The sequence below is a fragment of the Engraulis encrasicolus genome, chromosome 13 (assembly GCF_034702125.1).
Source record: "Engraulis encrasicolus isolate BLACKSEA-1 chromosome 13, IST_EnEncr_1.0, whole genome shotgun sequence".
NCBI classification, from domain to species: domain Eukaryota; kingdom Metazoa; phylum Chordata; class Actinopteri; order Clupeiformes; family Engraulidae; genus Engraulis; species Engraulis encrasicolus.
The window spans coordinates 33529136-33641318 of NC_085869.1; the positions used below are offsets into that span (position 1 = coordinate 33529136).

A 112183-nucleotide genomic window follows, 5' to 3' on the forward strand; every position below is an offset into this window, starting at 1 on the left:
CGGGCCCCACAGTCAATATACAATGTAATGGGAACCCAATTCTTGCCCCACCCCTCCCTGTGCCCGGGACATCTGACCCTTTTGTCCCCCCTGTCGGTTTCCCTGCTCACGGGAATCCAGCTACACACCGCTAAAGACCAATCAGGCTACAGCTTTGGGACTGTAAGCCCAGAGTGAGTTTTTCACATCAAGTTGTAGACATCAGGCTTAAACTGCAAGTCTCCTCCTCCATTGTGTGATGACAGACATCAGCTACTGTCTGTTAAAAGTGAGGAGGTTGTTGCCTGCACAAAACAAACAGCATCACGGCCTTGAAACGGATGGGGGAGGGCTGTGATGCAACTGAACAGCCAGGGTCATGCAAATGTAGGGCAGGCAGGCCAAGTCTACCAGGCAGCTTTATGACCTGGGTGGGTGAGAGAGGTATTTTTACAAGGGTGGTCACAGGCCAACTGGCCAAGGTAGAGGTGTGTGGTTTGCGAACGCTGCAAAATAGTACCAACCTAAGTAGAACCTCTATATTAATAGATTTAGTGAACTGGTACGCTTGGTGATGATTATATGAATTTGGGATTTGAATTTGATAGGGACTGATATAGAAGGTAGTATCTGATATGGAGGGTAATATTTATGTATTATGTATTCTAGTATTCATAGACTATGGTAATTATAATGGATTATGCGGGTACCACCTCCTTTACTTAAAATTCGGTAGCCAAGCCATGTCATGTAATGGCTGTGTTTTGTAATGTGTATTGTTGACTTCTTTATGATCTAGAACGCAAATGAATGCACCATAGACTAGGCCTACACAGGTTACCCAAGCACACTTCAGGACTTTTCATTTAGTTGTTTGTCACTAGGATTGTTATGCTGATTCTCCTGGTCCCAAATCATCACAGCCGATTTCAAAAACAGTACAGCTTTGATTGGAGACGACTCCTCTAATTAGAGTCATAGGTCTCGAACTCGTGCAACATGGAACTTAAGCCAGCAGAGTCTGATTGCGAAAGAGGTGTCTGTTAACAAAAACACCCCGGCCGCCAAAAAAACAGGCAGAGAATATTCCAGATAAATATTTGTCCCCGTGCCCTGCCTCAGCATTCCGCCGTGGAGCCTCTTCATCTTGTAAAAGACAGGGCTGAGGTTTCCCAAAGTCCGAGAGGAGTCGGAGGACTGTGGGTAATCAGGAATGTTTGGTTTTTTTTGGTGAAATATAGGCTAGCCACGGTAGGATCTAGGCCTCTGGAAGCGCGACCAACCACTTTTTTGCGCCTGTCATCTGTGTAACACATGCCTGTGGGCTGTGTGTGCATTGTGTGTCAGGCCTGACCATTTCAGAGTACCAGCCTCAGATGTAAACACTCAGCTGTAGGAGTATGTAAACACGCAAAGCATGGAGGCAAAGGGAAAGAAATGAACTGTGCATGTTTAGGTTTAAGAGACGTCTAAATCATGTTAATGAAGTTACAGTTCTGAGGAAAAGAAAATGTGCCTTTAGGTTTCAGGGATAGTGTAGCATGTAGACTTCAAGACGTTTCTTGTTAAGTTGCCTGTTCAAGAAAACAAAGAACCAAGGCCACAAAGATGCAGAGATGAAATAAAGAACAGAATGGCCTAAAGTAGGCCCATAAAGTAAGGGTTTTGAAAATGTAAGATTATGTTTCATACATTTATATGGTCTTTTGTTCATCGGTTACCTCTATTTATTTTTTTCTCTTTCTATACTGCCGTATCAAACAAGAACTTGAAAGCCCATTTGCCGTCTAAACTCAATCTCGACCGGTTATGCAGTTACTGCGTTCTTGTTTGGTGTGGCGGTATAGGACGTGCTGTAAGGCTATAAAGTTACACACTGCTGATTATTAGATGAGCTAACTTTGGGGCCTACACATATCTACTCTGCACATACCTAAAGTGATGAATGGACTGCTGAGCCCAGACACCTGCATCTACACGACAGAGTTAATGAGGCTTCTCATATGTGCTGCAGTGTAACAGATCCGGCCCTCAGGCGACTACTAACCCAACCTGAGACTGTACAGTACATGTGCTGTATACATACAGTATACAGATGTTCGTTCTCTCTCTCTCTCTCTCTCGCACTCTCTCTCTCCCTCTCTCTCTCTCTCTCTCTCTCTCTCTCTCTCTCTCTCTCTCTCTCTCTCTCTCTCTCTTTCTGCCTCTCTCTTTCATCCTCTGGCATACATATCCTTGTAGGAATACCTGATGACAGACAGCATCAGAACAACGTTACAGCAAGACCTGTGGGCATCACGAAACTTAGCTGGACTGCTTTTTTTGGACAGCTTTTTGTCATCATGGCATCTTCATGTGGCGATGGAGACAGAGAGAGTGTACCCTCCGGGGAGGGAGGGGTGGGGTGGGGGGGGGGCAACTGACATCACATAGCCGTCCGTGCCAGCTGGTCCAACTCACTGAGGTCACCGTCACAGGCACAGAGTGCTTGGATCAGCCATCTGTTGGCCATGTGTGTGTGCCTCTCTCTCTCTCTCTCTCTCTCTCTCTCTCTCTCTCGCTCTCTCTCACTCTCTCTCTCTCTCTCTCTCTCTCTCTCTCTCAAAGGCTCTGGCTGACCACTAGTGGCCTCTCCATCTTCTCTCCTTTCGTCACCACACACACACTCGCGCACTGAAGGCAATGGGGGGGGGGCTAAACACACACACACACACACACACACACACACACACACTGACATGCACGACAACAAGGTGAGGTTAAAATACGACTCCCCAAGTACACTTAACAACCTTGCCTGATGCAGAGCAGACACTGCTTGTTAGGTGCACACGGTCACTTTGTGTAGTTCGGCGAGACAAATGTGGAATGCGTGTTACTGCATAGACTGCATACATTGGAGTCCATGCGGTTCAAAAACATGCAGAGATGGGAACCTCCGAATTGGCTTTAAACAGGGTTTCCTCTGACTAAGGCCTTCAGATTCTGACTGTCATGACATGTCTGGCTTTTTTTCTTTTTTTTACGAACTCAACACTGATGTCTCCATTGTCCATGGGTCTCCGTTAAGCATGGTGCGAATGGAAGGAATACACAGGCAGCCATTTAATATGAAATAAATTATGTTAAAAATGTGTTAAAATGTTCCAGGCTTTTTAAAAAGCTACTAGACACTGGTACTCTTACAAAGGGTTACTTCAGAACACAGCTGTAAATGTGAAACAGTGTGAGTTTGGGGTGTGTGAGTGTGTGTGTGTGTGTGTGTGTGTGGGGGGGGGGGGTGCAGGGATTTGTACGTCTGCATAATGCACACACATGTGATGCGATCCAGTTTGTCATTCTAAAAATGGCTGCACAAAAAAATATGGAAATGTAGCCATTAGGCGGACAAAGCGGCGCTCATCACGTCCCCTGACCAAGTCTCTCTCTCTCTCTCTCTCTCTCTCTCTCTCTCTCTCTCTCTCTCTCTCTCTCTCTCTCTCTCTCTCTCTCTCTCTCTCTCTCTCTCTCTCTCTCTCTCTCTCTCTCTCTCTCTCTTCACTGCTGAGGACTAAATGTTTCCATGCAGTCTGATGAGTCAGTGGCTGAGACTAGAGTAGAGCAGAGGCTGTGAACTGTGGAACGAGGGGAAAAGAGAGAGGGGGGGGGGTTAGAGAATAGAAGGGTGGCCTTCCCCCCAGCTTTAAATATAAATCAGTGAGAGGATTTTTTATTGTAGCCTCAGAAACGGGGGAACTGCGCGCTTGCCCGGTCCCCGGGTCTGTGATTGATGCTGTGGGCTCGGAGACGATCTTTTTGAAGTCGTAATTAACCAGTACAGATGTTGGGGCGACGACGATGATGCTTTGATTCAAACAATATGGTGGCGAGCGACCCGACAGACAGACCGACCGACCGGCACAGACAAAATTCCTCCGCAGTGAGAGCGTATAAGTGGAGGCAGCGGTGCAATGCAGTGCGATGATGAGCACAGAGCAGCACGATTAGAGAGAGAGAGAGGAAAATTGCCATCTTCTTCCCTTATAATGTTTGGCTTTGGCTTGTTAGCAACTTGCATGGCACTGTTTGGGAGAGCAAAGTCACATGTGCGCTGGGGTAATGGAAACTCGACACTGAACCCTTCACTTCAGCAGCAGCAGTCATTCATAATGTTAATGGCTCCCTCTTTTTCTTCTGTCAAAGTGTCTTTAAACAATCCCCTTCAGGAACCACTGCACAACTTATTTAAGTACTCATGAAGCACCCAGGAGATTTTGCAGTGTTAATTCAACACATAGAGTGTCAAATGTAACACTTTTTACTCTGTTGAAAAAGCAGTGTAGAATGTACTGTGTACGTTCCATCACTTCAGGCAGACAGCTTGTAAAGTACTCAAGTGTAGGTCCTTCATTCATGGTAGTGGAACGTCCTGAAGATGACCCTGTATTCCATTCCTGACCTTTTTTGGCCAGGGACCCCATTTTGACATCCCAAATTTCTAGTGACCCCATACACATATTTTAACGCACCTGAAACTTACTTAACTTGTAGGCTATTGAACCTGTAGGTATCTCTGAAAAGGACGTATATGCCGTTTCAATCAGAATATTAATAAATTATATATTAATTAGGATATCTATCAGTATTTGAATTTCAGCCGTGACCCCATATGGGGTCTCGACCCAAAGGTTGAAAACCACTGCTGTATCCTCATCTAACTCCCACGGTAACTTGCATGACCTGTAACCCCGTCCTAGTTTAAGAGCTTAGGACTGAGGGCCTTTTTAAAAAGCAGAGATTAGGGGGGAAAAGAACCCAAGCTGTCTCTGGTAACAATTCATGTTACCTTTCAGCCACAGTTTGGCCCTTTTTGCAAGCCACATGTCAGTTGTGCTTATGTGGAATGACCACAATATTTCAAGAATGCTCTGAAAGAATTCTTGTTGACTGTATTTTAATCAAATTAGCATGTGTGACCGGTCAGTATGTTGACATTGTGGTCGTGTATGCATTCAACTACACTTGGCTTTTGCCTCTCCTCTTCTCATGTACAGCAGTGAATAGCTACAACCTACAGAAGAGAGATTCGCCTTTGCCCTGCATCATCCATGCACACAACTGCAATGTGCTTATTTCGTTTTCTTTTTTAGTCTTTCCTCTCACACATGTGTTGTACTGTAGTTCTCTGTCTGCAGAAAAGCAAGCACATTAGAGGAGAAAGCATGTTCATTCCCGACATCATACGCACACTACTGCATTTTACTGTTTTTCCCTTGCTTCCCCTATCCTCTCCCACATATATATATATATATATATAGGACTATATATATATATATTGTACTGTGCTGACATATGAATAGACTTCGAGCCATCCCTTCAATTTACTTCTTTTCTCAGTTCTCACGTATACTGTACTGTGCTGTAGGCCTAGTTGTCTGCAGACACATGCGCGGAGAGCCAAGACTGGAGAGCTTCACCATCCTCTGCATTCACGCAGCTATACATCTCTGCATAGCCCTGTGTGTTCCAACAATTTACCCCCACACACAATTTCCTCCACAGCAGAGAATGGATAGTCAACGCGTGGCTCAGAATAGAACTGCTCCCTAATAGGCAGCCGACACACGCGGACGTCGGCTCCGGTGTGCAGGGGTGGTATTGAAAACAGTGGAATCGACGTTGGCATGGCAGCGCTCCCTCACTCTGCCAGAACTGGTGTGCTGATGCCCTAACTGTACTGGACTCTGCTGCAGACACGTGAGTGGGAGCTACAGTAGAGACAGAGCAGAGAGTTTTGCCATTCAGACAGAGTTCCAACCGATGTACAGTACCAGGACCGGATTAATACACACGCTAGATATGGCTGAAGCCTATAGGGACCCCCACCTGCCAGGGAGGCCCTGATTGGCCAAAAGTGAACAAAATTGCTGAATTGAAAGATGCTGAAAGATGCAATGTTGAAAATGTATCTGTTGTGATCAATATAGTTGGTAGACATGTTATCCTTACTTCCTAGCTCGTAACTATGACACTGTCTATGTACATTTGCAGCAATATTTGACTTCAGGGGGGCCCCAGAGCATCCTGTAGCCTAGGGGCCCCATGCCATCTTAATCCGGCCCTGTACAGTACTACAGTATTGTAGTTGGCTGTCGACACATGAGTAGAGAGTTTTTGCAGCGTTGCAGACAAAGCTGCATCCGATGCCCAGTGCTGTAGTCTCGCTGTGCTCCACTTCTCTCCTCCCAGGAGAGACCCAGGAGACTGGCCATGATGCTGCACAGCTGTGCTGGGTGTTGCGAGGGGCGGAAGGCAATGTTGAGCAGCGAGTTAAACACCGATCCTTCACACACGGAAATGTGTATGCAATTAAGCACAACTGTAAAACAATGTGGGCTTTGTATACTTCGGCGTTGGTCTGTTGGTCTCTCTCTCTCTCTCTCTCTCTCTCTCTCTCTCTCTCTCTCTCTCTCTCTCTCTCTCTCTCTCTCTCTCTCTCTCTCTCTACTGTAAGGCATTCGGCATGAGAACAGATATCGGAGACTCACTGTAGCTTCAAAAGACAGCCAGGATAGTCTTATAAGGACTACCATGTCATATGCGTATGGTATTTTCATAATAACGAGTGCTCATTATGGTCCATAAAGACTTACACCAATGCGCATGCACCGTAACATGAGTGGGCTTGCATGCCCATGGGGACCCAGGTTCGAGGCCGGCCTGGGTCATTTCCCATCTCTTCCTGTGTCTCTCTCCCACTCTCTTCCTGTCATGGTCTTCACCGTCCTATCCGTAGTCAAGGCAAAAAGTCCCATAGAATTTTTTTTTTAAAAGCTCAACCCAATGCGACAAAGTGTAACATCACTAAAAACTAGCCAGCAGAGTCTTAAAGACATATTTTTTGATCTTTTTGATTTTATTTATGATAGTATAGTGAAGGTGGTGATAGGAAGCGAGCAGAGAGAGAGACGGGGAAGTGCGAACCCAGGCCGGCCGCATAGTACACGAGTGCCCTGCCGTTTGGCCACGGTCTGGCCAGCCATGCAGCATATCTTACACAGATGCTCATAAAGTCGCCTACTTACAGCAGTGGTGGTGAAGTTTCACCTCACACCAATATGACAAAGCATGCAGACTCAGACTGACTCAGGGCACAACATAAACAGTGGGAAAATGAAGAAAAGGGGTATTTAAAAACTTTCCACTGGCTAATTAATCCCGCTCTAAAGCAGCTCGCTCCTTTTTCCACAACTAATTGAAAAACTAGCCTGTGATTAATTTTAAGGGGCGAGAAGGTAAATAGTTGCTCACACGATCCAGTATCACCCCGCAGGTGAACTTTAGCCAAGAGAGTAAACTGTAATCAGAATCTGAGTCAACACAAATGATCCAAAGTAATCAAGTCCACGCACGCACACACGGACGCACGCACGCACGCAAGCACGCACGCACGCACGCACGCACAGACGCGCACACGAACAGACACACACGAACACACAAGCCCAGGAGTGCTCACACACACACACACACACACCTACACACACACACACGCACACGCACGCACGCATGCACGCACACACACACACACACACAAACATGCATTCTCTCTCTCCCTCTCTCTCTCTCTCTCTCTCTCTCTCTCTCTCTCTCTCTCTCTCTCTCTCTCTCCTTCTCTCTCTCTCCTTCTCTCTCTTCACTCTCTGAATTGTTCTCACACCAATTGCTCACAACAGTTTACTGGATTTCACAACAACCGGACTTCAATCCAAGCTGCACCTGGATGCCTGCTCTAAAATGATGATGTTGAAGTGCAGTGATTGTAATAGTTTGTAAAGTTTGCAATGACTTGTGACTTTTAGAATTCATCAAGGAAGGCTTGTGTTATTAATCGGCGCAAGCATGTTTTAAAGCAGGGATGGGCAGCTGGAGGACCGGGGGCCACATGCGGCCCGCCTCCTCAGTCAGCGCGGCCCGTAGATAAAACATCATTTAAAAGAAAATGACCAGACTTACTACTGAATTAATCTGTTGTAAATATACTGTTGGCTGATACAAAACACTCATATTCCATCCATATGGGCAGTCAGTGAGCAACCAACTGCACCTCGAATTCTGTGAGTTGCTGTCAGATCTGTGGTTATGTGGCCCTCTGATCGTGACGATGAAAAAATGTTGCCCTCCTTATCATGAAATTTGCCCATTCCTGTTTTAAAGCATTCTATTTAACCCTCAGCCACAGAGCCCATGTTATAACCTTACTGTCACCAAAATTGTAATGGCTATGTCTTAATCTGTTACTTAAGGCTCTCAGTAATGTCATAGCAAAGCTGTTATGATGTAGTTGAGTATTTCCAGCAAATAGTGAATAGGACCGCTAAAAAAAAGAAAAGAAAGAAAAAAAAAAGAATAGGACCGCTGGCGACCACATCTGCACTAAGAGGCTACACTAGGCATGTCTTTTTTATTCTCCCCAGCAGCCCCAAATACCCCTCCCCGTCCTAGATCCGGCCTGCTCTCTTTGAAGTGTGCCCTGGTTTTGACCCTGCCATATGAATCATGCTTCGCTCCTTTGCTGCGTTGATAACACAGGTCCCAGGAGCACCCATGACACGAATATGAGACTGTTGAACTAAGACACTCACACTCACATCCATCTAAATGTGCTAGGTGCTGGATTAAGTAAAGTAAGCTTGGAAAACAAATATAAATTCCATGACACGTCACCAATGACATTTTAGACGACCATAGAGGAGTGTAGTCGGCTCCTCTTCATTATGCTCTGCTGCCCTGTGTCTCTAAGTCCCAAGAGCACACAGGTTACTCATTTGAGAGAGTAGAACTACAGTAAAAGAAAATACTCACACACATCCCTGTAAATCGATATTTTTGTAGATGCACATTGCGTTACATTGCATTGCATTGCACTGCACTGCACTGCACTGCACTGCATTGCATTGCATTGCATTTTATGCACATTTAATTTCATACAGGTTTAAAAAGTACATCCTCAAACATTTGAATGACAAGATTTCACACACATATGACAGGGCGTCTAAGCAGTCATTTCCAATAATTTAATGAAAAAAGTCAAAAATGGTGCTTACGTCATTTTGCAACGAAACTCTTCAAATGCACCGGCTGCTGAATTACAGTTTTTCTCAATTGGTTTTGTACATTTCTCGAATCTCTCTCGCAATTTGCAAAACATAATATTCATTCTCAAAACAGCTTTAACAAATGGCAAAACACGGTGGATAACCTGCAAAACCGAGTCTCTTGCTCAAAACCCTTATTTGTCTTTCAAAACCAAGTTTTTTGTGTCAATAAACGTATCAGCGCCAGCAGAATGGTTAGTCATTGTGTCATAGTGTATGGACAAGCTAGTCAAATCAATTTCTCATGTTGTCAATTGAATAGTACACTCTTGAGGATCTTTTCTGAAGCGAAATGCTGTTTAGATTGGATGGGAAATGTTGTAAATTCAGTTTTATATTACATTGATCAGATAAGATTTAGATAGTTTCATGCATTCAGTGACAAAGCTTTTTGAGTGATATGACAAAAGCAATTGATAATGTACGAAATCACTGAGAATTGTCCACAGCCATGGCATGGTGGACGAGAGCATTTGCTATATGCCGAAAACAATGAGAAACTGATTTAACCATGTGCACAGGTAACACCAGGAAGTCACAATTGAACAAAGACTTTTGAGAATCATTATTCTGTTGTGAGAAATGTACAAAACCAATTGAGAAAAACTTTAAGTAAAGTAGGCCTAAACTAAGAAAACAGAAATAAATTCCACGAGTTTTGGTGTTGAGGACTTGGTGTTTTTGTTTTTTTTACTCAGAGCTAAGACCATGTGTCCAGTCCAAGTCCAAGATCATGGTTACATTGAAGCAAAAGAATACAACAAGACAACCTATAGAATTTCAGAAGAATGTTGTTATCTTCCAATGTGGAGGCGGGTGTGAATAAATTAGATTAGACCTACTTTTAAAAAATACATGAGTTCAGAGTGACAGAATATGAACTCCATATTTGAACAGAATCTACTGTAGTTGAATTTTTTTGTTGACATTTAGGCTGGCTACCATTTCTCACACCTGGCTTTGATTGTACAGTATGTCCAACGCTGCAGAGAGAGAGAGAGAGAGAGAGAGAGAGAGAGAGAGAGAGAGAGAGAGAGAGAGAGAGAGAGAGAGAGAGAGAGAGAGAGAGAGAGAAAGGGAGAGAGAAGAGAGAGAGACAGAGAGACAGACAGAGAGACAGACAGACAGACAGAGAGACAGACAGACAGACAGACAGACAGACAGACAGACAGACAGACAGAGAGAGGCGAGCAGGAACATGGTTTGGCCAGGCTGGCTGTCCACATGCTTTATCCAGCAGCCATCTGGAAACATTAAATTATTTGGAAAGGAAGACAGAAAAGTGGTCTGAACAGTTTCAATCACAATGAATTCCACACGTTTGCCTGTGAATTGCCTATTGTCTATATTTAGATTCGGCTTTACCATCATTAGTGAGGGAAATGAGCCAGAGAAACGCAGCGCTCGTTGCATCTTTAAGGAATAGTTTGCCTTATAAATGTGTGTAATAGTAGTCTACTGCAGCCTGCTGCAACTTAGTGGGCTCAGTGTGTCAGTGCGGTAGTTGAGAGAAATATATATACAAACTCTTAACTGTGTATAATATATCACAGACTGAGGTAAGTGCACAGAGCTGCAAAGAAGGCAATGGAAAGGGTGTGTGTGTACACTGTACAGTGCAGATGCAGTCATTTGTTTAATATAAATAACAGTAATTTGAACAACGTGAGAGGTTTCAAGTTGTGCACGTGTGACTCATGCAAATGTTAAGTGCTTGAACAGAGGACAGAACTGCTGAGGGAAGAGGTGACTTGATCAGTGGGGTCACGGTGTCCTGGCTCTGAAGTTTTGGGAGCTGGAGGTGAAAGTCAAACTGGTTCCTTGCGTCCTTTCCTGTTGCTTGTCGCCTTTTGCCTCGGTGCTGCCCCACCTGCGTGGAGAACACATGATTTCCCATGCTGCCTTGGGAGTTCACTCCGACAGCATGGGGACCTTTGCTGACACCCTCGGTTTGGGAATGGGGAGGGAACGCAAGACTTTTATAATAAAAACAAAAGCTTGTATTGTTTACAGGGATACCCTGTTGACACCTGATCCCCAAACTAGCTTTCCATCAAGCTGTAGATGCTAGGCCTATTTAAAATCGTTTACATTGACCTCCCCAATGAGAAAATGAACAGGTGGTACCCAGACTACATCTCACTTGTGATATAGTCTGGCAATAGCCAGGCTAGCTCCAGTGAAAACAGCTGGAGACCTTAAAGGTGCACTGTGTAGGATGGTGGCCAGGTTAGGCATTGCATCTCTTCTGCTCATTGAAACTATCATGTCTATTGCCAAATTCAATCTTATCATGAACATTTACTAAATAATAGACTAATATTCACTAAATATGACCAAGGTACAGAACATTTTGCGGCTAAAAATGTCTATTTCTGGAAATGGTGGACATGGAAAAGATGTATGAAAAGTGCATTTTCCCCAGTAATAATGAATAGGCCAACTGTACTTAGAATTGGATGGTGGTGGTAAATATTTGTAAAAAAGATAGTAACATTTTCAATGGGTAGCATGAATGGGAAGAAACTGCTAAACGTATTACACAGTGCACTTTTAAATGTCTGGGGTAGGGATCCCATTCCAGATACTGTTTTATGGATCTGCAGTGTCCACAGGCACTGTTTATGTTGCAATAGCTTAAAAGAAGGAAACTGGATACCAGTTATCAGCTAGGGCGTTTTAAGCACCACAGCCAGATGCAGAGCAACCACCACATGGTGTGCTAACATTCAATATGCAGGCAGTGACTGAAGTATCCACCACTGGCGAGGTACACATGTTGGCCTTTCATAAGTCCTGTTCACACTACTCAATTAAAGTTAAATGAAAAGTGTGAAGTGAACTGGTTTTATAAAATAAATATATACATGACGATGTGTGCCAACTCTGTCTTGTGTCTTTGATCATGACTTTTCTAAATTCTTCTTTTTTTTTAAAAATATTTTTTTTGGCTTTTTGCCTTCATTGATAGGACAGTCGAGAGATAGGAAGTGAGTGGGGAGAGAGACGGGGAAGGGTCGGCAAAAGACCAATGCCGGAATCAAACCCAGGTCGCTGGTGTAGCAGTGCCAGGGGGTGTTCACTCATGGAAATAGCTACTAGCCACAACTGGCTAACCCTAACCACGGGACAGTGCAAAATGAATGGGTGTCAATGGAGTTTTGTACCATTATAATTTTTATGATTTTTTATAATTTTCTGTCCTGAAATATTAATATTCAGTTCGAAGCTAGAAATAATAAGACCCCATTTGAGTAGCGTTTCGATTATTTTGCGCCACTAGATTATTATATACTGGGTCACAAAGCTCAATTTTTATGGGGCCAAACCCATAAACATTAGCGCGATGCTAGCGAGTACAGGGTGAAATCTTCTAACCTGCTGTAAAACTACACACCTGAACGATTTGTCAATACAGCCTATTGTTAAACAACAGTCATAGTGCTTACCAGGAATGTTTTGTTGATGATATTTGTGACTGGAAATCGCAGTAGCAATGTATTTAGCATGGGTTCCCCTTTCCATTCATACCCCATTCCCCTTTCCATACATTTTCCAACATGAAGGACTGGCCTACGCTCGTTACTGCAGTATGCATGCAAAGCTAACTGGCTACAATGGGAACCAATGAGACTGAGCCTTCTCCCTGTGTTCTAATTTCTCTGGCAGTGCCGCTTGAGCCACAGATTCTGTAAGAGAGACCAGATACGCCACTGGTTGATTTCACGGTGTATTTCCGGTTTCCGAAACGAGGCAGGTTTGTATTAGTTCTATGGCAGATTTAGAACTGAAGGGGCAGTTCCACCCTTATCCACGTGGTGGCCCGGAGACCAGAATGAATGGAGTCCTATGGAGCAAAACCCCTCATGGTGCCTTTATCTCAGTATATGATTTTTTTCTCGTGTAATTCGGATGTTGCTTTCGAAAGACTATATATAGAAAATACCCACGGCTGAGTTTTAGATGTTTTGAGCCACGCATATGCTTAAAATTAAGATTTTTAGCATCTAGCTCCATTGGGTCCCATTCATTCTGGTCTCCGAACCATAGAACTAATACAAACAACTGGTACAAAGGGGCTTAATAGCGAGTGGCAAGGCTCTTCTATAAGGGCTCTGCTTGAGCCATCACAGGGCTGACAATTCTAAATTCAGAAAGAAAAGCTGATTGCGTATGAAACGCTGAGAGAGACACAGTGCATTCAGGGTTGCTGCACTGACAGGGGACCCTTTGAAGGCTGAGTGAGGTGTGAACAAGCTCTTCCCTCCTTTATGGGGGCTGGGCTCAGTGGCGGAACATTTGCACAATGGGCCCCAGGGAAAAACACTGATAGGGCCCCCCAAACGTCCTACTGATGTCCCTCACCACAAATAAGGGAGGGCCCTGGACCCAGGACCAAATGCCCTGCTTGCCCCCCTATAGCTCTTCCTGTGGCTGGGCAACTCCCTCTTATGAAGGAGTACTGCACAGGGCCCATCTGAGATGTGTCAGAGATGGGGATTGCAAAGGATATAATAAATCTCGACAAACATTCAGAAATATCTTTAAATGTCTCGCCTCACTTAGTTTTCTTGCCTTTTAAGGTTTCTTCTGTTGGGTGCTTCGTGTGCCTTGGTGCTGAACTTCTATCAGCGCTTTAGAGAGGAAATTGAACTCCCCTTCACCCAGTTTAGATTGGACTCTCTCCTCTGCATCTTCTGTTGATTCATGTGTGCTGAATCTGGAGCACCGCGGCCATCTTTCATCTTCAAATCTTTCCTCAGTGGACAGGATTTTACTGTACCTTTTATTCTGCAGTTGACACACAGCAGAACAGAAATGTAGCAACTAACAGATTTGTTTTGTCTTTTTTTTGGGCAGCCTCAGTAGTTGTGGCTAGGCTCAATGACTGTTGAATGAACAGATTTTCCCATTTTCCGCAGCAGGGTTAAAAAAAAACTAAAACAAAAAAACCCAGAATAAATGCAATTTTGTCCAGAAAACTGTATGCGCACCTGGTGTGCAACTGTGCTTGTGGCTGCCTTGCAAAAGCTGTTGACATTTATTGTGCACACTTCATCTTTACTGTCTGTATGTGTGTATGCTCTCTGCATAGGTGTACAAGGTGGTGCTAAAGCATTTGCAGCTTTGTCCTGCTGGAAAAATACCCTTTTAAATGTTTTTTCTCTCTCACTGCAATACATGTACTGTGGTACATTGTGAAATGATAATGTACAAATGCTTCAAAAGCATGTGGCAATAATATCTGAATATAATACAGTATATAGCCTCTATGGCATAGTGAGGCAGTCAGAAGTTCCACATGCCCCCAACACCCCCACCCCCCCCCCCCCCACGCCACTGTGGCATACAGCCCACTGACTCACACAAACTTAAAGCTACATACAGCTTGTAATAGTCTCCAAAAGCATGCTGACCTTTCACTGTCTGTCCTACTCAATCACGCTCATCCTGCCCTTAAATACATTCATCCACACTCCCAATTCAATCTCCCCTCCTTCTTCTCTTCTCTTCTCTTCTCTTCTCTTCTCTTCTCTTCTCTTCTCTTCTCACTTTCACTCCCCTTTCCTCCGTTCTCTGGGTACTAAACTCCAGGCCGAGTGGGCAGACGATGTCTTTCTTGGACATTCCTCTCCGTGTGAGTCATAGGACTCACTGCAGCTGCAGCTACTCCTTGTAGGATTTTTCATTTTCCATTATTTCTTTTTTTTTTTCTTTGCCTTTTGAAAAGCCACTGAAAATAACTAAAAATATACAACAACTTCCTTTTTCTTTTCTTCTCCGGTCTCTCAGAGAGACCACGAGAAACACATAACAATAAAGATACAGAGTGTCTGTTTTTGGTTTTGTATAAAGTCTAATTTATTTCTTTATTTCCCCCTTTGTCCCCCAAATGCACAGTGAAATGGAAACTAGCACCAAAAACATGACGGAGGGGCATTTCGTAACATTTGTAACTTTTAGACCTGACTTTTACGCTGAGCCACTGGCTCAAGAGGTGCATTTCATTTCTTGGTTACACAAAAACAATTCCTTGTCAACAAGAAGTGATATTGTAGCTATGATATACAAAAACAACAACAAAAGAGTAGAAAGAACAGTTGCGGTGGTGTGAGTGACTATTTTGGTGGCAGTAAAAATGTTTTTTTCCTGGAGGGGAATTTACTAGTGTTTGATCTGTCTCACTCGCAACAGACTGACTACGAGTAAGATAGCTTAGCATTTAGTGACTAAAGTCCTCTGACATCTATCGAACTGTGCAATTTTCTTTTCGTTACTCTTAAACCAAGACATTCATATAAGGTAAATATCTTGTTTCATTTCATTTAATTTCCCTTATTTAAAAAAAACCCACAAACAAAACAATCACTGTGTTTTAAGATTTGTTGTTCTCATCCTGAAACAATACAAAAAAAATGGCACCAAAAACAATAACAACTTTAAAAAACATCATGATAAAACTTCTTTAAAAAAAAAAAAAAAAAAAAAAACATTGCTTCAAGATTTCTTTGGATTGTATCCTTTGGCAGAATCCAGTGCAGGCACCTTCACTTTGGCACAGCGTCTTGGTGTCACGTCCTTCTTCTCCTGCTGTCGGTCGGTTGAGGTTTTTTTCGGAGCTGAGTGTTTTCAACCCCCTTTTAAGTTCTCACCGCCGCAATCACCCCTGGACCCGATGGTGCTGAAAAAGGGAGAGGGAAAAATAGAAATCAAAAAAAGGAAAATAAAAACAACGGGATCTCTAAGGTCCTCATACCAAGAATATCAAGAGAGACAAACCGATCCGGTTCGGTTCATTTCAGTTCAACTCACAATAGTTAAGGACTACTATGTTGGTCTGCAGAGAGTTCAAATTATATCAATACTAACCATTTCACAATACATCTAATTATATAACCAACCACATCATTTCCATACAATGCTTGTGCAAGCACACGATAGTGAATGTTAGCGGAACAAGTCCAAGACATACAAAGCTAGCGGAAACAGCTGCTTTGCAGTTGCAGGAACTCTGGTGTATTACTTAAAGCACAAGCTAAGAATTTTTGGTTGCAAACCAGCAATCTCGTGACCAGAGAGTCGTCACGTGACATCTTCACACACACACACCACCACCACCAGCAGCAGCACAGTTGGCACTGATTACAGGTTTGCTACTACTATAGCGTGGCAACTCGTGACTTCTCAAAGACATACCAACATATGGCAGTGTCATGCTTGCTGTGAGAACTTTGTTTCTGTTCTGTTTCTCCTGACCGCCAGGCGGTGCTTTCAGCACAGGATGTTTCATCATATCATCTTATGTATGCAGGTGGAGAGACTTAGTTACTAACTTAGGTAACCTTGTTAGTAACTAGTAACTGTCATTGGAGGAGATGTGAGTGCCTGTCTCGTCATCGATGACAGTCATCCGAAACTCATAGAGCTGTGGTTCTATATGTGCCGATTACTGTCTGTGGTTCTATATGTATCGATTACTGGGGATGGTTCTACCCAGAACTACACTAGTGCAAAGGGCCAAGAGCAAAAACCTGCACAACCAGGTCTGGAATGGTAATCTGGCATTCGGGGAGTTTTTCGGTGGGAAGACAGTCCTCAGGGGGCTGGTGCTGTTAGCTGTATTTTGTATTTACATAGAGACTGGTCACTGGTTCACATTTGGGACACACATGCATGCACGCAAGCAGGCACACAAGCAGGCAGGCACGCAAGCACGCACACAAAGATGTCTAGGCCTTTTTTTTGTTCCAGTCCAGTCTTTGCCTGGTTATCACCACACCTAATCACAAGTGAGATAAGGTCTGGAGACCTGCCTACTGTAAATCCCGTAGGAGGTGTGTGGTTTACGATTGACAACGGCTGTTTATTGGGCGTTACGAATGTGTATCATTTGGCATACGTAGCTATAGTCAATCGTGTCAGTTGAATCCATTAAAAAAACCTGCAGTCATCGCCTTTCTACGCCTCTCTGCTCTCTGATTGGAAAGAGACCGCCGGAACCATGATCTGGTCCGTTCTTTGGGTATAGACTCCATGTTGTCTTTCAGGTCGGAACGATTGTGCAAAGCAGCATGGGATTTCCCAGGCTTGTCCAGTCCTGTACAGTACACAGATATGCTTGTGCCTTCCCGCAATACCGTACCTGCTTTCCCACACGTCGTCTCGCACTCCTCCTTGGTCTCGAAGCGGTTGCCGTTGCCGGCGCAGCCGCCGTACCAGAAGCGGCTGCAGCCCTTGGTGAGGCTGTCGTAGTACCACTTCAGAACGAACTTCACACACGTGCCCTCCTCCTTGGGCAGCTGACACACGTCCACTGGAGGAAGGAGAGAGAGAGAGAGAGAGAGAGAGAGAGGAGAGAGGAGAGATGAGAGACATGTTAGAAAGGAGAGACATGTGAGAAAAGCAATGGAAGGGAGGAGATGGGAGAAAGAGAGGAAGATAGAGAAGGGAGAGAGGATAGAGATGTGGGGGAGATGAGGAGAGAGAGACGTGAGAGAGGATGAGATGGAAGAAAGAGAGAGAGGAGGAGTAGAGGGGAAGGAGATGTGAGGGAGAAATCAGGAAAGAACCGACCCCCCCCCCCACCAGATGTAGACCACACACACACACACACACACACACACACACACACACACACACACACACACACACACACACACACACACACACACACACACACACACACACACACACACACACACACACACACACGTCCAGTCTCAGCATGCAACATTTACCTCAGTGTTTTACCCATGCCCTGTTCAAGCGTTGCATGCAGACGGGACAGTACAGTAACGCATGTTTAAATGATGCACATCACATAAATTTACCATCGTCTGCATCATAACACTGGGCTGGCCACATGAAGAACTGGCCTAGCCCCCTTCACCACCTTAATCAGTGCCAGTCTCACAAAGAATAGCCCCTTTCTCCACCACATTATAAACACAGATGGAGACTTCTGCCAGTTGTACAGAGAGGATAACTGCCAAGTGCCAGAGGTTTTTTTTTCTTCTTCTTCTTTTTTTTCCTCATTTTCTCTCTTCAGACGTTAATGGTTTTCAGGAGACCATAAAGAGGGCTTTGTTCGCAAATCAAGTACAGTTAAATCTGAATGTAACCTTAACCCTGTGTTTTCCATGGAACGTAATCTTCTTTCTTCTGTGTATGGTAACAGCACAACCCCACGATGTGTGTGTTCGCGTGCATGCAGGCATGCGTGCATGTGTATGTGCGTGCGTGCTTGCTTGTGTGTGTGTGTGTAATGGTTGGTTGGTGTATGCCGTTTCTTTTCTCTTTCAGTGCCGTGTGTGTGTGTGTGTGTGTGTGTGTGTGTGTGTGTGTGTGTGTGTGTGTGTGTGTGTGTGTGTGTGTGTGTGTGTGTGTGTGTGTGTGTGTGTGTGTGTGAGAGAGTGTGTGTGTGTGTTTGTGTAATGGTTGGTTGCCGTTTGGCGTTTCTTTCCTTTTTTAGTGCCGTGTGTGTGTGTGTGTGTGTGTGTGTGAGTGTGTCTGCCAAGCAGTCTATGTGTAACGGATGGCTGATGTTTGGCGTTCCTGTAAAATTACAGTAACTCGGCTTGGTGGCGCCCTGCAGTGGAAGTGCCTCTGCAGCTAAAGCAGCCTGACGCATTACATAAGCGGGGAAGGAAATGGAGCTAATCGCCATGAACACGCATCTGCTTATTTTTTTGTCCTTCATATTTTCCAAAGAAACAAACCCTGAATTACTAGCTGATCTCAGGCCTGTAACTCGAGGGTTTGTTACTGCCGAATGGAGAAGCAAATGCTGGTGGGAGGAGGGGTGAACTCTGAAAGGCGCCTCTGATTTTAGCTAATCGCTAGCGAGCCGTTGTGTCATGTACAACATCTGCTCGTATGTAATGCGCCTTTGTTCACCCCTCCCCCCTTCCCTCATAACTCCCTTGATTGGTTGGTTGTCCGGCAAAACATGTTATCTCCTACCAGAAGAGACCCGCCACTGACATAACATGGAGTCAAATGCGAATCGAGTGGAGCTTTACAGATGGCAAGCCTACTGAGGATGCTTAGGACCTACCAGGAGCTGGAGCAGCCTTAGACTCTTCTGATGACTTGGTGTCCTCCTCAGGAGCTGTGAGAGCAAACAAATAGAGGTAGTGTTAGTTGAAATTATAACCATTACTCATTAATCATTAAACACCATTGATCTTTCAACTAGCATCTCTTGAAGATGTACTCTGGGAGTGACTCTGCAAATGTCAAAGAGACAATTCCCACAGACTCACTGGCTTTGTCACCATCTCAGAAAACACATTAGGAAATGTCTAAATGTTTTTGTTCTTTCATCTCATCTCGGTTTGCCAATGTCTCCTAAAAATCCCTTAATGGGAGACTCGACATCAACTAGCACAGCAGCTGTTCTGCACTCAGTGCAACAGACCCTCATTCGTTCTGACAAGTCAACTGGCCCCTGTCCCAGTGTCACTGTGAGTGGGACCAAAACAATAGCACCACTGTAGCCTGAGCAAGAAAAAGGTGGTGTGAACGTGGTGTGATGATTTATGGAAATCCAAGAATACAAGTTAGAACCATGTGTGCTCATCTAATGATTTTAACTAGCATCGCTTGTGCCTGTTGTTGTGTGTCTGTTGCTGCTCACTTAAAGCCACACTGGCACAAATCCACTTGATCGGTTCAGTCCGGGAGATGTTCGTCTGGACAATCTCAACAGCCTTACTCGTGATTCTTTGCACTGTCAGCTCGAGATTTTCACTAATATTTCTCACACCTTGCATTTGGCACACAGTTCTCACAAGCTGCTCTCTTACAATGCTGTGCACACTCTGTGTCGTTATGGATGTCAATCTCAGTTCGTCAGTCTTACAAGTGCCTCATTTTTTTTCTTCCCCTCCTCACGATTCTGAGTGGTGCCGTGTTTTGTGTTTCTTCTTCTCTCTCTCTCTCTCTCTCTCTCTCTCTCTCTCTCTCTCTCACTCTCTCTCACTCTTTCTCACTCTTTCTCACTCTCACTCTCTCTCTCTCTCTCTCGTACATGTGATACAGGGCAGGCTCAAAACAGCTGCGTTCAATCAGATGGAGCTGAATTACAAGGCGACGGGGAGGTGTTGGGGTGGGTAGGGAGGGGGTGTTTCTGTGTAAAACAGACGGTGGTGCTTCTCCAAAAAAAAGTCATTCAACTTTTGCCTTTTATTACGAGGTTGCTGTGTGCACATGGGGGAAGAGGAAAGAGGAGGGTCTGGTGTTTTTCGTTTGTTTGGAAATGATCTTCCAAGGCCTGGAAAAAAAAGAGTGTGATCTTTTGACTAGTAACTCCCACTGTGCCGTCTCTTTGAAGGGGGAGGTTAAATTGGGTATGTTTTTATGACTCCCAGTTAAGAGATGATGCATAAATCGTTGTTTTTAAATGGTAACTTCATCCCCATACTAAACGGATGAGGTCAGAGATAAAAACAGGGAAAAGTAAGAAATCAGCATTAGCACTACAGAATCTGCTTGCATTTCAAGTGTTTTGTTTTTGTCATCTTTTGACCAGTTAGCCTCATCCCATTTATAGTAACCTTGTTTGTAACTGTGTGTGTGTGTGTGTGTGTGTGTGTGTGTGTGTGTGTGTGTGTGTGTGTGTGTGTGTGTGTGTGTGTGTGTGTGTGTGTGTGTGTGTGTGTGTGTGTCTGTGTCTGTGTGTGTGTGTGTGTGTGTGTGTGTGTGTGTGCGTGCGTGCGTGCGTGCGTGCGTGCGCATATGTTTGTATGTGTGTGCATGCACGTACATGTACAAGCATGCACATATGCTTGTATGTGTGTGTATGTGTGCGTGCTAGCATTATCAACAAAAAAAACCTTTCACAGCCGTTGCCTCCTCTAGGGTTTCAGCAAAACCCCAAGCCAAATTTGGCCCTGAGCCCCTTAACAATTACCACTGTCATCATCGGATCAGCACCAGGAGTTAAGTCGAAATGGCCCAAGAATGTTCTCTTTCAAATAATAACAAAAGAATATCAGCAGCTTCAGCAGATATAGAGTTTCCAAGGTTGGGCTCAGGCGCATACTCCCTGACATCACCGGTCATAATAAACATCACTGACACGACATAACTTACCGACTTCTGGTTTACTCAGAGGGCCCGTAGAGACATGCACCCCTGCTGTAATCTTGGGCTTCTGCATATCTTCTACCCCTTCTGCAAGAAGAAGAAAAAAAATCGAAAAACAAAATGGCACAAAGCCATTATACATTATCCAGCCAACACAGGAAACAAACGATTAATCCAGGAGGATAAAGCCCGAAATTGGATTGGAACTGACTACAGTTTCCCACTGGATCAGTTATACCACACAGCAGGCCAAAGAACAAGTGCTGAGATGAGAGACATGATGAGAACAACGACCCATACGATCCCTATTTCCTGAACAGTGAATTTCACTGATAAACAGGGCAATTGTTTGAGCAATGTTGATGGGCTAACAACATAATTGGTTCCTAATTTTCGGATGGAATGATTTAGAAGTCATCTGCAGCTGTGCAGTCCAACCCACATCTTATCGTGCTGTTGCCATGTGGCTTATCATCTTTAGACCAATGCTATAAATGTTAAAGGGACACTGTGATATAAAATCAAACAGCTGAACATTAAAAGGATAAAGTGCGAAAACACTGTGAATGGTAGTGAATGGTAGCCTGGCTCTCACGCAGACCCTTCGTGCATCTTCATTAAACTTTGTGAGCCCGCATGAGGGTCTGGAAATCTTAGACGAGCCCGAACGGAATCAGATATTTCACAGCCTGTCCTATTAGAATCGCGGGGCGGGATCGCAGGGCGGGTATATACAAGTCAGTGGTTGAAGTAGTAAGTGATTAAAAAAAAGCCACATGAATTCTCCAATCAGATTCGAGCTGTTTTGAACACACCTACGCCTCTCTGGAGCTAAGTGATTAACAATGTTCCAACAACCATCGCGTGAGAACCAGGTTAAGTAAATGGGGCATTGAAAAAATCTTGAATTGCATTAAAAATTGCATTGGTCAAATCAGTGGACGTGAAGATGCCCATGTGTATGGCCACCATCTCTCTAATAAAGTGGATCAACACTATGAACATTACATTTGACTCTCTAAGTGTAGAAGTAACACTGAGACACTCATTTTTATTGTAGATGCCACCGACTCGCCCTTGGTGGTGCAGGCCGTGACGGCCATCTTGGAAATGACCATGTTAAATTTGTATAATGTGTTCTTACGGTACCTGCCCTACTATTTACTGTACTTGTTGAGAAACATACTTATGGTGAAGATGTATGGTCTTAATCTCTCCAATAAATTAACAGGCGAAACATGAAATTGGACTATGAGGCACTCATTTGTATGGCCACTACCTCGCCGTGGCGGCCATATTGGAAATGATGACCATGTTAAATATGGGTTTTAAATTACATTCTCTAAGTGTCTAATAAACACTGTGAAATGTTCACTCACTTGTGGTGAAGATGCCCTTGTGTACGGCCACCACCTCGCCCTTGGCGGTGCGTGCCGAGACGGCCACGTGGTAGGTGTGTGCGGGCTGCAGCCCCTCCAGGTGCACGCGGGGCTGGGTGACGTTCTTGCGCAACACCGGTGCGTGGTCCTGCAGCCGCACCACGATGGCCTCGAAGTGCGTGACGCGGGGGTGCCCGGCGTCGGCCCAGTGCAGGCTCAGGCCGTGAGGGGTCACGTCGGACACGTGCAATTCCCCTATGTGAGGGTCTGCGGAGGGGGTGACGACAGAGTCAACACAGTCATAAATACCACCGCTGAAAGCTTGAATGAATCACACACACACACACAATCACACAAACATAAACACTGAAAAACGGAAGGAATGAAACACCACATGCAGCATGATTGTGGTATGCTATTTGAGTCTTTGAGCATTAGGAGGCTGATCTCCAGTCTAAGGGGCAAAACATACCAAGGCGGAACGGAACGGTCGCGGGACGAACGCAGTCTTTCTGCTTAGTTTCGGCAGGCGTGTTTTTCTCTTCCTTTCACACTGACAGTGTCGTCGTGCATGGCCAGTCCTCTTAAAAAAAAACCCCACAGCTAAAGCTAGCGTGCTACTTTGCCATTCATTTGAATGAGACACCGCCGGTTGCCGGCGTGAAAAATACGCTCGAGTTCTATCTTCCAAATGCAGCGCGGTGCGGAGCCGGCTCCCGCGCCGCTGACGCCCGACTACCTCCGGTTGGTGTGTAAGGACAGATAGGTTTCAATGTATTTTCACAGACGCCGGTAAAAAACGCGGCTGTTCCGCAACGCTTTACCGCCCTGGTATGCAAGACCCCTAACAGCCGTATTGCATTGCATAGCTTACCTTTACGGTGTTTCTCATGGCCTGCCTGCTCATGCTGAACATGGTGCTTCCTGTAAAGAAGATCAGATTATATTCAATTACGGCAAATACATTATAATGAAATGCAGTTTAGCCTTTGATCAGAACTGCAAATACCAGAGGTGCAATACATTACAGATAAAGCATGTACATTATATACAGTATTTTCAGATAAGCAGTATTTACAGATGGGATGTGGTTATATAGGCCTACAATCAGAACGAGTGAGATGGTTATAAGTCAGTAGAAAATATGCCCAACGAATGAGATGCTGATATGTTCCCAACATGGACGTCGCTAAACAACAAAAGCAACATTCCTCCAGATCCATAAATGCAAACAAAGCCATCTACAGTCATTGGAATTGCATAGCCAGTACACTTCACAGTGTTAATTCAACACTGAATAGGTAGAACTAACACTATGAGTGTTCAGTTCAACTCTCATAGTTTCATTAGTTCAAAGTCTACTATGTACAGAGTTGCTGCAGTGACTCCCTACATGACATGGCATGACATGACATGATGACATGCATTTGGAAGACACTTTTATACCCTACATACAGTTCAGTTTATTGCAGCGTCAATTCCAACTTTTCCCCTCTCCATATGTACTGTAGTCATCCTGTAATGTACTCACTCGTGTGTGTTTTCGTGTACTTTTCCGGGCACTTTGTGGGGTTGGTCATTCTGCGCCCACTTGCAGGTTTGGGCAAGTTCAGGAGACATGTAGAAGGCGTTATCAACTGCAAAGAAAGCACAAAAAGAAATTTAACAAACAAATAAGACCCAGGACCCTGTTTCTCAAAAGCACCATTGCAAATCAGTTAGCAACTTAGCGTAGGTTGTCTATGGGAAATTGCATTATTTACAACCAAGTCATTTATGAACTTTGTTAGCGTCAAAGCTGTTAAGAAACACACCCAAGCCTCATCAGACAACAGAGCCCTACACGACACAACGCAACATAACATTGTGCAGCTGGCTGGATTCTAGCAGAGAGAGCGATACATTCCTTATATTCTGGTTTTGGCCGGAGTCACTGTCTAAGATTCCCACGAAACACAGACAGTGCAGTGGTAAGCAGGCTCACAGTTCTGCTTTGAACCAATATTAGAAAAACATATCAGGTTTTTGAAGCTGTTTATGAGAACTTTAAAAAATCTGGGAACAAATTACTCTCAAACAAAAGCGACAGCTGGTAAGCGTGCTCACTTTCAACACGCTATTTGCTGTGGCGTGACCCTAATGCAATTGGAAACGGTGGTGCGATACTGCAAAAAGCGTAAGAAAAACACAACAGGGGAAAAAAAGAAACAAAGCAATGGAGTGACACCAAGCCACATGGAAGCAAGATGTTACATGTTTCATATCAACAAAGCCATGGAAAATAGTGACCCAACAAACACACACATGCACGCACACATGCACACACACAGACACGCACACACAAAGATAAAAGCAACTCACGGCCTAGATATTTGGGCAGCAGGCGTCCAAAGTTCTGGATGTAGTCCTCATAGAAACCGGCGTACTTGTCCACCCTCTTGAAGAAGACGTCAGCTGGCTCGCTAGCCACGCGGGTCAGAACGCGGGCGTCCTCAGAAGTCAGGCCGTCCCCGACGCCCAACACCACCAGGAAGTAACCCTAAAAGATTACAGGATTTTACAGGATTCAAGATTACAGGATTTTACAGGATTCACTAAATCAGGGAGTGCTGTGGCACAGAACACTAATACACCTGGCCAGCAACATTGTACATAGGGACTTGGGTTTGAATCCCTGTCCTGTAAGATTCAGTATAACATCTGTCTTCCATATGGAAAAAGACTAGTTTGTTGTAAGCAATATTTTTCATAAATTACCCATCAGCCAATATGAAACTTCAGCAATGCACACATTTCATCTTAACTACTCAAACAAATTAATGACTTATCTTACTATTTATTATTACTTTTAATTACTACTACTATTGTAAAAATGACACATTGTCATTTTGTAATGTGCACAACAGCACACAGTGCATAATGTCATGACAGTGTCATCAAAACAACAGCTGTATAATATTTCAAAACTGTGCTCTCTCAGAGAAGAGAATTCTGTTGTGACGGGAGATAAAGTGCGCGAGTCCTCCTGAAGTGGATACTACATGACCCACCTTGCACTTGGCCTCGGTGGCGGCCCTCACCAGCCTCTCCTCCTGCTCGGCTACAGAGCCCGTCACCATCAGCACCATGCACCTGAGCCGGCGTGCATGTGGCGCGGCCTCAAACACGTGCTCCACCGTGCCCTCCAGTGCCGACGCCAGGTCCCGGCCTCCCTGATGACGGTAATTGACATAGCACAAGGTTAGAATAAAATAAAATATCAGAAAACTATTTCAGAAAGCACTGCTCACGGAGTATGGTTCTCCCTCCCCCCCCCAAAGTTTGCTCCAAGAAATAAAAAAGAGCAGTATTCAGTGTGCTATGCTTTCTGGACTTCCATCAATGATCAAGTTTTCCTGCCTCACAGCTGCACCTGTACCTGTATCACTGAAGGCTTGCTGTGCACAAGTACTTTCATCGGCTTTGAAAGCAAAATGTTGCCCATGTCCTTGTACACATATCAAAAAAGGATGAGGCAAAAAAACTTGATTTATCTTCTTTCTATTGTGGTCCTTGAATTGAAAGAAAACATGCTCTAAGGCATTCGGACGGTTACACCACACTCACGATTAAACAAAGAAACAAACAAACAAAACTAAACAAAATAACTGAAAATTGAAAAAAAAATGTTTGCACACTGAAACCCTTCTTAAAGGTACACTGTGTAAGATTTTTAGTTGTTTATTTCTAGAATTCATGTTACACATTCACTAATATTACCTTTTTCATGAATACTTACCACCACCATCAAATTATTAATATTCATTATGACTGGAAAATTGCACTTTTCAAACATGAAAAGGGGGATCTTCTCCATGGTCCGCCATTTTGGATTTCCAGAAATATAAGTATTATAGCTGCAAAAATTACTGTACTTGGGCCATACTACAAAATATTAGTTTATTAGTTAGTAAACTTTCACGAAAAGATCAAATTTGGCAATAGGCGGCAGTTTCAATGAGCAGCATAGTTGCAGTACCTTTTTTGACCATTTCTTGCACAGTGTCCCTTTAAAAAAACATTGCTATGAAAAAGCGTGATACCATACCTCCAGCTGCGGCGTCTTGCCCAGCAGGAAAGCCCTCACACCCGCGGCCGAGGTGTGCTCGGTCAGGCCGAACGCCACGCTGATTGGCATGCCGGACTGGTTGCGGAGGAACTCGTAAGGGCTCTGCTGGACCACGGCGACGCGCGCGTGGTGGTCGGCGGTGGCGGGCTGCGGCGAGATCACCAGCTGCTCCACCATGTGGGCCACGTAGTGCTTCATCTCGGAGAAGACGGCGGGCCAGGTGCTGTCGGAGCTGTCCATCACGAAGGCCATGTCGATGTCCAGGTCGGACGTGAAGTGCCGCTTGTCGCGAGAGCTGCGCGGCGGCGTGTAGTCGCACACGGCGTCGGGGGCGCAGAAATCTAAAGGGGGGGAGAAGAGGGGGAGAAGCAGGAGAAGAGGATGATGGCGGCGATGACGATAAAGTAGAAGAAGATGAGGATGAAGAAGAGGAACAAGATGAAGATGATGATGATGATGAAGTAGAAAAAGATTAAGTCAAAGAAGAAGAAAATGATGATGAAGAGGAAGAAGAGGAAGAATGATTTAATGAGGATTAAGATGATGATAATCCATGATATGAAACTTCAGCAATGCACACATTTCATCTTAACTACTCAAACAAATTAATGACTTATCTTACTATTTATTATTACTATTAATTACTATTATTACTACTATTGTATAAATGACACATTGTCATTTTGTAATGTGCACAACAGCACACAGTGCATAATGTCATGACAGTGTCATCAAAACAACAGCTGTGTAATATTGCAAAACTGTGCCCTCTCAGCTCCCTGCAATAGAGTGTAATACTTTGGTACAAAACAGAAGAGCTGTGACAGGAATGCACTGTAATGAGATGGCCATGTAGATGGACGTTCCAAAGCACCAAAACGTGGAAAAAGGCGATAAAAAACAGTTAAGCTTTGGCAGATATGAACTGTGCAGATGTATAGATGGACACTGAACAGTGCTTAGCTTGCACGTAGCATTTTGCAATGCATGTACTGTATACTGTATCTCTAGGTTTCTTAGCTTTTGAAGTGGTGTGATATGTTTTAAATTGAGGAACCCAGGAAGACTAGACTAGACAAATTGCTAGAGTACAAGCTAATGGTGATGTTTTAATTAAAAAAGAGTAGAATAAAATAAAATAAAAAAGTAATACAATAAAATAAAATAAACAGCGCCAGTCAGCATACCATAGCAGAGGTGGCAGCTCATGATCTTGCTGATGACTGAGGCGTATTCCCGTGATCCGGGGGAGGGGAGGACGATCACTTGGCCCAGGACTGTGTTGTTGGACTGAGAGGGATTGAAAAAGGGACAAGAGAATTGGTAAGTATCACAAGTTGACGCACACGCCAAGGGTTGCTATGATATAACTCTGCAGATTCCATGGTACCACAAATCAATTGCACAAGGCTGCTTAACTTTGGGGTCAAACAGTTCAGGCACTAAAATACTGAGTAGAGAAAAAAAGCACACAACATAGTGACAGCATAACATCTATCACCCTATGTGTCTTTGTTAAATGTATTTGAAAAGGATGTTATTTGTCTGTTGCCAGTTCATTTTGAAAACTTGAAAACTTGGTTACAACCCCATGCTCTCACTGTCCTAATTCTGAGTACAGAGAGCGTTTTATTGGATTCAGGCTCATGAGATGCCTAGAGATTGTGTGATCACTCAAGTTGTAGGAATCAAGATGGAACCAACTGGAATGTCCAACTGATATGCCATCACTGAGTTTATGTCAATGTGGTATCCCCATAATGCATGCAATTCTGCCAGTGGAATGTATTAGTGGAATGTATTAGTCATTGACAAGATAATAGTACCATTTATAACCATAGTACTACACCACTATAACGTTACCCCGGGCCTTTAGTAACACATTATGACTTGGTCCTCGCCATTCTGGCAACAGTACGTTTACAACAGGGGCCATGTGTTAACAGGTTAAAGCACAGTGAGTTGCATATTGAATTAATTGTGCTACAGTTTTTCAGAGAAGAGACCGCACCTTGCATAACGTGTGTTTTTATTGTACAACCATGCTTTGGAGTGTGTCTTTTTCAACCGGTTTGTGCAATAAAAAATACACATTATACAATATGCAAGGTGCGGACGCTTTTCTTAAAAAAAAAAAAAACAAGTTGAACATTTGGGCCAGCACCCACACAGTCGAAGTATTTAAGCGTGAAGCCTGCTGAACAATTGACTTGTATGAATTGCTATACAAATGAAGTTATTACTAGGGTGTTATTACCTGCAGTGCTCTGGCGAGGGGACGGTCATCCTTATTCAGCAGGAAGACGGAGGCAATGCCGGCATCGTAGAGGCGCAGGGCAGCGTCACTGAAGGCCTTGGTAGGCTTCACCTTGTCACCCACGAAGAACACCGCCACCTGGGAAATGAATGGAGCGGGTTATTTGATGAGTGGAGGTGCAAAACGCACACCAGAAACAGAGGTGCTGGCAACTAGTAAAACACTTGCAGGAGGAGAGTTTCGGCCACTCAAGAGTTTCGGCCTCGTGACCCGAGGAAGGCCGAGAGCCCGAAACGTTGTCACATTAAAAACTTGTTTATTTAACTCGAGAGTGTGCGGCACTTCTCTCCTCCTGGAGTGGTTTATTTGTCAATGCAGCGCAGTGGCATCATAATCACTGCCAAGTCAAGGACTCTCAAGTCATCAATTTGTGCCATCAAGTCCAAGTCCCCATCTCTGATAATCACTGCATTGATGATATGCGCTGTAGATGTGAATACACAAAAGACAGGTAATTTGCAACCCCCAATCACTGGTGGGGTTGCAGTATGTGAACACATGTTGCATAACAGCATCAAATGATACTGTGTATAACATAAAAGGTCAGCATACAACGCATAAACAAATAGGCACCATTGCCTTCCTACATTGCTCAAGGGACTGTCCCAATACTCCAATATTGTAACTCCAGTACTAAGTCACTTTGGAAGTTGTAATGCAATGTAATGTAATGAAATCTTGCCCGGTTCAAGAGACATATTGTAACACCTTGTGCTGTTTTTTTTTCAGTACGAGGGCTGCACATTTGAAATCCAACTCTTTGAATTCCGTTCCTAACGTTACCCACCTTGCGGACAAGGAATCCGCTGCGCACGCGCTTGAAGGTGTTCTGGGCCAGGAAGTTCATGGCGGTCTCCAGGCTGCGCTGCTTGCTCGTGGACTGCAACTGCAAGCCCGCCAACGTGTCCAGTAACTCCTTCTTCTTCTGGCCGTCGGCGAAGCGCACCTCCGTCGTCACCTCCTCGTTGTAGAGCGTCAGGGCCACGCGGGCGCCACGGGGACAGTTGCCCTGGGCGATGGTGAGATTGCCGATGAGGCTGCTGGCGGTGTCGGCCATGGCCCTGAAGACAGACTTGTCCACGCCGCCCGAGTTGTCCAGGGCAAACGCCAGCTCGGTGGGGTACAGCGGGCACTCCAGGGAGCCTGGGGGGAAACAGCAGAGTGCCAACAGTAAAGTTTTGGAACTCCAGATAGAGTAGTTACAACACTGTGGAGAGTGAAATCACCCCAACAGCGTCGGAGTCAAAAAGTCAGTGTAAAATTCTGCAGGTGGCCAGTATCATTGCAACTCCACAGTGAGACGGTTTCATTACATTCCAGTGTTGCTATTCACACAATACTGAGTCGAATTGACTCTGACAATGTAACACTGACCATACAGTAAACTTTTACACTATTTTTGTTAATTGTATTGCATGGTCATGTTGTGATCAAAAATGTCTGAATAGTAGATTTATTGTGTGCACTGTACACTTACCATAGCAGCAAGCTGTAAATAAAAAAGAAGGAATGCATTGTTGTATTATTATCACGAGTAAAATGAAGAGGTACTCCATCAAAGTATCCAACATCACAAAGTATTTCAGAATAAAAGGTTACTAAAGACAGTGTTGTACTGTATGGTATAACATACATATCATCAAGCTAAATCACAAATATTATACTCACGGCAGTTGTCGCGGATCTTCCTGACCAGGTCACATTGCTAGATAGAAAAGAAGACAGAAATGATTACAAGAGGGTCACATGTGGATCATTCCCATATTTAGAACATTTCCATTGTGTCCTGTAATACAGTTCAGTGTGCACTGGATGTAAAACGTGCAGGCAGACAAACACGTGTGTGTGACAAACATCAACCATACCACAACGCTCTGTCCTCTGGGTCCCTTCTGGCCCTGTAAGAAAAGAAAAAAAAGACAAGACTCTTAGCTTCAGGGAAACAGCTGCAATTCAAGCAATACAATCTGGTGGCTTAGTAGAGTAATTGTTTGGTTATGGGTGAAGTTTAACCCTTGGAGCCTCTTACTGCAGATGAGCCAGTCGACAGGCGTATTAACTCTTCGCTGAAAAAACTAAACTACATTATAACAACATTGCTATGACATTACAGAGAGCCTTAAGTAACAGATTAAAACATAACTACAATTTTGGTGACAATAAGGGTTAGCATAGGCTCTGTGCTAAGGGGTTAATGCAGAGCCTCTTTTATAAGCGTGTAACAACCAAATCTGAATTGCTTAAAGCTCTTGATAATGTCATACTGTAGCATTGTTTTGATGTAGTATATTTTTCCCCAAAAACAGATATCTGATGATCCCATCTCTATTAACCCATTGATGCCTAAGGCACCTGCAAAAAAGGGTGCTGAATGCCTGAGCCCTTTTTAAAGAAAAGCTGCCCTCAGCCTATAAAAACCTAAATATCTCAGCCTCTGAAGCACATGAAAGCATGCAATAAGAAGGCATTTAAACGCTAAGACCCTCATCTTTCATTAGAATGTGTTCATTAATCTCAAAGCAACAAAGATTTTTAATTAAGTTGTCTCAAATCTCATGAGCCTGAATGGTGCGTAATGCAGCTCCAGGCGCCAGGGCCACCGTTGCACAATGCAACATCAGGCATCAATGGGTTAAGAGGTTTTGTGGAAATATCTATACAGACCAACATGAATCTACAGAGGATAATGTAATGCTTACGTAAGGTCCGGGGAAGCCGACGTCTCCCTTCTGGCCCTCCTCACCAGGAAGACCTGAGACACCCTGGAAGAGCCCAAACACACAGTGCAGTCAAACATATTTTACATCTTCTTCCAGTATTATCATGGGTACAGTCCAGTCAAACACCTGAAACTCATCACTGAACTCAACATTGGGAGCAGCAAAGAAAGAAAAAAAAAATCGGGTGCATTTCTTGCTTTCTCGACCACATCATTGCTAACTAAGTTAGCAACTTACTTTGGTTGCAATGTAACCCTTGGCAACTAAGTAGCAAGTTACTAGGCCTTTGTGGTTAGCATGCTTTCAGGAATCTGGGTCGAGGTAGGCTAGGCTACCACCTATCCATGTACAGTACACAGATGACATGAAAATATAAAGCAGCCGTACGCGCTGGCCTCGGTTTCCTCTGGGTCCTGGTCCACCAGCCGTTCCAGCAGGACCTGCATCTCCCTGTGAGGGGGCATAGGAACATGTCAAAGGTCAGGCATCAACAACCATGCTGTACATAAGAGGTGTCCAAAGTAAAAGTAAATTAGTTAATTCCTGGTGTAAGTAAAACACTAGCGCATTATATTACATAGCTGTCACAGCAGTTACTCCATTGTACCTAATGAGGTCAAAACACCTAAGAAAACTTAACAACAAGAACCCACCACAAATGTGATCCAACCAGCACAGAGTCAGCTGATCGTAAGACAAGGACTGTACACAGGTCTACAGATAACTCAGATACCGTAAGTTCATCTCTGCTGTACATTTATCGCATGGTCCTGCACTACACTTGGTAAGGTGGGCAACCATGACACATCATTTGCTGATTCTTAAGCAGATGAAAGCACTGTGCATGGCAGCCATACAGATGAAGGGTTCTACCTCTGCATGGTGCGTGTTGTGTAGGTCAGATTAGACTTCTGCAACTGCGCTCGTCAAAACTCGCATGGGAGTGGCCACGAACCAACATTGTATTCATGCATCTGCGAGTTCTGCGAGGTCCGAGGTCTCGTCGCCAGCCACATTTGAAATTGCGCGATTAGGCTACTTTCACTACATTGTAAGCACTGCGGTCATTATTAAGCAATGTTGCTTTCTATCCCGGTTATCTAGGTATTTTCACACAAATTGCAATGCACTGGTATCATTATTTGACATACCCAGTCTGTTTTCACGAGCAGAAAATGCAAGCATGTAAAGACAGTTGATTCTGTCGATGTGTGTTTACATTCGGTGGAGGAACGGTAGTAAAACCGCAGGCATTGTGCCACGAGTATTCAACTGATGCATTGTTTGTTACTTAGCTTGTAGCTTCGTGTATTTACAAACATTTACACACAAGGCATTAATAAAGTTTTTAACAGAATACAGCTCTGCTCTCGCAAACTACTGGCATTGCGCTGCCACAAGAACAGAACAAGGAAGTAGCGAGACGACCAATCATAGCACCTTTCTGTCTGCGTACTCCGCGTCCGTCCGACGGATAGTTAGAATTTTTTCGAGGCGCTCGACGACGGGCGCAGAGCCTCTGAGAGGGGGGCGTGGACTCGCATAGACAGAAAACGGACGGACGCAAAGGCTATGCGACCGAAGCATAAATCTAGCTTAAGACAAAGACTTAAGGAATTTTGGTTGACAAATAAAGAGATTCATCGACACAGGGGGTGCCCATGCTAGATTATTTTATGATTGATGAGCAGATAGAAAATGGCTGTTATGCTCACCTTGGGTCCGGGGAATCCAGGGAAACCAGAGTCGCCCTAAAGAGACAAAAGCCAACATGGAACGTTCACACATTTAACATTTTATGGTCTGGCGTAAGAGGTCAACAAAATCCAGTACACCGTCCATTCCACATGCATGCACTTGTCACTGAAAACGCTTCCGTTTCCTCAGGTGAGTCTAGTACAAAGAAACACACAATACACAGAAGTATTCCTCTAGATGAGGAGCAGCATTAACAAAATATAACGTACCTTTTTGCCTTTAGGTCCGGGCGTGCCAAAGCCATCACGTCCATCCTCGCCCTTTGATCAAGAATAAGCAAAACATAATATGTCAATTTTCCTTGCTTTATTTTCTTTCAGATGCGGTCTTTCTCTTAAAGTGACTTGCAGAGTGCAGGTAAATGCAACACATTCTCTGTCAGTTTCACCGAGTTTGGTATTAAACTCACAGTCTCCTGGGTGAGATATCAGCAGCAATGTACAGTAATAACAATCATTAGTTACCTACAGCGCGTCATTTGTCAAAGATATGAAACAACACATTTAATATGGCTTCTGAAAATGGTGATAGTACTGCTTACTGGTTACTGCAATGGCAATTCTCTGTGTGGCTCAAGGAATACAATGCTGGAGAAAGGAACACTTAAAACTAAAGTAGAGTTAATGTGTTTTCCACAGATCCAATGCAATAGAAATCATGCCTCTGAGGAATTAATCATGGCTAATAAAATTAATGAGACGTTTTTGAGTGGAAAAAGGTGACTAGTGAGAACATTATTCTCACTGACTGAGATACCTTTGTGAATGTCTCAATGTATGCTAAAATGACCCAGTGAGATTTAACAGTATGAGACTGAGACTGTTAACGGATGAAGGATGTGGCAATTCAGTGACTGTGACTACAGGCAGAAAAAAGACATGCCAAGAGAACATAACGTGTGTGTGTGTGTGTGTGTGTGTGTGTGTGTGTGTGTGTGTGTGTGTGTGTGTGTGTGTGTGTGTGTGTGTGTGTGTGTGTGTGTGTGTGTCTGTGCGTGCATGTTTTTTTTTTTTTGCCAAGACCACTGCTGGAAGGTATAAAAACGAATGCAAGTTTATATAGTGAACTTTATGGACATTGGCACAGTGAGACCATCACAAACCAAACATATTCCCAGATCTTCATCTTCAAAAGATTTTAGCCCATTAGCACTTGTGATCAGTAAACAAACAAAATGCAACAACGACAAAAAACAATCCTAAAATGCTTTCTCGGAACGTCTAACAAACACCAGAGCCTGACTATCAACATCAGATGTTAGAGGTTAACTCAGATAATCCTCAGCGTTGACAAGAGGGGATATGCGGGGCAGTGATTTGCTGTGGCTGAGTCAAAAGGGATATACATTACGTATACCTGTCAGCATCAAAGCAGCATTGCAAAAACAATGAACACTAAAGCAGCTCTAGGCGTTTGCATTAACAGCAGAACGAGATTGTGTGCACTCAAATACACGACTATACGACCTCACCACCAAACCTGGTCGCATGCAAGCTACTGGCTTCTAACTAACAGCCGCGAAAACAGCATGTGAATTTTGGATAATGAAAAGAAAGCAACAAAAAAGTGGGTGCGTATAACACAGGCACATGCTGTATGATCCATTTACTTTGGCCCATTTGCAACTGGAGTAGGATGTGTTTATGTGAGCTCGGAATTTGGCTCAGTGACTAAGACCATTCACGAGACCATGAGTCATGACCAAGGTCCACTGACAGCAGTGACTGGGCAAGGGATAAAGTCATCTGAAAGGGCCCCCATCCCATACATTCAATGAAATGAGGACCAAATTCTTGGCCCCCCTATCTGTCTGGGCCAAGGGGTAACTCACCCCTTTGTCCCAACCTGTAAGCTTCCCGGTCATGACACAGAGAGCCAATTTTGAATTTTAAAACAGAAAAAAGTTGGAAGTATTACTCTGAATATATATTAACTATTTAAATGTATATTGTATTTTTGTAATAACCTGACTACACACAAGCTGCCTTCTGAAATGTGCAGCAGCCTGTTTGGACAGCCTTGTCATGTTACTCAGCAAAGCCCAGAGTGATACCATATGCTGCCATGGCAACGCAAGTTTGTTTAATTTGTTTTGGCCAGCGTGAGCGGACCATAATTAAGAGTTAATGGCTTTAATGGACAATTTTTCATTTGAAATTGTGTGTGTCTGATACAGAGGGAGAGCAGCGGATGGCTTTTTCCAAAGAATCTCCAATCCGTCGGCGCCAAAGTCATACCACATGTGGCCTGTGTTGATGGAGGGCTAACAAGGAATACACTGGAGATAAGATCTGAGAAAGTGAGCCAGTGCTTCTTACATCACTTCGATTCATCTTCAGGAAAAGTGCCAAAATCAATCATGGTAGGATATTGCTCAGCTTGAGAGAGATAAGATAAGGTCTTCGTTGAGGAAATTATTGACGTCTTTAGCCAATACTCTATTGCCTTGTTTTTTTTAACAGACCGCAATGAGAACCTTTGTCTTCTACACCTCAATCCTCCCCTCCTGCAGAATTGTGTCTTCCTGGACACAGTGCTCCTGTGCAATACTGTTGTATCAACAGCTGTGTTACAGTAGATCTGGATCTTAGAATTTAGAACTGGAACTTAGAACTTTTAAAACGGCGTGACTCACAGGTTCTCCGCGTGGTCCCATGGGTCCACCCTCTCCCTTCGGTCCTGGCTCTCCAGGCTCACCCTGTGCACAGGAAGGAAGAGAGACAAGCAGATCAGATGAAGATAATAAAAAACAAAACCCAAATTGCTCAAGTGGTCATAAGACATGAAGATTCTCATTCATCCTGGTCTTCTTAGCCAATAGATTTTAGATGTAGGCAGGGTGTGATTTGTTAAGGAAAAAGAAACGGAATGGCGGATGTGTGTCAGATTTTAATATAAATGGAGCTACATTAAATAGAGAATAAAATCATATAGAAGAAGTGGAATTATGGAAACCAGAAGAAAGACAATCACACACCCCCCCCCCACCCTACAAATCGCATCCTGGCTTTTTTTAGCCAGAAGTCCAGATGTCTACAGCTAAACTCTTTTGACTCGTGAGAATATTGTTGCATGCCAAATACACTTGTCATGTGAAAGCAGTGGGGCTGAATCATTATCATCATCATCTATCATAATTTGTCATTAAGCAGCTGAAGTCATCACCCACTGTCTGGACATGCAGACAGGATCACGTAAACAGATGTCAAGCATAACAATGACAACGGGACATGATTGGGGACACATGTCTCATTCACCCAGGTCATGTTGGTCAACAGTCTTACTGTTTTTGGAGCTTGATCCGTCAAAATAGCTCTCAAGGAGCTTCACGTTTATCAAAAGTAATGTTAGTTGCTTACAACGGCACTGGTTTCACAATATTGAAGACAGATGTTCAAGCGTGTCGGATGGGATACATCTTGCATCTCCCAGGACCAGCTGATCTCTTGGTGCTCTAAATGAGTTCATTCGTAAGATTTCTCACACTACACCATCATCCATCACCATAATCAGTCAGTAAACATCTTAAGTCATCATCGTCTGTCTGAACATCCAGAAATGATTACAAGAGGTATGAGGTTGTTGATAATTGGACATTATTGGAGACGTGTGTCTGCAAATATTCTAATTCATACAGGTGATGTTGGTTAAATGGCTTTGGTTGTAAGCAAATGGATTTATTTTTAAAACTTGACTAAAACCTCTTACAAAGAAGTCCACTCCTCTTTTGCCATTGGGGGCGCATGTTTTTTGAGGATGAGGATAACACATGAATTTTGAGGATGCACGGCAACAACTTTCATCCCACAGAAGCAGCCGATCCCTTTGGTAGATCAGCTAATTTGTGAATGGAATGAACTGCATCGTTATCCACTGTAATTAGCCAATAAACAGCTTGAGTCATCGTCCTCAGTCTAGACACCGCGGTAGGAACTAAACTGGAGCGAAATTCCTCGAGTACACCATGGCAACGCGACATGATTGGAGTCACGTGTTAAGACTAGAGATGCACTGGATCCGGTTCCGGTTCCGGCAGGATAATAGGGTTTTTCACAGTTCTTAAGCAGTGGATCCGGTATCCGGCATGTTACCTAAAAATCAGGGTCTGGTGAATCTCTAGCCTAGGCTTTTCAGTCAGTCTTTCAGAACCCCAATCACTGCATGGAGTGAAAGCCCTTTGGAAGCGGCCGTTGCAGGCAGTGTGGCAATAAGCCAATGAGTCTAAAAAATAGTTTGAGCCAATGTAATAAAAAGGGCCCACGTGTGCGAGTAGACTATATGTTTCAACCCTTTTGTAGGATCCAGTATCCGGTTCCGGATCCGGCAGGATCTTAAGCAGTGGATCCGGTATCCGGCAGGATCCAAAAAATCAGGATCCGGTGCATCTCTAGTTAAGACACGGCCCCTGTGATGAGTTTGTTGTTTGTTGTTATCAGAAAGGTAGTGACCAATTTGTAATGTATAAATCTATAAACACTCTGGGTAATGTTGTAGGGGTGTAGTATGGTAGGAACCTTATTTCAATGAATAGCAAGGCATTCCATTGGCGGATCGGTGCGCATCATGAGACTACAGGTTGTGGAATGGTATGTACTGTGGTAGTAAAGCTTACTTTGGTAGTGAAGCATTTTCAATGAATAATAATCATTCCACTGGAGGAACCATGTCCAATATGAGACTATGGGTTGTGGGCCAGGATGTAGTGTACAGCACATAGAGCGAGTACCAAACAACTCATCAAACGTGGTGACATGAGGCCAACAGGACATAAATGGGAGACACGTGTTAAGCAGTGCTTTAACCCCTTAGCGCAGCACTATGGCTCTCTGTAATGTCACAGCAATGTTGTTATGATGTAGTTAAGCATTTTCAGCAACTGATTAGGGTCGCCGGCGACCCCTGCTGCGGTAAGAGGCTACGTTGGCCAGGTACTCACTGGTACAGAGTACTGGCACTTGTCAATTTGGCTTTTACAGAATCAAGCCTTTTTTAAGTATTAACTTTATACAGTGCTACATATATAAACAGTACTTTCTTAGTGGAATATTAGTACTTTATTTTATTTTCCATTATTTTAGCCACTTAAAGCATTGGTGTGTTGCAAGTGCTGTTGTGTCAGATGGGATGTGTGTTGTAACGGCACCTTGCGTCCCACAGCTCCTCTACGACCTTTGTCTCCCGGAGGTCCGCTGGCTCCTCCAGGACCCTACAGATCAAGACAAGACAATCACCACCATGCACAGGAAAGCAAGATAGCCTGGGTTAGCCGAGGGGATGACTCCATAGGCCAGCCGGCCAACCCGGCCAGCCAGCCGGCCACATCAATGTGATACTTGTGCATTCCTCCTACTCAGAAGTCATTAGCCCTCCCTGCTCTTGTGGGCTTTGTGTGCTGTGTCGGACTATAAGACACTGAGGAAGAGCTGAGAATTTCCTGCAGTGCAGGGAAACATGAAAAAAGTCAGTCAGTCTCACCCCCATTTTGGCTGTAACATTCTGTCATTTGGGGAGACACATGGTTTAAATCTATTTGTTTGCATCTGATTTCGTTTAGAGGGAAAGGGGGAAAAAACAGTGCAAACAGCTCTTCAGAGAAGGGTCTTCTAGCCATGGAGAACCAAAGGCGAAATGAACGAACGGCATACAGCTGACCACCATGTGGCATATGTTATGCATTTACTTTCGCACACAATTGTATTCTTTTAAAAAAAAAAAAATCTTTCAAATCTCTGTTGTCTTATGTTTCATGTGGTCTATTTCCAGACTACACTTTTTTTTAGAAACTTTAGTGGACCCGCTCTACTAACAAGCTGTTCTCATCATAATTCATGTTCAGGTGGAGCTTTACAGAAACAATATGGTCCACAGGATTTCAGGAACAAATAATAAAAAAAGACTCCATCATTGACTGTCAGAGGAACTTAAGGGAAAGTTAGTTAGATGTTTTCCAAACCACCTATCTGTTGCCTCCCTTTTTCATAGTAGCAATTTGGTGGTGAGACAGGATATTAAAGCTATTGAGTAATCATGGGCTCAGTGAATAGAGTGTGTGTGTCGTGTGTGTCGTGTGTGTCGTGTGTGTGTGTGTGTGTGTGTGTGTGTGTGTGTGTGTGTGTGTGTGTGTGTGTGTGTGTGTGTGTGTGTGTGTGTGTGAATGTCACAGAGAGAGCAGGAAAGAGAGATAGGGAGAGACCATGAGCATATGAGTTCTTAATCTTTTATCTTGGGACATTTTCTGTATGTTTATATCTAACCATTTATATCATTTCAAAATGCAAACATTTATGTATAACTGTGTGTGTGTGTGTGTGTGTGTGTGTGTGTGTGTGTGTGTGTGTGTGTGTGTGTGTGTGTGTGTGTGTGTGTGTGTGTGTGTGTGTGTGTGTGTGTGTGTGTGTGTGTGTGTGTGTGTGTGTCTATATGTATGTGTGTGTGTGTGTGTCTATATGTATGCGTGTGTGTGACTGTGCACGTATGCACGTATTGTGAATTTACCCTTGGTCCAGGGTTTCCTGCCTCTCCTGGTAGTCCTGGTGGTCCAATAGGTGCAATCGTCCCCTGCAGAACGGAGACACCAATCACAAAACGACATCACCAGGTCAGTCAAGTAAATATATTCATATGAATGTCAAGCAAGTATGTGATTAAAAATGGGTGATGATAAAAAGTTGGTTGCCGTTTTGGCAGTAGCAACACAAAATGGATCCCATTATTTGTGCGACGTAAGATCTATAAATCTTACTCTTGATCCAGCGATTCCAGGCTCGCCCCTCAGTCCGTCTTCTCCAGGCGGCCCAGGGCGACCCTGTCAAGAAAAGGTCAGTGAGCTAGTGGGACCACTAGTTGTTGGTTGGTTGCTCTGTCATCCTGTTGAGCCTGGCCATCGGGTTTAGAGGTCAGAGCCCTAGTTTAGTTCAAGTCCTGCCAGGGAAACTATACTCCCAGTAGTGTGGTCTACTTTTTTATGGTGGGTATACTGTATATTTGAGCATTTTTTGAAGTGGGTATACTGTATATATTTGTGCTATTCAAAGCAATGGATCAATCAATTTTAAGTGGGTATACTGAAATCCCTGAAATTTAAAAGTGGGTATACTCCGTATACCCGTGTTCTACGTAGACTACACTACTGTGTACTCCCATTCACTACACACATTCATGGCATCCATGAACAACCAGCGCCATATTGACCCAAGCGTAAAGGTGCATATTAAAGGATCACTTTTTAGGATGATGGCCATCATTGCAACTATGCTCATTGAAACAGTCTCATACAGAATTGACTTTAAAATTCTGCTGACAGTATTTCAAGCATTAAATGGACTTGCCCCTAGTTATATCTCTGACATGCCTGCTTGAGCTCTCAGGTCCACTGATGCGAAGTTGCTAAGGACTCCCCCCCCCTCCCGCCTCGCAAAAGAAGATTGGTGACGCTGTGTTCGTTTGCTATGCGCCCAAGAGATGGAACGCCCTCCCCATCGAGATCCGATCAGCCAGCTCCGTCGACTCCTTCAAGAAGCAGCTGAAGACCCACCTTTTCATCCTTGCCCACTCCTAGCTGCCAAGGCGTCACAGTGTCCCAGCTGCCGCAGCGTCCCTACTGTTCACAACCAGCCCTGGCAGGGGGCTCCCCTAGGTGGCCGCTGGTTTTTTTCTCAGCTCTCATTGAGCTTTACCCCCTACAAACTATGAATCAAGCGAAAGGGAGTTTTTCCTCACCCCTGATGCCACCAGGGGCCGCATCTGAGCGCCCAATTTCAGTGTGACTATCTATGACTTACGCTAGACCAGCCACTATGGACCTTACGCCTCTAAGAATTCTGGTCCTAACCCACGTTGACCTTATGACTCTACAATCTCTTTCTATCTCTTCTTCCTCTGCCTTCCAGCTATTTCTGCCTCTCCTCTCTTCCTCTGCTTTTAAATCTATCTCTAACAATGTTTTTTTTCCCATTTGTTAAGCACTTTGAGTTGCATGCCTTGTATGATGCAGTGCTATACAAATACAATTATTATTATTATTTTATTTTTTTATTTATTATTATTATTAAACTGTGATGCCTATTGCCAAATATGATCTTTTCATTAATATTTGCTGCATAATTAATTAAATATTTACTAGTATGACCAAAGTACAGTAAGTTTTGAAGATAAAAATATCTATTTCTGGAAATTCAAAATGGCGACCATGGAGAACATCCACCTTTTCATGTATAAAAAGTGCAATTTTCCCAGTCATAATGAATACTTACAACTTTCATCCAGTTACAACTGAACTGTTAATTATTATCTTAAGTAATGCCTGCTCGATCAGGCTGATGTTCAAATAAAGATGCAGAATAATAGAGAGCGCAGAATATTAATACTGTATGTAGTCGCGTGAGCATTATGAACGAAAAAAACAAACTGACAGCAAAACGTGTCCAAACAAGTACTAATATCCTGTGCTTTAGTGGTAAATAATGTTGCAAATTAGCTTAATCTCTGAGCCCCCACAGTCACTCTAACTGTACTCATCCACAAATCTACACTGTGCACTAACTAGTCATTCCACAGGTCCTGCTGACTCCACAGTTTTTATATTACCACACTTTTAATCTTCTGTACTACCTGTATAGTGCTGTACTCTCCCACCCTCCAGATGTTGCTGTACATCCTCTTTTTTAAAAGTGTCTTTGTATAAAAATGTCTGATAACTCTAATGTAATATAATACAGATTGAGTTTTGCAGAGCAGATGGATGGTTTGTCTGACTCACAGGGGTTCCTGGTGCTCCTCTTCTTCCATTGGGACCCTGTTGGTGATGCAAAAGGTGACATCATTCCCATGCATGTAAATATGTTATGCCATGTCAGAATGGATCAGACTGATTTACACATACATGTATTGTGTCAGCTATTTCAACAGCTGAACAAGACCTGGATGCACTTTCAGGTGCTGCGAGGAATCAATTGAATATCAGTCATGACCTACAAGATGACTGCAACTTTATATATCAAAAACTGAGCTCAGAAAAAACAAAAACTCAGCTGAGAAAAATTACAGATTAGTGATCAGTGAGTTTTGGTCAAAATAGATAACCAAAAACACACCAGAACTCGAGGTTACTGCATTTTAATCTGTACATTTTTATGTGCTGTATCTCATACCCTTCTTCCTGCTTCTCCCGCAGTTCCTGGTTTGCCATCCTCTCCCGCATCTCCCTGAAACAAATCAATGGATGGGTTAGTCAAGAATGCGTTGATGCTTTCTGAGACTATTATGTCATCATGACTGCGTCATCTGTTATGGAAGCATTGCATATTGAACTTGCAGTACATAATATATAAATACATATATAATATATAAAAAAACATTTAAAAAAAATGCATTGATACGCATTTGCTTTACAGAAGAGAAAAAAGATGAACATACAGGAGGTCCAGCATCGCCTGCGTCTCCCTTCGGTCCTCGCGCAGCGTTGTCCTTACCAGACGTGCCCTGAAATAGCATTTTTTTGCAAATCACTAACAGCATGTTGCAGTGCCAAAGAATGAAACACAACAGGCAACAGACATATTGGTTGAGTTATCATAAGGTTGACGTGCATATGTGTTCCTTCCTCCCTTGACTTCAAACACAACTTCAAGCATCAAGGGATTCCTTAGTTCTACAGAGCACATTCCCAGTAATGAAGCATTTCCATGTATTTGATCAGTGTCTGTAGTGGTCATGCATCGACGATGCGGAGACAGCCAAACTGCTTGGAATCATGGCACATTACAGTACACACGCAGGGAAATGATTAATTCAAGGGATACATAGGGTATGATGTTATACTTCCCTGTCAAATAGCTGCTCCCGTCAGATCTCACACAAAAAAAGAAAAGAGCCGAGGTGGTGTATCAGAGACATGACTGCAAGGATTGGAAAGGCTATGTGGAGCAGCTTCAAATGACATGCATGCGACTAACTAATCCTCATCTGTTGAGGGGACCTAGTCAAGGTGGGAGGCGTTGCAGTCAAAGTGGCAAGCAGGGCTTGACACTGGCACCTGCCAACCAGCCAAATGCTGGTAAAACTTGGCTGTGGATGGTAACAATTTCAATGTCTCTAGCCAATTTGGCAGGTAGCTTATCTATGATATCAGAATAGCGTATATTCTGTGTATCAATTGTTTGTATTCAAGTTCAAGAAAAGTCTCAGTTACTCAGTTTTGTTTATTTTATTTACATGTAGAAACCCATGCACTCATTTAAGCATCTCATCTTCTGAGCTAGTTGTACAGCGTCATGATAACAGCAACAAAAAAAACTAATTTGTGGCTAGTAGAATAACTAGATAGCTAGTGACTTGGGAAAACCACTAGCCACAATGGCAGGCAAGCGAAAAAGTTTGTGTCAAGCCCTGGTGGCAAGGGGCAAACCCTGTGGGCAAACCCTGTAGGTTGAGATGCATTGGACAGTACTCACGGGGTCCCCTGCGATGCCAGTCTGTCCTTGGTCACCAGCCTGTCCCTTTCCACCCTTAGCACCCTGTAACATACACATGCACAGTTTCAACAGTCAAACATACACCTGTCTGTGAGGATACGCAAACACAGACGCGGTTTTATCACTTTAACATGCATATCTGTGGAGATTCTCGTTGATCCAGGTTTTAAGGAACTGGACTTCTTTTTGGAAATTAGTGTCACCGGGACCTCTAAAAAGAAGTCCAGTTGCATTCAACAGAGTAGTAGACGTGACGCAACAAACTTTTTTTTGTCAGGCAAGATCCTCCTTTACGTTACTGATTTTGTCAGTAAATGATAATGCCACTCACCCTTCTTCCTGGGTTACCACGTTCCCCTGGCGGCCCTGCCACCCCGCTCTTGCCCTGAAAACACACACACACACACACACACACACACACACACACACACACACACACACACACACACACACACACACACACACACACACACACACACACACACACACACACACACACACACACACACACACACACACACACACACACACACACATTAAAATGAAGACCAAATGCTGGCACCACAATGAGCAAGTCAACTCAGTGAGATGGCCAGCAGCCTTTTCACAGACTACTGAGTGAATGGATGCAATTTAGTTGTGAAAGTTATACTGTTCAAATGAACAATAATCAAGTCTGTCGGACATATTCTGGATTGTCCGCTGGCCAACTTTTATGTGAGAAGCCTCTGTAGAAACTCTTGGCATGTTTGTTTGGTGTTTGTGTGGGCTTTGCTGCATTGTCTGGAAGCTCCATAAATTAGTCTACGAAGACAGAGAGTGGGAGTCTTTCCTTACCTCCTCGCCGTTGATCCCATCCAAGCCAATGTCTCCCATCTCTCCCTGCGTGGAGAAGAGCAGCTCATCAACCACTTGTCAAGTCCAATAATCACAGCACAGGTAACTGAACTAGGATTGTCACAAGTTAACCCATGTTGTCCTAAGCCCTTTTTGGGAAAGGGTGCCCTCTTCCTGTTAAATCCTAAATATCTCAGCCTCTGAAGCACATACAAACATGAAATGAGTTACATTGAAAAGCCAAGACCCTCCCCTTGCATTGTAATGTGTTCATTCAGATCTAACATACCCACATAGTTAATAAAACAGTTAAAATCTCACATACTGTATACGGGTTTTAAATGTCAGGATTTTGTCTCCAGGACACAATGGGTTAAGTAGAGATATGTTAACTTGGCTAACCTTATCATAGTACTACTGCCATCTCCATGAACATTACCAATACCCTACGATCCACTCTACATTAACACCTGCGGATCGATCAAATGCTGGTGAAAATTCAGTTTGACAGGAAGTACACTGACCTTTTCTCCCGAGTATCCACGAGATCCCTGGAAGAGACAAACACAAAGACTGTCAGATCTAAGGGTGCACCGCTTATCAATTGATTCGAGCAACAACATGCTTGATCCTTTGCACATCAAGTCACATCAGCTTAAGCCGGTGTATTGCAATTTCAGCCACATGCATAGTACACACTGAGAAAAAAAACATGGTTTCATCTGGAGCTATTGGTGATGATACATGCAACACATGTTGACTGTGCAAACCTAGTCGAGATTAGGTAGACTCAGTACAGTGGCCAAATGAACACACAACAGAATAAATGAATCCACATTTCACAGATATAGATGAATTTACTCCTTCATTCGTTTGTTATTTGTGTATTCGATGACAACCCTTTTGCGGTATAACTCACCTTAACACCTCTTGGTCCGGGACAGCCTTGGAAACCTTGAGTTCCGTTGACACCAGGTGGACCCCTCTCTCCCTGTAAAATATGGCAAGCAGGACAGGATGAGAAAACAAATACTGAAGCAATATTTTATTTTAAAAAACCACAAAGATTTGTACTCTCTTATACTCACCGGGCCGCCCTCATCTCCTGGGTGTCCCCTGTATCCCTGTGCTCCTGGTTCGCCCTGAAACAACACACGACACGAGACACGCATCTGTCAGCCACATGAATGGAGGAGACTCATCTTGATCTAATTGGGAGCAGGTAAAGCGGTCCTCTGGCATGTCTGCCGTTTGGCAGACAATGAAAAGGAGATGACTGCACTCCAGACGTCTGAATGGGAGCTATTTGCAGTAACTGGGCCGGTGGGCAGGGGGATGCTGCTGACTGTGCTGCTTACACAGATGCAGAGCAAAGACGGTGGCCTCACTCACACTGTGCTCTAGTATGGCCACTCTGCTGCAAAGTATTCATGATCATACTGGGTAGAAAGCTCTTAGTCTTTATTTACATCAAGGTTTACACATAGAATAAAGATAATAATAATAATAACAATAACAACAACAATATAACAATATAATAATAATAATAATAATAATATAATAATATAATAATAATAACAACAATAATAATAATAATAATTAGTGTGTTTAATAACAACATGTAAGGATGACTAAACCTTGAGTCCTCCTTGTCCAACGGCACCGCGATCTCCTCGCTGGCCAGTACATTTGCAGGGCACGGCACAGCACTCCCTCTCAGCGATGTTGTCCTTGGAGGGACAGAGACAAATACTGTTACATGTGCAATTAAAAGGGGAGACGATACAATGGAATTTGTGTTATAGTGGTCCTGGAAAAAGTAGCACAGTGGCAGTGTCAGTGGCCCCGTATGTCAGCCCTCACATTACACGTACCAACTCCTCTACGATCTCGTAGTCCAGGTCCATCAGGTTGACGCGGAGTGGGCGGGTGTACCTGAACCCGCGGCCATACTCCAGCAGACCTGCCTCCTCAAACTGCTGCACCCTCTCCAGGCCCACCAGGATGAAGCTGTTGACACCTGGGAAAGAACAGCAACAGCCATGTCACACTACACAGCCCTGATGTGCCTATGTTTACCTAACCTCATTGTCTACTGTGTGTAATGACAATAAAGACTTTCTATTCTATTCTATTTTAAACACTTGTCTTTGTGGTAAATATGACAAACACTCCTGTTTGACATCATTTGGTACTGTATGTTCTTAATGTGCTATTCAGCTGCTGCCAAACTGCGCGCAAGCCTGGGTGGGGACATCCATGCACTGGTTTTATATACATTTATCTCAGTTTTAGCAGGGTCAGTCAAAAATCTAAAGTTTACGAACCATCTGTGTAATGCATAGCAAAATGGGAGTTAAAAAAGAAAATAAGTTCCAGTTATTTTTTACCCATAGCAGCATCTGTTCATGTCTTGACATTTTAAGCGCTACCACTCTAGTGGTAATAGATCTCGCTCTAGGGATAGAAAGAAGGAGTTTTGTCTCACCAGACAGTCTCATGTTCTCAACTCGTGCCTTCATTTGTGCATACTGTCCATCCAGGCCATCTGTCAGGTGGATCACAACCTTGGGAAATCCAAGCACATGGTTTACATTTAACCGCAGGCCTATCTGTGATTGTATATGAAATATAAAATACAAATACAGTACAGTACAATACAGTAGAACATGTGTAAAGATGGGTATCACCGGCGACCAGGCAAGACGAGACAAAAGACAGAGGTTGAAAATAAACACAAAACGAGTGGGAGATGGGGTACGGTTGGGAAATGACCCAGGCCAAACTATGAAAGTATGGAGGTGTGATCTGCCTCCGCTCCCCCAACTTTCAACATATTAAGACAAAAACACTGGGGAAAAGGCAACAGACAGGAGTTGCCTACCTTCACAGAATCAGCAGGCTGCGTTTGCATTTTAGTGGTGTAAGCATCTATGGCCTTCCCATTCAGGACAAATGGTCCACGGCTGCGCAGGTTTCGGAAGCCCTCCAGGAGTTCATTGTAGTTGTCTGTGAATTCCAGATACTGAGGTTCGTTGGCCGAATCCATGCCCATCATTCCCACCCGGATGGTTGGAGCCTGGCCAGACGTGCAGCTGATGGCTTGGAGTTTCAGGATGCGCTGGAGGATGGCCGACATCTTTGATTCCAGGTTCCTTTGGGCAGTAAATATGTTCTGGGAGGCCACGTCGAATCCCAATAGGACATCTAGGCTGCACGCTGTTGGATAGAATAGCAATAGATATCACAGGATTAAGGCATACAATGGCATTGACACACGGTAAAAAGCAACACAACGATATGTTTACTCAGTGTCAGGAAATGTACTTATTTGGAATTGCTTCATTCGGTTTCTTACATCTGGTGGCATCTTGCACTCCAGTGCACAGTTTGATTCCCTTCAAGTCGTCATCCAAGGTCACCAGGATCTGTTCATTCAGCTCCGAGAGCTCCACGTATTTGCTGGCCCGAGCCACTGTGGCCGCTTCGCTCGCCAAGTTGGTAAGCTCAGCCTGGATGTCTCCCACACCAATGGCGTAGACACGCACTCCTGTGCCCTTTATTGCCAGGGCCGCCGACTTCCCATCGTCCGCTGACTTGCCGCCCGTCACCACCATCAAGATTTGCGGGACGCCGATGTCCTTCCGGCTGCCTCTCTCCTTCACAAAGAAGTTCTGCTGCACGTGGCGAATCGCAGCTCCCGTGTGGATGCGATTGCCGCCCTTGTACTCTGTCGATTCAATTGCACTCAGGATGTCGTCCTTGTTGGTATGGGTGTTCAGGTAGAAGACGTCCGTCACATCAGTGTTAAAGTGGGCCAGACCAATCTGCAAGCTGTCTTTGTCGTTGTAGAAGGCGTCAATGAGGTTGACGATGAACTGCATGACCTCCTTGAAGTTATCCTTGCCCAGGTTGATGGATCCATCCACCAAAAAGACAATGTCAGCCGCTCTGATCTGAACTCCTTCAGCTGAAACAACAAATGAAACAGATGTCACATGTGGTTAAGTGAAAAATAGGTTTGCAGTGCATGCATCATTAGTGTTTACTAATTACCACATGCACATCAAGTTCATCAACAAAATACAACAAAATTACAAAAGATATTCTTAGTTACTTACTTGGCTCTTCATCAGGTGTTGGTGGCTCTAAACTGATGCCCCCTCGAAGCCTGGCAAAGAGCTGTGGCTCAATGGAGGGAAGGTTGGGGAAGGCCTGCACCTTGAGCACGTCATCAGCTGTAGTGGCGATCTGGGTGAGTTGTCTCGTATCGGCTGCACCAGCACCAACACCGATGCAGTTCACACCTGCTCCCTTCAGGATGGCACCTTTGCTGGAAACATCCGAGACTGATCTTCCACCCGTCAGCACAACGAGGTGCTGAGAGGCCACGGCAGGACGAACGCCAGCACTGGTAGTTAATTCGTTCCTCATGACGTAGTCAATGGCTGAAGCCAAATCGCCGGCACGGCCACCGATTTTGCGGAGCCTCCTGACGGATGAGATGACCGAGTCCTTGCTAGGGTGAGTATTGAGAGAGAACTCCGTCTTGGTCCTGTCTGAGTACTGCACTAAACCAATGCGCACTCTGTCGGGATGCAGCTCTAGCTGCTGGGCTACTTTCACGATGAAGTCACGTACATGGGCAAGGCCGTCTGGACCAATGCTATCCGATCCGTCAACAAGGAAGATGATATCTTTTCTTCCAAGATCGAACACCTCTGAAAAAAACCCCACAAAAACATTTTTAAGTCACTGATATACTGTACGTACAGCATGAGAAATTGATAACAATGGCCATTAATCAATAATGCCATTTGAAACATCGAGAAATATAATAATATAAATATAAATAATATAAACGACATATGATATAGCACATTATCATACATAAACGTCATTCAATGTGCTAGAGTAGAGAGAGTGAAGAGTGTAGAAAAACTATACTATTATAGACAGTAGACAACTAACTATCTCCAAATACAGATGAAAATAAGGTAACACTTTATTTTAGGGATACATCTATTAGCACTAATACATACAATATTAATGCCTTAGTAAGTAACTTGTAAGGCATGTACTAAGCAAAATCAGACGGTTGTTAGACATTTATTCGCAAATGTCTTGTTCATGCACAATAAGGGATTTATTACCAATATAACCTTAGTAAGGACCTAGTAGACCTAGATTTCTATTTATGAGTAAGCAGTAAGGGTCAGAATACAATGTGTATAAGCTCCTGGTACACTGTGTGAACAAACCCTGAACAGTGTGAAAACAGATGTGGAATAAGGGTCCCTATTCTAAAGTGATGCATTGCTCAGCCCAGATGGCTTAGGGCCCCCGCACTACCTAGGGCCCCTACTCTAACTCCCCGCCCCCGGGAAGCAAAGTGTAAGAACATTATTACTTTTGCATTAGCCTCATGAAATATGTAGATCTCACTTGTTCTACTCAATATATCATAGTGTAATTGGAAGCATTATATAGCAAGGATTGGACGTAACGTTCTCAATGACGGTGGATGGTGAGATGTCATTTTTTCATACACCAATTCGTTTTATTTGTAAAAACCCTACAATAAATGCAGAATATAACGATGAGTAATAGTTTGGAAGCGAAACTAAGCTATTCCTTTGTGATAAATGAGTTAATGTTTGAGAAACTTCGCTCCAAGAAGTGCAGTGCATGATGGGTACGCCCTTAGTCAGAAATGCAATGCATGGCCACGAGTGAGGGGAGGAGCTAAGGACGTAGGCTCAGAGCTGGGTAGGTTGTCTGTTGGCCTAGATTGCGTACCCATCATGCACTGCACTTCTTGAAGCTAATGTTCTCAAACATTAACTTAATTATCACAAAAGAATAGTTTAGTTTTGCTTCAAAACTATTATTCTAATGTTCTGCATTTATTGTGGGTTTTTTTTTTACAATTAAAACTCAGTGGTACATGAAAAAAATGACATCTCACCAACCCACCGCCATTGACAAGTGTACGTTCAATCCTTGCTATATATAAGCTCCTGTTACCTTGCTTATATTGCCATAAGCAAGAGAAAACTAGATGATTCCACTGGGTAAGTATTAAATATTTAACATATCCTTACTCTTAGTATATTGGGGGGCTAAATAGTGTGGGCCTGGGTGGTGTGGTGGCCCTAGGTAACGAGGGGGACTTTGGTAGTGCGGAGGCCCTGAGCCATCTGGGCTGACCAATACATCACTTTAGAATAGGGACCCTTATTCCGCATCTGTTTTCACACTGTTCAGGGTTTGTTCACACAGTGTGTCGGGAGCTTATACACATTGTATTCTGCCACTTACTACTTTCTAATAAATAGAAATATAGGCTTACTGGTCCTTACTAAGGTTATATTAGTAATAAATCCCTAATTGGGCATGAACAAGACAGTTGTGAATACATGCTTAACAACTGTCTTATTTTGCTTAGTACATGCCTTACAAGTTACTTACACAGGCATTAATATTGTATGTATTAGTGCTAATAGATGTATCCCTAAAATAAAGTGTTACCGAAAATAAAGCTGATGTAATTTATTTTTAAAACTAAATACTTGGGGCAGTTCTAATTTGGACAGGAAGCTGGTTCCAGCAATTGTCAGCATAATGATTAAATGCCATTTCACCTTGGCTGGATTTGACTCTAGGCACAACCAGTAGAGGAGACTCTGAAGACATCTATTAGGATGATATTGCTCTAGCATATCTACAATATATTTAGGGCCTCAGACTAGAAGAGTTTTAAACTCAATTCTAAATCTCACTGGTAAGTTTTCCTATTGTAATATTGTATTGTATAGAATTGTAATCATGCTTCAGTTCAAAAGTGCATTACAGTTATGGCAGTATCTTGTTAAACATACCCGTGGTAACAACTGGTGGGGGGATGACACTGGTGATATCTGTGATGTCCTTAGTTGTCATGGTCGTCACAGAGGTCAGCATCTGCTGCTCCACAGTTGGCAATTGCCTGAAGTCACGCACAGTGTATGTGAGCTCTGGCTTCAATGAGATGGCTCTCAACTCATCTGCATCAGCATTCTTGCCTCCAACAGCCAACGGTGCAACCATGTTCCTCTTGAGCTGGGTGGCAGGACCATACACATCGTCTGAGGATTTGCCGCCTGTGACCAAAATCAGGAACTGTGGAACGCCTTCTTCAATACGACTGCCGGCTGATCTTCGGTAGATGTTCTTTGTGACCCAGTCGAGGGCGAATCCTGTGTTGAGCTGATTGCCTCCCTTGTTCCGCATCCTCTGTACAGCAGCCTTGACCTCATCTTTGGTGGAATGCTCATTGAGAAGGAACTCCAGCTTGGTGTCGTCAGAGTATTGCACCACAGAGACACGAACGTTGTCCAGTCCTACATCGAGCTTATCGACAACTCTCAAAATCATGTCCCGAATGTTAGGAACAGCATTTGACCCATCAACCAGGAAAACAACATCTCTCTTATCTCCAGGGAGTGATGGTATCACAGGACCTGTAATTGTTAACATTTATATGCCAACAAGACATGATGATTAAAAACAAGACTGTGTTCAGCATAGCATTTTAGGATGGTAAAATAGTATTTGTCATATTACATTAATTGAAGAGTCAAGCTTATATGGTTAATGATGGGCTTTAAAAAAACTTACAAGCAGCAATTAATTAATTATGCCTGACATGCATAATATGGCCAATTGCAAGAAAAGTAATTTTAACATTGCTGTACTTAAGCATTTAATATCCATTACCTTGAATATCAGGATAAATAGGCTGCAGACGTCTCAATTCCTCCTCAGAGACCTTGGTAACAGTGTTGAACAGATTGTCTTCAACAATGTAGAGGCCTGGGAAATCGTCCACCGCGTGTGCGTATTCAGGAACATAGGAAATGACCTCCAGCTCCCCGCGGTTTACATCTCTGGTTCCGATGCCGATCGTGTACACTCCGGATCTCTTGAGGCCCGTGGCTGATGTCTGGATGTCATCACTGGACCTGCCTCCCGACACCACGATCACAAACTGCGGGACGCCCTCTTCCCGACGGCCTCCACGCTGTCTCACCAGAACGTCGCGGCCGACAAACTCCACCGCTCTGCCCAGGTTACGCTGTCTGCCTCCGCGCTGCCTCAGGCCCCGGATGGCATTCAGCAGTCCATCTTTGGTGGTGTGTGAGTTCAGGTAGATGTCGGCAGAGGGGTTGTCGCCAAACTGCACCACGCCCACTCTGGCCTCGTTCTCACCCACGCTGAGTCTAGCCACCACCTTCTGCACGAACTCCAGGATGATCGGGAACTCTCGGCCAACTCCGTCTGAGCCGTCGATTAGGAATACGATATCCCTCTTGGGACCTTGGGCAGCTGAAAATGGACAAAGAATCAGAACCAGAAGTGAGAAACTAATAGCAACTGTTGTTGAAGATTAGGTGTTAAACAAATGTAACACTTTGCTCTTAATGAGTTGTTGATATGCAGTAAGTTGCAAGATAGTATGATCAAAAACAACAACAACAAACGGCATCTATTTATTTGTAATCAACAAAGTTCACCATCACCAGCATGATTGAAGCAAATGCGGAATTCAGAATATCATGGAATACCTGATTGGAGTACTGAATTTAAAAAAAAATGCATTCAAGTTAGAACAGACCAACCAACCACTCGCGATATGAGCTTCACTTTCTTACCTTCAGAAAGGGTCTCACAATGTCTACCCAAGACCCAAGGTCTTTTAGGATGTAAGGTCTATTAGGATGCAAGGACATGATTCTTACATAATTATTGAAACATATTGGTTTCTTATTCTACCTGGTCAGTACAAAGCGTTAAATTGACAGTTTGGTCAATTTCAACATGCAGTTGTATTGCTCACGCTACCCTTGACTTGTCAGTACCGGGTGATGCCACATTTTTCGGCTCAGCCCTTTCCGAGATATGAGCAATTCTAATGGGGGCAGCGTTTGTTTACATTTTTAAAAAATGAAACATAGGCCAACTCCAAATATTTTCCCAAAAGGTACTGCTGTTTGCTAGTTGTCTGCTGATGTTTTATAACCTTTTGGATGTTTTTGGGAATAAATAAAAATGTTTTTTTGAAATATAAACAAAGAGCTGCCCCCATTACAATGACCAGGATCTCGGAAACGGCTGAAGAAGAAGAAAAAAAAATCTCAGGCACTGACAAGTCCAAGGTAGTGTGAGCATTACAACTGCATGTTGAAATTGACCAAACTGTCCCTTTAAGCTTCAAGATAAAAAGTAATTGGTAAAACTGACACACAATCGAATTGTAAGGCCTACTGCATGATGACACCTGTATTAGTTTACATCACCTTTGATTAGTACCAGAAGAAAAAATTTTAAAATGGCTGGAATGGTATTGATGTATTTCATTAAAGAAATGAGAGAGTTTTAGTAATACAGGTCCTCTCTCTGGCATGTGTATTCTTCAGACTTGTAAGGTTGAATAGTGTTAACACACAAACAACAGATATGCTGCGTATTCAAAAACTGCTTGTTCTATTCCTTCACTGTAAATTGGATGAAAACAATTGCACATTGAGGCTGAACCACATATCATTTCCTATAGCTTTCACTTCATCTTATTGTGAACCACTGAGCTTTAACAGGAGCCCAGAAGCTGGGATTTGAGCATCCATGCTGAAATGTCAGTTGAATTATTTTACTTTTTCAAGCAAAATGTACAGTTGAAGTAAATAGATTTTCCATACATTTTCTAATACCAGTTTTGTCTTATTATTGAAACTTACGTATGTTACGGTGGACGTGCAACCAACATAAGCAATTGCAGCGTCTCATAATAGCACCACCCAGCAGAAGAATGCTGAGAGCAAGATGTGTTTTCACTGTGCATAGGGACTTAAACAATGGAAGTCCTGAACAGTTTAAACAATCTTTTGAAGTCCAGAGCCAGACTAAATACGTGCATCTGTGGGAACTTTTAACATTTTGAACACAGACTTAACTAATAGAGTATATCACTGTAACTTCATCTACACCTATGTATCAAAGCAGCCAAGGGTCTGTTCCAAAAGTGCAACAAATCAAAAGAACAGGATGGTGTAAATTGAAAGACAAAAGCAGATAATCTACTCTTTCCAAGGATATATATTTTTTCAACCTTGCGTACTTACTCCGATGTAAGTACTAAAACATGAAGTGGCATGACATTATCAGTTGCAGTTCTTAAAACATGGAAATGGTGACATTTCCATGAAAGTGAAAGTCGGAATCTGAGGTAAGACCTCTTTATCTTTACAGGACTTTTTATACTTACTGTGTCTTTCAATTGAGAACTCATCTAATGTAGAAATCACATCTTGCAGGTTGTCTGGGAGCTCCCCAAAGTCACCGAGGGCAAAAGAATGGCTTGCATCCGACGCAACAAGGTTAATGCTAGTGAGGTCTGTTCCAATGCCTAAACCTACAACCCCTTTCTGGTACAATGCGGCAGCAGGGCCAGTTGCACTGTCGCCAGATGGTCCTCCCGTGAACAGGAGAAGAATTTGTGGAACGCCCTCTTGTGCTCTGCTTCCACCCGAGGTGGTAAAGACATTGTCCTGCACAAACTGGAGAGCAGCACCGGTGTTCCGAGGACTTCCTCCCTTGTGACTCAGGTTTCGGATCTTCTTGACGATGCTACCCATGGTCGAGGAGGACTTCAGCGAGGAGTGGACCAAAGCGTCATTGCTAAACTGAACGACAGCGACTCTGTCTTGGTTTTCAGCAATTTGGAGGTTTTCTGTGACTCGGCGCACAAAGTCTCGAATGGGAGCAAAGGCACGCCGACTACCATCAGAACCATCAATGAGAAACACAACATCTCGTCCACTCGTAGGCAATGGTACTGGGAAGAGCACAATGTAGGTGGTACAGTAAGTAACAGTATGAGTCTTGGTGAAGAAAAGATGACATCTTTAAACTTGGAAGTTTAAAGATGAAAGAAGTGATGAAAAGATGAAGAAATCCTCAAGTACTTGTCTTGAGAAGATGTTTAGTAGTCATGCCACTTTATAAGACAAGAAAAGTGAATAGCTGAGATTTAAACCTTGTATAATTGTGTAGCACTGGGCTGCCTTGATTGAAAGCAAAGCTTAATGCACAACAATCTCTCAGAATTGTTGGACCGATTATAAAGTGACACGTGACATTCTCACATTCTCACACAGCTCACATTCTCCCATTTAATGTAATTGCTACAGTTTGAATATAGAGACGGCAAAGCTTTTCTTGTTGTCTGTTCTTTTTTTTTTACAGAAGCCATCTTGTTACACATTCTAGACAAGATGCTTAAGATGCTGACCCACTGGAAAATGGCAACATTACAAAAGTTTGTGAAAATAATAGAAAACAATGAGCGTAGCAGAGGTGTCAAGGCATGTAGTTGCTGAGCACAAAGCGAACCTGCTCAACACTTTCTTTTTTGTAATTTTACAATTTTATATAGTTTGTTTTTTTATTCACTGTATTGATAGGTACCTTTAATAGTTGAGAATGGCAAGAAGTTAGTATAATCAGTAACCAGTCAGTCAGGTAAAAATACTGGAAAGGGAAGACAAGAAAATAAATTGAGTATATAAAGTGACCTTACCCTGTTGTGTTGGTGTAGGTAACGGTAATGGTAATGGTGTGGCCATCTCTCTGACAGTGGTAATAACAGAAAGAAGCTGGTCCTCATATCTAGGAAGGTCTTTAAAGTCAGACACTGACAGAGTGAAGTTGGGGTCGTATGAAATCTTCTGTAACTCCCTGCTGTCTGAGGATCTGCTTCCAATGGAATAGGTTTTCACCCCTGTGTTCCTAAGAGTGGAAGCTGGTAGATCCACACTGTCTGAAGACCTTCCACCAGTCAATAGAACAAGAATCTGAGGGACACCCTCAATCTGTCTACCACCAGATGAAGTTGAGAAGGCAATATTCCTAACATACTGGAGAGCGGCCCCGGTGTTTAGCGGTCTGCCTCCTTTGTGCCTCAGAGCTCTTACAGCATCAAGAGTTTCCTCCTTTTCTGTGTATGAATTCAGATAGAAGTGGGCCTCTGGCTCTCTGCTGTATTGGACTACAGACACACGATCTCCACACGAGACACAGTTTAGCTTCTCCACTACTCTCCGAACAAAGTCCTTCATAGACGGGAATGAATTTCGAGTGTAATCAGAGCCGTCCAGTAGGAACACAACATCCTTCTTAGAAGCAGCATTGATTCCCTTCAAGTCGTCATCCAAGGTCGCCATGATCTGTTCATTCAGCTCCGAGAGCTCCACGTATCTGCTGGCCCGAGCCACTGTGCCCACTTTGCTCGCCAAGTTGGTAAGCTCAGCCTGGATGTCTCCCACACCAATGGCGTAGACACGCACTCCTGTGCCCTTTATTGCCAGGGCCGCCGACTTCCCATCGTCCGCTGACTTGCCACCTGTCACCACCATCAAGATTTGCGGGACGCCGATGTCCTTCCGGCTGCCTCTCTCCTTCACAAAGAAGTTCTGCTGCACGTGGCGAATCGCAGCTCCCGTGTGGATGCGATTGCCGCCCTTGTACTCTGTCGACTCAATTGCACTCAGGATGTCGTCCTTGTTGGTATGGGTGTTCAGGTAGAAGACGTCCGTCACATCAGTGTTAAAGTGGGCCAGACCAATCTGCAAGCTGTCTTTGTCGTTGTAGAAGGCGTCAATGAGGTTGACGATGAACTGCATGACCTCCTTGAAGTTATCCTTGCCCAGGTTGATGGATCCATCCACCAAAAAGACAATGTCAGCCGCTCTGATCTGAACTCCTTCAGCTGAAACAACAAATGAAACAGGTGTCACATGTGGTTAAGTGAAAAATAGGTTTGCAGTGCATGCTAGAGACCTGCGAGACCCAATGCAAAGCAGTGCGGCGCGGGACAAATATTGAAAGCTCATAGCGGGTGCGGGGGGGAGGGAGAGCGCACAGTGCGGGTTGCGGGCGGGAGAGGTGATGGCAGAAGAGCAGAGCTCCTCTAGTGAAACAACACATAATGCTTCAGAAGTGCTGGTCTAAGGAGAGGAACATTCACCTTGAAAAAAATCGAAAGTTTTGAAATCAGATATTTGGAAGTCATTCTCACTCGTGTATGACGCAGAAGGAAATCAGCTGCCCTTTGCCTGTTGTGACAAGTGCCAAAATTTGGTTCTCACATACAGCGGGCACAAATCAGGTACATCGGGCCTGAATCGTCATGTCTGTACTGTTTTAAAAGGACAACAATTGTTGGAATTCAGAGGGAACAAAGCAAAAGTGTCAGAGGCTTTGAAGGAAAAGACGGTTGTGGAAAAGCTCGTTCTTCAGTAACCAGTCAGTCAGGTAAAAATACTGGAAAGGGAAGACAAGAAAATAAATTGAGTATATAAAGTGACCTTACCCTGTTGTGTTGGTGTAGGTAACGGTAATGGTAATGGTGTGGCCATCTCTCTGACAGTGGTAATAACAGAAAGAAGCTGGTCCTCATATCTAGGAAGGTCTTTAAAGTCAGACACTGACAGAGTGAAGTTGGGGTCGTATGAAATCTTCTGTAACTCCCTGCTGTCTGAGGATCTGCTTCCAATGGAATAGGTTTTCACCCCTGTGTTCCTAAGAGTGGAAGCTGGTAGATCCACACTGTCTGAAGACCTTCCACCAGTCAATAGAACAAGAATCTGAGGGACACCCTCAATCTGTCTACCACCAGATGAAGTTGAGAAGGCAATATTCCTAACATACTGGAGAGCGGCCCCGGTGTTTAGCGGTCTGCCTCCTTTGTGCTTCAGAGCTCTTACAGCATTAAGAATTTCCTCCATTTCTGTGTATGTATTCAGATAGAAGTGGGCCTCTGGCTCTCTGCTGTATTGGACTACAGACACACGATCTCCACACGAGACACAGTTTAGCTTCTCCACTACTCTCCGAACAAAGTCCTTCATAGACGGGAATGAATTTCGAGTGTAATCAGAGCCGTCCAGTAGGAACACAACATCCTTCTTAGAAGCAGCATTGATTCCCTTCAAGTCGTCATCCAAGGTCGCCATGATCTGTTCATTCAGCTCCGAGAGCTCCACGTATCTGCTGGCCCGAGCCACTGTGCCCACTTCGCTTGCCAAGTTGGTAAGCTCAGCCTGGATGTCTCCCACACCAATGGCGTAGACACGCACTCCTGTGCCCTTTATTGCCAGGGCCGCCGACTTCCCATCGTCCGCTGACTTGCCACCTGTCACCACCATCAAGATTTGCGGGACGCCGATGTCCTTCCGGCTGCCTCTCTCCTTCACAAAGAAGTTCTGCTGCACGTGGCGAATCGCAGCTCCCGTGTGGATGCGATTGCCGCCCTTGTACTCTGTCGATTCAATTGCACTCAGGATGTCGTCCTTGTTGGTATGGGTGTTCAGGTAGAAGACGTCCGTCACATCAGTGTTAAAGTGGGCCAGACCAATCTGCAAGCTGTCTTTGTCGTTGTAGAAGGCGTCAATGAGGTTGACGATGAACTGCATGACCTCCTTGAAGTTATCCTTGCCCAGGTTGATGGATCCATCCACCAAAAAGACAATGTCAGCCGCTCTGATCTGAACTCCTTCAGCTGAAACAACAAATGAAACAGGTGTCACATGTGGTTAAGTGAAAAATAGGTTTGCATTGCATGCTAGAGACCTGCGGGACCCAAAGCAAAGCAGTGCGGTGCAGGACAAATATTGAAAGCTCATTGCGGGTGTGGGCGGGAGGGAGAGCGCACAGTGCGGGTTGCGGGCAGGAGCGGTGATGGCAGAAGAGCAGAGCTCCTCTAGTGAAACAACACATAATGCTTCAGAAGTAAGTGCTGGTCTAAAGAGAGAAACATTCACCGTGAAAAAAATCGAAAGTTTTGAAATCAGATTTGGAAGTCATTCTCACTCGTGTATGACGCAGAAGGAAATCAGCTGCCCTTTGCCTGTTGTGACAAGTGCCAAAATTTGGTTCTCACATACAGCGGGCACAAATCAGATACATCGGGCCTGAATCGTCATGTCTATACTGTTTTAAAAGGACAACAATTGTTGGAATTCAGAGGGAACAAAGCAAAAGTGTCAGAGGCTTTGAAGGAAAAGACGGTTGTGGAAAAGCTCGTTCTTCTCCTGTCAGGATGACGTTGCAATAGGAGTGTCGGAGGATGGATGATCAGGAAACCGTGATTAAACTTCGAAGTGTTTTTATTTTTCTCAAAACAAAATGTCCTCCTGGGCAACTTCAGACATAAACCCAAATTGGACTGGCAACTCAAAAATACTCAATACAAAATCAAAGTCAAATCCAAACTTCTGACACTTAATTACTGCGCTCAACAGCAGCTACTTTTTACACAATTTCCGGTAAACAGCTGCTTCGCTTATCTCCCTCCCTCTCAACAATGACCTGGGTTTTACATACCCTTCACTACGCAGGCAATTATTCAATTAACCAATGCAGACACAAAATCACAATTGGCCCGTACCATTTCTCCAGGACCTTTCCAAAACAAAACGCCAGTTACAAAATCAAACAGACAAACATTGCCCATTGTTGCCCACATAAACCCCACACCAAACAGACATAATTCACAAACATTATAGGCCTACAAAACATGAAACATTTAGAGCCCGATCATACAACACATGTCTCCCGTGTAGCAGTGCCGTGCGCACTTGGAGAGGAGAATGTGATACTGAGCGCTGTGTGTGTGTGTGCGCGCGCGCGTGTCCAACTGTCAAGCTCCTCGCAGTGCACAGTAAATACACAAGTTCACAAATAAAGTTAACCAAAATAAAGAGTGGTTTAAAATCAGTGAAAAGTGGCGAGGTCACCTTTTCACAACGGTGGAGAAATGCGTTGATTTCGTTGCCGCGGACCTCCGTCCATATGACAGCATCGCTGGTCGTGGACTAGTTCAGTTAGCGCAACACTTAGTTGACACAGCAGCCAGCATAGGCAAATTTGACGTGCGAGACATATTGCCCCATCCAACCACTGTGTCACGCCATGTTGAAGAAAGTGCACTCAAATTTAGGAGAGCTGTCGTAGCTGACATAAAGAGACCATTGGGAAATACGGGTGTGCTGTTACAACTGATGTTTGGACTGAAACGTAGGCCTATAGAAAAACATCTTTCCTCTCGGCCACTCTGCATTACATCAATTCAGACTACAAACTACAGTCCAGGGTGTTATTTTCTGCTCCGTTTGATGTGGGAACCTCCAAGACGGGAGAAAATATCCGTTCTCTTTTATTCCTGAATTTAAGAGCCTTCGGAATCGACTGCACAGTCTTGGGAGGAAAGATTGTGTTCGTGACAGACAGAGGTGCAAATATGGTGTCCTCCTTACGAGGATTCAAAAGGCTAAACTGCAGTGCCCATGTACGGAATTCAGTCCTCTCGCATGCACTGTCCCCTGCTGTGATGAGGTGAGCTGATGCAAGTCAGCTGATCAGCAATGCGAAGAAGCTCGTCAGCTATTTTAAACACTCGGGGTTGCAAGTCTAGCTGACAAAGTCGCTCAAACAGTCAGTGGATAAGAGATGGGCTGTGTCTCAAATGCCGCACTTGTGCACTTCGGGCACTGTTTTTCAGTGCCTAGGGCGCTCCCGCTGAAAATTTCAGTTGAGCCAGTGCACTGAAAGTGCCAGGATGATCCCCTAACAATGGCGGAAAAATGCAGTGCTTGAATGATGGACACTGCATGCACTAAACGGCGGCCATGTTGACAATGACACAGAGGAAATGTGGCATTCAGTTCAGTAGAAGAGTTTGGTCAACAGTTTCCTAATTCTGTAAGTAATGTTGATGGGACACCAACCTTTTCATGCCAACCAAAGTATTGTATGTGTGATTGTTGTCCTTTGGGGTGAAGGACATGGAAATACAAGCACCAGACGCTGTGCATTGTAAACAGTAGCCAACTCATATTTTGGCGAGCTAATGCCATGCTCATCCGTCACTTCCAGCGAGGGCACAGTGCATAGTGCTCAAATTTTTCCACAACACTATGCACTAAAGACCTCAGTGCACTGTGTGCACTGTGCACTGACAAAAGTGTGTCATTTGAGACATAGCCATTGAATTCAACTGTGGATATGCTGGATTCTATCTCACAGCAGTATGACGAGGTCACAGCAGTTCTACTCGAAAATAACCAATACGACAAAATAAGCTGCGTTAATCAACAGACCCTTACATCCCTGGTGGCATTTCTCAAACCATTCAAAGACGCAACGAACGACCTGGAGTCTGACAATACGGCATTAAGTGCGCTTGTTCTGCCATGGTCCGTGAAGTTAAGGGACCACTGTGAAGTGTCCAAGGCTGACGCCCTACTCAGTGCCATCGCATCTCCGTGTGCGCAACGCTTAGATGCACTGCTGTCTCCAAGTCACCTTGTCCCAAACGGAATTGACATGCTCTATAAAGTAGCGACTTTCCTTACTCCAAAGCTGCGTCATCTAAGGATGATCGATGCAAGTGAAATAGCATGTGATGGATCGATAGCATGTGATGGAAGCTGTCAAAGAGATGAGCGAAGACTTGGGGTTTGATGTCCAAACTGCTGAAAGCGCGGACCACCTAAAAAGGTCAATTTCCGTTTTTTCTTTTTAATACAAAACCCTGCACGCTGGAGACTCACGCCCAACTAGTTTCGAACATGCAGATGTTTTAAATAGTGACACTGTTGATTTTTGTTGTTGTTATATGATGAGCATCCGTCAACGCCATTCAGGGACTGTGTTTTGTTGTAACATAATGCTGGGTTAGCCAAATGTTTTGCTGAAAAACAAATATATATTTTTTTATATTATAAAATTCTAGTTTTCTATTTGACATGCAAGGCTGCCCACGTTTTAGGCAATGTTCTCTTTTTCTTCATACAAAGCCGCGCGCGCTGGGGACTCAAGCCCAACTAGTTTCAAAATATGCAGATGTCAAATAGTGATGGCTATGTAGCCAACTGTTGATTTTTTTGATATATGAGGAGCGTCCGTCAACGGCATTCAGGACCGTGTTTTGTTATAACATAATGCTGGGTTAGCCAAATGTTTTGCTGAAAAATAAATATAAAATTTCCACTTGGACTTAAATGCTTGTCTACTGTTTTCTCCTTCAAATGGTTATCTCATCATTATACTTACCTACCTACCTATACTAGTAGGCTAGTACTACTACTGCTACTACTATTATTATTCAATTATTAGACTATATCATATTGTTATTATTATAAACATTGGCAAAGGCAACAACCACTTTCTCCTACTGCTTAAAACGACGGAAAAGGTTCAGTAGCGCAATCCATCGCTCCTTTTATTCAGGAGATTCCCCCTCGGGGGACAGGCCATGGCTAGCCCACTTAAATAATAATAATAATAATAATAATAATAATAATAATAATAATAATAATAATAATTGTATTTGTATAACACTGTGTCATACAAGGCATGTAACTCAAAGTGCTTAACAAATGGGAAAAAACATCATTGTTAGAGATGGATTTAAAAGGAGAGGTATAGAGGAGAGGCAGAAATAGCAGGAAGGCAGAGGAAGAAGAGATAGACAGAGATTGTAGAGTCATAAGGTCAACGTAGGTTAGGAGTAGGATTCTTAGATGCATAAGGTCCATAGTGGCTGGGCCTATCATGAGTCATAGATAGTCACACAGAGATTGGGCGCTCAGGTGCGGCCCCTGGTGGCATCAGGGGTGAGGAAAAACTCCCTTTCGCTTGAATCATAGTTTGTAAGGGGAAAAAAAAGCTCAGTGAGGTCTGAGAAAAAAAACCCTATAGTCAGGAAGAAACCTCAGGCAGAGACCAGTAATAATACTTATTAGGATTACATGTTACATTTTCAATATTCTGGATTCAGAAAAGGCAGGCTAATATTTTTTCCATTTCACTTGTTTGCATTTAAATCAATTGTAACGTGAGCTGTCGATTGCTATTATGGTCAAATGGGGTGGGGCTCCATCATACAGTGCTTAAAATGATTAATTTTAGCCTATTATATTTTTATTTCATATGTGAACGTGATGATGAGTGGCATATAAGATTATGCACAATGTATTATTCTTAATATCCTCAGTAGATTTTGGTAGGTTAGTTGGGTATTGCTGTGATGGAGCTGTAGCCTATTGCAGCTCGTGCCACCTAACGTGCGTCATGCACTATACGGTTAAGAATCGGCCAGTAATGTGCTCAGCTAAGCACAGCGTGTTTAATTTCTCAAACTAATGACACGAATTGCCTTGAGCAGTAGGCTAGAGGCCTGCGCGGGACAGATTTTCCAGTCCCGCACCCGCGGGACAAACTATTACAGGTGCGGGCGGGAGCGGGACTGAAAATCATAATTCTTTGCGGGAGCGGGACTGAACACTGCGGGAGCGGGCGGGCGCGGGACTGGAAAATCTGTCCCGCGCAGACCTCTAGTGCATGCATCATTAGTGTTTACCATCAGTCTGAGGTAAGACCTCTTTATCTTTACAGGACTTTTTATACTTACTGTGTCTTTCAATTGAGAACTCATCTAATGTAGAAATCACATCTTGCAGGTTGTCTGGGAGCTCCCCAAAGTCACCGAGGGCAAAAGAATGGCTTGCATCCGACGCAACAAGGTTAATGCTAGTGAGGTCTGTTCCAATGCCTAAACCTACAACCCCTTTCTGGTACAATGCGGCAGCAGGGCCAGTTGCACTGTCGCCAGATGGTCCTCCCGTGAACAGGAGAAGAATTTGTGGAACGCCCTCTTGTGCTCTGCTTCCACCCGAGGTGGTAAAGACATTGTCCTGCACAAACTGGAGAGCAGCACCGGTGTTCCGAGGACTTCCTCCCTTGTGACTCAGGTTTCGGATCTTCTTGACGATGCTACCCATGGTCGAGGAGGACTTCAGCGAGGAGTGGACCAAAGCGTCATTGCTAAACTGAACGACAGCGACTCTGTCTTGGTTTTCAGCAATTTGGAGGTTTTCTGTGACTCGGCGCACAAAGTCTCGAATGGGAGCAAAGGCACGCCGACTACCATCAGAACCATCAATGAGAAACACAACATCTCGTCCACTCGTAGGCAATGGTACTGGGAAGAGCACAATGTAGGTGGTACAGTAAGTAACAGTATGAGTCTTGGTGAAGAAAAGATGACATCTTTAAACTTGGAAGTTTAAAGATGAAAGAAGTGATGAAAAGATGAAGAAATCCTCAAGTACTTGTCTTGAGAAGATGTTTAGTAGTCATGCCACTTTATAAGACAAGAAAAGTGAATAGCTGAGATTTAAACCTTGTATAATTGTGTAGCACTGGGCTGCCTTGATTGAAAGCAAAGCTTAATGCACAACAATCTCTCAGAATTGTTGGACCGATTATAAAGTGACACGTGACATTCTCACATTCTCACACAGCTCACATTCTCCCATTTAATGTAATTGCTACAGTTTGAATATAGAGACGGCAAAGCTTTTCTTGTTGTCTGTTCTTTTTTTTTTACAGAAGCCATCTTGTTACACATTCTAGACAAGATGCTTAAGATGCTGACCCACTGGAAAATGGCAACATTACAAAAGTTTGTGAAAATAATAGAAAACAATGAGCGTAGCAGAGGTGTCCACATTTTGTCAAGGCATGTAGTTGCTGAGCACCAAGCGAACCTGCTCAACACTTTCTTTTTTGTAATTTTACAATTTTATATAGTTTGTTTTTTTATTCACTGTATTGATAGGTACCTTTAATAGTTGAGAATGGCAAGAAGTTAGTATAATCAGTAACCAGTCAGTCAGGTAAAAATACTGGAAAGGGAAGACAAGAAAATAAATTAGTATATAAAGTGACCTTACCCTGTTGTGTTGGTGTAGGTAATGGTAATGGTAATGGTGTGGCCATCTCTCTGACAGTGGTAATAACAGAAAGAAGCTGGTCCTCATATCTAGGAAGGTCTTTAAAGTCAGACACTGACAGAGTGAAGTTGGGGTCGTATGAAATCTTCTGTAACTCCCTGCTGTCTGAGGATCTGCTTCCAATGGAATAGGTTTTCACCCCTGTGTTCCTAAGAGTGGAAGCTGGTAGATCCACACTGTCTGAAGACCTTCCACCAGTCAATAGAACAAGAATCTGAGGGACACCCTCAATCTGTCTACCACCAGATGAAGTTGAGAAGGCAATATTCCTAACATACTGGAGAGCGGCCCCGGTGTTTAGCGGTCTGCCTCCTTTGTGCCTCAGAGCTCTTACAGCATCAAGAGTTTCCTCCTTTCCTGTGTATGTATTCAGATAGAAGTGGGCCTCTGGCTCTCTGCTGTATTGGACTACAGACACACGATCTCCGTTCTCCATCAAGTTTAGCTTCTCCACTACTCTCCGTACAAAGTCCTTCATAGACGGGAATGAATTTCGAGTGTAATCAGAGCCGTCCAGTAGGAGCACAACATCCTTCTTAGAAGCAGCATCGTCAACTAGGGGAAAAAATACATGTTTATATAGAAACACAGTCTTTTGACTCTGTAAATGCACCTGACATCACTTAAGATCACGAGTATCCTAAAATGAAACCACAACCAAACCCCTCTACTAAAGGATGACTGTTCTTCGCTATTGTTTAGTTGGACAAAGAATTGATGTGGCTTCCTTAAAGATCAACTGAAAGAGAGGGGAATGCTGAACAGTCACAAAGGTCTAAACATACCTATGACAGTTGGCGTAGTTGGTGTAACAAGGACAACATAGGAGTCTGAATCAACAAGCTTCTCCAGAACACTGGGGAGGTCACTGAAGTCTGAAACAGTGAGTGCATTGCCAGGCTCATCTGAAATCCTCTGCAATTCTCTATTGTCGGAGTATTTGGTGCCAATGGTGAAAATTTTCACACCAAGCAGTCTTATAGCAGAGGCAGGTTCATCCACACCGTCATTCGATCTTCCACCACTCAGTAAAACCAGTATCTGTGGAACACCCTCCTGGCGTCTACTGCCAGAAGATTCAGTGAACACACGCTCCTTCACATATTGGAGGGCGGACCCAATGTTTAGGGGTCTGCCTCCTTTGTGCCTCAGACCGAGGACATTTTGCAGAACCTCATCCTTTGTGGTGTAGGTGTTCAGATAGAAATTAGCCTTGGGCTCTCGGCTGTACTGGACCACAGCAACGCGGTCTCTGCCTTCATCCAAACCAAGTTGTTCCACCACCCTCTGAACAAAGTCCCGAATGGCCGGGAATCCACTCCTAGTTCCGTCTGAACCATCAAGTAGGAGCACTATGTCTTTCCTGGCATCATCAACTGTAGCTGTACCAGATAGATTGTATCAAAATAATTATCTATGAGTCTTGCAAATAAAATGCCCTAGCTAATTCCTGTGCTCTGGACAAGATGTATAAGAAAATGTCTTCAACTGACTGAAAAACACATCATTTTGTCCTAGTCTTTAATATGCACAAACTCACATATTTACTCAGCATGAAAGAAAACAACACAAATAAACAAAGAAACAATTTTTACCTGTGGTACTTGGTGTGATTGGAGAGGCCCCTGCTACCACAGTTCTTACAACAGAGAGGAGTCGCTCATGAACATTTGGGAGGTCATTAAATTGAGATACTGATAAGACTTCAGAAGGGTCATTTGAAATCCTCTGCAGTTCCCTGCTGTCAGAGTTCCTGTTTCCAATTGGGAGGATCTGTACACCCAGCTCCTTTAGAGCCACGGCTGGAGCATCAACATTGTCAAAAGACCTCCCACCGCTGAGCAGGATCAGCATTTGTGGGACACCCTCCAAGCGTCTAGAGCCAGAAGAGGGTGTGAACACGTTCTCCCTCACATATTGGAGGGCTGCTCCAGTGTTGAGAGGCCTTCCTCCTTTATGTCTCAGATTTCTAACATTCTCAAGAATGTCCTCCTTCCTTGAGTGGGTGTTCAGGTAGAAGTGAGCCGATGGGTCCCTGCTGTACTGGACCACAGCAACATGGTCATTGCTCTCACCCACATTTAATTTCTCCACTACTCTTAAAACAAAGTCAAGCATTGCTGGGAACATACTTCTTGTTCCATCAGAACCATCCAAAAGGAAGACCATGTCCTTTCTGGCATTCCGTTGATCAACTAAGGAAATTGAAACGTACAGGAGTATGAAAATCTTAAGATGGCAAACATGGATTTAAAAAAAAACAAAGATTCAACTCCCATTATCCTACGTAAATTGTTTTTAGGTAAAAATACAATATCCCTAGTCAAAGTCAGACATAAGCTGTCTGTTTCAATCATGTTTCAATCACATGGTCATGCTTCAGCACTTAATGTTGGGAACATGAAATTAATTCACAGTCATCCATTGTGCAAGCGGGAAAAGGTCTTGGAAAACCTTGTCAATATCTATATTTAAGGCAAATGTTTTAGTACCCACTGTGTTACTTACACTTTTAAAAAATCTGATTGCTGATGGAATGTAGGCAGGAACACTTTAATTTATTATATTTCATATGTTGGCAATATAGCAATGTAATGAGGACAATGTAACTCGCTGTGAACCAAGCATCACATTACTCTAAAAGTCATGAAGACAGAGGACTAGAATTAAAAGGTCATGCAGACGGACACATACCTATAACGGTGGGTGTGGCTGATGTAACATCAACAACTGTTTCTATGGAATTGACAATAGTCTCCTGCACACTGGGGAGGTCACTAAAGTCAGACACAGAGGCCACATTGCCAGGCTGATCTGAAATCCTCTGCAATTCTCTGGTATCAGAATTTCGGGTGCCAATAGTATAAACCTTGACCCCAAGCCCCCTTAGCTCAGAGGCTGGGGCATCCACGCTGTCATACGACCTTTCACCAGTCAGCAAAATGAGGACCTGAGGTACACCCTCCATGCGTCTACCGCCTGAGGAATCGGTGAACACACGTTCTTTGACATACTGGAGGGCGGACCCGGTGTTGAGGGGTCTGCCTCCTTTGTGCCTCAGACCGCGGACGTTTTGCAGAACCTCGTCCTTTGTGGTGTAGGTGTTCAGATAGAACTGAGCCTCTGGCTCTCGGCTGTACTGGACCACAGCAACGCGGTCTCTGCCTTCATCCAAACCAAGTTTCTCCACCACCCTCTGAACAAAGTCGCGCATGGCGGGGAATCCACTCCTAGTTCCGTCTGAACCGTCAAGTAGGAGCACCACGTCTCTCCTGGCAGCGCGGCCCTCTGCTATAGCAGATGATGCATGTTAAAAGGCATATCTATTACTCTGCCAAAGCACACGTTGCAGTTAATTCCTAAGGGATCGGCCGCTGTTTTAGACCTAGTGCCGAACTGAGTGAAAAAAGCTCTCTATTTTCTACTCCCGCCTCGCCAACATAACAGCGGCGTCCTTTCAGGTGACTCTAAACAACATTGCCGAGTGGCCAAAGCCTACATGAAAATCTTTCACAAAATCTGACTGAATGCTGATGAAATGCCATTATGGAAACTACAGCTTCACGTATGTGTGGGCAATGTAACACCTGGGCCTGACAGAGTTCATTTTTGTGGGTAAGCAGGCAAACGCAGACACAACACGCAAGTCTTTGTAGAGAGATGACAAAGCAATATGGTGAAATTAGTCTTACCCGTAACTGTTGGTGATATCTTTGTTACCTCCAAGACAGCAGAGTTAACAGAGGCAAGGACATTCTCTTGTACATTTGGCAGCTGCGAGAAGTCAGAGACAGTCTGGGTATATTCGGGAGAGGATGAGATCCTCTCAGTGTCTCGGCTGGAATTTCTGGTGCCAATAGCAAAGACCAAGACACCGCTCTCTTTCAGAGAGCTGGCTGGTGTGTCAACGTTATCGCTAGACTTAGCTCCGCTCAGCAGAATTAGAATTTGAGGGACGCCCTCTTGCCGTCTGCTGCCAGAGGAAGGAGTGAAGGCACTGTCTTTCACGTACTGGAGAGCGGCCCCGGTGTTTAGCGGCCTGCCTCCTTTGTGCCTCAGAGCTCTTACAGCATCAAGCGTTTCCTCCTTTCCTGTGTATGTATTCAGATAGAAGTGGGCCTCTGGCTCTCTGCTGTATTGGACCACAGACACACGATCTCTGTCCTCCATCACATTTAGCTTCTCCACTACCCTCTGAACAAAGTCCTTCATAGCTGGGAATGCATTCCTAGTGTAATCGGAGCCATCCAGCAGGATCACAACATCCTTTTTAGGAGCGGCATGGTCAACTAGAAGAAAAACGACATGATTTAGCAGGTAGAAAACTTTGTGTGAGCCCAGTCTCTCCACTTGCCATTACTCTAAAGGGCAAAAAGGGCCCTGAGACAAAGGACTAGACAATTGAGAGGCGGCCATGCAGACGTACAGTACACGTACCTATGACGGTTGGCGTGGTAGGTGTGACCTGGACAACAACGGTTTCTATGGAATCGACAATGGTTTCCTGAACACTGGGGAGATCACTAAAGTCAGACACAGAGGCCGCGTTGGCAGGCTCATCTGCGATCCTCTGCAGTTCCCTGGCGTCTGAATTTCTGGTGCCAATGGTATAAATTTTGACTCCCTGCTCCCTCAGCGCAGAGGCTGGGGCATCCACGCTGTCATACGACCTTCCACCACTCAGCAAAATCAGTATCTGAGGGACACCCTCCAAGCGTCTACTGCCTGAGGACTCGGTGAACACACGGTCCTTGACATACTGGAGGGCGGACCCGGTGTTGAGGGGTCTGCCTCCTTTGTGCCTCAGACCGCGGACGTTTTGCAGAACCTCGTCCTTTGTGGTGTAGGTGTTCAGATAGAACTGAGCCTCTGGCTCTCGGCTGTACTGGACCACAGCAACGCGGTCTCTGCCTTCATCCAAACCAAGTTTCTCCACCACCCTCTGAACAAAGTCGCGCATGGCGGGGAATCCACTCCTAGTTCCGTCTGAACCGTCAAGTAGGAGCACCACGTCTCTCCTGGCAGCGCGGCCCTCTGCTATAGCAGATGATGCATGTTAAAAGGCATATCTATTACTCTGCCAAAGCACACGTTGCAGTTAATTCCTAAGGGATCGGCCGCTGTTTTAGACCTAGTGCCGAACTGAGTGAAAAAAGCTCTCTATTTTCTACTCCCGCCTCGCCAACATAACAGCGGCGTCCTTTCAGGTGACTCTAAACAACATTGCCGAGTGGCCAAAGCCTACATGAAAATCTTTCACAAAATCTGACTGAATGCTGATGAAATGCCATTATGGAAACTACAGCTTCACGTATGTGTGGGCAATGTAACACCTGGGCCTGACAGAGTTCATTTTTGTGGGTAAGCAGGCAAACGCAGACACAACACGCAAGTCTTTGTAGAGAGATGACAAAGCAATATGGTGAAATTAGTCTTACCCGTAACTGTTGGTGATATCTTTGTTACCTCCAAGACAGCAGAGTTAACAGAGGCAAGGACATTCTCTTGTACATTTGGCAGCTGCGAGAAGTCAGAGACAGTCTGGGTATATTCGGGAGAGGATGAGATCCTCTCAGTGTCTCGGCTGGAATTTCTGGTGCCAATAGCAAAGACCAAGACACCGCTCTCTTTCAGAGAGCTGGCTGGTGTGTCAACGTTATCGCTAGACTTAGCTCCGCTCAGCAGAATTAGAATTTGAGGGACGCCCTCTTGCCGTCTGCTGCCAGAGGAAGGAGTGAAGGCACTGTCTTTCACGTACTGGAGAGCGGCCCCGGTGTTTAGCGGCCTGCCTCCTTTGTGCCTCAGAGCTCTTACAGCATCAAGCGTTTCCTCCTTTCCTGTGTATGTATTCAGATAGAAGTGGGCCTCTGGCTCTCTGCTGTATTGGACCACAGACACACGATCTCTGTCCTCCATCACATTTAGCTTCTCCACTACCCTCTGAACAAAGTCCTTCATAGCTGGGAATGCATTCCTAGTGTAATCGGAGCCATCCAGCAGGATCACAACATCCTTTTTAGGAGCGGCATGGTCAACTAGAAGAAAAACGACATGATTTAGCAGGTAGAAAACTTTGTGTGAGCCCAGTCTCTCCACTTGCCATTACTCTAAAGGGCAAAAAGGGCCCTGAGACAAAGGACTAGACAATTGAGAGGCGGCCATGCAGACGTACAGTACACGTACCTATGACGGTTGGCGTGGTAGGTGTGACCTGGACAACAACGGTTTCTATGGAATCGACAATGGTTTCCTGAACACTGGGGAGATCACTAAAGTCAGACACAGAGGCCGCGTTGGCAGGCTCATCTGCGATCCTCTGCAGTTCCCTGGCGTCTGAATTTCTGGTGCCAATGGTATAAATTTTGACTCCCTGCTCCCTCAGCGCAGAGGCTGGGGCATCCACGCTGTCATACGACCTTCCACCACTCAGCAAAATCAGTATCTGAGGGACACCCTCCAAGCGTCTACTGCCTGAGGACTCGGTGAACACACGGTCCTTGACATACTGGAGGGCGGACCCGGTGTTGAGGGGTCTGCCTCCTTTGTGCCTCAGACCGCGGACGTTTTGCAGAACCTCGTCCTTTGTGGTGTAGGTGTTCAGATAGAACTGAGCCTCTGGCTCTCGGCTGTACTGGACCACAGCAACGCGGTCTCTGCCTTCATCCAAACCAAGTTTCTCCACCACCCTCTGAACAAAGTCGCGCATGGCGGGGAATCCACTCCTAGTTCCGTCTGAACCGTCAAGTAGGAGCACCACGTCTCTCCTGGCAGCGCGGCCCTCTGCTATAGCAGATGATGCATGTTAAAAGGCATATCTATTACTCTGCCAAAGCACACGTTGCAGTTAATTCCTAAGGGATCGGCCGCTGTTTTAGACCTAGTGCCGAACTGAGTGAAAAAAGCTCTCTATTTTCTACTCCCGCCTCGCCAACATAACAGCGGCGTCCTTTCAGGTGACTCTAAACAACATTGCCGAGTGGCCAAAGCCTACATGAAAATCTTTCACAAAATCTGACTGAATGCTGATGAAATGCCATTATGGAAACTACAGCTTCACGTATGTGTGGGCAATGTAACACCTGGGCCTGACAGAGTTCATTTTTGTGGGTAAGCAGGCAAACGCAGACACAACACGCAAGTCTTTGTAGAGAGATGACAAAGCAATATGGTGAAATTAGTCTTACCCGTAACTGTTGGTGATATCTTTGTTACCTCCAAGACAGCAGAGTTAACAGAGGCAAGGACATTCTCTTGTACATTTGGCAGCTGCGAGAAGTCAGAGACAGTCTGGGTATATTCGGGAGAGGATGAGATCCTCTCAGTGTCTCGGCTGGAATTTCTGGTGCCAATAGCAAAGACCAAGACACCGCTCTCTTTCAGAGAGCTGGCTGGTGTGTCAACGTTATCGCTAGACTTAGCTCCGCTCAGCAGAATTAGAATTTGAGGGACGCCCTCTTGCCGTCTGCTGCCAGAGGAAGGAGTGAAGGCACTGTCTTTCACGTACTGGAGAGCGGCCCCGGTGTTTAGCGGCCTGCCTCCTTTGTGCCTCAGAGCTCTTACAGCATCAAGCGTTTCCTCCTTTCCTGTGTATGTATTCAGATAGAAGTGGGCCTCTGGCTCTCTGCTGTATTGGACCACAGACACACGATCTCTGTCCTCCATCACATTTAGCTTCTCCACTACCCTCTGAACAAAGTCCTTCATAGCTGGGAATGCATTCCTAGTGTAATCGGAGCCATCCAGCAGGATCACAACATCCTTTTTAGGAGCGGCATGGTCAACTAGAAGAAAAACGACATGATTTAGCAGGTAGAAAACTTTGTGTGAGCCCAGTCTCTCCACTTGCCATTACTCTAAAGGGCAAAAAGGGCCCTGAGACAAAGGACTAGACAATTGAGAGGCGGCCATGCAGACGTACAGTACACGTACCTATGACGGTTGGCGTGGTAGGTGTGACCTGGACAACAACGGTTTCTATGGAATCGACAATGGTTTCCTGAACACTGGGGAGATCACTAAAGTCAGACACAGAGGCCGCGTTGGCAGGCTCATCTGCGATCCTCTGCAGTTCCCTGGCGTCTGAATTTCTGGTGCCAATGGTATAAATTTTGACTCCCTGCTCCCTCAGCGCAGAGGCTGGGGCATCCACGCTGTCATACGACCTTCCACCACTCAGCAAAATCAGTATCTGAGGGACACCCTCCAAGCGTCTACTGCCTGAGGACTCGGTGAACACACGGTCCTTGACATACTGGAGGGCGGACCCGGTGTTGAGGGGTCTGCCTCCTTTGTGCCTCAGACCGCGGACGTTTTGCAGAACCTCGTCCTTTGTGGTGTAGGTGTTCAGATAGAACTGAGCCTCTGGCTCTCGGCTGTACTGGACCACAGCAACGCGGTCTCTGCCTTCATCCAAACCAAGTTTCTCCACCACCCTCTGAACAAAGTCGCGCATGGCGGGGAATCCACTCCTAGTTCCGTCTGAACCGTCAAGTAGGAGCACCACGTCTCTCCTGGCAGCGCGGCCCTCTGCTATAGCAGATGATGCATGTTAAAAGGCATATCTATTACTCTGCCAAAGCACACGTTGCAGTTAATTCCTAAGGGATCGGCCGCTGTTTTAGACCTAGTGCCGAACTGAGTGAAAAAAGCTCTCTATTTTCTACTCCCGCCTCGCCAACATAACAGCGGCGTCCTTTCAGGTGACTCTAAACAACATTGCCGAGTGGCCAAAGCCTACATGAAAATCTTTCACAAAATCTGACTGAATGCTGATGAAATGCCATTATGGAAACTACAGCTTCACGTATGTGTGGGCAATGTAACACCTGGGCCTGACAGAGTTCATTTTTGTGGGTAAGCAGGCAAACGCAGACACAACACGCAAGTCTTTGTAGAGAGATGACAAAGCAATATGGTGAAATTAGTCTTACCCGTAACTGTTGGTGATATCTTTGTTACCTCCAAGACAGCAGAGTTAACAGAGGCAAGGACATTCTCTTGTACATTTGGCAGCTGCGAGAAGTCAGAGACAGTCTGGGTATATTCGGGAGAGGATGAGATCCTCTCAGTGTCTCGGCTGGAATTTCTGGTGCCAATAGCAAAGACCAAGACACCGCTCTCTTTCAGAGAGCTGGCTGGTGTGTCAACGTTATCGCTAGACTTAGCTCCGCTCAGCAGAATTAGAATTTGAGGGACGCCCTCTTGCCGTCTGCTGCCAGAGGAAGGAGTGAAGGCACTGTCTTTCACGTACTGGAGAGCGGCCCCGGTGTTTAGCGGCCTGCCTCCTTTGTGCCTCAGAGCTCTTACAGCATCAAGCGTTTCCTCCTTTCCTGTGTATGTATTCAGATAGAAGTGGGCCTCTGGCTCTCTGCTGTATTGGACCACAGACACACGATCTCTGTCCTCCATCACATTTAGCTTCTCCACTACCCTCTGAACAAAGTCCTTCATAGCTGGGAATGCATTCCTAGTGTAATCGGAGCCATCCAGCAGGATCACAACATCCTTTTTAGGAGCGGCATGGTCAACTAGAAGAAAAACGACATGATTTAGCAGGTAGAAAACTTTGTGTGAGCCCAGTCTCTCCACTTGCCATTACTCTAAAGGGCAAAAAGGGCCCTGAGACAAAGGACTAGACAATTGAGAGGCGGCCATGCAGACGTACAGTACACGTACCTATGACGGTTGGCGTGGTAGGTGTGACCTGGACAACAACGGTTTCTATGGAATCGACAATGGTTTCCTGAACACTGGGGAGATCACTAAAGTCAGACACAGAGGCCGCGTTGGCAGGCTCATCTGCGATCCTCTGCAGTTCCCTGGCGTCTGAATTTCTGGTGCCAATGGTATAAATTTTGACTCCCTGCTCCCTCAGCGCAGAGGCTGGGGCATCCACGCTGTCATACGACCTTCCACCACTCAGCAAAATCAGTATCTGAGGGACACCCTCCAAGCGTCTACTGCCTGAGGACTCGGTGAACACACGGTCCTTGACATACTGGAGGGCGGACCCGGTGTTGAGGGGTCTGCCTCCTTTGTGCCTCAGACCGCGGACGTTTTGCAGAACCTCGTCCTTTGTGGTGTAGGTGTTCAGATAGAACTGAGCCTCTGGCTCTCGGCTGTACTGGACCACAGCAACGCGGTCTCTGCCTTCATCCAAACCAAGTTTCTCCACCACCCTCTGAACAAAGTCGCGCATGGCGGGGAATCCACTCCTAGTTCCGTCTGAACCGTCAAGTAGGAGCACCACGTCTCTCCTGGCAGCGCGGCCCTCTGCTATAGCAGATGATGCATGTTAAAAGGCATATCTATTACTCTGCCAAAGCACACGTTGCAGTTAATTCCTAAGGGATCGGCCGCTGTTTTAGACCTAGTGCCGAACTGAGTGAAAAAAGCTCTCTATTTTCTACTCCCGCCTCGCCAACATAACAGCGGCGTCCTTTCAGGTGACTCTAAACAACATTGCCGAGTGGCCAAAGCCTACATGAAAATCTTTCACAAAATCTGACTGAATGCTGATGAAATGCCATTATGGAAACTACAGCTTCACGTATGTGTGGGCAATGTAACACCTGGGCCTGACAGAGTTCATTTTTGTGGGTAAGCAGGCAAACGCAGACACAACACGCAAGTCTTTGTAGAGAGATGACAAAGCAATATGGTGAAATTAGTCTTACCCGTAACTGTTGGTGATATCTTTGTTACCTCCAAGACAGCAGAGTTAACAGAGGCAAGGACATTCTCTTGTACATTTGGCAGCTGCGAGAAGTCAGAGACAGTCTGGGTATATTCGGGAGAGGATGAGATCCTCTCAGTGTCTCGGCTGGAATTTCTGGTGCCAATAGCAAAGACCAAGACACCGCTCTCTTTCAGAGAGCTGGCTGGTGTGTCAACGTTATCGCTAGACTTAGCTCCGCTCAGCAGAATTAGAATTTGAGGGACGCCCTCTTGCCGTCTGCTGCCAGAGGAAGGAGTGAAGGCACTGTCTTTCACGTACTGGAGAGCGGCCCCGGTGTTTAGCGGCCTGCCTCCTTTGTGCCTCAGAGCTCTTACAGCATCAAGAGTTTCCTCCTTTCCTGTGTATGTATTCAGATAGAAGTGGGCCTCTGGCTCTCTGCTGTATTGGACCACAGACACACGATCTCTGTCCTCCATCACATTTAGCTTCTCCACTACCCTCTGAACAAAGTCCTTCATAGCTGGGAATGCATTCCTAGTGTAATCGGAGCCATCCAGCAGGATCACAACATCCTTTTTAGGAGCGGCATGGTCAACTAGAAGAAAAACGACATGATTTAGCAGGTAGAAAACTTTGTGTGAGCCCAGTCTCTCCACTTGCCATTACTCTAAAGGGCAAAAAGGGCCCTGAGACAAAGGACTAGACAATTGAGAGGCGGCCATGCAGACGTACAGTACACGTACCTATGACGGTTGGCGTGGTAGGTGTGACCTGGACAACAACGGTTTCTATGGAATCGACAATGGTTTCCTGAACACTGGGGAGATCACTAAAGTCAGACACAGAGGCCGCGTTGGCAGGCTCATCTGCGATCCTCTGCAGTTCCCTGGCGTCTGAATTTCTGGTGCCAATGGTATAAATTTTGACTCCCTGCTCCCTCAGCGCAGAGGCTGGGGCATCCACGCTGTCATACGACCTTCCACCACTCAGCAAAATCAGTATCTGAGGGACACCCTCCAAGCGTCTACTGCCTGAGGACTCGGTGAACACACGGTCCTTGACATACTGGAGGGCGGACCCGGTGTTGAGGGGTCTGCCTCCTTTGTGCCTCAGACCGCGGACGTTTTGCAGAACCTCGTCCTTTGTGGTGTAGGTGTTCAGATAGAACTGAGCCTCTGGCTCTCGGCTGTACTGGACCACGGCAACGCGGTCTCTGCCTTCATCCAAACCAAGTTTCTCCACCACCCTCTGAACAAAGTCGCGCATGGCGGGGAATCCACTCCTAGTTCCGTCTGAACCGTCAAGTAGGAGCACCACGTCTCTCCTAGCAGTGCGGCCCTCAGCTATAGCATATGACACATGTCAGAATGAGAAAGCACATTGCAGCAAATGTTTCAGATTTTAATCAAGAAATAGATGTAGTGTCCAACCTAAAGAATATACTTTTTGTTGCCAAGAAGCTACACTAATAAAAATCAAATTACAGTATAGAAAACAAGTCAGCAGATCTATGCACTCTTACCTGTGCCTCTTGGGATAACAGGAGTAGGCTGTACTACAACATTTCCCACCACAAATAAAAGTTCCTCTGGAATACTTGGAAGATCAGTGAACTCAGACACTGACAATGCAGTACTTGGGTCATTTGAAATCCTCTGCAGTTCCCTGCTGTCAGAGTTCCTGTTTCCAATTGGGAGGATCTGTACACCCAGCTCCTTTAGAGCCGCGGCTGGAGCATCAACATTGTCAAAAGACCTCCCACCGCTGAGCAGGATCAGCATTTGTGGTACACCCTCCAAGCGTCTAGAGCCAGAAGAGGGTGTGAACACGTTCTCCCTCACATATTGGAGGGCTGCTCCAGTGTTGAGAGGCCTTCCTCCTTTATGTCTCAGATTCCTAACGTTCTCAAGAACATCCTCTTTCCTTGAGTGAGCGTTCAGATAAAATTCTGCCTCTGGCTCTCTGCTGTACTGGATCACAGCAACACGATCTTTGCTCTCACCCACATTTAGTTTCTCCACCACTCTTTGAACAAAGTCAAGCACTGCTGGGAACACACTCCTTGTTCCATCAGAGCCATCCAACATGAACACCACGTCTTTTCTGGGAGTTGTTCTGTCAACTAAGGGTAACGTAAAACGTAAAGGCACATGAGAATCTTACGATTTAGATCTTGGATAAAAATGAAGCACTAGAATATACAGTATTTTTAGCACAGTTACTTTTAGGACAAAAGCCCCTGTTGGCTATGCTGAAATAAATATATATCAATATATCTACCTCAGTCTCTCTCAAGTGTACCTAAAATCATGTTTTAATCATCCTTATAGTAGATGTTCAGAGCCATTGATGAAGGAATTACAGCCAAAAGTTAAAATGATCGACAGTCAAACGTGCACATACCTATGATGGGTGGTGTGGTTGGACTGGCATGGACAACATGAGAGTCTACTGAATCAAGAAGCTTCTCCTGAATACTGGGAAGGTCACTGAAGTCCGAAACAGTGAGGGCATTGCCAGGCTCATCTGAAATCCTCTGCAATTCTCTATTGTCTGAATATCTGGTGCCAATGGTGTACATTTTTACCCCAAGGTCTCTTAGAGCAGAAGCAGGTGCATCCACACTGTCATATGACTTTCCACCACTCAGTAAAATTAGTATCTGAGGGACACCTTTCAGTTGTCTACTGCCAGAGGACTCAGTGAGCACACGGTCTTTGACATACTGGAGGGCAGACCCTGTGTTGAGGGGCCTGCCTCCTTTGTGCCTCAGACTACGGACATTTTGCAGAACCTCATCCTTTGTGGTGTAGGTGTTCAGGTAGAATTGAGCCTCTGGCTCTCGGCTGTACTGGACCACAGCAATGCGGTCTCTGCCTTCATCCACATGGAGTTTCTCCACCACCCTCTGAACAAAGTCACGCATGGCAGGGAATCCATTCCTAGTTCCGTCTGAACCATCAAGAAGGAGCACGACATCTCTCCTGGCAGCCTCGCCCTTGTCTACATTATATGGCACATATTAAAATAACACTGTATCATTCTGCCAAGAAAACACTTTTTGGCAATTTTATTGGGTATCAGCTGGTGCTTTGCCTCAGGGATCATAGTTATTTTTTGCCCACCGCTAATTATTAAGTATATGCCAATATGATACAAAATGAAATACAGCAGAAATGTCTTCTTACCTGTTAATGACGGTTTTACATGAGTGGCCTCTCTTACCCCAGTGCTCACCATGGACAAAAGTTGCTCTTGAACACTTGGAAGGTCACTGAACTCTGATACAGACAATGTGGCACTGGGCTTATTCGAAATCCTCTGCAGTTCCCTGCTGTCAGAGTTCCTGTTTCCAATTGGGAGGATCTGTACACCCAGCTCCTTTAGAGCCGCGGCTGGAGCATCAACATTGTCAAAAGACCTCCCACCGCTGAGCAGGATCAGCATTTGTGGTACACCCTCCAAGCGTCTAGAGCCAGAAGAGGGTGTGAACACGTTCTCCCTCACATATTGGAGGGCTGCTCCAGTGTTGAGAGGCCTTCCTCCTTTATGTCTCAGATTTCTTATGTTCTCAAGAACGTCTTCTTTCCTTGAGTGGGTATTCAGGTAGAAATGAGCCACTGGCTCTCTGCTGTACTGGACCACAGCAACACGATCTTTGCTCTCACCCACATTTAGTTTCTCCACCACTCTTTGAACAAAGTCAAGCACTGCTGGGAACACACTCCTTGTTCCGTCAGAACCATCCAACATGAACACCACGTCTTTACCAGGCATTTCTCTTTCAACTAAAGATGTGAAAATTGTTTGAAGAATGATATTCGTTAGAGTGGTAATCCAAAGTTCTTTGCTATTATACACATCAGTGTTTCTTTTTTGCAGCACAGCGACAATATATATAGTATATTATTAATTTCTCATCTTAAATTGATTAATTAAATGTAATATCTGTATTTTACATCAACATGCTTACCAGTCATGGTTGGTGACAATGGTTTGGTCTCAGTTTCCAAGTCACCCATTGCTGACAGCAGCTGCTCTTGAATGTTTGAGAGGCCAGATGGATCTCCCAATAACAGCGCATGATTAGGTCTGGCAGCAATCTTTTCTATTTCTCCTCTATCTGAGCTTCCTGTTCCGATGACAAATGTCTGAACCCCGCTGTTCTTTAGAGCCATTGATGGTCCTTCAACACTGTCTTTTGATTTTCCACCCGTCAACAGAACTAATATTTGTGGCACATTGTCCACGTACCTGCTTCCAGAATGGGTGTTTATTATGTTGTCTTTCACAAATTGCAAGGCTCGTCCAGTGTTTAGGACACTGCCCCCTGTATGTGTAAGTCCTCTAATGGCATTCAAAATATCTTCCTTTTTAAAGAAAGAGTTGAGATAGAACTTTGGCACAGCAAAGGTTGTAAACTGAACCACTGATACTCTGTCTCCAGTGCTGCCCACGTCAAGCTTTGCCACAATATTGATTATGAAATCTCGGATAGCTTGAAATCCACTTCTTGTGTAGTCTGAGCTATCCACAAGAAAGATTACATCCCTTTTTGTCACATCATGTTGAACTGAAATGTAAATGTACAATGTAAGTTTTCAAACATAGATGTATTTTTTAACTATGTACAGTACATGTGTATATAAATATTGATTTACGGTGATACTCACAGCCACCAACTTCAATTGTTTCACCCTCCTTGGTAAAAATTGTACTCATTAAAATCTGTCGAGCACTTTTGAAGTCAGAGAAGCCAGGTGATATGAGAGCATCATCGGACTGTGAGGAAATGACTTGCATCTCTGCCCGATCACTGGGCTGTGAGCCTATTGCAAAGGTCCTCACTCCCATTCGTTTCAATGCCCTTGCGGGCCCATGAGGGGAATCTCTAGACCTACTGCCAGAGAGCACTACAAGTATCTGAGGGACACCTTCCAGGAGACGACTCCCTCCACTTGGTGTAAAAACATTGTCTTTCACAAACTGAAGGGCTTTTCCAGTATAGTGGGGCCTTCCCCCCTTTGGTCTCATGTTGAGCACTGCGTTTACGGCACTTTCTGTTGATCTATGGGCGATCAGGGGAAATTCGATTGCTGGTTCATTGCTAAATTGAACGACGGCAACTTGATCCTTATTTTGGTCGACTTCAAACCTCTCCACAAGACTGCCAACAAATGCTCTAATGCCAGAGAATTTATTTCTCACGTCATCTGAGCCATCGATTAGAAACACTATGTCTCTTTTCATACCTGTGGTTGTTTCTGTTATGGAAAAACAAGAACCACCACTTCATCAACAAAATGGATAACACCATGCAACGTCAAAGGCTTATTGTATTACACAGTATATACAATACAATCAAAAAGAACACAAATCTACTTGGCAAACTGATTTCTTACTATGGAACTGAATTGTACTTTAACAGACTCTTACCCAAAATGGTGTGTGTGGGTTCCGCAAGTTCTGGTGTGTATGACACTGTGGATGTTAATTTCCCATGCATATTTTCAATTCTGCTGAAGTCAGACACGGAAAATGCATGGGCAGGTGTGTAAGCCACTGTTTGCAATTCAAGAGTATCTGCATTTCGTGTCCCGACAGCGATTGTTTTGATGTTGCTGTCTCTTAAAGCCTGCGAGCTTGCTCGTACATCATCGTTAGACCGCCCACCACTAAATATGTAAAGTATCTGTTGTATACCCTCCAAGCCTCTACTTCCAGCGGCAGGGATGAAGACATTATCTTTCAAAAACTGTAGAGCAGCTCCAGTATTAAGTGGCCTTCCTCGTTTGTGCCTCAGAGACTGGATTGCACTGATTATGTCACTTTTTGAGAAGTAGGAGTTTAAGTAGAAATTGGCTCTTGCGTCCCGACTGTACTGAACAAGAGCAACTCTGTCACCATTTTCGTCTATGTTGAGGCTTTCGATTATCTTTTGAACAAGGCCACGGATCCACTCAAAACCAGTCCTAGTGTCCTCAGACCCATCAAGAAGAAACACTATGTCTTTTTGGGAAGATTCTGTGGGGAATTAATCATACGTAAACACAATATCATGATGCCAACAACTTCAAAAATCTGTGATCAAGCCTGACATTACCCTATCATAGGAGAAAAAGAAAATCTTACCAAACGAAGATGGTGCCACAGTTGGCCTCATTTGAGGAGCAGTGTGCCTCACCAAAGACAAGAGCTGCTCTTGTACAGGTGGCATGTCACTGATGTCATTCATCATTAAGTAGTAGTTTGGGTCATACGATATCTTTTGCAGCTGAAGTGTGTCTGCGCCTGCTGTGCCAATACTCACTGGTACTACTCCCATGGCTTTCAGGGAGTTAGCAGGGCCAGTGACATCATCACTAGAACTCCCATCACTCAAGATCACCAACAACTGAGGAACACCCTCAAGACGCCTGCTGCCAAACTGTTCAGCAAATACTTGGTTCTTCACATACTGAAGAGCCGCCCCAATGTTTGCAGGGCTTCCACCTCTCTGTGTCAGTTGTCTTAGATTGTTAACAATGTCGTCCTTTTTGGCATGCGTATTCAGTAAAAAGGAAGCTGCTGCCTGGTTACTGTATTGGACAACTGCAGCCTGACATTTATTTGGTCCAAATTCCAGTTTCTCCACCACTCTCAGTGCAAAGTCCCTCAACATTGGAAACTGTTCGGAGGCATCTGAGGCATCGATCAAGAACACAATATCTCTTTGCCCAACATCCTCTGAAATTAATTGATAATAAAGCACAAGTCAATCCTCTGTACAGAAACACTAACTTGTCACATGTGATGTGTCAGAGAGATGTTTAAAAATATTAAGATATTTAGAGAGCCACAGGGCATACCTTCATGAACATCATTTGGTAAAGTGCTTAAAAAAATACTATAGTAAACATACAATCATTAAATAGAACATTTCAACTAAATAGTAAAAAAGGGGAAAATCCTTACCTACAACAGGTGGAGATTGCAATCTTGGCGATCGGGGTACGTGTTTTACAAATGACATGAGTTTGTGTTGAATTGTTGGAAGTTCTCCAAAGCCTTGTATGGAAATCGTATAGCTGGGGATGTGAGCTACTGTTTGCAGTTGAATTATATCGGCGTTCTGTGTTCCAATTGTGAACGATAAGATCATCTCCTCTTTCAGGCCCAAAGCTGCACGCCTAACATCGTCCCTTGACCTTCCGGCCGTCAAAACAATGAGAATTTGGGGAACGCCTTCAAGACGTCTGCTTCCAGCAGAGGGGGTAAACACATTCTGCCTGACATAGTCAAGGGCTACCCCCATGTTTTGTGGACTTCCCCCTTTGTGCTGTAAGTTCCTGATAGCACTGATAACATCTCTTTTGGATGTGTAAGTGTTTAAATGGAAATTAACCACCGGGTCTGTGCTGTACTGGACCACAGACAACTGGTCGTGATTCTGGTCCACACTGAGTTTTGCCACCATATTTTCCACAAACTGTCGGATTGCAGGGAATCCATCCCTTGTGTCATCAGATCCATCCAGCAGAAAAACAATGTCTCTTTGTGCTGCATCTAATTCCACTAAAACAAACATTGAGCAGCCACGTCAACATTGTTTTTTTCCGGAAATCATCACATTTTTTTCACAACATGCGCACAAGAATAAGCTTTTTAAGTAACATAACACTGTAAGTATACGTGTGTATCTACAGTACAAATATATATTTTTTAACTATAATTACAACTTCTACTGCATCCAGTACTTATTATAAAAACAACAATAGCAATAATTTTGGTTAATACAGTTTTGCAAGTGTGGCATCTAATCCTTAAATGAGAGATATAGATGATTTTCATGAGCGTGTTAAAAGTCCATCAGTGGAAAAGATCAAAGGTTTGCTTCAAAGCCACAGCAAACACTATGAAAAACATTCTTTCATTCCCCAAGGAACTACTGGTCTTGGAATGAAGCAGGGAAGCTGCAAAAGGCTTGCAATGATTGAAAAAAATCATTGGCTCAAGGAAGAGCATAAGCTGAATAAAGAAGGCTCTCAACTAGAGAACATGAGAGAAAATAGCAGACTCAAATGACAGTCATTATGAATCTGACAAAAGATGTTTATGAACCCATGCGATGTAGCTTCACAGCGCAGCAGATGCTTTCATGAAACTGAAGTCGGGCCATCAAATGAAGATATAGTTTCATTTGAGACAAAATGGAGTTGGTGGAAAGCGGATAGGCTGCAATGAGAATAGATGCAATTCTTACCAACTATGGTAGGGGGCTCAATCTCCATTTTGGACTGAACAAAGGATAGGATGTCCGTTTGAATGGATAAAAGTTCTCCAAAGGAGGGCAAGTTGAAAAGAAACCGAGAAGAATAGGCGATTTTTTGTAGTTCGGACACCGCTGCGTTCTTCAGTCCAATGGCAAATGTGAGAACTTTCATTCTTCTAAGGTCAGCAGCTGGGCCTAAAACATCGTCCCTGGATACTCCACCCGTCAAAACGATGAGCACTTGAGGAACACCAAGGTGACGTCTACTTCCTGAAGATGGCACAAGGACATGGTCCTGAATGTACTGTAGTGCAGCACCGGTATTAAGTTGTTTCCCTCCCTTTGGCCGAAGACTTCTCACAGCGTAGATAACTTCCCTTTTAGTTGTGTACGTATTAAGTAGAAAATGTGGCAAAGCGTCGTCACTGTACTGCACCACAGCTACACGAGTGTTATCCTCATCGATGTCAAGCTTTTCAGTCATTCTTCTAATGAATTCTCGCATGGCTGGTAATCCACTTCGTGAGTCATCAGAGCCATCAAGGAGAAAAATGATATCCCTTTTGAAATCGTCGGATATAACTGAGAGTTCAGGACAAACAGAAAAGGAACAAGGTGCTTTACTATCAGTAATGTTAAGATATGATTCAGAGAGAGGTCATCCTCAATTTCCATAGCTTAGGGTTTTTAAGAAGTTGAAGCTAACTAATCAGTATAAAAAAGATCAGGATTGAACGCTGAGAGAATGAAAGCCATCTTTTCATTTGAAAAGATGTACCAGTAGTATTTGTATCAAAATCCATAGCTTTAGAAACTGAAGCATTTCAGCAGAAAATAGCACACAACAAGCATACAAAAACATTTACATTTGTGTGTGTGTGTGTGTGTGTGTGTGTGTGTGTGTGTGTGTGTGTGTGTGTGTGTGTGTGTGTGTGTGTGTGTGTGTGTGTGTGTGTGTGTGCTGTACAGTATGTTGCACCCAGTGTGTTTTTGTATGGTAATACATGAAAGACAACCAAGGCACACCCTGGAAAATTTCCCCTCTGCCACAATATTGTGTAAAATCCAGATCATAGCTGTCCACTCCACTAGCGTCCATATGTAATCTTAAATATACATTTGAATCATATTTGGCTAAACACAACAGAATTATTATTTCCTCATGGCAGATGTACCTTGGTTATCTCTAATGTGTTACCTGGCATTAAAGCAAAACAGCATAGCGTGTTTAAAACCAGCATACGGTACATGCCTTACCTATTGTCTCAGGCAACTCTCCAGTAGCCTCCATTGAGGTTTTTGAAATGGTTTTGAGTTGAGCAACGACCTCCGGTTCAATTAATGGTAGTAAAGAATACTCAGAGATCTTGTGCACCATATTTGGTGTGAGTGCAACCATTTCCAGCTCATTTTCGTTTGCTCTGCCCACAGCAATACTTATTGGCAGTACTTCAAGATCTTTCAGTGCCTCTGCAGGGCCCTCAACACCATCCCTAGACGGTGAGCTACTTATCAGAACCAAAATCTGAGGGACCCCTTTCAGCCTTCTGCTTCCAGAAGAGGCTGTGAATATGCTGTGTCTCACAAAGGTGAGAGCTGATCCAATGTTACTTCTTTGTCCCCCTTTGTGTTTGAGATTTCTTATGGCATTTAGTACATCATCTTTGTTAGAATGCGTATTCAGGTAGAAATGTGTTTCTTGGTCTCCACTGAACTGGACCACCGACACTCTGTCAGCATTTTCATTCACATTCAGAGTCTCCACTAGTCTTTGAACGAAGAGAACTAGATCTCTGAATCCATCTCTTGTGCCATCAGAACCATCCAGCAGGAATACAACATCTCTCTTTACATCTGAGGTTTGCACTGAGGTTTGAACTGAGACATAATGAAACATTAATTGCGTTGAAGCACACAGCTCAAAAGTTCACTGTCTTTTCACACTTAATGAGATAAAATGGCCTTACCTTGTTGCAGAACAACCACCAGCTCTTCTTGGGGAAGGCTCACAATCTGGTTGAGCTTCCCCTGGACGGTGTCGAGCTCACTGAACTCCTGCACTTTGAAAGCAAAGGATGGATTGTGGGAGATTTCTTCGATCTGCTTTGGGTCCGCATCCTTCACGCCGACACCAAATGGCACCACTCCTGTTGTCTTCAGATCTCCCGCTGGTTCCCTCACATTGTCGCGTGACCTCCCGCCAGTGAGCACGATCAAGAACTGTGGCACGTTATCGCCTGCTCTGCTGCCATGGGCGGGCGAAAGGATGGTATCTTTCATGAACTTCAGAGCAACTCCTGTGTTCAAGCTGCGCCCCCCGGCCAACCTGAGCCCGCTGACAGCTCTGAGCACCTCGTCTTTGGTGTTATGGGTGTTCAAAAAGAAGCTTGGAGAGGGATTCTCACTGTGTTGCACGACTGAGATTCGAACTTTGTCAGCGCCAATGTCGAGAGGCTCTATGACCTTTCTGATGAAGTCACGGATGTAGGGGAAATCTGCTCTGACAGCGTCTGTGCCGTCAATCAAGAATGCCACATCCCTCTGTCCTCCTAAAACACGGAAATAAAGCAATTAATAAAAAAGACACAAGGGTTATTCCGCAAAATCAGAAGAGCTTCATTGCAAAATGGTGTATATCCATTTTGGAACATATTGGGAAATTGACATTTTTGTATCTTCTCAAAATATTTGAATGGCAAAAATTCATCCATAGATGACAAAATGTTTGAACAGTCATTTCCAATAATAAAATGCAAGGTCAAAAATGGTGCACACACCGTTTTGCAATGAAACTCCTCATATAGTACACTCAAATTTTTCAAGATTTAATTGCACTTAAAGGGACAGTTTGGTCAATTTCAACATGCAGTTGTAATGCTCACACTACCCTGGACTTGTCAGTGCCTGAGATTTTTTTTTCTTCTTCTTCAGCCGTTTCCGAGATCCTGGTCATTGTAATGGGGGCAGCTCTTTGTTTACATTTCAAAAAAACATTTTTATTTATTCCCAAAAACATCCAAAAGGTTATAAAACATCAGCAGACAACTAGCAAACAGCAGTACCTTTTGGGAAAATATTTGGAGTTGGCCTATGTTTCATTTTTTAAAAATGTAAACAAACGCTGCCCCCATTAGAACTGCTCATATCTCGGAAAGGGCTGAGCCGAAAAATGTGGCATCACCAGGTACTGACAAGTCAAGGGTAGCGTGAGCAATACAACTGCATGTTGAAATTGACCAAACTGTCCCTTTAATATGTATGCAGGACTAAATCGCCATGCCAAGTTTAACTAACATTCGTGCGGATGTGTCACTGTGTCACTGCATGCAAGTCTCACTGCCTGCTTTGATCTGCTTTGGGTTTGCGTCATTCACGCCGACACCAGTCACACAGTCACACACACACACACATGCAATTGATTATACTACACTATATAAAATATAAAACATGTATTTCATGTATTAGTATCCTTGACAGATAAAGTTAACCAACAAATTGCGCAAGCTGCTGTAACTGTGACAAGACTCACCAGGTGGTGGTGGGGGTGGTGTTACAGTATCGGTGTCTCCGACCACTGTGATCAAGGGTGTAAATATCTGCTCAACAACACCTGGCAGGCTGTCAAAGCGGTCCTCATAGTAAGCCAGCTGTGGCACAAATGCAATGTTGGTAAGGAACCTCCTTTCCACCTGGCCTGCGCCCACCGCAAAGGTCAAAATTCCAGCCACAGCCAGCCTGTCTGCCACTTTTCTCTCCTCATCTTGGGAAGGACCCCCGGTGACTAAAACCAGCACCTGCTGGACTCCTGATCTCTTACGAGACCCGACAGAGGGCTGGAAGTTATTTGCGAGGGCATCCCCAAGTGCAGCGCCAGTGTACAAAGTGTTACCTCCCATCGGTTGGAACCGTTCAATGGCATCGAGAACCTCTTGCTTTGTCTGGTAGGTGTTGAGATGGAATTCCGTCTGTGTTCTGTCACTGTACTGCATCAGCCCAATTTGTGCACGGTCAGGTCTCACATCCAGGCGATTAACGACACCAGTGATGAAGCTCTTGACATAGGGCATGTTTCTGCCCACATAGTCGGACCCATCTACCAGAAAGATGATGTCTCTAACCACCTTTTGGGTCTGTACCGTTGTTATCTCCACCACTTAAGAGATATAAAGAAAGAGTAAAAATAAATTAAATTGAATTGAAAACTAAACATACTGTACAGTATACAGTAGAAACATCATACTTATTTGTTATTTAGAAGTGAATAGACTTTTGTTGGCATGTTTGTATGAACAGTGAGTAAGATAAACAACATTCAAATATTTGCCATAGTGTATGCAATGATGGCCCAGGATACCTGGCTCTGTTGGCGTCTCGGTGATGACAACCCCTGACAAGGTCGTCAGCGGTGACACAACCATTTGCGGTTGGCGCAGCAGCTGGCGGAAATCCTTCATCATGTAGACCAGACTGGGGTCAAACGCGATCTTCTTGAGCTCCGCCTCATCTGCGTTCTTTGTTCCCGCCGCCAAGGTGAGCACCCCCAGGCGCTGCAGGCCCTCAGCAGCCTGGTCCACGCTGTCGGTCGACTTCTTACTCGTTAGCAGCAGCACAAGTGAGGGCACTCCATCTCGGAGACGGCTTCCCCTCTCCGGCCTCAGCATGTTGTTCCTGACAAACTCCAGGGCGGCGCCTATGTTGACGGGTTGCGAGGCAGGCCTGGGCTTGATCTTGGACAGGTCATCGGCCATCGACTCCTTAAAGGCGTGCGTGTTCAGGTCGAACACCAACGTGGGGGCTGTCGCGAACTGCGCCACACCGATTTGTACCTGGTCAGGCGCGATCGGCATGTTGTTGACAAACTTCCTGATAAACTCACGCACGCCATTCAGAACCGTGTTGCCCATGGTGCTATCCAGGACGAAAATGATGTCCCTGTTTCCAACCGAGAAGGCTGCAAAAGATAATGAAACAATGCAATTTCATTGTCATTTTAGGAGCTGAAATACTTGTTACAGAAATTATGTTCAACATACAATGCACAGCAAAAATGAGTACACACATTTTGAACAATATTCCAATAAGAACAAAAGTTATTTCCAAAACTATCATAGAGCAAGTGTAATACAACATCTTTTGAGCTTATGACAGAAAAGTAAGGTCAATACTTAATTTAACTTAAATGACATATTTGTCCATTTTTGTGAAATTATGCTGGTGCAAAAGTGAGTACACACCCCTATGTGAAATGCCGTGTTGGCCCGAAACGTCTCAAAATTGAAAGGGATTAAAAGGGAGGTCATCGGTGTGCATTTCATCCTTGCCTTACATTGATTTTTTGTGAGATTTTAATGAAATCCTATAGAGTATTGTGACCTTCTTCAGTAGTCACAGTACATGTTGACAAGCATATTTCTTTTGGTGAAATTCAGCTTGGGGAAATTCAGCTTTTTAAGCATGGGGTAATTTTCTTTGTACAAATCAATTTTTTACCACCACACATGCTTGACACCATTTAATGCAAAAAAATATCATGGTCTCATCAGAGTCAAACAAACTAAGGATATGGGTTACTGGAACCATGTCCTGTGATCTTATGACACCAAGATAAACAAATTTGCGATTTGTACAAAGAAAAGTGCCCCATGCTTTAACTCAAGCATGGTAGTGGGAGTGGCACCGCTTGGGGCTGTGAGGATGCCATCATCAGTAGGAAGCTGAATTTCATCAAAAGAAATATGCTTGTCAACCGGTACTGTGACTACTGAAGCAGATCATGATACTCTCTATAGGATTTCATTCACATCTCACTCACATCTATTTTAGCCAGGTGCAGACTCAAAAGGTAAAAGTTCAATGTAATGCAAGGATGAAACGCACACCGATGACCTCCCTTTTAATCCCTTTCAATTTCGAGACGTTTCGGGCCAACATGGCATAGTTGCCATCTCAGGCACTATATGGGAGTTTAACATATAGGTGTACTCACTTTTGCACCAGCATAGTTTCACAAAAATGGACAAATATGTCATTTAAGTTATACTATTGACCTTACTTTTCTGTCGTAAGCTCAAAGGATGTTGTATTACAGTTACTCTATGATCGTTTTGGAAATAACTTTTTTTCTTATTGGAATATTGCTCAAAATGTTACTTTTCAACAGGGGTGTACACACTATTGCTGTGCACTCTATGTTTAACATATATATGAAACACTGATTTGAATTTGAAGTAATTAGGCTGTTACACTGCTTGGCTCATGGTGTACATCTTTTTAATTAAAAAAAAAAGGTTTCAAGTGCAACTCTGAGTACCGGTAATTATTATCAGTTTAATTCTCAGGAATTAAATTGTAAAGCACTCAATTAAGAAATACACAACACTGGTGGGGTCTTGGTGCAGTTGGTTAAATGGAATTTGTGTAGCATGACCAACTAGTGGAGTTAGAGGATAGATATCATAAAACTAAATACCAGAAATGTGTTTACCGTGAGTAGTTTAGGATGACTAAGCATCCAATCAAAGATGACCAGGAGAATTGTGCTGTACTTACTGTCTCCAGAGCTTTGAGAAAATCATTAAAAAAAACTATATGCCTACAAATTAACAATTATAAATAATATAAATGATCAAATGTTATATGTCATGTAAAATGTAATATATCATGTGCATAATAGTTTCAATAAATCAGCAGCATGTTGCCACCGTGAAAATGTGAAAATTTTGATTTGTGAGAATACAAGTCATAGTTCACAGAGCGCTGTGAAATTACCATAGACCCCGCTAACTCAAACTCTGCCAAGAAAATTCTTCGACTGTCACACACAATATTCATACCAATGTTAAATCAATCACAGGCTGAAAAAAGCTACACAAACAAAGTTTGTGAAGGAGAAATGAAAGAAGTTTTTTAGCCTGCCCAGCCTGTCTTTGACTACACTGGTAATAACCTATGGTACGATCATTGGACGTTTTTCTGCAAATTTGTGATTCTGGCACAAATTTCGAGATAGGATTGAGTGAGGTTGCGGTCATTTCAAAGAATTCTGTGAGCTCACATTGGAGCCAAGCCAATCTTTTCAAACTTTTCACACAAATGTGCATTGACATTAACATTTTTTTGTAAACCCCAGCTGGAGGATAACATAAGCCCACATACAAATACACATACACATGATTACATACCTTCAGTGACAGAAGTGTGTAAGACAATTTGTCGCTGAGCCACACCATTAAGGTATGGAACCAGTTGCTCAGCCGTGCTATCCACGGCCGTGAGATCGGGGGAATTTACCACAAAGCTGGGGTCAGACGCCAAGGCCTCCACAGAGCTCCTGGCCGCCTCACCCACCGCCACGCCAAACGTATAGATATTGGCCTCCTTCAGGGCCAGCTCCCCTGAACTAACATCGTCGGTGGACTGCCCTGCACTGATCACAACGAGCACCTGCGGCACGCCCTCATCTGTCCTGCTGCCCGCCTCGGGCACCAGCAGGCTCTCCACAACCTCGTCCAGGGCGGCGCCCAAGTTGGCCTCATCGCCCCCGGTGAAGGTCAGGCCCTGTATGGCCGTCTGGATGGAAGCTTTGCTCTCGTGGCTAGTGAGATAGAACTTAATCTCGGGGTCTGCGCCGTATAGCACCAGGGCCACCCGCACGGCGTCCCTGCCCACATTGAGCCCCGCGATCAGTTTCAGGGCCAAATCGCGGACGCGCGGGAAGTTGTCGGCTCCAACGTTCTCTGATCCGTCAATTAAGAGCACTAGGTCGGCGGACTCTTGGGCTTCGGTGGGCAGTGGAGAAGGAGGAGTAAGGGGAGAGAGGGAGAGTGGAGAGGGGACAAACAGAACACAAAGGCATCAAGTGATTGTTAAGTCAGGGAGAGGAGGGGAAAAAGAGATGAAGGGAAAGGGCAATGGTTGACCTAACAACCATCAGCCAAAATGATCATCACAACAGAAGCACATCATGCTGCATGTGGACTGAACCAAGGAAGATGCTCTCTAAATGTCTGATGTGTGTAAGCCTCTTACATAAAACTTGCCACACACTGTGCAAGGGGGGTATGCTATATGTGAGCATTTAAAGAGAAGTGGCGGGTGAGGATTTCAATTGCAATGGGTCCGTTTCAAATATCTCTGCCCGTGTTGAAACGAACATCCTCATTGTGAAACAGATGGTTTTGGGGTGCGGGGAAAATGTGTAGTGTAATTTTCGCATCTTCGTTTTGCGTTCAGTCACTCCATGCAGACTCATGTTACATGATTCAGTGATAACAGTACCAGTCATGACTCTCTGTGTCTCATACTTGTTGCTGCTGCATGTAAGATGTAGATACATACTTTGAAAAGATCTAATGTGACAGCTTGTATACATATAGTATATGGTGGACAGGTTTATGGTAATTTCACTAAGAACAACTCTAATTCAGTAACCATCATGAAACAGTATGTTCTGGACCATTAATTAAATAGAATAGAATAAAGTAGAATATAATAGAATAGAGTGACTAGAATAGAATGCGTATGTATTGTAAATATTGTATGTAGATGAGCATAATGGTGGGCGTCTCTCGACAATGTTGTTGCTAACTAAGTTAGCAACTTACTTGGTTGTAATGCTCAGTGGTTAGCAACAACACATTCGAGAAACGGGACCCTGTACTGTAGACTGGCATCCCAAAAATGTATAGACCTATAACACTGTCCCTGACTTTGCCGTCGGTTTTACAGCAGTAAACAAGTATGAGTGCAGGCAGGTTCATCACCGTTTAAATATCAACACACATTGTGCACAAAAATGTTACACATAAACAAAGAGATCTTGTGTTGGCAAGATGCAAGCAGTGATAATAAAAAGGGCATAAATCATAAATTAAGATGGTGATGGCAATAATGATCTTTTGGATCACTATTTTTCTATTCTCCATTTCTCCTTGTAAAGTACCAAGTTTGTAGGTGCAAACTTTGAATGCCACTTGTATATAACATGAACAGGTGAAGAGTTGGAAGGATTCTCACATGTTACCTTTTTTGGATAACATGAAACTATTAAGAAGTAAGATAGTGATCATAAAAGGGGTAGAAAGTTTTATGGATTGGCATGAAAAAGCATGGCTATTTAATTAATGCATTAATCAATTAAGTAATCAAAGCATGCAAACACACACACACACACACACAATCTTAGTTCATGGTGTGCTCAGGGAAAATTATGAACTGTGTGAATGAAACAGCGTGCCTGGAGGATTAATGATAGTGTTTCAAGGGCTTCCCCCCCCAGTGCAATCTCTATCTGGCACATACAACACAATATATGTATCATAGAAACTTAAACAACACAGCCTCCTGTGATGGACGCTAAAGTGCAATGCATTACTGTGATATAGCTATGTGGTAACACGTTTAAGTAACTCCTCCCTTATCATGCATGAATGTATTACTTAACTCCTTATAAACCTTGTTCACCATATGTTTAATATGTCTATAAATCATTTATTTATTAAACATTACATCTTATTAATATATACATAATAGTTTATAGACATATTAGATTATGAACACATTGTTAGCTAAGAGTTAATGCATGCATTCATAACATGATTTATAGGAGGCAGTTCTTGTAAAGTGTTGCCCACTATATTATATCACACAGATAGACTTGGAACTGGGGGGGAGAAAACCCTGAAACACGTAGTCGGGTGGGTGACCTTTCCATTACCTGCACCGCTACATATGACTGGAATCCCAAGGTTGAGAAAACGCCTGCTCTGTAAAAATGTCTGCTGTATAAAGTTTAGAACCAACCATTGATTTCTTCTTTTGTTTTGTTTGTTTTTTTGACAGATGCCTTCTTTGACAGACAAGACCATTTTGAGTTGGACCCACCACAAAGGCTGCAGTTGTTACTAAATACTATATTGAGATGACTGCAAGGATACCCTGACTGGTTTTAATGACAACATTACTGAGGAGACAGCTACTGCACTGCCAAGGTATAATGGCCTCCATAACAACAGCGACAACAACCTTCAATGACATCCATGACTGCAAATGTCTATTGTACATGCCATATCAACAATGCTTTCTCCATTACTTTATTATGCGAAAGGACTTGAAGCATAGGCTATTTGAAATGTTTTCACTATCTCTGTTCACCTCTTCTTATTGCATATATTTATTTGAAAACATGGATTAACTGGTTGGTGGGCAGTCATGGGTAAGCGGTTAGGTCGTCAGATAAAGGAAGTCAAATATATCGTGTCAATTGTGTCACCATATCGCTCTGTTGAACTATTCAAAACTAATAACTGAATGTGAAACTCGACAGACATCTCAAATGGTGACATATAATCGGCATAGGCTATATCTCATAGGTGCCCACTTTTTCAGATTCCTCCCATCAGGGAAGCTGACGGGGGGTGGGGGGTGTCAGACAGGTCAGCTGTCCTGGGCCCAGGGAGAGAGGGGGCTCCAGAATTGCTTCTGTAGCCTATATTACATTGTATGAATTGTGCCGGTGGCCCTTTCAGATGACTTTGTCCCAGGCCAAACCAAAGCTGTCAGTGGCCCTGCCTCCCCATGCACATCTCTGGTACTCTCCTAATACAGTCTATGGTAATCTCCCATAATGTCTGTCCCCCACAGCCACCACTACAAAAGCCTCCCGATTTTGCAACTCAAATCTGACAGGCATTCAGTCATCCACAATCCAAGACACATCACAGAGCACGGAGGGCAGAGTCTTCTGTTTGACACCATACCATACATAGCCTACAGTCAGGGAGATGTCAAGGGGGCCCTAGGCAGGGACTTTTTTTCTCTTGGGGAGTGCCCCCCTCAAGAGGGATTTTGATAGCAGTATCGGCCACCAGCCATTGTATTTAAGGAGGTTTTGCCTCACAACGTTGTCGTTGCTGTCATTTGAATACAAGTACACAACAAGTCATTACCAGTACCTTTGACCTTTCAGCTGCGAGCCCTAGGCAATCTCCGAGTTTGCTTGCAGTTCCTGTGACAGCCATGGGGTGCGTTTCTCGAAACCATAGTTGCTAACTATGTTAGCTACTTTAGTTCCCAATGCAATTTTCCATTGGCAACTACCCAACTTGCTAGCTTCTAACAACTACGCTTTCGAGTAACACACCCCTGCATAGAGTAATATTCCACAGTAATAAGAGGAGGAGGCTGTCAGCATCAGCAGCCTGTAACAGCAGTAAAGAGAGGCAGCTGTGTTGATGCTTACCTGCATCCTGGGCGGAGGTGTGGGGCAGTGGGCCAGAGCACACCAGCAGCACCCACAGGAGGGCACACGGCGGCAACACCTGCCGCTTCCTCATCTTTAGGCCTACCAATACACCACCACCAAACTACGCACCTGCAAATGGAGAGAAAAGACATTGACATTAAAATGGTTGATGAGAGGGAGGATTTGAATGTTAGGATTTGATGTTTGCTGTGATGCTTGCATCCGTGACCCTCCCATGGGGTCCGGGCCCCCAGTTTGGGAACCCCTGAAGTAGCCTATTGCAGGCACACAATTCCACAAACTTGTCATCTCTACAATAACTTCATAATAATAATGATATTAACCTAATATTTACAGAGATAACATAAAAAACATAGAAAAAACTTTGTAAGTCCAAGCATGTATTTAGTTTTACTCATCCATGTAGTGTGTTTCCTATCAACGGAATGATGTCTACTGATCTACAAATACACTAGGTGTTTGTGTTAGCGTATAACTTGCAATGGTATTTTTTAGTACCGGTTTACAAAAGACCCATAAAAGGTGAATACCATTTTCAGACCAGTAGCATTTACTATAACTAAGGTGAATACCATTTTCAGACCATTAGCATTTACCATAACTGCTAACACTTCTCACTCATGGCACGTTACATTTCACACATATCTCACACACTTTATTCCAACCAAAACACAAGTTAGCCTACAATCCACATTATTCCTCTTCACATCAGTAAATGTTGCAGTGTTAATTTAACACTGTCCTGAGCACATATGGACCCACTCGATGTACATGTTAAATTTTAACTCTTGGAGTGTTGAATTAACACTGCGAAGCCATATATGCCCAAAATGGTGTTAAATAAATATAACACTCAAAGAGTTGAATTTAATACTAAATTAAGTGGAACCATATCTATACAACAGTGTTGAATTAACACTGTAAATACTTACTTTACAGGGGAGGGAATGCTCAGTGGTTTATTGAACCCTTGAAATGAAGAAAGACTGTGCAAAGGGGAGGCAGATGGGGAATGGCATGATGTGGTGAGTAGTATGCGGGGGAGTATGGGGGAGTAGTGGACAGCCTCCAGGGCCTTAGTGCTGTGAGTTCAGACTGGATATTAGCCCTGGATATCCCTCTGCACCAGGCTTCCCTGCTGAGCCCACAGTCCACACATACTGCACAGCACAGCACAGCACTAGCATCACTCAACCCAAAGGTGTAGGTTTGGCTCGAAAAGTGGTGGGGACATTTCAATGGCAAATTGTCAGGGTATGCTGTTTTCGCATTGTATTTGTGAAAAAGTGGTGGGGACAAGCTAGGTTTACCTCAAAAGTGGTATGGACATGTCCCCACCATCCCCCCCTAAAATTACGCCCATGACTCAACCATTGAATAGGTAATCAGGTTTTAGATAATCAGGTCTTCACAGATTCCCTGTCTGTGCCTCACTCTACTCTAGCGTAGAGCTCTACAGTGCACAGGCAGCTCCTCATTCATTCCTTTTTCAATCCTGTTTGGTCCAAAACCAACTCTCGTTCTTCATTGTTTTTTTATGAATCGGTTATTAAGAGCCTAACACAGTGCCAAGTAATGGTTTGCCGTGAATCGTAAATACATTCTCATCTAGGCAACAGCATGGGTAATTAGCAAATCCAAAAGATTAAAGTGACAAGTGAGGGAAACCTCACATGTGTAGCTCACAACATGATATTGTTTGTGAACAACAAGTACAAAAAACAACTTTGGCAAGAACATTTCCCAATAGGTCTAACGTAGCTAATTTTAGAATGCACCTCTCCTCTCCTGTACCACTCCCCTCTTTGGGATATTTCTCAAGGCCTCTGAGTGCGCGGTTCAACAGGACTCACTAATTCGACGCCCTTTCGGTACTTACCGCTTACGTCATACGACCCTAACCCTAAACCTAACTCTAACCTTAACCCTAAACCTAACCCTAACCCTAACCCTAACCTTAAAGTGTACCTCCGGGATTTTGGACACCAGACCTCATTTCCGAGTCAGCCAGGGTGTAAACAATGTGTCCAGAACGTTTTTTTCACATTCCATGCAGTCCTTGTGAATTCTCATATCCATGTTGCTAAGCTAGCGCAAGTGAACGGGGATGGTAGTAGCCTGCCCCCAAAAATAGTCTTATCCCGTTTAAACAACATTCAAAACAAAACCGTTATTATACCATACTGCAAGTGTAAATGTTTGTCTTAGTAGAATGAAGTTTGAAATTAAACCAACCTTGCACTGCGTGGATTTTGCCATGTTGAGAGACTATTTTCTCGGGGTCGGCGGAATTTTACTTTGCTCTCTTCAGTTGTGATGTAGCCCACCCACCCACTGCAGGGACCCGCAAGAGACATTGCAAATCAAGGCTAGTTCTACAACTGCTTTCGGATCGAATAGTGGATTAAAACCCAACGACATCGCACCATGGTACATCAGTGTGTATATACCAACTGCAATAATAAAGCCGACAGATGGGTATCGGCAAGTTTCCATTGGTTTCCGTGAAAGATGTTGAAAGAACCAAACTCTGGCTCCTGGCTGCAGGGCTACATCAACACACCGATGGAGACGCTCCGTAAGCTACCCCGGTGCTTTGCAGTGACCATTTCAGTCCCGACGACTTCACAAAGTCCTTCTCGAAGTCTAATACCTACACGGAAAACTCTAAAAGTGTCCGCGGTGCCAACCGCATTCCCAGATCTACATTTTGTGGCGCGCACCAACAGTCTCCGAAGAACAGGTTTGCTATGCTTTTTGCTTCTATGATGGTAGCCCAGTGGTATAATGGCTTCGCCTACGTTAGCCAAAACTTGGGCTAGAAGTTACCCCTTTGGATTGGCATATTGTAATGCTTTACTGTTATTTTGTGTAATTGCTGTGACAAATGGCATATAATTAGACATGACTTGCCGTATTCCTTTGGATTCATAAGTTACGCAACGCTATGTGATCTGGCTTGACATTGTGAAATATGTCACTCGTAGCTCTAGTTATTATTACATGGAATGTTTTTTGAGACGAGATGGAATGGGAGGATGAAAGGGAGAAGAGTGTGCGTTCTGTTCGCCAACATGCTGTGTAGACACACGGGTCATCTAGTAACAACCAAACATTGTTATGGCATATGTTTCAATGTTACGAAAGGTTTACAAAGTCGGACAGAAAGCATTACTCTTGATGTTTGCGAGCGAGGTCAGGGAGAGGGGAAAACCATTCAGTTTTACAAACTTCAAAGATGTTGGAGTTCGCTCTATGGAAAAGTTATAGATGTGTCAAACGAAGCTAGGATTTGTACTAGGAATATCACTCCGCGGCTGTCAAGCTTTCAAACCGGAACACAAATTGCTGATGGTGATCAAACATGATTGCAATGTTGGTTTAATTTCAAACTTCATTCTATCAAGACAAGTATTTACACTTGCAGTATGGTATAATAACGGTTTTGTTTTGAATGTTGTTTAAACGGGATAAGACTATTTTTGGGGGCAGGCTACTACCATCCCCGTTCACTTGCGCTAGCTTAGCAACATGGATATGAGAATTCACAAGGACTGCATGGAATGTGAAAAAAACGTTCTGGACACATTGTTTACACCCTGGCTGACTCGGAAATGAGGTCTGGTGTCCAAAATCCCGGAGGTACACTTTAAATCGCTTGTTTGAAATGTTTCATTACCATGTGATGTAACACATAAGTACTGAGAAGGCGTCAAACTAGTGGGTCCCATGGTCCAACACCCCCTTGCCTAGCTCTCCCGCCCATCCACCCCCTTCTGTTTCCCCTCTCCATGGGATGTGCAGCTCAGTTGCGCCATCTGTTGCTCAGCTGTGAGAAATGCAGCACTAGGCCCATCGACTGCCTGCGCTGCTCACAGCCATCCAACACTGTAGTGAGGGACCCTATGGTACTAAACCTAAGTAGGCTATATAGTGACTCAAGTGCTTCCTAACTACTTTTAAAAGCCTGGCAATGAAAAATGCCACATTAAGACAAATACAAGTAGGCTGTAGTGGCACAAGTGCTTCCTGACTGTAGGTTTTAAAAGCTTTGCCATGACAACTGCCACAAAAAAAGGCAAATCAAATTCCATGGAAATCGAGAAGATGTAATGGGAAAATCTGAACATGATGTGAGAATACTAGTACAGCAAGTAATCTTAAAGTGATAATAAAACATGATAATGAAAATAAAGTGAATAGAAACTATGAACCAAAATGAACTAACATATGCCTACATGAAGGTTAAGAGTGATAAAATCCATATTTAATAGCATCAAAGGGCATTCATGTATATTGAGCCTAATGTGCCTACAGTACATGTCTAATAGGCCTTGTGCTGTTCTCCTTTCACAATAAGAAACGTTTAAAATTACTGCTCAGCAAACAATTGTTAGCAGCAGTGGAATTCCCATGTAGTCCAACATTGGCATGGATCCATCATCACTACTGAATTAAAACTGGAGTCAAACTTTTTTCCACCACTTTTTGCAATTGACAGTCACTAAAACTGGCTTCCCCCCACAGCACAAAAGAATATGAGAACAATGCACACGTCGTTTTCTGCAAGAACATAATGGGACACCTTCTACAATCACAGTTTTGCAGGGTATTTTGATATTTGAGGACGAACGTCCCTAATGTAACAGTGCCTAATTACTGGCCCTGGCTCTGAACTGGCCCCCCAGGTTTATACCGTAGCGTCCCAGCAATGGAAAACCCTCCTCACATCACTCCACTTCACTTCAGCCCTCCTGCCTCTCCTCTCCTCTCCTCTCCCAGTGAAGGGAGTGGCCAACCCACAATAGCGAGAAACTCACTCACACACACTCACACATGTACAGACAACTGAATTCCCATCTCCTACCCTTGTAAGGCAAACTGGCCCTAGACTGTCTGCATAGTGAAGTATAGGGAGAGCAAATGATCTCACAAATGTGCAAGAATACATTTTATTACGTTGCACACAAATATGCCTGACACGCAGCCCGCCTCTTAAAAATAAACTTTTTTTAAAGTGCTGGAAGGCATGCGGGTACATCCTTTTGAGTTTACTCTAGCTGTCTTTTCTTCATGCACACAGATGAAGAAGTGTAGACGAGCAGGCTGCTTCAGAGCGTGCCTAACCTCTTACACAGCGCCTGCCTGTCGTGTTTCAGCTGTCTGTGGTACTGTCCAGCTACATTTGCAGTACATGAGGAAAGTTACTCGTTGGCCTAGAGCACATTTTAACAACACATATTGTGCATTTGCACCATGTGTGGAGTGGCAAAAAAGACATGTCTTCAGTATTCACATGGTAAAAGCATGCAACATGCAGGATGTTCTCTGTGTAAAAAAAAAAACATCTCCAGATGCACATATGGTGTCCATACTTTTTTTAGGGCATTCCCCAGCAACAGCAGCCTTAGTGACAAAAAAAGCATGATAAATAAAGTCTCCTACCCTGAGTGTTGGATGGATTGTACTTATTCCACAGTCTTCAAGTTTAGATATCGGTACTCCTACAACTGTGCAACCGCTGGGTCATTATCCTTCTGGTATTTCCCCCCTGTTCACTGGTCCTGGAAAAGGGAGTCGCGCCGGAGAGATAGGGCCGATAGCTGTGCTGGGCGCTCACAGGAGTCGGTGGGACACAGACAGAGGCAGACGCGCACACACACACTCGCACGGGAGGCGAACTGCGACTGCTGACTTCTGAGACACCCTCCTGTTAGCTCACCAGTGGAGCTGTGGCGCTGTCTCACAGGCAGCAACTGGAGAAACTCACAAACTCCTGGAGCACGGCCATCCCCAGAGTTTCCGCACCTCCCTCTTTTTTCTTCTGGAAAAAAAGGGAAAGAGAGCAAGAAGGAAAGAAAGAAAGAAGGAAGAGGGGGGAAAAACTGAAAAAGAAGGAGATGAAGTCTGAAAATGAAAAACAGATGCAAAGCCCTGTTTGGTCTGGAAGTCTGCAGTGGGAAGGATGATGTCACAAATTCTTTCACCGCCACCCCCCACCGCCATCCCTCCATTTCACTTCTTTTGAGAAAATGCAAAGAAAACACTTTTTTGTTGTTGTGTTTTTTTAGAAGAGGGGGGTTCTGTATAATTTTTGTATGAATGAAAAATGAAACATGTACAAAGGTCTTTTTTTTTAGCTTTTGTGCAAGCTGAGTGACCCCCTGTAGTCAGACGGCCTATTCACAATGGCCAGGGTGCAACTGATCATTCAGAGCTGACATTTTTGTACGTCTCATATAGCTCATATGCCCGTACTGTCAGACGTTATACACACCATTCATTTTTGGTCGTTTGTTTCGGCCGGTTATGTAACAAATCCTAACAGGAAATTTTGATTTTCCACAGTAGACATAGAACTGCTTCGTGAGGACGCAGAACATGCAGTTTCAGTATCGTATCAACATAGGAGTGATTCTACGATTCCCTTACGCTTTTGGCAAAAGCAAAATGTCAATTATCAGTATTTTTTTTTCAACTAAATGACCTAGATGTTTACATAGTGTATATATTTAAGTTTCCAAACAAACAAATTGCCAAGCTTAATCTTAAATCATTTGATAAATACTCTAATGAAAGCGAACATTTGCTTAATTATTTTGTCAACAGTGTTATGGACAAATACTATGTCATTTCAAACATATATAAAATACTAGAGTTGAAACAATATATGTTTGAAAGTGCTTATGTCCCTTAGCAATAATGTTGTCATTAATCTGTGCAACTAATATAGAAAATGTGATTGTTGAGCTTCATAAGTAGGACTTTATGATTCACTGTGATACAGACTGACACATTTTTCATTATAAATCCATGTAACATCTGATTTGAATTTAGTCACCCTCCTTACACAAGACTTCCTTCTCCAGAGATAATCCCTAGTGTCTGTTCATAGGATTTTTCCAACACATAAGGGATCAAGAGCGCAAAAACACTTTCAAAACAGTCAACCGTGTTACTCAACTGTGTTACGGTCAACAGTGCAGGGGAACAAGTCGGCACTTTTTTAGGAGAAAAAACAGAGCAGACAAACCCATCTCCCTAGAACACAAATTATTTTTTTTGTTCGTCTGTCAATATGGAGATAAATTGGCAAAAACATACTCCTCCTCAACTGTCATCAGTGTTGCCAGATTGGGCTGGTTCCTGCCCAATTGGGCTGCTTAGGATGGCCGTATGCGGGTAAAAATGGCATCTTTCAGAAAAACCTGCCCACTTTTTGCCATATAAATCAATAGAATTGAGCGGGTTTTTAGGGCGGATTTTGAACATTTTTTGGGCTGGAAATCATCAGCCTTATCTGGCAACCCTGACTGTCATAGCTAATTGTAACACCATTGACGGTAACACGGTTGACATTTCAGCCATTGTTATGGTGTTGTGCTAACTGAGGACCTCAGAAGTTCCACCACAACACCTTAATCAATTCATGTATCTGTATGCTTTATCTGTTTTTCTACATGTGATTTCTAATTCAGATTCTTATGAATATGTTGATAACACAGTTGACAGGCAATTTTCCCGCTATGAGAACATGAAAAAGAATGGATTAAATTATGGAAGGATGGAGCTCAAAATTTACCAAAAAGTCTTCCCATATCCTGCCAAAGAGGTTATGACATCACGTGATGTTATTCGTATGGCCTAAGACCGAACCATTACTGATTTATGGAGGGGGTTTCAGACCGTGACACGGTTAACACAGTTTTCGTGGACACACACAAAATGGCAAATTTCATGTATAATGGAAAGGACAGTGGTCTTTCTGACAGTTTTGTCATATTGTGATGATTACTGTGAATCAACATTTGCAATCGTCTTGGGCAAAACAAGTTTCTTTACATGCTAATATGAAGACTGAATCTGACATTTGGAAAACAGGACGGCATGAAAACGCCCAAAACCAGTATTAAATATTCATTCTTGCTGAGGGAAATAATGCCATGTCTACACTTTCTGTATTATATGAAAGATAAATATTTTGTCCAAAACATCATTGGATGCAGTTAATAGTTAGTGGAATTGCCAAATAAAATCCACGGACTTAAAAGTGTAGCCAAATTGGAGAATCACTCATAGGCCTACATTTCAAAAAAGAGAGAAAGACATAAATTGTTCAACTATGAAAGGAAACATATTATGTTTTTTTTACAGATAATACAGGCTTGAACTTGAAAAGGCCACACAATAGCTCATATCTTTTGGATTTTCAGAGTAACAGTATGTAATTTATTCCCTGAACCTTACAATAATGTTTCCCCAATTCTTTCAATAAGGGTGAAACATACTGTAACAGGAGCCTCTTTGTAGGGCCACTAAAGACAGAGATTACTTAGTATTAGCTTTAAACACAACTTTTACCACTCTACAGCCTTCACTTTACAACTCTATGCTAACTACAGAACATGTATCATAGCCTACTTATTTGGTTAATGGCATACAAACAATATGCCCTCCAGCAGCACTCATGCTTTAAACATGTCTGATACTGATAAACTTACTGGTTTAGGCATTGTTTCTATTTCATGCACACATTACAGCCTTTGAAGAGTGTAAATATTCTGGATTTTTTTCCATTGGCTGTGCAGTACTGTACTACATAAAAATGAATTATGACTCTGCATTGTCTTCGCATTGGGCAATAGCATACAGAGAAGCATGAAAGAGAGAATGGTGGGAATTCAAGTTTGGCTTGCTTGTTGGCACCCTCTGTAAAAATTTAGAAAGTTTTTTTATTGCTCATTTGTAATATCAACACGATTCTGTGTGTGTTTGTAGTAGCACAATGGCACCTGTGACAATAATAATGTGTACACTAACACATCTAAGGCGTACCATATTTGGGCTGTTGTCTAGGCAAACAAAGTTCGTACTGAGTCTCTCAACAACCCAATCCCCAATTTTTCTCTCTCTCACTCATCTCCTCTCATTTTTCATCACAATTAAGGCAAAAATAGGCCAACATTTATTTAATAGTAAAAGTAACAATTATAGTAACAACAGTAACAAATGATTATCATGATCATGATGATCATGATGATCATCATGATCATCATCATCATCATCGTCGTCGTCGTCGTCGTCGTCGTCGTCGTCGTCGTCGTCGTCATCATCACTGTGATAGAGTGACCATTAGTTTTTGCTCTACTCTGACTGCCATGCCAACATGCCTGGCTCAGTGTAACTGTCAGATCCCGAGTTTGGTTCCCCGTAGAAGGTCAAGTTTTGAGTCCTAGCAGGAGAACTTTACTCCCCGTTCCAAATGGTATCAGAAGTAGGATGGCTTCTGGGTCATTATTAGACGTCCAAATAGTGGACGTAGTTTGCACGTCGTTCAGAGGTCCAAAATTGGTCATGGACCGACGGACGTAATGTAGACATCATCTCAACGTCCATACGACGTTCAATGTTTGCTGGGATAGGTACTGGGTTACTCAGACAAGTCACCTGTGTTGGAAGGAAACTGTTTCTTTTCCTAATTTTACTTTTGACATCTCTGCTGCCGGGTCATCTATAATCCCCTTCACTACAATCACAAGAACAATAATTTTATATTAAAATATTCAACTATGTGAATAAATCAATAAACTGACTGACACAAATTTCATGTAATGGTGTTTGTTAAGTCCAGCAATGTTGTTTTTCCTAGTCATTGCTGACTTCAAATTCTCCATCACTAATGGAGATCGCCTGTCACTCTGTCCCTTCACAGGGAAGCACATGATTTCACACCCAAGCTTACCGGAAAATTATGGACGCTGGTCTCCAAGGTTCCACCGAAACAGGAAAATACCCCCAACTCCACCCCTCTGTCGCACTAACAGCCCATGATGACATGCCACTCACCCCATTTCTCTTCACCTCCAAGAGCAGTCCTGCATCCTACCGTATACTCCGGACTCCGTGTAGAGCCACTTTGGTGACTGGAAAGAATACTTTTGCCATGTAGCCTAGTTAGCAAGATGGACCTGCATAGTGACAATATGTTTGTTCTAGCGCCTCACTATCCTTTTTTTGTAAATGCATCTTTATTTAACTTTTTTAAAAGTGTATACAAAGCAATCAAAATAAAGGATCAAATACAAAATAGACAACAAAGAACAGACAGACAAAACAAAAGCCCCGACAAAAAGAAATCCCACAAAAGAAGTCACCTTATGGGAAAATTACTCCAGGTTTATTGAGTCCAGGTTTATTGAGTCCAGGTTTATTGTCCACTGTTCCGCACAAGATCTCAAAAGAAAGACAAAAAAGAACTGGGGGGCTGAAGACATATTTGTTGGTACAAGACAAGCCCAGAATAATTTTGCAGGATATTGATGAAGGACATGCACATAAGGCGCCAAAAGGACACTCAAGCTGTCCTCCAATCACAACGCAATGTGTGAAAAAATGTGTATTTTTTCATGTTTGCATCTAAATAGTGAGTTGTTGGGGAGGGGTCCGCATGGTGACTGCACTAGTCATTACGTGCAGTTGAACAGTTTGAAACCAGTGAAGGGTAAACTGAAGTTACAATCCAGTGCCACATATTCCAAATGACTTGGTTTTACCTGTTCAATTCAGGCAGGTGATTGGCTGGTTGAATGATCACCTGGTTGAATTGGACAAGTAAAACAAGGTCATTGTGGCACTAAATGGTAATTGATTAATCCAAAAGATCTGGCTTTACCTGTCCAATAACCCTAAATAAAACAAGGTCCTTTGGAACATGTGGCACTAGATTGTAGCTTCTCAATCCAGGTTGTCCATCACTGTTTGAACCGTACAGCACACCAACCGTTGGTCCCACAAACTCCACATGTCTTCATGTTGTAGTCTACCTTGCCAGGGTGTTTGTAACGACCTGCAGCTTAAAATGGCATATACATATACGGTGCAATGGATTGCTTTTAGGGTATTTATACCTTGACAGCACAAGGTTAAGGACAAGGTCAAAGGTCAAAGGTGAATGGGGTTTGTGTTGGTTCTGACTTGAGTGCTTCAAAGACTGCATACTGTATAACAAAGAGAGCAAGAGAGCAAGAAAGCAATGCGTTTTTTTTTCTTATAGGCTATTTGTTAGAGAAATAGAGCACTGATTGTTTGATGCTGCTGTTGTGTTCTTGCTGTTCCTTGAGGACGCAATATGTTTCACGTTAATGTAAGTCATGACTTGGAGTCAGCCATATGCAGTCAGACAATGAAACTCACCCGTTTGAGGGTACAATGATGACTGCCTGCTTGCTTCGAGGGAAAACTCAACCTGGCAGCCTCTGCTGGCATGGCTGGCGTGTGTGAGAACTATTAACGAAAACAACCAACACATAAAAGCCAAGTTTAGATAATCTGCCATTGATGTCATTACAGTCGACACATTGTTAGCAGGCGGCATGTGTCTGTTGCATATGCAAGTCCTCATTCAGCCTTCATTCACCTCCGCTAACCTCCAGACTTCCTGTGGTTCTGTTTTCTGTGCCAGAGATTTTTAACATAGGCATGTAAGATGTGAACTTGTTGCAGCACAGATGGCCCTCATTTTTGGTCCCTTTTGTTCGTCAGCCCCATAGGGCCTGTGGTATATCCTAGTGTCAGTCTTCTCATGGCTCCAGGGAATCAACTTATGAATTAAATGCATTACATCACCTTTTTGGCGTGCTGTAGAGGCAGTGACTTGGGGGGGGGTCTTAATTCACCTCAGAATAAAGAGATCTGAATACTTCAGCTAAATGATTGAAATCAACTGTAGCTTGGTTTTCTATGAACACTTTGTTTGACCAGACCAGGCCTGTAGGTGAGAGTTGTGAATTCTATTATTCACTACTCTCCTTTTCATTATTTTCATTGACTATGTATGTATGTATGTATGCTGCCATACAAAGACAAACTACATGTTTTGTCAAAATTGAGTTAAGAGATATCATGTGACATTTGCAATAACTGCAACATCCAACCAAGGCTTTGAATCCATTTTTCTTAGTTTGCAAAGTTGGCATACTTATTGCACTTCGCTTTTGTAAGGCAGTGTGTATGACTTCAAGTGATGGGTCCAGTGTTTGCAAGTCATGTTATTTTATAACCTCCAGTAACACACACATACAAAATCACATACACAAATGCATGCGCACACACACACGCACACACGCACGCACGCACACACACACGCACGCGCGCACGCACACGCGCACACACACACACACACACAATTCTCACAGAACTGTCCTTTTACTTGACCGTACTATGATATAAGACAGCGCTTTAGTTCAAGTGCAATTGCTTATCCAACTGCTGTCAATCGTTGGCCAACCACTTCCATATGGGAGAACATATGCTAACAGGTCAGAGGGCAAATTACTTATTGCTCACTGTCACTGTGTTTTGGAGATCCAAGGACTGAGGGTGGAAGTTCAGGTTCAAATGAGATGGCTGTTTTTTGCATATGGCTGCAGGTCAATGAAGAACACACTCTAGAGCTTTCACATATACAAAACAAAAGGACGTTTTCACAAAATGTCATTTTAACATTCTGTGTCGATCCGTCTCCATAAGAGCCATCCTGGCGGAAGCGGTTCGCTCTTAATAAAAGCTCACCATGACAATGCAGTGTTTATAAATCAGTTTCAGACACACATTTCTTTTGACATTCTCGGATGCAGCATTATCAGTCCATAAGACACAGAAAGCCCTAATTTCCTGCAACTTTAGGGGCCTTCGGAAACACATGGAAAGGCCTTTAACATCTGGTATGTTTTTCCTTCCCCATTCCGTGGTGTGGGGCGTAAGACTGTGGGATATTGTGCAGCCAAGGGCATCAGAAATTAAATCATTTTTTTCCCTTCACTCTGTACTTTCGTATTCCTCAGGACTGCCTTTTTCGAAGATCCTCTCATTACTTCTATGATTGCGACGGTCTTGCAGTATGATCGCCCCCAGTCTCTCTTCCTCTCTGCCTGCCTCCTCAGCCTTCGGCCCAGATGGTCAGCAGAGCTTTGGCAGACTCACCGCTTCATTTTTTCCCTGTTCCCTGGGCCTTTGATGAAGGCCCTCTGTACTCAGCAGTGGCTTCTTTTTGCACCCCAGTGGGTTTGTTTGCTCATCAAGAGACCCTGATTGTTCTACAGAGAGACCCTGATTGACCTGCCGAGAGATCCTGATTGGCCTACAGAGATTGCTCTTGTGTGTGTTGCTGTGCAGGACATGCACTATGGAACATCTCTTAGAATGGGTTGTACTGTATGGTGATGGTGAGGGCTGCTGATAGCTTTGGCTGGGCCAAGGACAAAGACATCTGAAAAGCCCCCCACCCAATACATGTAATGAGAATGTGAATGAGAATGCTGGACCTCCATCTCCATGGGGCTGGGACAACTGACCCTTCAGGGTTTTTTGACATTGGACCCTAGTTAGTCAAAGTCCTGTAGACATGTGGAGATACTTTTTTGGTATTCTAAGCAGTTCTTGTAATTCCAGAGGTGGCTGGTGCTAGACTAGGTCAAGTGAACGGCTGTTTGGAAGCCCCCCTGACTTCCCTGGCGAAGGTGATGATGGAAATGGAGATGGAGAGAGGGATTGAGGAGTGACTCAGGCCGGATTTGAACGGGGGCCCTTTGTGGGATTTTGTGCCCATATGTGGTGCAGGATGTGGTGATGCTGCTGCTGCTGCTGCTGCTGCTGCTGCTGCTGCTGCTGGGTTACAGCTGCTCCAGCATCCCCTACATGTTAGAATTCAGACCAAACTACGTATATCCCAGTCAGCTGGCACTGCAGAACGGGATTACTAAATGCACAGGATCAAAAAAAAAAAGATGTGACTTGACTTGGACAGCTTATCTAGGAGAGTGAATCTCCAATCACAGGCTGCAATCGGATTCAGGAAAGATTCATTTAAAAATAGTGAGCGATTGATCTACTATCTACACTGTAAAACCTTATAAGTTGAGTTTACTTACAAAAACCCAGAAAAGTGGTTGCCCTAGAAAAACTAAGTAATTATGAATGATTAAACTTACAATCTTTTGTGACCTCAACTGTTGTATATACTCATTATATGTAAACGTTTAAGTTAAATGTACTTAAGTCCAAATTGATTAAACCTACCATCTTCCACAGTAGTAACTGTTTACTGTGGCCACACCACAGTTAGTTACTGTCACCCTACCCACACTACCATGATCCCGCCCCTCCATTCATCACCACAAAAGAGGTAGCTACCATGTTATTGTGGCACCTCCCATTCCTCACCATGACTGAGACAACTGTGGCATGGAACCAGTCCATCACACTGCTCTCTTGTATTAACAGACCAAACTATCCATAACCACTGAGAAATTCAAGTTTCTGCAGTATGTGCAATATTATTACCATTGAATTATTATAATCTCCTGGATGATAGTACATTAACCAGTGTCCATAGAATACTCTAGTTGAGCATAATTAGATAATCCTGAAATGTCAAGTAAGCAACACACCAAAAAGGATACCTGCTACCACAATACTCACTACCAACTAAATACCTAGCCAGCCAACAAACCAGTCCACCAGCCAACCAAAAGAGTCAGTTGTCAGCTAGCCAGCCAAAGAGCCGGCTAACCAACTAACACTCAGTTAGTCAGCCAACTAACCAACAAACAAGTCAGTTGTATGGCTAGCCAGCTAACAAACCAGCTATACAGTCAACCAAAAGAGTCAGTTAGCCAGCCAACCAGCTGGCCAACAAACAGTCAGTTGGTCGGTCAGTTAGCTCACTAACCAACAAGCCGGACAGAGAGCCAGCGAACCAGTCATTTAGGCAAGCAACTCAAGCATTGTGACAGTCTGAGTTTTTATAGAGGTGAAAGTTAACCATGTGACCAGAGTAATCAGGCATGTGGCAGCTGCAGGTAGTAATTCAATGAACTTGTAACAGTCCTATGTACTCAAGTGAGGGCAGGTACTAATTGACAGGTTGATTGGGCACTACCATTGTTCCTGGTTGATGGTAGGCAATGTCAATTATGTCATGCAGCATTTGACTTTCAATTGTGCAATGGCACTTCACAAGATAGCCTAATTTTACTAGGTGGCAATATTCTGATTTAAAATTGGATGCTGCAGCGTGGCCATATTGTCAGTTGAAATTTGAAACGATCTGTTAACATGAAACACACTGCAGGAATACATTCAACTGCCCACATCTGGGTAGAGGCCAGTTGGTGCAGCCTGAAGAAAAAGAGGCGGGGTCATAACCAAAACTTATGAATTTAATCCATTCAACTAAAACATATTCATCTGAACAACTATTTCCTCAAATAAGTTGTCAATACTCAGTATTCTTCAGAAATGCCATCAAACTTCTATTTTTTAGTGCATTTTAATTAGTCTTGGTAAGTACATTTGATGTCTGGGTTTACAGTGTATCTAATGGGGAAAAAGAACAATCGTAAAAGTTAACAAAGCATTGAAGCTCGGAGTATGACCAAGTCCTATCACATCAATCCAATAATCCGGTACTCTACTCTATGGCATGATAAAATAAAATCTGGAGGCCCACATTCCTTGGAGAGCTGTAGAGACCAGATGGGCATCCTTTCCTTTAGGTTAAGGTACTTTCACAGCTGAAAATGGAAAACTATGATCACAGTTCATACAGTGTCAGTGTATTTCAGAACATTCTTTCATTTAACACTTTATGCTACCTTTTTACACATAAGTAAGAGCACAGTATCATCATTGTGTAGGCCTATGTGTTTGTTTGTTTGTTTGTTGTTGTTTGTGTTTGTTCTGCTGTACTATCATAGCTATACAACAAACCTGCAAAGGGTCTTATCCCTCACCCCCAACACCACACCAAATCAATTGTTCTGTGGTGCTCGTTTTGTGAATATGTCGCTGAGTATGGCATCTTATGAGTGGTTTATAGCTTGCTGTTAGCGACATCATATATTTCACACTTTTGAGAGCAATTCAATCTGTGTTTAATATGCCACGTCGTTTGAGGTCGAGGAGTGTGAGAGACAAGCAGAATGGTGGTGGGGATCTAGGCTACTTAATGATTTGCACTGTTTTGTGAACATTTTGTCATGCCGTAATCTTGGTGAATTGAGGCAAACGGGTATTCAACCGAGAGGGAGGCTGGAACTAATTGATGCTCATGTTTGGTCCACGTCTGCCGAGACACAGATGTTATCTTTGTCTAACTTCATTTGCGACTGGAATGTGTTTCTTGCTCCAACTGTCTTCTGGCATGAAATGGGTATTCAGTTTTAAGCATTTCCAGGGAAGTGTGGTTATTACTATTCATTTTGCTGCTCTTACCATAGTTATGACATATTATGACAAAACTTAT

The 112183-nt window shown here is 43.9% G+C and overlaps 1 protein-coding gene across 1 annotated transcript; it reads right to left on the reverse strand.

Moving 5' to 3' along the window:
- Positions 1-14950: 14950 nt before the first annotated feature.
- Positions 14951-101628, reverse strand: col6a3 (collagen, type VI, alpha 3). Its single transcript, XM_063213774.1, has 76 exons — positions 101326-101628; positions 95857-95988; positions 91799-92395; positions 88972-89568; positions 88147-88770; positions 86585-87166; positions 85875-86495; positions 84609-85199; positions 83321-83920; positions 82499-83092; positions 81803-82390; positions 81040-81630; positions 80340-80939; positions 79555-80154; positions 78770-79369; positions 77889-78488; positions 77110-77709; positions 76365-76961; positions 75364-75963; positions 74619-75215; positions 73618-74217; positions 72873-73469; positions 71872-72471; positions 71127-71723; positions 70126-70725; positions 69381-69977; positions 68383-68979; positions 67284-67883; positions 66474-67070; positions 65629-66243; positions 64325-64874; positions 61417-61434; positions 58203-59413; positions 56412-57590; positions 55098-55667; positions 52553-53161; positions 51676-52296; positions 48916-49515; positions 48153-48764; positions 47679-48013; positions 47283-47361; positions 46669-46814; positions 46432-46524; positions 45883-45936; positions 45714-45785; positions 45319-45345; positions 44795-44839; positions 44289-44342; positions 43937-43999; positions 42900-42965; positions 42635-42688; positions 42244-42279; positions 40228-40290; positions 39981-40043; positions 38629-38691; positions 36121-36183; positions 33695-33745; positions 33443-33478; positions 32115-32177; positions 31707-31769; positions 30873-30905; positions 30676-30712; positions 30485-30496; positions 29795-30150; positions 28948-29085; positions 27878-27980; positions 26670-27031; positions 25633-25794; positions 24944-25121; positions 24114-24219; positions 23457-23506; positions 22583-22849; positions 21210-21290; positions 19171-19224; positions 17257-17427; positions 14951-15795 (listed from the first exon to the last, which is right to left on the reverse strand). The coding sequence occupies exons 2-76, from the start codon at positions 95948-95950 to the stop codon at positions 15755-15757; spliced, it is 26583 nt and encodes an 8860-aa protein (XP_063069844.1). The 5' UTR covers positions 95951-95988; positions 101326-101628; the 3' UTR covers positions 14951-15754.
- Between the last annotated feature and the right edge of the window lie 10555 nt (positions 101629-112183).

Excerpts from the sequence above, each read along its gene's own strand:
- col6a3 (XM_063213774.1), bottom strand. The coding sequence starts at position 95,950 with ATGAGGAAGCGGCAGGTGTTGCCGCCGTGTGCCCTCCTGTGGGTGCTG. Across the intron at positions 92,396-95,856 it reads CACCTCCGCCCAGGATGCAG|CCCAAGAGTCCGCCGACCTA; the intron begins GTAAGCATCAAC and ends TGCCCACCGAAG. Across the intron at positions 33,746-36,120 it reads TGGGACCACGCGGAGAACCT|GGCGAGGATGGACGTGATGG; the intron begins GTGAGTCACGCC and ends TCTTGATCAAAG.